At 42.9% G+C, this 144,179-nt stretch overlaps 1 protein-coding gene across 6 annotated transcripts; it reads right to left on the reverse strand.

The window, feature by feature from the left end:
• Nucleotides 1-2,193: 2,193 nt before the first annotated feature.
• Nucleotides 2,194-67,204, reverse strand: Rmdn2 (regulator of microtubule dynamics 2). 6 transcript variants are annotated; one of them, XM_037198029.1, is made up of 12 exons: nt 67,055-67,204; nt 56,945-57,415; nt 37,147-37,321; nt 35,928-36,030; nt 31,539-31,599; nt 24,581-24,656; nt 23,627-23,704; nt 21,127-21,225; nt 17,537-17,590; nt 17,368-17,448; nt 15,863-15,912; nt 2,194-2,315 (listed from the first exon to the last, which is right to left on the reverse strand). In XM_037198029.1, the coding sequence occupies exons 2-12, from the start codon at nt 57,397-57,399 to the stop codon at nt 2,234-2,236; spliced, it is 1,314 nt and encodes a 437-aa protein (XP_037053924.1). In that variant the 5' UTR covers nt 57,400-57,415; nt 67,055-67,204; the 3' UTR covers nt 2,194-2,233. The 6 variants fall into 6 exon arrangements, with proteins under 6 accessions (XP_037053924.1, XP_037053925.1, XP_028713727.1 ...); XM_037198030.1 differs by lacking the exon at nt 67,055-67,204 and adding an exon at nt 63,936-64,157; XM_028857894.2 differs by lacking the exon at nt 67,055-67,204 and adding an exon at nt 63,533-63,620.
• Between the last annotated feature and the right edge of the window lie 76,975 nt (nt 67,205-144,179).

Consider the following 144,179-nt stretch of genomic DNA (forward strand, 5'->3'; position numbering starts at 1 on the left):
CTGGCATCAATTGATCCACTAGGGCAGTGGTGTGGGAGTGAGGGCTCCTCTCCTGAGGCCTGCACGGAGCCGTGTGGTGTTACCAAGCCCTTCTGAGATACTGGGCACTGAGCCCATCGCTGAGTGTTTCCAAAGATATCTATTAAACAAGCAGGACCTTGGGGGACAGTCAATATGTTTTGCCAAGTTCTTGTAGGTGCAGAGTCACTTTAGCAGGGAATCAGGGGTGTGGAGGCAGAAAGCAAGTGGGGGAAGTATGTGGAGGGTATAGGGAGCCAGAAGAACATCTGTCTGTCAGGCAGGCAGTCTGAGAAGATGTTACCCGTTTGAAGGTGCCAAATATTTTATGCACACTTATTTACCCTTTTAACAAAATCCTTCATGGTAGAGATTGTATCCCCACTTTTAGAGAGCTGAAGAGTCACTTACAAGTTCATCCAGGTATCATATGCTATAGGCAGGATAAACAGACAAGAGGAATTCTGGGAACAGGAAGGCTGCGTCAGGAGACACCAGCCCGCCGTCCAGGGAGCAGCATGTAATGGCGCATAGGTAAAGTCATGAAAAATGTGGCCACATACAGATTAACAGAAATGGGCTGAGTTTAAGTGTAAGAGCTAGTCAGTAGTTAGTCTGAGCTAATGGCTGAGCGGTTGTAATTAATGTAAGCCTCTGTGTGTTTACTTGGGTCTGAGCGGATTTTACTTGGGCTGCAGATTGGGTGGGACACAGGAAAACTTTCAGTTACAATATGCAAGGTTCCAGTCTACTGTGGCCCTTTCTTCTTTATACCAACCAGGCTGCCATTCCCTAGAAGCCCATATTTCTAGGAGATGAATGGACCCTAGTGACAAAGCAGACATGTTCCTATGTTCTATGCTCTTAATTCTACATATCTCCCCCCACCCCCGCAACACCCAAATAGGACAAGCAGCATTCGCTAGGCAGCCTTGATTATCCTTGTACCAGTCAGTACAGTAACATCTTGGCCAGGCTGCTGGCTCATCAGACTTCAGCAGACAGCCCTGTGTTTGCCAGCTCAGTACCGCCCACCCCTGGCCCTGTTTCCGCATAGCAGGAACCTAAGAGTTCGTCTCCTGTGCTGTTCCCAGACCTGCTGAGCTTTGATGTCAATGCTACATCGTGGACACTGCTGCCTGGACTGGCTTTAGCTCAATGCCTATCATCACCGCCTGCCAATATGAATGCAAGTGGAGCAGGAGGTTTGTGCACTCGGACAGGGCATCAAGAAGATGGCAATCAATCAGTCTTCGGCTCTCAGCCTTAACTTTCTTTGACAAAAAAATATGGGAACTCTTAACTGGGTCTGTCTAGTCCTCGCCACTCAGGGCTCCCACGGAAGGAAAAGGTGTGGAGAGTGAACTGAGCGCCGGTCACAAACAAAGGTCAACTCTAAGCGAACAGTTATTGTTTGGGCACCTGCTGGGGTTTGTCACTTAATGTTACGTGCACCCCGAGAGCTGGCGGCAAGAGGCCCAAGGCTTGCTTGCGATCATGCCGAACCATGCCTATGCGCCCCTGGGTGGTGCTACTGCTGGGGATGTCCTGCTCCTCTCCGATGAAAATCAGGCATCTCTGTGATGAGTCTCTCGTTGTTCTCTGGCATAGACATTCCTGTATCTTCAAGTGGAGCCATACCTAGAAGGTTCCTGTGAGTGTGTCAAGCTAGGCTATCCTCTGCATCCCCTCCCCCGCATCCTCGTTTCTCTTAAGTCTGGCTATCCTTCCTCGTTAGCATTTTTCTGCTGCTGTGTTCAGAGCTGTAACATGTACCCTTCACCTCTGTTGATCAGCTACTGCACTGTATATGCTTGCAACACGTTATTGTTGCTGTGTTGTGATACAGATAGGAATGCTTGAGATGTAAGGAGTAAGACACAGCTAAGACACTGCTCCCCAGTGGACCTATGAACATCATGGTGGCAGGGGACGTGTGAGCTACTCCTGGCTCTTTCTGAATAAACAAGATCTAAACCAGTTGCTTAACGATCTTGTAGCTTGCTCTAGCTCTCTCTTCCACCTCACTCCCATCCGCCAAGACCTTATTCTTTGGACAGTTCTTTCACATACCACTTTTACCATATGCTAAATTAGCGTGTGCATTTGAGCATACACATACAAACAAAGGCTTTCTATCCTATCTCGTCAACACATCCGTCCGTTCACAGTGTGTCTTTGAGGGCTACAGTTTTGCACGCTTTATTTTCACTATCTAGTCTTTCGTGGTGGCCACATTCTTTGACTTGACATTGTCCGTGTGCTCACGACTCTTCCTGTGTGCTTTCCGCCTGAAACTTGAACAAAAACAGTCTTGGTTAGTTCTTGTTTTGAAATCGCAGGGCACGCGTAGTCTACAGAATGCCGTCTTTCTTGTCAAAATATAGCGTGTCTTTCTGTTCGTTAAAACCTTTGGAGTACTTGCATTTTTACCAACCTATTGTCTATTCCTAGATATTTGATTTTGTTTAGGTTATGCTAAACAAGGCATTATACACTGGGCTGTCTTCTAACTGGCCGCCGTCTGTTTGCGATGGCTACTATTTCTACACGTTACTAATGAATCCTTTTATAGTTGAAAACAGTTTTGGCAGTCAGTCCCTCAGGTTTCCCACACACACAAGTTCACCAGTATCAGAATGGTGTTTATTGCACTCTGTATAGTGGTATCCTCTACGTCATGAGTTGTTTTGCTCATTAGAGCAAATAGCTCTAGGACATTATTAAGTGACAGTAGTGACAGGGTCGCCACATTCAGTACCTGACTTCAGTGCTTCTCAAGGTTTTGTTCTTAAGCATGGCGAATTAAGGAGATATCTGTTTATTTTCTCATGAAGCATTTTAAAAGATCAGATTCTTTTATTCTATGAGATGTTTTCTCTCTCTCTCTCTCTCTCTCTCTCTCTCTCTCTCTCTCCTCCTCCTCCTCCTCCTCCTCCTCCTCCTCCTCCTCCTCTGTGTGTGTGTGTGTGTGTATGTGCGTGTGCATGTGGATGCCAGAGGTTAATGGTGGGGATCTTCCTCATACTCTCCACGTATTTTTAAGCAAGGTCTCTACTGAACCTGAGGCTTACTGATTCTTCTAGGCTAGCTGGGCAGAGAGCCCCAGGGATCCAGTTTTTCTCTGTCTCTCCAGTGCAAGAATTACAGGCGTGCACTGCCATGCCTGAGCTTTTACATGGGGGGCTGGCGATCTGAACTCAGATCCCCACACTTGTATAGCAAGAACTTTACCAACTGAATTATCTTCCTACCCCCTCATCGGTTTCATGTTTGTGCATATTTTCTCGTGAACATTTTAGTACGGTATTAACATAAATACACAAATCTAAATGCATCGGGGAATGTTAATGTTTTAAATTAAAACATCAATAGATTTGGAATTCGGAAGGCCAGCAAGATGGCTTAGCCAACCAAAGCACTTGCTGTCACCACTGGAAAGGCGGTGGGACCTGGGAGAAGGGAGCCCATACATGAGGCCCATGCAGCAGCCAGCTTAACTCAGAGTCTCGGACAATTTATACTCCGAGGGTTAAGAAAGGTCACTTGGGTAAAGTTCTCATGCGTTCAAGCTGTAGACAACCACAAGGACAGGTACACATGGCAAAAACATGTTTTTCCATAAAGGCATAGAAACGATAGCTTGAACCTTTAATTGAGGGGCAGCAGCAAGCAATGAGGAATAATCTGAAGCAAACTCACTCTAGTCTGTGACCCCTGGGAGGGGCATGAAAACACATTGCAAGACCAATTCCACGTTTTGAAGAAACTGAGGTCACAAGACTCTTGTCTTGTTTCCTTGGAGTGTTCTCACAAGCACTCAGAATTCTCCTTACATGACTCCATTCCTGGATTGTGTTCTGACACTGTATAAGCCCCAAGACTTAAGTTTGACCCTGGAATCTATGTGTGAAAGTGGAAAGGGAGAACCAACTCCGTAAAGTTGCCTTCTCTCTCTCTCTCTCTCTCTCTCTCTCTCTCTCTCTCTCTCTCTCTCATACACACACACACACACATACACACACACACACACATGTAAGCACTATAGCATACATACATCTGCACTTAAACATAGTAATAATAATTAATAATAATAGTAAGTAAAATGTAAATTAAAAATATTTAGACGTTGAGTACAGTAGCACACATCTATAAAACGAGTACTCAGGAACCTAGACAAGAGAAGTATGAGTTTAAGGCCAGCTTGGACTACATTGTGTGACTTTGTCTCAGAAAAAACAAAACAAAACAAAAAGCCAAACAAAAACAAATAAATTTTGGAGGATGTGGGTTTAGAACATTTTAATAGAATTATTACAGAGCACCATACTAAAATATTTTAATTATCATCTACAATTTAATCTTTCTTTGACAATACAGAATATCTTTTGGGATCTTGACTGCTTCCGGATAATTTACCACTATTGGTTATTGTACTGGTTGATATAAGGTCTATCGAGAATCAGTCACTGGAAAGCCTAAGTTCTCCTCTGAAAAAGCCTGAGTTTTATGCCCCAGCTTCCTTCCTCTCTCTCCGACAGTTCCAAGCACGCAGCTAGAACCGGTTTCTCAGAACTCACTAGCCTTGCTATTTAGTCGCCGAACTGTGGCATTGTTACAATGTAGGGTTGGACAGTCCAGCCTGGGCCCAGCCTTTGCAAATCATGTGTAGCACAAGTAGTGTCCTGGCTGAAATAAGTTCTTTTTGGCAGTGACTGGGTAGAAGCTGATGCATCTCCAGGCAGATCAGGCCAAGGATGGGAGGCATCCAGACCTCATGAAGACCCACTGCCTAGCTTCAGCACAGTGGTCACTTCCTGTCAGCTCCCCTGACAGAGCAGCCCCAAGGAGGTTCTAAAAAGTAAAGAAACATCAGGATTCTTCACCATCATTAAAAAGGAAAAAGAGAGCTGGAGGCATAAACATCTCAATTCAGAATTCCTTTTATCTGGGTTTCTATAAATTTTTACTGAACCGAGACATGTGTTCTTTTAAAATTAATAGATGCAGTGGAAAACTCAAAACAATACTCTGACTAGTCCATGGAGATAAGACGCAGGCCAGATGAGGTTTGTTTTACATCGTCAACAAGGGCAGGAGGTTGGGGGAGGAATCTCATAGAGTCCTAGGGATGAAATTTTTGGGTTCCCATGAAATAACTGCTCGGAAGTGTAGAACAGATTTTACCCTAGACTGACTCTCTCAAAAGGAAAAGGTCAAGATCAACTTTAAAAGTACTTTTCAGTCAGCATAAGAGCACAAAATCAAGGTAAACCGTGTTCTTTTTAACATCTAGGGAATGAATACATGTCCCTATGGATGAGGTAACAATTCAGCGAGACTTGTGACAGAATCATAAAACAAGAAGCCTGGAGAGTGTTGTTGGGAGAAGTCACAGAACGAACTGGCTGATGGGATTGCATCAAGGGGGTTCCTGTGCATTTGGCTGAAAGGGAACATTTGGTGTCACAGGCTCCATTTCCTTACAACCAAGACCTTGTTTGGTAATCTCAACCTATGCTGGGAGGGAAAGAGGAGCTGCTGGTTAATGTCCTGACGAGAGTGTAACGTCGAGGACAACACAACACTTTTCTCGTAACCAGCAAGGATGCTCCAGCTCTGGACAGCTCTAGCAGCTGCAGAATTCGTCAGAGTTGGTGACCTTGAACTCGCCTGCATAACTGAGTCAAGGAGGAAGATGCCTAGAGCCCAGGGAAAGGTGTTCGGCATCAGCAACCAGGAGCGTGTGCAGGAAAGGACAGGGAGGCGCAGGCGCAGCCACTACAATGTGTAAGATTAAAGACGAAGATGGACAACGCCAAGAGGTGAGGAGCGTGTGGAATAACCGGAAGGCACGCCTTTCTGATGAGAGTGCGAAACTGTGCAAGTATTTGAAAAGTAGTTTGGCGGCTTTCCGTGAAGTTAGTAATGCACACTTATTATGAGGGACAACAGCAACATTTCGAACTTTTCACTCTCTTCTGCTTATTCACTTAAAAAAAAAAAATAAAAATAAAAAGTCTGCCGAAAACCCCACCAACCAACCAACCAACCAACCAACCAACCAACCAACCAACCAAACAACAACAACAACAAAAACCTAAATTTGCCAAAAGGCCAGTGCATGAAAATTTCAAGTTAGCTTTTCATAACTCCAAACCTCAAGTCACCCCACACAGGTGAAACAAATTTGGTGGCCTCAGGCTAGAAATGACCCCCAAAAGGAGTAAAAATTACACATCTCTCTGTCATATGTAAATCTCAAAAAAACGTGCTCAGCAAAAGAGCCATGTTTAGGAGTTCACACATGATTGCATTCTTATAGAAAACAAGGAACCTAGAAGGACAAATCAGTGGTTAGGTGGGTCTGGGATGGAGGTGGGAGTGGGAGAGAGGAAAAGGAACTGCATATTTTACACCTTAATTGTGGCGGGGATTACATTGCAGGCGAATTTGTCAGAATTCATCAAACAATACAATTAAAACAATACACTCAGCATTTTTCTGCATATAATCTATAGCTCAATACACTTAATATAAAAAATTTTGGATTTTGAGAAAATCGGAGACAGCACTCACTTGAGAGAACTCCTTGAGGTACTGATGCACAGTGTGCCACTGGGCCCCAAAATTATTAATAAAAATATGGAGCGAGTCATAGGCAGAGCCATTGTGCTGCACAAACTACTTTGTAGAATGATTCCTTTAGGAACTGACCCAACTTATCAGCTCTCCCTTGGACAAGACCTTATACTGAGATCTAGCTATCTGTAGTCATACATTCCTCATTGGCTCTGTGCATCCTGAAGAGGCTCTACTCTGAAAGTATGTCCAGCCTGGTAACCCAGAGGAAGGTCAGGGGATGATGTGGAGATACCATACCCAGCAAAGTTGTTCTTTGTAAAGAAATGGGGTGCAGCAACTACCCTTAGCTGAATGGGTTTGGGAGAACCCCAGGTAAACTTCTCCCTTGCTCCTAAGTTTCTCTGGCCAATTCAGGGCATGTTTGGGTGGAGATTTGCAAGTATTAGACAGAATGTAATCTCAAGCATGCTGTGAAGTGTAAATTACAGTTCTGTAGCAGTGAAAATTTACATGTTTATGCGAAATGAAAAGGGACAGAGAGTGTAGCTGAGAAACATCTCATGGAGAAACAATCGAGTTGTTCCCTAAGCAGTAGATACCTTCTGGGCCATCCCCTGACGTTATCTCCTATGGCCACCAAGTTCTCTTTTCAAAGTTCCCCTTACATGTCTGTTTTCCTTTCCAATGAACCACCTCCCCATTTCCTCCCACTCCCAGGGGAGACACTTGTTATACTCTTGGCTAAGTTCACAATTACATAAATTTCGAGAATCCTTTTTTCTTGTCTATTGTTTTTAGTGGCTTTAGTTTTGAGAAAAGTAGAAACAAAGTAAGGGGAAATAGATGTAGTCTCCAAGGATATTAATCCGAGGTGGGTTGAAATGGAATATACAGCTTGGATGCGATTTATGTCAGTGCTAGCCAAACCAGGCTTGGAAACCAGGCCCCTGGCTCTGGTTTCCTACTTGCATGAACTAGGTGTACGACATCATGAAATCTAAGTTTTGTTCCAGCCAGTTTCCCGCCACCTTCCTATAATCATTTTCTTAGCCTATCCTATAACAGCTTGGCTGTCTTATTAGATGTCACAGGTTGAAAGCTCGCCTTGAACCCACCCCAGTTTTGCTGTCTCTCGCTTGGCCTCTTTCTAGTCCTCTGTGTTCCTGCCCTGACTGTTCTCTGTGCTGTTCTCTGCCCCTTCTATCCTTCACACCACAGCCCGGGACAGCAGTGGCTCTCCATGCTCCCTTTTAGCACCCTGGCTTTGTTTTATTTGGTTTCACTGATGTTAATTGAACACACAGTGTCAGGAGCGATGGAAGGAAGTGACACACGACCTTGGTTGTCACCCTGCTGAAGTTGGTTGGGCTAAGACACAGAAAAGTGTTCTGACATTGGGGTGGATGAGATCACAGCTGATGACATGGGTCATGGGTTTTCTGGAGGACCTTTCATCACTGAGCTAGGCTTTGATTCTCATGGGCAGTCTAGGGGGAGGGGGACATTTACTCCCATAGGGAATAAAACCAAGCAGTCCGGCAGGAGTATCAAAAAGCTCTTGAGTAAAGACCAATCCAGTCTGTCTGACATGCAGACAGCGTACACACAATGATGCAAAGCTGGAGGTCTGTTGGAAGGACAGGTGGGGCGGGAGCATGGGGTATGGTTGGCTTGGCCTTTAAGCGGTAGATAACAGGGAAAAGACCACAAGATACTGGTATCAGTCTGTCATTCTTTGTTTCATTATCCCCCCCCCAAGGAGAAAGCTTCAGGAGGAAGGCTGGGAGAGGCAAGGAGGACGGTGTGTGTATGGGGTTTCCTACACATCCTATAGGATTTGCTACTTAAGATGGTCAGTATGAAACTTCCGCATCAGCAGTAACAGACTATTCCTGGAGGTTTACATTGAGCTTCAGATCCTGATTTTGACTTCTTAAGACAAGATCTTGCTTCCCTGCTGAGGCTGCACCATGACTCAGCCTTCAAGGATTCCTGGGACCCCCCCCCCCACACACACACCCATGGCTGCAGGTGAGATGGGGGTGGGTTCTGGAAGTACAGAGCTGGTCCCATTGTTCTGCAGCCTAAGGTATTCAAGGGGCTGGAGCTCCCAGAGGGATCTCTTTAGGAAGAAGGGACACTGAGAAGTTTTACCACGTGTCATTGCAAACGTGAAGTGGGGCTGAGAGGAGCCTTTCTATATTATCTGCAACAAAATATAATTGTTACTTCATAGTGCTAGGGGAAAGACCAAGGACACTGAAAAATTTAGTGCCATACGATATAACATGAACAAAGAGTACATGGTGAAATGTTGAAATATGGCAAAGCTGTGCCATTCAGTTAATAACAATAATAAAGTGTTATTTTTTCTGGATTTTTATGATCGTTATTTTATTTTCAGCTTTTGAAATTTTATAATTTCTTGGACTATCTTTTGCATTGTAAATACACAGTCACTTTCAAAGCTAATTTTGTATTTACCTTTCTCGTACTTTTCTATTAACAATTCTAAAAATCGTATAAGCTTCAGGTCCCCCTAAAATTTGGACCAGTTTTTGGATGGTCAACAAATCTTTAATTATAATCGCAAGGAATCCTGAGTGCCCAGAACAAAAGGAAACAAGGGGAATAAAATACATTTCAAACAAAGAATGAAAGCAATTCATGGCTCGGCTATAAAATTGCTATCTTTATGACTGAGACCTTTAAAAAAATATGGCAGTCAACACTGCAAGCCAGACACATTCTGTATCCAACAGGGCAGGGCCATTCTCCCTGGCTGGAAGGGACTGTCCAGTTAGGGCTCTGCTAGAGTCCCAGTTATGTGGCGTTAGTAGCTTCTAATGCAGTAGTTTCCAGCAGATTATTTTCCTCGTGTTAAATTAGATAGTCAAACTTTAAAGTGGTTCAGAGGAACCAATATGAAAGGCTCAAGGCGGGAGGGTGGTGGAGTAGGACTTAACTCCTCATAGGCAATAAATGTTATCGCCAAGAGCAAGGACACTGTTTAAAAACAAGAGTTATCTCAGCTCTAAGCAAAGTCCAACTTCACAGGTGATTTGGCTGTTTTATTTCATAAAGTGGACACATTTGAAACATTACAGAAGCTTGTAGAACAAGGCCATGTGACACTCTTGAGTTCGCTATGTAGACCAAGCAATTGTTTGTGGGACTAGAAAGTTTGATGAGTGTTTGTATGCCATGGGGCATCTTCCCAAAGCTCCCCCGTGAGGCTCTCCACATGGACAGAGCATGGGCAGGATTAGTTTTAAGACACTGGACAGAAGAGAAGGAGAGAGGCGATTCCTGAGAGTTGGGCAGCAAGATGAGCCCTACAGTTGCCCCAGCTCACTACCTTGAGAGTTTCCAGGCTTGGGGGGGGGGGGGCGACCCAATTCTGCCGCTTGACAAAGCAGTGAAGACCAAAGAAATTAAAAGATTTGGCGACACTATTATCCAACTTGACATAATTGATCGATAAAGAAGATACTGTCAGTCAACAATGGTGGTATATTTACAGGCCAGGCTACTCAAGAGGCTGAGGCAGGTGGATCACTTAGCTAGAGTTTGAGACTAGTCTGAACAGTACAGAAATTTTCTTTCCCAAAAAAGGAATACATATTCTTTTTAAGCATACACTGACCATTAACCAAAACAGAGACTGTTTGTACCATAGAGTCTCAACAACAGACAAAATATATTTTCTGATCACAGTGGAATTGAAACCAACAGCAGAGAACTTTGCAAAATCCTCAAATTAAAAAAAAAGAACAGATTTCTAAATAATTTATGTGTCAAAGAAGAAATGAAAATGGAAATTAAAAATTATCTTCCATTGATAAAGGTTAAAACACAACCTATCAAAACTTGTGTGATAGAAGAGATGCTCGGAGGGGAAGTAAAAGCCCTAAAAATCTCTGTTATGATTTTTTAAAAGGGAGTTTAAAAGGACCCCATGTGGGTGGGCATTGCTGTTCCCAGAACTATGAGTTATTAAAGCAAAGTCGAAGTGCCAGGCATGGGACATCTCCTGTAGTGACTGCTCAGGCCCCAGAGGTCTCCAGAAAGGCCGGGCTATTGTCATTGATTGCTCCCCACAACTAAGAGCCTACTGCTGAAGTCCCTATAAGGTTCACTTGCAGGATGGGGAAATCAGTACTGAACTGACTGGGGAAACTTACTTCCCGCTGGCTAGCTTTCATCGTATTAGAAGGTGTCGCTGTAGATTGAGTTCTGTAGACTCTCATGTGAACATACACTATGGTTCTCTTTCTGTCTGACTTCTTTAGGCATAATTAATCTGGGATTCACCCGCTATGTAACATGTAGCTGCTCATTCTTTTTCCACTTCTGATTTGTGTTTTCTCCCAGGACTCATTCTGCAGCAACAACCAGCAGATCGGTGGTTGTGTGTGGCTGCAGCAGGGAGCAGACACAGGCAGGAGGGAAAGACTGCAGAGGAAGGACATGGACCAGAGTGTAAGGTTATAGAAACGCTCTTGATTGTGCCGGAACTTCATGGGTATACACACGTATACACACGTGTCAAAATGCGTCAGATGATACATGGCAAATAGATGCAATTAGTTGTAGGTCAATAACATCTCAATAAGGCTGTTGTGAAACCTCATCCTTAATGATTTGGCTTCAGGACCTAAAGCAAAATACATGCTGAGGAGACCCAAGATCACAGAACATCAAGATAACAACTTTACTTGTTTCTAAAACCTACTTTGTCTCGTGAAAGAAATAGTCTTGTTCATCACAGTTAATAAGCTATTACGTCTACACTGAGGTTCTTCCTGTACCACAGATAAATAGGGCATGGCATTCAATTAAGCTTCACTAGCCTCTCCTCTTATCTAGGGGAGGGAGCTAAGGTCAACATATGAGAAAGATTTAATGTATTAGAAGAGTATATGATTGGTTGTCAGAAATCTATGATATAAAACTAGAGAACACGTGCTAATATAAAAAAAGGCTTTTCTTTACACCTTCTCTTCCACATCTCTTTTCCCTTCCTTCCTTTTCAGTGGCTTCTTGCTACTTTCTGTCTTTTGTTTCCTCCACTTCTGTCCCTGTCCCTGTTTCCCTCCTCCCCTCCCATTTACCAACAGGAGTACACAGTGGCGCAGACCACAGCATGGACCCTGGTTCATTCCCTGCTTCCAGTCTCCTGACTACTGTTCAGGGCATGGCAGTTTGTATCTTGTGTTCTGGTGTCCATGATATAGACAGGGGTAAAAATCAAATGCTCTCTCTTCATAGGGTTGGTGTATAATAGCTGTTCTCAACCTATGGGTCATTTGGGGGTTTATATATCAGATGTTTACATTACGATTCATAACAGTAACAACATTACAGTTCTGAAGTAGCAACAACATAGTGTTATGGTTGGGGGTCACCACATCATGAGGAACTGTATTAAAGGGTCACAGCATCAGGAAGGTTGAGAACCACTGCTGTATAAAATGGATTGATTACAGGACGTACAACTTGGGAGTAGTTATTAATCCCCATGAAAGTTCCTGTTCTCATAGGGCTCGGCCAGACACTGGTCTCCAACCATGACGTGTAAACAGCCCTAGGCTCAAGGCGGATCTGAGAATACACGAGATTCCAAGATCTGGATCCCAGTTCTGACTTGGCCAGTACAATTCTCTGGCCCCAACTGTGTTCCTCCTACATCAGAGCATATGCTATTCATTGTTAAAATGGGGGAGTTTGGTGTAGAAGATGAATTTATGATCCCTTTCAGCTCTAACTAATGCATTTGCTAATTTCGAAAGTATAAGAACATTACAAAATGAAAAGACTTTGCTATGACGTTTGGGCACAACTGGAGTGACTTCAGTTTTCCTATTACAGCGAAGGCCATTTGTCTTGCAGGAAAAAGACATAACACAGCCAAAGGGACATTATTAACATGTCAGGGGACCATTATGTTTGCTTCCTTAGGGTTTAGTGAGAAATTGTAACGTACAGTTTTGATTTGTGTCTTTGGGAGATATTCAAAGTTCTGAGTTTGGACTCCCTCTTCCTCGCACTGGACGTGAATTCTCCTGAGAGGTCAGAGGGTGTCTACCTCCTCTTTACGGGGGAGGGATCCCGTTACCCTGGCCTCAATGATCCACCAGAAGTGACCCTCATCTCATGCATGCTGAACGTGTCATGGCTCTGCCAAGGTCGGGCATTCTGAGTGGTGAGTGAAGTCACTACAGGAAATTAGTAGTCCACACAGATGAACTTGTGTGACATTCTCTGGAAGGGGATTGGAATAGTCTCTATGTAATGAATGTGGTTGGTTGTGCAAGAAAAATAGCTTTTACGAGGCAAAGAAATTTAATGCAGAGACTTGAGTTGGTCCCATCACATGGTCTTACATCACATGGTTTGGTGAGGAGAGGACAGCAGTCAGACTAGATGTGAGTGCTCAGGAGTGTGTGTGTGTGTGTGTGTGTGTGTGTGTGTGTGTGTGTGCATGAGGGGGCAGACAGCCTGGGTTTAGTGCTAATATTTGGAGGTGTGACCATGGTGGGGAGGGGTCTTCTGCTAACACTCTGGGAGAAACTGCCACATGGGTGGGAAATCGCCAATACTCTGACGACTAACGTAGGAGCGTCACGCTGCCGTTGGATCGAGGACTTATTCACAAACGACTACACTAATTACCTGACCAGTGGCTACCAACTTGCCCATTAAGGACATATTGACAGCAGGGACCAAACAGAAATTTTGTTAAAATAAATGAACACTAGGTCTTATGAGCAGAGTCTCAGGTCTCTTTTACCTGCCAGGACATTGTTTCTCTTCCTCATATTCCTTAGAGAAAAGCCCCTAAACTGTTTTCTATTAGAAGGAGCTGTAGAGCTGTTTCTACAAAGCTTATGATGTGACTAACCCGATGCCATTTATTGTGGTGATATATCATGTAAAGATGCGTAAAGATCAGAGGACAGAACAAGCCACTAGATTAATCAAAGATGCCAGGCAGAGGTGGCACACATCTTTAATCCTAGCACTCGGGAGGCAGAGATCTGTCTGGATCTCTGTGGGTTCAAAGTCACCCTGGATCACGTGAGATTGATTCAGTTTAGGAGAGAAACAGAGCCAGGCAGTGGTGGCACACACCTCTAATCCTAGTTCTTGGGAATCACACACCTTTTTTGTTGTTGTTGCTGTTTTCAGAGACAGGGTTTCTCCGTGCAGTTTTAGTGCCTGTCCTGGATCTCCCTCTGTAGACCAGGCTGGCCTTGAACTCACAGAGATCTGCCTGATTCTGCCTCCCAGAGTGCTGGGATTAAAGGCGTGTGCCACCACCACCCAGTGGGAATCACACGCCTTTAATCCCAGAAACAGGAAGAAAGTTATATGGCTGGGCAGAGAAAGGTATGTAAGGGGTGAGGAGACAGGAACTAAAGCCCTTTTCGGCTGAAGAGCCTTTTTGGGCTGGAAGCCTTTCAGCTGAGGACTCAGAGGCATTAAGTCAGAGGATTCATGGAGTTGGCGAGGTGAAATGTGGCCGTGGCTTGTTCCTTTGTCTCTCTGATCTTTCAGCATTTACTCCGATATCTGGCTCCGGGTTTTTTATTAAAAGACCACTGAGCAATTCGTGTTACAATTTATTGCTAGCTGGACCAGCCTGCCTCAACTTGCACATTATTAGTAGTATTATTTATTATTTTTAGCTCTTTAGAGCCCGACAGTCACTATTAAGAACACCGTAGCCTTTGCAAAGTCATGAAGTGGCCTGCATGTTTCCTTACCCCAGCAAGCAGGTGGGTCATCTGTAGAGGAAAGTGAATGATTTGGTACCTCAACTGGCCACGACCTTAGAAGAAACAGCTCGTTTGATGAGCTGGCATCTTTAAGTGAGGGTGTGTGTGTGTGTGTGTGTGTGTGTGTGTGTGTGTGTGTGTGTGTTGAGGAGAGCGAACACGAAATTTAAGTTTTCCTCTAATTTCTTGGGTGGTTAAAGGATACCAGAGGATCTTTATCAATCACTGATGACTAAGTTTAATTTTTAAAAATTGTATTTAGTTTATTACTAAAAACTGGGAAATAAAGCAAGTAAAACACAGACTCACAGAAATAAAACTGGCATTATCTTAGTTTATTTTCTACTAGTACTTTCCTGGCATATTTTCACACAGCTGACATCACATCTATGTACCATTTTGTCTTATTCACAAGATATTCTATGCATTTCCCTATAACACACACACACACACACACACACACACACACACACACACACATACACACGAGGAACAGAGTCTTGCTTTATGTCCATGTAGGACTCATGATCTTCCTGCTTTTCCCTATATCATATCACATCTTATATTTGGGTGTGTATTTTTGTTTTTGAGACAGGGTCTTGCTTTTTAAGCAGGCCAGTCTAGGACCCATGACCATACCTCCTTTTCCTGAGCAATGGGATTAATGAGTGTGCCACCATGTCTAGTATATAATTATTTTTAATCTCAGAATATTTCTACCGTAGTGAAGCTATAGTATGATTACATGTTCTCTTGTTATGTTGTTGGGAATACACATAACTCACCTGTACTTTCTCTTTAGGGATATTTCTATGATGTGACATTACAGGATTAGACTTAATATATTTTTTAGGCCTTAGATATAGTTAACCCAAGGGTTGTAGCAAAAATACCCCCCCCCCACACACACACACACATAACTGTGTGTAAACACATTTCATCTTATGGCAATACTGATCATTTTGACCATTTCCTGAAAAAAGAAAAAAAAACTTCAAAGTTTGATAGTAAAACAGTATTTTATTGTAATTCTATTTACATTTCTCTGATTATTAACTATACTTCTTTTTTCTCCCTTTTCTACCAACTGTGTCCAGCCCTTACATTTTCATCCTTAAGAATAAGATTATTTTATTTTATAAAGTCTATTGAAGCGATGATAACATTCACTAAGGTGCATTTTATTAGACTGACTTACGTGTTTGTTACACAAGTATTCTAAAGGCTGTAGTTTATTGACATAAAAAAAGGAAGCATACATGTTTAAGGATCATTACATACCAACATTAAATACTGTTTCCAAATACCATGGTTTGTTTTGTAGTGCAATTGCTGCAGAAGGCATGATTGATTATACCTTCAAATCAAAGGAGAACACATAATCTTTACATTAAGGAGAACAGGATTATAAAAATACAATTCTGGTAAACTCTAGAAGACCGTATTGGGATTACTGAAGAATAAATTCTTTTATTTACCTCTTCAAAGAACAGATTATTTTTTTCACCTCTTTGTGTGCGTCCTTGTCCTATAAAGAAAATACAAATGTACAATGAAATGTCACACACTAATCTTGATACTACTTTGATATTTTGAAAGTACTTTGATATCGACGATTTGTGACGTAGGTGTATTTCTTGAAAGGCTGTTATAAATAGCCTGTTGGGGCCTTCTCAGTACACTCCAGGCTGCTGAACTTGAATGTTGTTGCTAGGCCAACAGTGTGAGGCTATTGATGAAGCCAATAGTTCATTCAGCAATCATCATATACTGCCTTAGACATAGGGATTCGAATAGACTATTGATTCCTTAGGACTGAGTAGAATGCAGGTCTAGGAGAACGTAGTTAATGTAAGGAGGTGTTTCTCTGTGAAATCTGGAGTGGGATGCAGAAGGAAGAGTCTTCACGTAGACTGACACTCTGGTTCTTCCAGTATGTTAATGTAGTGCTGTCTGCCTTTTCTAAGTGATGTAAAATCATAACCCTAGCAGCAGGATTTGAGGTTACCTGAGATTACCCCAGAAGAGCCATGTACGCATAGATGACATATACAAACATGTCACCATATGATGTTTCATAAATATTAGACATTGTATTATTGACTTTATCAGGTAGCTTATACTAGTGGTAACTCTCCCGTGAGTGATTAACGTCATCTGAAAATATTATAACAATTTAAAGTACAGTTTATCCTTCATATTAATACCTCTGTCACTGTGAATAAAAGCATTGCATTTTCTTTCCCATCTGAGACTTCTCAGCACACTCCAGGCTGCTGAACTTGAATGCTGCTGCTAGGTAAACAGTGTGAGGCTATTGATGAAACAATATTTCATTCAGCAATCATTTATATACTGCCTTAGACATAGGAATTCCTTTTTATTTTCTGTTTTAGAGAATGTCTTTTAGGATCTGTGATTGGCCCCTTAAAGTGAAGAGATGCTCACATAAGTAATAGTAATGCTGTCGTTTGGGATTCTCAGGCTGTAAAGCTGTTTATACACATTAATTTGGGCTCTCGAGACCAAATGGCTAACAGTCTGAGTAGCAACCAGATGTGTGACAGGTTTAGAACATCCTGAGTGAGAGACAAAGACACATTCACGGATAACGTCATTCAGAGAAGACGTTATAGGCGCCACAAGAAAGATGAAAGATGCTAAGAAAGTTCCCAGGCGGGGAGCAAGCTAACAGTGAGGCATCCTTACTGTAACTCATGGTGCTTTGAGTTGGGCAATGAATAAGCTAGTTAGCAAAATCACTAACTGGGTCTGTTTCAGAATGAAAGAAAACTTTTAGAGACAGGTGGTTATACATATAAATCACTTTATCCTATGTGGTCAACAGAAAGGGAACTGAATCCCTGATGGTACATCCACAACTTAGAAAAAAATTTATAGCACAAAGGAAGGTTAGAAAAGATGATAATTGAACCTCAGTGCCAGTGAGGTCCTCACACTCACTCTCACTGTCTAGGCTCACCTCTTTGGTAACAATAGGCAGTAATAATGCCAAGTTGCAGAATTTCCAAGCATCCTGAGATTCCTCAAGATCAACGTAACACTAGAGAAGAAAAAGAAATCCATATTAAAGGCCAGCCACATTTAATGTAATGCACTCAGAATGATCTTCAAGCAGTCCTCTTCCTTACCTTGGCCACGAACATGTAGTTGGACACAGAATAACCAGGTTGCAATTCTTCAGCCTGGATTAAGAGAAAGCAGACAAGAGAATAATAGGCAACGTTATAACAAGAATGCTAGTCATCATGAGAAAGGATGAAATCCAGAAATCAGACACCAGTGGACAAACTATCACAAGATGTTCGGTTCCATGTGTGAATATTTTTATTGATTTAAGTATCTTTGTGTAGAAGCACAGCTCTTAAAGATAGCTATGAAAATGGATTGATGCTTTTATTATTATTATTATTATTATTATTATTATTATTATTATTATTATTTTGGTTTTTCAAGACAGGGTTTCTCTGTGTAGCTTTGTGCCTTTCCTGGGACTCACTTGGTAGCCCAGGCTGGCCTCAAACTCACAGAGATCCGCTTGGCTCTGCCTTCCGAGTGCTGGGATTAAAGGCGTGCGCCACTACCGCCCAGCTGATGCTTCTATTATGGTCATTAAGCTTTCACAGCAACGAGATTAGTTCCCATACAATCATCACCTTTGGTTTTACTGTGCTATTCTTTCTCATCTTTTCTTTTGAGAACGAAAACATTTGGCAACACACTCTCCCCGGGACAGGTCCTATACATTCCACAGTCTGTTTAGGAAATAAGAGTAGAGCATGACTGTTAACCCATGGCAAGCATCTTTTAATAGACCTAGGCTCGATTGCTTAGGAACACATGTCACATGATTTAATAACATGTGCGGGGCTTTTAACAGAAATACAGGATCCTTGAAATAGCTAGTCCCAGCAGTAGACAGTGCAGGTACTATTAACGTGCCCAACTCTGCTCTTTCACCCACAGTTCCTAATCTCCAGGGCATAACAATTCCTTTAGAGACAGAGTACTAGAGATCTCTTCTAAGGACCCAAGTCAGTCTTTTCCTTGGATCCACCTTTTGCCAAGGTGGCTAGGCATGTGAGCTCCCAACATGGCTCCAGTCCCCAGCCTGGAGGGACACAGTACCTAAGGGAAAGATATACCTACAGAACTTTAGAGATCCAGTTATTAACAAATTTTAAAAAGCCAAGTGTCTCCTTTCTAATTTTATTTTCAACTTGATGCTCCAGGAGTACCATACCAACTGTTCAACAGTCATCCTACCAGACTATTCATTGGATATAGAAATAGAAGTAACTAGTTTATGAAAAATAACACCTACAATGGGGCGATTTTTCTATACGTGTTTCCCTTCCTGGAGCCACAGACACATTTTCATGTTAGCATACACAGACCTGCTTCATTGTTCCTAAAAGCTGTATTTCAAACTACAGGTATACAATCATTAAATTAAGTACTTCCCGTTAGACATTTAAATTCGTTCTCAGTTTTCACTATCAAGGGACACCCCTGCTCCTGTATAGGTGTATATGTCTGTAGGTGAGACTGAGATGGACAGATAAACAATGTACGGCCATGGCACAGAAGGGAGACAGCACAGATGTTAATAGATGAGAAGTTATCCTTTCCATCCTGGCTCGAGTTCTGCACGCGTTCTTGAGCCATTCACACTACTGATGGACTCTGGTTGGCCAGGTGCTTCTCTTCTCTTCTTTTATTTCCATTGCTATTGTGCCCACCTGTATGTCTGTATGAGGATGCCAGATCCAGCCGGGTGGTGGTGGCACACGCCTTTAATCCCAGCACTCGGGAGGCAGAGGCAGGCGGATCTCTGAGTTTGAGACCAGCCTGGGCTACAGAGTGAGCTCCAGGAAAGGCACAAAGCTACACAGAGAGGCCCTGTCTCGAAAAACAAAACAAAACAAAAACAAAAACAAACAAACAAACAAAGGATGCCAGATCCTGGAGTTACAGACAGTTGTGAGCTGCCATGTGGATGCTGGGAATTGAACCCGGCTCCTCTGGAAGAGCAATGTTTCTCTTTTCTAGTCACTTCCATCTCAATATTCCCCATCTGGTAAGAGTATTCCTTGAACCATTCCAAGAAGGCCTCAGGCTGATGGTCCAACTGCACCTCCTATGTTCAGGACTGGTCTTAGCTCTATGAAAACCCTATGTAGATAACATCTACTCATGGGCTCTCTGCTGCACCCCCTCCCGGAAGCAACAAAATAACCGGAATATGTGCATAGACCTCACGAGGTGGGCATTTCTAATCTGGAAACTGGAAACCCCATATGCTCCGAGTTTGAGACTTTAAGAGCTGACAGGAAGGTGCTCCAAGATTGGAGGCATTTCCAGTTGCAGGTTTCTGGATGTGGATCAGTTTGTAACTACAGGATTGTATAACTGGTTCCAGAGTAAGTTAGTTTCATGGGTGGATATAGTACATGCTTAGATGTGTACAAAACTACCTTTACTTGTTCAAAGTTGTATCAGCAAAGTACACTCTATACACTCTAAAGTAAGAATAAAAATACGGTTTGATCTAATGCCTGAAGACCCTCTATAGAAGTGTGTCTGCAACTTAGAAAGTGGTTGGCAAGGTAATTCTTCACATCTCTCGGGTAGCTATTTGCTCCAACTGAAACATCCTTTCCTGGAGGGAGAAGGGAGGCTTGCAAGACTCAAGAAGCTAAGGAAACTTAGGAGGCACATGAAACTCAGGGACCTTAACAAGATTTCAGGGAACCCAGAGAGTTAGGAGACTCACATGGCCCCGCCTCAAGGCAGGAAACAGTTGCAGGGGGCGGGCGGGGGGGGGGGAACGGACTGTAGAATGAAGCAGCCTGGACGCCGGATGAACTCTAGGGAGGCTGCTTCTCCAGTCATCACCCACACTGGGGCGTTCTGGGATGCAGCTGTCTGGAGTCCCGTATGCTCCTGTAAGGAACCCTATAACTCTGGCTCGTCCAGCTCTGCTTGGGTAGAATCAGTTTGTGGCCAGCATCCTGTCAGGTCCCAATGAACATTTGTCCCCATCTCCCAGAAGAGTCACACCGAACCTTTTAACACTATGCTGGTTCTGTGTCAGGCTCGTGAGGAATGCTGGGAGCAAGTTCAATAATTGGCTCTCAGATTTGGTAGGAAGGGTTGCTCTGCCTATACCTTAATTTAGGTTACCAAATTTCTTCTCAAAAGCAGCGTGCCAGCAGGATGTGGTGGCATAGGCTTTTACTCTCAGCACTCTGGAGGCAGAGGATCTTTGAGTTTGAGGCCAGCCTGGTCTACAGAGTGAGTTCCAGGACAGCCAGGGCCACACAGAGAAACCCAGTCTCAACAAATACATAAATAAATAAATACATACATACATAAATACATAATAAATACATACATACATACATATATACATACATACATAAACACATAATAAATAAATGAATAAATAAATAAATACCAACCAAACAAACAAAAACAAAACAAAAAATTAATATGCCATTCCTAGGACCAAGAGCATAACTTCAGACCCAGAAAGCTTATATCTGAAGCATGACTTGAATCTTGAGAGACTTAAGAGCAACACCATCAAGGCTACAATTCAAATCGGGGCCTCGGTAAGAGCTCTGCCCACGGAGAGAAGAACCATTTCCTCGGCAGCAGGCCAGCTGAGGCTGCTGCGGATGAAGCAGAACGACACTCCAATGACAGACAAACGCACCTTAAGAAAGTTATGCAAAGCTTCCTGAACCGTTGACGATGGTATTTGCCCGAACAGAGTGGCAGCCATTTTTTTCTCAATCCAGCTGAGTTTTGAGACCTATACATACAAAGGAACAGCACTCTTAGGAAGCTATTCATCTTCTGAATATGATCTCTCTCCAGCCACATGTGTAAGCATATATGGATCTATGTGCATATACATAACGCATGTTAATAAACACACTCATAACTAATATATCACAGTATATAGTAGCGACAGGACCTGCCCCTGCTCTACTCCTGCCTCCTTGATGCTACCGACTAGCCTCCTGAGTCACTTTCTTAAAGATGGATATGAAATCACAATTCCTAGTCTAGGGAGTTTAGAGGGCTGAGCATACTTATTTACTACTCAGGGACCTGAGAGGCGGCCAGTAGATGCTCCAGGAGATGTTCCAGTAGACAGCCCTACACCCATGCACATGCTTAGGGGTTAAAAGAGAAAGACAGCGTTTGAAGTTGGGAGGGAAGAGTGGAAGGGAGGGCAGGAGAGGAGCTGGAGAGAAAGGGACGGGGTGGATTTGAACAAAACAAGCTATTTGCATGTATGGAATGCTTAGACAATAAGAAAAAATAGTAATCATTCAACTTCATATTGTCATTTATTTGTTCACTGTTCCAAAATATGAATATCAGGCATGTATTTCAGAAATGCTACTTAAAGACACTGATGACGCCCTTGTCCTCCCAGCGACATCAAAGATCTTCTCAACCCATCTTTAAATTTCTAGGTAGTCATCTTCTGGTAAAAAGAATACTTACCTGTGGAGCTAGGAATGTAGTTCTGTAGTTACTGAGCATGTGCAAGGCTGTGGGTTCAATCCCTGGTGTTGACAAAACTATGTGCATTTCCACCCAATTTTATTTATTGATTTGCTTAGTTTTGTTATTCTAAACTTTGTAAAAAGTATATCGCATTATGTATTTCCTTTTGTGATTTTTTTTCATCTAACATTGCTTTTATCAGATTGATGAGTATCACTGAAGTCCAGTCATTTCAATACATTATTAAATATAGAATTTAATATGCTTATTATGTGCTTTACCTGTGAATACTTTTTGTATTCTTGATTTATTAATTTTAAGTAAAGGCAAGTTGGGGGTCAGGAAGACGGCTTGCTTGCACACATAAGAACCTGTGCCCAGTGGCCAGCACCCAAGTAAAAGGTGTGGGGCGATTGTAAGCCCAGCATTGGGGTTGGGGGATGGGATAGACATAGACAGGCCCCTGACCGTTGTTGGCCAGCCAGTCTAGTAGAATTGGTAAGCTTGATTCAGAGAGAGACCTTGTCTCGAACCATAAGGTTGCGGGCGAGTTACTGGGAAAACATCTGATGCCAACCATTGGCTCCATATGTGCACATGGGTTTGTGCACGCGCACACATACACACATACACGTATGGACACACATACCACTCTACCCCCAACATCCCATCAAGTAGCATGTAAAGTCTACCAGCATTTTGTCAATTTGCAAATATAAGTATATTTGCATAATTTGGTCAATTTTTATTTTATAATTTTGAGGCTAATATTAAGGGCATAATAATTTACAAATTCTTTCACAGTTATTGCAACCTTTTATTTTTACAGAGTTCTACTGTGTAGCTCTAGAAATAACTGTACCTTAAAATAGATTAAGTGCAATATGAAATAGAAAGCATAAGATTCACATGTGGCACACAGCAGGTCTTCAATAAGAGAGAGCCTGCTCCTCCTCCCCAGTCCTTTTTTGGCCTTAATGAAAAGGTTCTTGCTTATGTACACTCTAATGTCCTTATTTACTAATTGTATATTCCAGCCCTGCACCTTTTTCATGCACCTTTTTGGATAACTTTTACATTTTGTAACTCTTTTGTAAGCTATTAGTGTTATTTAGGACACCACGTCTTAGGTTGACCAGTTGCCCTTACTTGAGATATTTCAATATCTCACACCACATCATGTTAAGTTCCTTGAAGGAACCTTGGCCTGTGTCATGTTTGAAGATAACTTTTGGTACTGTAGATTAGTGATGAATGTGTAAGGTGGTCCTAGGTTTGATCCCTAGCACTACAAAAAAAAAAAATAGTATTTATCTTCTTTCCACAGAACTATGGTAGTACACTTGCAAACAACATGTGTGTGGTAGCTGATCTCAACCTAAGAGGCCCAACATATGACTTCTGCCGATTCCATGGAAAGATAAGAAAAAAATGTATATACACAGACACACATACAGACACACACACACACCCCTAGGTATATGTAAAATGTAAGTTTATAAATGATAAAGTATATACACTGTAATTTAAAATTAATATTCAATTTCAAAACATACATGTCATACATTAAAAATTAATTTTGCAATGTTCTCTAATGTGCAATAGGTAAAAACAGAAAAGAATGAGTAAGCCATTGGAAATGTATTCAATACCCACATCGCAGTCAAGAGTTCTAAGCAAAGGCATTAACTTACAGTATAACAGTATCTTCCCTTGAGGTAATACAAAAAGGGTTCTTCAGGTAAGAGCTGGATGGCTATATCTAGATGCTCCTGGAAAAAAAAAAATCACAGAAAAGTTATCTCCTACTTTCAGATACTGCTGAATGGAGCTGTGCCAAAGCCCAGGGAACTCAAAGCGGTCTGACAGTGTCTCAGCAACTTTCCATTCCTCACCACTACCACAACTAAATCTTGGCTATAATTCAAAATTGAAATTCCTGCACCTGGAGCTAAAGCTACGCTTGCACCTTAGGCAGACCATGCTTAATCTAAAGTCCAGCGCCACAGTGAAACTAGAATACGACCAAGTCAAACGTCTTTCAGTCCTAGACTTTCCCAGTGAAGACACATCGACCCAGAAGCGAGTTTATCTGTACAAGATGGCGTGAAGCAGGATTTAATTTAAGAAAAACAGCAGTGCTGGAGTGGCATGGATTGATTCCCTAGGCACTGTCTGTCAGAGTGAGTACCCGGAGCTGGGAAACAAAGAAGAGCCATTTCCTTCCACCACAATTACCGAGTCAGAGATTAGTTATCGGGTCACAAAAATCAATAGTAAACAGTACATGGTATGTAGGCAAGTTGCTTATTTTGTTCACACACCGTGGTAACTAACTTTAAGCTTTAGATTAGACCCTATATCCCCACCTCTGCCCCTGAAGTCAGTAGAGACTGTTGGCTGCCTAGTCCCAGTCAAATGTTATGTCAGTGAGTTCATGACCAATAAAATCGAACACTCACCTACTATGTGGGTTCCTGTATCTTCTTGGATAATATTTAGACACCCAAATGGTTTGGTTCTTTTTGTTACAGTATTAACTGTTTCATTTTCTGTTGTTTAAACATCAAAATAAATCCCCAGAGTTTAACATGCTGTATAGTCTCATGCCACTAGTGAAATGGAACATTCTGAACTCCAAGAAATACCTTGAATAGATGTCCACAGTTAATTTTGTTTTGCAAGCCTTCAAACTCAGATACATAACCACATAAAACTGCATACCTAGAAAGGAAAAAAAAAACAGTGTCTGCCATGTACAACTGTAAACAAACGCCACTATCATATAACACTTATATTTCTAGAGCACTCATCAACATTTTACAGAAGTGATAATATAGATGCAAGGGCCCTATAACTAGATATTTGACATTAATATGAAGCCAGCTTCTTCAGGCATAACTGGGCACATTATTGTTGTCTATGCCATACATATGTGGTGAGGGTAAATGAACCACCCAGTGTAATGTGATTTCAACAATGCCTGGAAAACAGGAGGTTTTAGCCAGCGCCAGATGCCATCATCAATGTCATCATCAGAGAGTCTCTCAGAGAAAGTTTAATCATGTACTAAACTGGATAAAAATGTGTTAACAGATTTATAACTTTTAAAACATATTAAAACCAATATGCCTCTTTAAAACTTTCCCAACCTCCTTAAATGTCATTGAAAACAAAACAACTCTCATGATTAAAGCCAAATAAAACTAAAGATAATCTTACAGCATGCTTTGAAAAGATTTTCCCTTTCCCTCAATTCTTGCTGGAAATAGTGTATTAGTACAAGAGTGTTCCTAGGGATTCCTTTTCCCCACTGGGCATACAAAATGTATAGAAATGGTTATTTGACTACAGGCTGGGTGCAGTGCAGTGTTCAGCAACTTGCTTATTTACTTTAAAAATTGAAGGGACATTTTTTTTTTTTCACACCCGTTTCTGTCTGTGGAAGGCTTCAGAGGATTTCAGAATGCTGCTGCCTGAGGCAAAATACACACATTAACTTATGTTGAGATTGTAAGATTGTTACTGAATTGTACTGTTATAATAATTGAGATCAGAAATGTGGTTTTGGATGCTAGCTCAATCATTTCTCTGAATAAGCAAAAATTCTAAGTACAGAAATGAAGTGAGCAATTTCTTAATTTGGAACAGTAAGACCATTCCGGGGAAACAAAGGATGACAGGAAGTCAACCAGTCACGCACAACCAAGAAAATGGCCTCTTTCGGCTGTGACATTGTTCTCTTTACGGCCACTGGAATCCATCACAGTAGAGGCAGGAGGAATAGTTGATCCAGCCTAGTAGAAATGACTGAGAACCTAGAGAATGACAGATGACTACTCACACACTTCAAATGAGACTTAATGTTTTTCTTCTGCACCCAGAGGCTGGATATTAAAAGAGTGCTGTTCCAGAGCATTCTTAACCTCCTTTGTGAAATCTGGACCCTTTGGCTGCAGGTCCCGAGGTCCCTGCTGCTCCTGGGTTACTGTGCCAAGCCTTCAAGCCAAGGGCTACTGCGCTTCAGCTTTGTTTCCTCCTCCAGCACTGACTTGAGTCTTTTGTTTCTTCATATAAAATATGTTCGTGATATCCCAAAGTAAGTCGATGGATGTTTGGCTGGTGATGTGTGGAATCTCAGGACCAGAGTGGGAAAACTGACATCTTGACAATACTAGGGCTGTGTACCCACAGCATGAACTAGCTCTCCACATCCCTTAGCACAGCTTTGCACTTTTTCTCAGATAGATCGTGTGTACATTTTGTGCGTTTTTAAAAAACTAAGTATTCAAATTTTCGGGGCATGCTAATGCAAATGGCAAGGCATTTTAATTTTAAATTTCAATTGCGGCTGGGTTTTGTACATCAATTTTGCATCCTACCACCTTGCTTTCGATGACTAAATTCTAAGAGAGTTAAGACAGTCACGTCTTCAGCAAACCAAGTCAATTTTTTCCTTCTGAGTCTGTAGCTTTCACATCCTTCCGGGCAGGAGCTGGAACTCTTAGAGGAGCACCAAACAGCAGCGTTGGGAGGGACAGACATCCCTCCCTCTCGTCTTCCTGCTTACACGGCAGGGAAGCAGCTTTCTGACCTTAGCAATGATGTTCACCGCAGCCGGCCTGGCCTTTGTTCTCTGCCAAGCTGAGGAGGTGCCCGCTCTAGTTTTCGGAGAGGTTTGGTCTGTTTGACTTTCCACGAATAAAAGTTGTCTGTCCAGTGTGGTTTTCTGCATCTACTGATGCCGGCACACGGTCTTTCTTCCTCTTCTTCGGTTTGTTAATGTACTAACCAATTTTTACACATTGAACCAACTTTTCAAAAGTCCCGGAGAGAATCCACATGGTTACTGTGTGTTCTTTCCATACATCATGAGGATTCAGTTTTAAACAATTTCTATACCTATGCTCATGAAATCCTGGCCTGCAGTTTTCTTGTAATATTTCGTCTTGTTTTAGAAGTATTATAGTGCTGAGATAAAGAGAGGGAATTATGGAAGAACTTGTAAAAAGTTGGTGTGATTTTTTTCCCCTTAAATATGTGATAGAATTTACTGGTGGATTCTAGTATTTCCTGATTATTATTATTATTATTAGGTTTTTTGAGAAGGGTTTCTCTGTATAACAGCCCTGGCTATCCTGGAACTCACTTATTTAGACCAGGTTGGCCTTGAACTCACAGAGATCCACTGCCTCTGCCTTTTGAGTGCTGGGATTAAAGGCATACACCACCACACCTGGCTCCTATCAATTATTTACTCTAGGCCTTTAATAAATAAGGCCTAGGTTGATTGTCTATTCATATGTTCTTTTGAAATGCTCTCTAAAATTCTGCTGTATCATTTCTTCCAAAGAATTCTAGGAGTAATTTCAATCCTAGAATTCCACGTAAGTACCTCTATTTTGGTTACGAGTATTACAATTTTTCAACCTATTTGGACGCAAAACCTCAGGCCACTTTCTATTTAAGTATACTTTCCTTTTGGCTTTAAATTTATACACACACAAAAATGCATATAGTACAGGCAGTTAGCATACCCTATACTTAGTTTTCCCCATTTTTAGCATATTCTACTACTATAGTACATTTGTTTTAACTATATCGATACTGATAAACAGCTGTTACGATGAACCCATATTAATAAACAATTATTAATTAGGCTTCATACTTCACTCAAATGTCTGTTTTTTCCCTAATGTTTTTCAGCATTTTGGACACTTTAATTCACGTATTATTAGGGATCTTTTTTAACATGGTAAAATCTTTTGAATTATTATTGTCATCTTTCATAAGTCCAGCACCTCCTAATTTTGTTTTCTATAATTTTATAAAAATTCCTTTCTATGTTTTCTGAATAATCAGAATTACTTATGTAATCTCTGGGTTTTTAATCTGCTCTTATTACACATTCTTTCCAATTACTGTGAGTGAAGAGAAAAGACAAAGAAATTCCATGAGTTATAAACATTATAGGAAGTACTCTTCCCTTTCAAATAATATGTCCCTAGAGACTTAGGACATTTATAATCCGTCCTGAAATCTTTCTTTTGATTCTGAAAATATTATTTGTCTTTTTCTGTGTCATAAACTCCACTGGATCACTTTCTCCCAAAAGGCCATCACTTCCTTTCTTCTAATCAGCTTTAGCTATGTGTATGTTATTTTTATAGTGTTCATTTTAAAATGTAACTTAATATTTTATTGCTTAAACTCTTAGTCGATGGAAATGCCGAGGAAAGTTATTTTACACTATGGTGGATTACCGCCATCTAGAGGTTATTTGACGTATTGTTGCTTTCACAAGACTTCTGATTTTGTGTGTGTGGTGGGGTGGGGTGGTGTGTGTGTGTGACCCTCAATGGGTGACAGCCATATTATTTCAACAATTCCTAAAATAACTGCACTCATTTCTTGCAATATTTGTGATTCAACACTAACACTACGTACATGGGAGGGATCAGGGAGAGCCTCCTGGAATATAGGGATGGTTGAAAACATCAGAATATAATATCTTAAGTTCTAGTTCTGCTTTTCTACATATAGTGTGGCCTTGCTTACTAGTAAGTGTGTGTGTGTGCGCGCGCGCGCGCGCACACACACACACACACACACACACACCACGTATGGGGCTCTGCTTCTGTATTTAGAAAATGGAAACAGACTTTCCTGTGACACATACACTATAAGGTGTGCAGCTGTAACTCACAAACAGTAGAGCACAACTCACATGGAAGATACATCTATACCTACAGCCTAACCCATTTGGCCAACATAATGCAAATATATTTTATTATCTCCATTCCAGAGTATTTTAGATTGATATAATAAAGACGATGGAATCTTTTAGAACGTTTATATAGCCTTAAAGTTACATCAGAGAAACTCTTTCCAACCTGACCTAGTCCTCCAGCTGTCCAATAAATATTTGTTTTGCTGGATTTAGGCTTCAGACCACAGTTTGCCATTCTTGTTGACTGAATGAGTCAAGTCATTTTCCTCAGCACTGTGAGGACGAGCTAGCTATGGAATCAGTTGATCTAAATTCCACCCATTATTTCACGAGTCAAAGTTTAAGATTTCATCACCACCTTAAATTTTACTATTTCACTGAATCAAGGCTTTTCTACCGAGCAGGTAAAACACATTCTAAAAGTTAAGGTTAAACTGGCATTCAAACTTACTACATTTTTATCAATTGGGTTGATTTTAACATTTTTAAAGTTAAAAATTGATACCAAATTTAAAAACATCATGTGAAACATAATTGGATCATTATTTTGTGGTGATAAGCCTTAATCTAGTATTTAAGTCCCACTGTCACAAACAATTTAATTGACAACAGAAAAAGTGAGAGAGAGAAGGGGATTAAAGGAGACAGAGCAACCTACTGAGCGTGATTTCAGCACAGTCCGCCTTAGCTAGCCAGAGCACAGGTACTTATGGGGGGAGGGGCTTGGAATAAACTTTTTGTACATCGTGAAGATGTGTCACTCTGATTGGTTTGGTTTAATAAAAAGCTGAATGGGCAATAGCTAGGCAGGATGTTTTTGGCAGAGAGGATGGTGGGAAGAAGGTGGAGATGTGAGGAGATGCAGAGCAAGTAGGTTGGGTAATATGGAGATGCAGTAATAAAGCCACAAGGCGGAAAGTAAATTAATAGGGTTAATTTAAGTTATAGGAGCGAGTTAGAAACGAGTCTAAGCTATCGGCCGAATGTTCACAATTAATAAGTCTCCGTGTCACTATTGGGGAGCTGATGGTTACAATGTTGGATAGAGGGAAGAGCAGAGGAAAATGAAGAAGAAGGAGAAGAGGAGGAGGAAGGGAGAGAGGAAGTGAAACAAAGGGTATGGAGGAGGAGTAGGGAGAAGGAGGGAAACTCAGAGTTAAAGGTGAAACAGGAGTGCTTTTTTTCTGGCCCAGATCTGGCTAACCAGGTCCCAGACTCCCAGTTTCAAAAGAGACGAGGAGAGAAAATAGCTTGCTCGGTACAAACTCATTACAGTACTCCTCAAAGTGAAGGAACGGAGCCCTTTAAACACACACGCTAATTTAGAAGTATACGTTTATACAGATTAGATGACCTAGACAAACTAACCAGAGACATAAAACCCAGGATTCTTACACATTACAGTGACCTTTTAAGTCTGTGGAGGAAAGTTAACTTCACGGTCACCCCTTAGCTTCAGGTTTGAGTTGCTTTTCCCACCCACTTTCTATTCAAGGGGCCACTATCCATATAAGGTGTGCTGGCAGTCGAGTCACATGTTCTAGCTCCTGAAGTTCATTTCCCATTTTGGAGTGTGTTTCTTAGAATTTGGGGTACACAAAAACCGCTGGGTTTTTGTTAAGGAGATTTAAGTGAGTGCTTGTGAATGGAGCGCCCCCTGCTGACGACCGAATAAACAGCCGGCTCTGCTTCCGGCTCGTCTAGTGAACAAACAAAATCCTTAAGGATAACGCGAACAGCGAAGATGCAGCTGCTTTGAAATAGATTTTTGCCTAATGATGTCCCTAAAGAAACAAAATAACCCCAGAGGGGGCATATTTCTGGAAACCCGCACTGAAGAAAGGGCCGTAAGTTAATTTTTCACCGTATAGTCTTAATGTCTGGGGTAACAGTAACAGCATGAACCGCCCACCAGAAGAGCAAAGCCGACCGCGGTAGCCGACAAGCAAGGATCTAAAAATGTAAAGCTGCCGCGACAAGTGACAGGAAGGATGATTTAAAATAACATGCTTCTTCTAGTTTTCTATTTTTCAGAATACAAGGGGGCCACGCCCTCAAAAACAAAACAGCGAACCCCACACAAACAGAACCATGAAGTGTTTTTCCTCCTTTGTTCCAACGGTGCTCATCTTATGCCTCCCCACATTGCTCTGGGCTATCTTACGCACAGACTGGATTCTCTTCGACCTGGGGAATTTATTTCCCGTGATCCACCAGGTGAGAGAAAATGACCTCTGCGCTTTGATTCTTTGGCTCTTTTGTTACACATTTTGTTCAGACACATGACGTAATTTTAATATATGTTTCCAAAATACTGGTATATTTTATTTATTTTTATCTATCCATCTATCTATCTATCTATCTATCTATCTATCTATCTATCTATCTATCTATCTATCTATCTATCTATCTATATCTGTCTGTTTTCGAGACAGGGTTTCTCTGTGTAGCTTTGGTGCCTGTCCTGGATCTCACACTGTAGCCCAGGCTGGCCTTGAACTCACAGAGATCCGCCTGGCTCTGCCTCCCAAGTGCTGGGATTAAAGGCGTGTACCACCACCACCACCACCACCACCACCACCACCACCACCACCGCCCCGCTAAAAAACCAGTATATTTTATTAGACTTAATTATAGTTTATCCTCCAAGGCACAGAGACTTGTTACAGAGTCTCGTGCGATTCTCACGTTTAAAATGCGTCTAAAGAGAAATATGTGAGAATAAGCATGGTAACAGATGCTGTACTATCCACTATCTTTTTCTGAGTGGCGAGTGTGGCTGACCAGTTCAATGCAGCAACAATAGTCTTCAGAACTCAGGGCCGTGGAGAGAGGCATACGGTGAGGTTAAGGCTACAGGGCTCCCGTGTGCTTACCACAGATGGCAGTGTCCATTCATGGGTGCTCGAGTGATTGCTCTTTCTCCTAATGTTTTTCCTGAAAGACAAAGAGACTGAAGTTACTGTCGTTACAGGACGTGGTAGGAGACGGGGTCTTCAACTGAGTCAGCAGCTCCTGAATAGGATCCTAAGGTGGAAAGCATTTGTCCCGATTGTCATTTGTTAGAAGAGGACATTCACCACCAGGGCCAACTGTTTACTCTGGGGTCAGGCCTGATCATCTGTTTTACTTGCTTTTAAGGATTTTGTTGTGAGCTCACATTTGAGACCCACTGGGTTAACTGACTTAGGCCAGGGCAAGGGAAGTTTCTTACTCATTACGTGAAAGAAAAACACATTGTTTTCTTGTAATCCATTCATACGATGACGTTTGCTGAGTGATCATTAGCTGTCATGTTGTGTGAACCTCTAGGACCAAAACATCACATTAGAGACGGTCCCTGACTTCCAGGGCTTGCAGCCTTCAGTGTACAGCGAGTACACACACAAGGAACTTGACTGAAAAGTAAGTACACCATCCAAGGACAGCAGAGAGTGTGTGAAGGGGTGCGGAAGGCCCAAGGAGCTTGGCCTGCTCATTCACAACAAGAATGGGTCCAAGGAACACATGATGCTCTTAAATTATTACACTCAGTTTAGAATAGCTTTAATCACGTGAGGACTATTTCTCACAGAGGTTCTCCAATGGCTTGACTGTGTTCTGAGACTCTCAAAAAGAGAATACTTTTTTCCCCACGTGCCTCTTTCCTCCCTGACCCCACCCCCTTTTTGTGCCTTGAAGACACTACCCAGTGACTACAAAAGTGGCCGAGAGAATCTTAAATAGGGACCTTGTAAAAACCAGTCTCTAATCTATGACTTGCTCAAGGTGCATGCTACAGTGTATCCATTAAGGGACATATCTTGTGTAGAAATCAACCTGAAATGGAAAAAATTTAAAGTAAGGCATTCTAGTAATAACTGGTATTACCTTTGGACAAGCATCAAAGGATCAGTTATTTTTTAATGAAACACTAGAAACATATTTCCTTTCCCCCAGGTAGAAACATACCATTTTTTTTTTTTAAATTTTGAGACAGAGTAGTACACTGTTGCTTAAACTGGTATGGAACTCACTATGAATCCCAGGCTGACTTTGAACTCATGACAATCCTCCTGCCTCAGCCTCTCCAGTACTGGGATCACAGGTATGAGCTACCGCATCCAGCTAAAAATGTGTTCTTTTGTGAGAAACAAACTAAGCTGAGTCTGGTGGCTGGTGCATACCTGCACTTCTGGCACTTGGAAGTCTGAGGCAGGAGGATTGTGAGTTCAAGGCCAGCTTGCCCTGTACAGCAAGGCTGTCTCAAAACAGCTTAGATCTGAATCAATACTTCGGCTGCCTTGTCAAATGGAAACTTTTAGTGTACCACCACAGACTTAGGCAGGGTCGAAGCCACCACCGTGGGGATAACAGAGGAAGTTGGGCAGCGCACGGGCTGGCTGTATCGTCGCCTCTTCACCCCCAAGGACAGCTCCTTCCCCTACAGAACAGGCATCCATACCAAGCATTTAAGTATTATCGCAATGCCCCCTTAAGAATGAGAATAATAGTTTACTTGGAATACAAGAGTAAACAGTCAATCACACTTGGAAAATGTGTTGCATAATGGCGCACTAACTGAGTTTTATAAAAGAATTCCGAGTGACCTCGCACACGAGCTGAGGAGGAAATCCGCTTCAACACCTCTCCTCATACTGAAGCCAACATTCCTCACGAGCTGACTGAACCCTGGCTCTCAGCCCCGGTGTTCCTGATGGTGATCTCACCAAGCGTCTGGTCCTCATACACTGAATTACGACGGCCGTTTATCGGTCCTTTCTACACAGCCAGTTCTCACGGGTGGCACTGTCACACTTGCATGTGTCCCTTGCCTCCCTCTTCACCTCTTCTCGCTACACTTTAACACCGCTTCCAGACAATAACATCTTCAATGAATTTCTTAAAAGTACAAAAAAAGTGATTTTTGCTTTGCCTCACTATTTGGATAACCTCCTTCTGTATGAATGAAAACAGAGTTCTCTTTTTGCCATGAAACTGTAGATTTTCATCTTAAGGATAAACCTCATGTCGACCCTATGCGCTCAGGACTTAACCCCTGCATTCCCTTCATATTGTTTTCCCACTTTCCCATGATCTCATACATGAACTCCTGTTCTAGCTCCATTCTGTTACTGTGACAAATACTTTGACCATAAACAACTTAGGGGAGGAAACACTCTATTTCAGCCCACAGATCATAGACCACCACTGAGGGACGTCAGGGCAGGAACTCAGGCAGAAACTTAGATCCAGGCCTGCTTGCTAGTCCACACAGCATTGCTTTTAACCAAGGAACTCGCTCATAGCCAGGAAAGCACAGCGGAAACTAAGGAGATACGCTGCTTGATATCTAGCTTGCAGGCCCATGCTTTGGTCCAGGACTCCATGTCTAGGGAATGGTACTGCCCACAGTGGGCTGGGCCCTCCTACAGCAATTATCAACCAAGACAACCCCCGCACAGACGTGCCCACAAACCAATCTGATCTAGGAAGTTCCTCAACCGAGACTCTCTTCGGGCAGCTCTAAGCTGTGTCAAGTTGGCAGTTAAAGCTAACTAGGACACCTCACTTGGGCTCCCATTCAGTTTCAAAACAGACTGAAACATTATACCTATGGGAATGGGTTACTTCCTTAAGTTGTACCTATGGGAACTGGTTACCTCCTTCATTTCCCCCCATGAACCTCTAGCTCCTGCTACTGATGCCCCCTTTTTGCTATAAACTCTGAGCACCCCACCCTCTTTTAAAATAATAGCCCATCTCTGTTGGTTTCTTTATATGTGACTATTTGAACAGTACCGCCTTCCCAACAAAGTCAGAGGCCCCCTCAGTCATTTTGAGATCCCATCTATTCTGTGTTCCTAGCCTTATCTGCTAACAGAACATCCAAGAGAAGAAAGTGCTAGAGAAAAAAAAAATACATAACTGCTGATGAATGTCCAACAGTTTTCACATCAATATGCTTTATTCGCTCCCCCCTCACAGATATGAATATAAATCCTTTTAGACTCTGGTTCAAAATTGCTTCTTTAAAAACTCCACTGTGTATGTATATCACCTGCCAACTGGATTGCTACAGGAGACTAACCCCGGGAAGGTGAAGGATAAATATGAACAGGACAAGAGGGGAAGTCTCTCATCTTCCTTCAGTAAGGGAGGAATTAAAGTGCAGAGGTCACTCAGCAAGGAAATCTTCAACGGGAAGAAAGACCACCACAGATTTCTGGTGGTACGTCCTTCATGGAAATGAAAATGCCGGAACTAGAGTTGGAGGAGTCCTCCGGTATGTCCTTCATGGAAATGAAAATGCCGGAACTAGAGTTGGAGAGTCCTCCCTTTCTTTCTTATGCTGCCATAGAAAAGCCAGGGAAAGAGAACGCTTTGGAACAAAAAGAGGAAAAACCAACTACGACACCAATTATTCTGAAGCTCAGAGAGACGGCAGCTCAGGGGCTTCTGAGCAGAAAAGCCTTCTGACCCCCAGCGAAACATAAACAGAGCCACAACAGCAATAATTCGACCTTCTCCTTGGCTTTCATTGTGCCATTACTGTTATTGAGGAAAATTTAAAATACACGCAGAATGTAGACATGGCAGTATAATGGATTGCCATGATGCACTCATCTTAAATAACCTAAATAACCATCAAATCAGGGTTGACTTTATTCTTCCAGATACATTCTGAATTCCTGACATCTGAGAGGTTATTTCTGTGTTCCTAGGCCTGCGTGCCACAGGAAGTGAGCTGTGAGTTTACCTGTGAGCGGTTACAGCTGGAGACCATGATCCTCCTTGGCTTATTAGTGTGCTTCAAATACGAGCACAGGTGTTTTGGCTTCCTGCGATGCTAAAAGGGAAGTCTTGAAGACCTCAAAAAGAGCCGGGCAGTGGTGGCGCACGCCTTTAATCTCAGCACTCGGAGGCAGAGACAGGCAGATCTCTGTGAGTTCGAGGCCAGCCTGGTCTACAGAGTGAGATCCAGGACAGGCACCAAAACTACAGAGAAGTTTTGTCTTGAAGAAAGAAAAAAAAAAAAGAACTTAAAAAGTGAAGTCTGGGGTTTTTTCTAGTTCTTTGCTCTAATATTATTAGCTCAATTGTTTTAAAGGAACTTTAGTCCTGGAAGGCCTTTTCTGAGATTGTGTATAGTTTTTGGTTACCAGGATATATTGGAGATAGATGGAGTCTTTAACTGAGATGATTTTGCATGAATTAAAATCGACTAATGGCTTATTGTGGAAGATAATGCCACCTGAGAACAACCCGTTTGGCAAATTACTTACCAATATTAGCATAATGTTTCTTTTCCTGTGTATTTGTAGATTGGTCATACATGTCTCCATAGGCACGGGCAAGCCGCCACAGAAACTCTATCTCTTCACTAAACTGGAAAGATAGAATCACACACTAGATTAATGCATTAGTTTGTCCAGACTGACATCATTGCTTTCATTGTACCTTAAAGGCAGGTAAAATGGTATTTATAGATGACTGAATTTATACATATGGATATTTAACATTTTAAACTCAAATATTTATGGCTAAGAAATATGGCCCAATATAGTGTTACGTTCATATTGTGAATCAATTAATATTCATTGGAAACTAGATCCAATTGTGTAGCAGACGGAACTGACGTGGGCCAGAACCTAAACAGTCTCCCTGGACTAGGGCACCCTCTCTCTTATCCTTCGTAAGTGGTCTACTGCCAGTATAATAAATAGTTTACTGAGCATTGTAGGGAGTATTTGTAAATTAAAGTGCATACACTCAGAAAGGACATTACAATTTTTACCTAAATGACCCAATTATAATTGTAAATATTTTTGAATTTTTTTAAAACTCTTATTGACAGTAAATTCTTGCACATCTTCATAGAACATCGTCTGATCTTTTGGTAGTTTTGTATGCTGTGTGTTAATCAGTTAGGATCTACAGGTTTTACAGTGTGTTAGAGTTGCTAAGCCCTCAGACCAAGGTTAGCCTTATATTGCTCATGGGCAAAAAAAGATTTGATTTCCCCTTAGATCTTAGAGCCCTGAGGTCCCGTTTGTCGTTGGTGATGGTGAGACAAGACTAGTTCTTCAAGTCCCACATGAAACACTGCAGAATGACTATCGATAGAAACAGCTTGAGCATACTGATCGATATGATATTGATAGCAATATAGAAAACTCCAACTACAATTTTTATTCTCTCCAGGGAAAACATACTGTATGCATGGGCATAATGACTTATTTTTCATGTTATAAAACATGCATTATGTATCAAAGTTAATAAAATCAAAGTAACTCTATATAAGGCTGTTTCCTACTTTTGTGACCTTAGGTAAACCTAATTAACTCAAATTTAATTTTTAAAAAAATTACTCGTTTTACAAGAAATACATCAATCATTCTGTTTCTATGCTGTGACACAGTATTATAGTTCCAATATGAGCAGGGTAGTACTTAAATAAAAATGGAAAACGGCACACACATGTTACGCACATGCAGCTCTTACCTTTTCTTTGTGGTCACAAAGCAGCTCAAAACTCTGCACTTTGTCAGACTCATTTATCCGTAAAAGGTCTACCTTCTGAAGGAGGACATCCAACTTCAGTTCCTCTATGTGCGTGTTAAAAGCCTTAGGGCCTGGGAAACTCTGTTCTTCTGTGTCAGTGTTAGCTGTCATATACCTAAGACGGCAGAAACAACCACCAACTCCCTTTAGACTCAAGCGCAGTGACCCGAGAAATCCTTTGAAAATGCGAGTCGAATTATTCCACTTAGTGCTAGACAGTGTCGCGGCACCCACTGTTAACACAGAGGAAAGGTCCGAGAGCTGACTATTTACAAGGACGCCAGCAACTTGTGTACCAGCCCTAATAGTTCTGGGACTTAATGTCTAACCAGTCAACTCTCCATGGGCCCCTTCTGCCTGTCACGGCTGCTCCTACCTCCTACCTTTACCCGCTGTTCTCTCTGACGGAATGTTCTTTCCCCTAGACAGCAACATAATCTCTACTCCTAACTCAAGTCTCTGCTCTCATGTACTGTCTTAGTGTGGTCCACGCAGACTATTCTATTTAATGCCGCAGCCCTGACTCTTTCTTCCTCTTCTTGATGTTTGATTTTCCCCCCTCCATAGCACATGTTCTCTTTTACATGCTATAAATAATAATCCTACAGCATGTGTTCTTTTTTTTTTTCAGTATCAGCTTCATTAGAATGCCTGCTTCTTAGTGGTAAAGTTCACTAACTAAAGAGCTAAGTACCCAAAATAGTGTCATGCAGTGTACATTCCCTGGATGTTGTTGAGATTATATCAAGCTGAAGGAATTTAGCAGGTGCTCAAAAATGTGTGTGTGTATATGTGTGTGTGTGTGTGTGTGTGTGTGTGTGCATATTTGCATGTGTATGTATTCATCTACAGTTGAACATGATGTGCTAATTTCGTGTGTGTGGTGTATGTGTGTGTGTGCATGTGCACGTACATGCACAGTGGGGTGCACATGCATGCTGTGTGGAAGCCAGAAGTTGACATTCGCTGTCTCTCTTAGTCACTCTCCACCTTGTGTTTTGAGACAGCGTTGATCATTTCACCTGGAGCTTACCTGGTAGCCACACTGGCTGGCCAGAGACCTGCCTGTCTCCTTTCCCTCAGTGCTGGGGTTCGGATGGGCGTGGCTGTGCCCAGCACACATGGGGGCTGGGGATCTGAACTAACTCAGGTCCTCAGGCTTGTGTGGCAAGCACTTTTCTGACTGAGCCATTTTTTTTTGTTGTTGTTTTGTTTTGTTTTAGCTCCCACTGCTCTAACTTTAGTTTAGTTTTCAACAATGACTACTATTTTCTATGCTGGTTAGTTTTGTGTTCACTTGATGAGCCAGAGTCATTTGAGAGGAGGGAACATCAGTCGAGAAACAGTCCCACCAGAATAGCCTGGGGGGCATTGTCTTGATTGATGATTGGCACGGGAAGGCCCAGCTCACTGTGGGCAGTGGTGCCACCCTTGAGCGGGTGGTCCTGGGCTGTATAAGAAAGCAAACTGAGAAAACCATGGGGAGCAAGCCAGTAAGCAGCACTCCTCCATGGCCTCTGCATCAGTTCCTACATCCGGGTTCCTGCCCTGCCTGAGTTTCTGTCCTGACTTCTTTTATGGTGGACTGTGATAAGGGAGTGTAAGCAAAATAAACTCTTTTCTACCCCAAGTTGCTTATGGCATGGTGTTTAACACAGCAATAAAATCCTTAACAAGACAGAAATTGGTACCAAAGAGGGAACTATTTCTGTGACAGACCTGAACGTGTGTTTTTGGGGGAGACGATGGAAGGACTTTGGATTGAAAGATGATGAAGGCAGTAATAAGCATCGTGGCACAGAGAACTAACAAGGAGACTTTGGACTCATGGGTACCTAGGAATGAGAGGCAATGGGCAGAGGAATACAACAGAACATTTAAGTCTCCAAGAAAATTCTGAGAAAAATGAAGGTATGTTAAAATAGTTGTGTATATGGCAGGAAGTGGAAAAACTCTAAGTATGTATGCACATAGATCTGTAAGAAATGCATGCTCCAAAAAGACTTGAAAAGACCCTGAACTTTGACACTTCTCTCGATCAAGGAGAAACATGGAGCCAGTCCACGGATCTGGATGTTCTTTGAACTTCTCAATTTTCAACAAAACCCACAAGCATCCAAGGAAAGGTAGTTCATTCAAAGAAAGAGAATGCATCTCCAGACATGGATGCGAAAAGAGAGGCACGTTTTAGAGTTTCTAGTCAACGACTTTAAAATAATAGCCTTAAACTTTGCTTAGAAAGCTAAGGAAAAGAAGGAAAGAACCAAAAAGATTTAAAAAAGAGGAAAATAACGAAGTGGGAATGTCAGCAAAGAGGCACGAATTATGAAAAAGAACCAAACAAATCATGGGGCTAAGATTATGCTAAATGAACTGAAATTCACTGGAGAGAGCAACAGAAAAATTTAACATGGAAAGCAAAGAATAGGCCAAGTTGAAGATGCATCTTTTGAAAATGTTGTGAGGAATAAAAAGAATAAAGAATTAATAAAAATAGACACAATCTAAAGGGCTTGGGAGATACCATTATGTTGACCCAATACACATTATGAGGATTCATGGAGAAGGGACAGTGAATTTACATGAAAAAAACAATTGCCAAAACTTCAAATCCAAGGAAAGGCAAGTACAGAAGAAGCTGAGTCTATGTCAAGTAGAATAAACCCAAGGAGGTCCACCCAAGGGCCTGACACTTGAGCTGCTGAAAGACAAAACCAGAGCATCTTGAAAGGGGCCAAAGAAACTCAGCGTACGTCAAGGACTGTCACCTTTAGCGGACTTCTCGGCCACAAGAAGCCTTGTGGACCACATGGCACTGGGAAGATATATTGTAATGCCATAAGAAAGAAAGGAATAACAAAATAATTCTAGAACCAGCCAAAACTGCCCTCGAAAAGTACAGGAAAAATCAAATACTTACAGGAAAAATTTTAAAAAGCCAAGTTTATTATCTGCCCTACAAGAAATGCTAAAAGGAGTCCTCCCAACTGGCCTTCTACAACAATCTGAAGCCAAATAAAAATGCTGGGGATGAGGCTTAGTTGGTAAAGTGCTTGCCTACCTCTCAGGGAGCCCTGGGGTCAATCCCCTGTCCCATGTAAACTGAGTGTGGCAACACACTCCTGTAACGCTGAGGAGGTGGAGACAGGAGGACCCTCGCTGACATAGTTCAAGGTCATACCTGGAAAGACCCTGTCTCAAAACAGCAACAAATACATTAAAAAAGTTAAGTCCTCCAGTAAAGACAAAAACATGGATAAATACTAAGCTAAGTATTATCATAATTCTGTTTTGAAACTCTACTTTTTCTTCATGATTTCAAAAGAAAAGTATAAAATTATGAATATATATTAATGCTTATATAGGACGGACGTAAGTTGTGACAACATCATAAAACAGGGAAGCTGAAAAGGAATAGAATTTTGGTATGTAATTGAAATTTAGACCAGCTTAAAGTCAATTGTTACAACATTTTTAAAAAAAATTGGAAATCACAAAAGAACTTATTTAAAAGGAAATAGGAACAGATAATAAAACATACAATTTTAACACGAAGGAAAGAATTAATTGAAGAAATGAGGGGCAAAAACACTATAACACAGAGAAAATAATAAAATAGCACCAATAAATTCTGTTCTACTAGTAGTTATTGAATCAAATGTAAATTGACTAATTTCTCAATAAAAAAGTATATATTGGCAAAACAGATTAAAAAATCAGGATCAAATTATGGGAGGCTTACAAAACACCTTTACTCTAAAGAAAAACACAGGTTGAGGGTCAAAGGTGGAAAAAGATGCTCCGTGTGTATGGTGACTAGAATAGGTTAAAAGTACTATAGCAATAACACACAATATAGACTTAAAGTCAAAATCCGTGACATAAGGTGAAGAACACTGGGACCAGGTTCCTCCACTCTGCATTTTGATTGGCTGTGGTTTTATGGGATGGTCTCCATCTATTACAAGACGTTTCCTTGATGAGGGGTAAGGCCTACCTGTATCTGGTACAAAGTGATGGTGGTAGGTTCATCTCCAAGACCCATGACTTCACCATCCCTGGGTAGCTGGAATTGTTTTCTAGTATAAGGCGTGGTTGCCCTTTTGTTGAATAGCACTTAAGTCTAACTAGAGATCTGCTGGCTACCATCAAAGTACGAGTGCTACGACTGCCCAATGGACACATCTACAAAACAACCCTTGCTCTTGAGGCTCAGGGAACATCGCGGAAGAGGGGGTGAGAAGATTGTAAGGGCCGGAGGACCAGGGAGTTTGCTGCACCCATAGAGTCTCACCAGCATGACTGTCTAAACCCGAGCTCACCAAGGACACCAACAAGGGGCATGCCACAAGTAGATGGGGAAAGAGCACGAGGCCTCAACTCTACATGAAGAATTCCAGGCAAGTCAGGAACGCTGAGTGACAAACGGCCTTACCCAGGGATTATCTAACACCAAATGTCAGTCCTAAAAACATCCATGCAGGTAACATTATATAGACTGCACAGGTTATACTTAGGAATATAGACACATACATGTATATGACAATAATTAATGAAAAAAGAGGCCATAAATTTGAAGGAGAGTCGGGAGGAATATAAAGGAGGGTACGGAGGGAAGAAAGGGAAAGTGATGTAATCACATCATAATCTCAAAAACAATAATTTAAAAAGATAAAGCACAATACATAACAAAATGGCCAATTGATTAAGAATAAATAATAGTACTTATGCACCAGACATTAGAGCTTCTGAACATATGAAATACCTGAAGCACAATTTGACAGAATAGGAGGGAAAAGTAGCAGAAGAGTAGTAAAAAGAGTCCAGTGTTCTACATTTTCTTCTTGTAGCATTAGGAATTGAACTGAGGGCCTCATACATGTTACACAAATGCTCTACCATCAAGCTACACTCCAGCCTTCCTGTCCTACTTCCAGCAATGAATGGAACAAGAATACCAGGCAGAAAACTGATCAGAAAATGATGTAAATATTACCGTAGATGATGGGCCCAATAATGCCTCTAGACAAAAGCAGAATACACATTTTTCTCAAGAGAAAGAACATTCCTCAGGCACCGGGCGGTGGTGGCACACGCCTTTAATCCCAGCACTCGGGAGGCAGAGCCAGGCGGATCTCTGTGAGTTTGAGGCCAGCCTGGGCTACCAAGTGAGTTCCAGGAAAGGCGCAAAGCTACGCAGAGAAACCCTGTCTCGAAAAACCAAAAAAAAAAAATCTTCAGGACAGATCATATGTTAAACCACAAAATAAGTCTTAATGAATTTTAAAAAAATATTTTAAATGCGTAAGCTGTCTTTTCTGCCTCTGGGGATTCATACAAGTGCATCATTGCACCTGGAATAGACGCTCTTCTCCAATCACAATAGAATGAAATTAGAATCCAACAGAAAGAAGACTGGAAAATCCAAGCATATGTAGAAATTAAACAACATGCTCTTTGTGTATGCATATGTGTTGGGTGGGGCAGTGTGTTCATGTGTATGCAGGCACATATGTGCATGCATCTGCATGTGAGCCCAAAAGACAAACTTGGGTGTCATTCCTCAGAACCGTCCACCTTGGGATTTCTTTAGTTTAATTGATTGTAATTGTTATGTGTGTATATGATGTGTACTGCACCTACCCCACAGCATTATGTGGAAATTGGAGGAAAACTCGGTTCTTTCCTCTCACACTTATATCGCTTCTGGAGAGCAATCTCAGGGTTGTTAAGCCTGTATGGCAAGCGCTTGTACTCACTGAGTCATCTGGCTGGCGCCACCTTGTTTGTTAAGAGAGGGTCTCTCCCTGGGAATTAGGGGTTCACTGATTAGGCAAGGCTAATGGCTCACAAGCTCCCAGGAGTCTGGACAAGTGTGGGCTACCACAACCAGCCTTTCGCACATGGGTCCTTGTGGTGGTATTGTGTTCCCCAAAATATTGTGCACCCTAATTAACTTATCTGGGGTCAGAGAACAGAACAGTCACTAGATACAGAGGCTAGAAAATGGTGGCACTCACGCCTTTAATCCTAGCCTTCTGGAGACAAGGATCTCTGTGAGTTCAAGGCCACACTGGAAATAGCCAGGCATGGTGACTCATGCCTTTAATCCCAAGAAGTGAGCCTTTAATCCCAGGGAGTGATGGCTGAAAGCATAAAGGTATATAAGGCGTGAGGATGAGGAACTAGAGCCTGGTTAAGCTTTCAGGCTTTTGAGAAGCAGTTCAGCTGAGATCCATTTGGATGAGGACTCAGAGGCTTCCAGTCTGAGGAAACAGGATCAGCTGAGGAATTGGCAAGGTGAGGCGGCTGTGGCTTGTTCTGTCTCTCTGATCTTCCATCATTCACCCCAGTAACTGGCCCTGGGTTTGTTTCATTAATAAGACCTTCTAACAATTCGTGCTTCTGGTCCTCGTGTTTGTGTGGCAAGCACCTAACTTACTGAGCTGTCTTCTCAGTCCCTAACTAAAATTCTTAAACAACCAACAGGCCAAAAATGAAACCATAAGGACAAGTACAAAATATCTTGAGTCGAATGCAAATGAAACCACACCAAATTATATGAACGCAGCAGTGATAGAAGGAAAATTTATAGCTACAAATTCTTACATTGATAAAGAAGGTCCCAAAACAACAATCTTAATTTACACATTGGGAAATCAACTCACAGAACAAGACAAAACAAAAAAAAAATAGCGATGAAAATGGAAATAAACAATTGAACTAGAAAAATGATAGAAGAAAACCATCAACAAAATAAAGAGTTGCTCTTTAGAAAGAGCAACAAAATTGATAAGTATTTAACTAGGGTGACTGAAAACAAAATGGAGACTCAATCAAAATAAAAGATGAGATATTACTTCTGGTTTTATAGAAATAGGATTATAGGAAGAATTGATGTGAACACATTCAGTAAACTAGAAGAAATGGGCAAATTTCTCAAAACACACAAGTGCCAGACTGAATAAGGAAGACATAGAAAATCTTAACATTTAAAATGAGCAAAGAGAGGCCGGGCGGTGGTGGCACACGCCTTTAATCCCAGCACTCGGGAGGCAGAGCCAGGCGGATCTCTGTGAGTTTGAGGCCAGCCTGGGCTACCAAGTGAGTTCCAGGAAAAGGCGCAAAGCTACACAGAGAAACCCTGTCTCGAAAAACAAAAAACAAAAAACAAACAAAAAAAAAATGAGCAAAGAGAGCTGGGTGGTGGTGGCGCACGCCTTTAATCCCAGCACTCGGGAGGCAGAGGCAGGCGGATCTTTGTGAATTCGAGGCCAGCCTGGGCTACAGAGTGAGTTCCAAGGCGCCAAAGCCACACAAAGAAACTGAATGAGCAAAGAGACTGTGACTTAGTAATCAAAAGCTCCCAACAAGTGTAAATAAAGTCTAGGACCGGATGGCTTCCTTGTTTTGTTTTGTTTTGTTTTGTTTCAGACAGGGTCTACTGTGCATCTCTGGTTGGCCTGAAACTCCCCACACAGACCAGGCCGGCTTCAAACTCACAGAGATTCACCTTTTGAGTTGTGGGATTAAAAGCGTGTGTCACCAGGCCCAGCTCTAGCACACGTTTAAAGCAGGATTGACAGCGACATTCCTGAGTCCCCCCACTGCCCCAACAATTGAAGAGGAGAAAACAATTCAAATGTATTCTATGAGGTCAACATTGTCCAGATAGGACCACCAGACAAAGACACTACCAGAAGAGAAAATGACAGGCCAATGTCTCTGATGAATATTTAGGTAAAAATTCTCAAGTGCAAGCAAACAGGATTCACAGGTTTTAACCACACAGTAGGAAAGACTATATCCTACAACAGAGTAGGACTTATCCTTGGATGCAGGGGTAACCTAATAAAATATATGAATATAAGCCAGCATAATATACTATAGCAATGAAATGCAAAGAATAATTCATGATCATCTCTACTAATGTGGAAAAAAAAAAGCCCTTGGCAAAATTGAGCACTGTTTTATGAAAAAAAAAATGGAAGAAAATTGCTTCATTGCTTCAATGTACTAAAGATTACATATGAAAAACACAAGGGTAACATGCCCAGGAATGGACGATGGAGAGCTTTTCCTTTAGACCTGGAATGGGACAAAACTGCCTGCTTCTGCTAGTTTGGGTCAACATACCAGTCAACTAAGGTTCAACTAAGAACAACCAGGCAAAATAAAGAAATAAAAGGTATCCATATGGAAAAGGAAAAAGAAAAGTTATCTTCTCACAGTTAATATGATTTCTATGTAGAGAAAGAACAAAATCCAAATGTTACACACACACACACACACACACACACACACACACACACGTAACACATGTACACACACACATACATATGAATACATATACTCACCCACACATATACACAAACACATGCATGCACGCATGCACAAACGCATGCACATACACATGCATACGTGTGCACACATGGGCACACACACATGCACACAAAAACACAGGCACACACACACTCTAATCTCTAAGAATTAAACCCATGCAGTGAAGCTGAAGATACAAGAAGCAAAACTCAGCTGTCCTACTCATTGGTGATGAGACATGTAAAAGGCAAACAGTAAAAACAGGTTCCATATCTAACAGTGGATCAAAGAATGACGTAAAGATTAATTTAAGGAGTTTAATGACTTGTATCCTGAGAGCGCTGACCTGCTCTGCTTCTGACCCGTGTTGTTACTTCACTCCTCCTTAGGCAACCTGGTGGTCCCCCACTCCCAGGAAGCCACCACATTGGTGGTGAACTTAGCGTGGACACCTGATTGCTGTGAAGCACTGTGATCCCAAACTCCCAGACTCAAGTGATTCTCCTGCCTCAGCCTCCCAAGTAGCTGGAACTATAGGCATGAACCACTGTGCCTGGTGATTTGTATCCTTATGCATTGTTCAAAGAGTATAAAGAAGACAGAAAAGAAATCCATCATATGCTTATAGATTTGAATGGATTTTTCTCCAAAGAAAATCATACCAAAAGATGATCAAAGCTCAAATGAAATATCACTTCACACCCACTAAAGTAAGACAGATAGATGTTGACAAATTAAGGAAATAAATCTTTTGCCTTCCTTTATGGATGTAAAATTAGTGCAGATAGAGCAGAAAACTTAAGGCTGGTTCTTTAAAAAATTAAAGATCAGATTACAAGACGACCTACAAATTTTGGTGTAGACTCAAAAAACCATTTGAAGTAAGCTCTTATACATGCCCTGGTCACATGACAGAGAAATCATTCTGGAACTGAGCTGGAAGCTTCCTCTGCCCTGGATAGTCTTCAGATTGCTGGAAAGTGCTATGCAGATGCTGGGTGAGAATTGCCATTAACCGTTTTTCTCAGCTGTGAACCCTTCCGTGCAATAATAACTACTGGCCAGGCAAAATATACTCACTAATGCAATACTGGCAAATCTGTTAGGAGAGTGACCAACCTGCTTTCTGACTGGAGTTGAAGCCTGCTCCACAAGAGGCAATTCACATCCGGTACTATATATCCAGCCAAAAGTCTATGGCTGAGAAGGTCATAGTCCCGAGTGAGGAAGCTACTACTGTCGTTTTGCTAACTGGACACGACATGGCTGTCAAACTGCCCTCTAAATAACTATGTTTATGACAATAGATTAATGGGATTGCCAGCTTTGGTCGGCAAAGTTACTTTTTGCAGTGGCCAGCAGCAACTTCAGAGACCCACAACTGTCCAGGTGTTGAGAATAAGCACCCGCTGAATGCTCAGCAATAAATGGGGCATCTGTATTATAACCCCTCAATGGCTCTGGAACAATCACAAAAAGGCTGGGAAGAATGTAAGAGCTGGAAGAACGGGATTACGGTGTGGAATGCTGACTACCAGGTATTGCATGGCTGTTGGACCCTTGAATTTACAGGTGCTCTGCAAGACCTGCATCAGAGTAGGCCTGTCAACATCCTGTCATGGAGTGGGGGGAAGTTCCTGAGGCCCTCTCCCTCTCTGAGAATTTATACATTGGTGATGTTTGATGGGGGAAATATTTCCTTCAATTGTACAGTCACTGGTAAGGTGTCCATGTAAACAAACCCTCCTTATTTTTCTAGAGTAACCATAATGAAACTGATTGAGTCATTAAAAAAAAAAAGACATGAAATAGAAGAGGGGAGCTAATTGAGAAAAAGGGATCAGAGGGAGTAAACGGGAAACTAGAGGGTAAGAGTAAACAGGATTGAAATACATTGAACATATGAATGAAACCCATTGTGGTGTATCACTGATATATGCTAATAAGACATTAAGAAGTAGCAGTTAAAAGAGCATTTGCACCCACGTGCATAGTGGAATTACAACAGCTCAAACACAGAAGAGACCCAAATTATCCACTGACACATGAATGCATAGGTGAAATGTGATTCATACACAAAATGAGGTATAATCTGGCCTTACAAAATAAGAAAGGATATTTTGATATATGCTTACATGAACCTTTGACGACATAATGCTAAGTGAAAGAAGCGGTCGGAAAAGACAGCTACTAAAAATTCTGCTTATATGAACCACTGAATTAGCCAAAGTCACAGAAAGTAGAAGGCTAGGAGACAGGAAAAGGACCGGGGAGTTAATTATTTAGTGGGTATAGAACTTCAGGTTTACAAGAGGAAGAGGGCTGTGGGAATGATGGTGGCGTTAGTCCTTTAACACCGTGGATGTATTTAATACCTCTGAACTACACCCCTCAAAACTGTTTCAATGATACACTTCATGTTCATTGCAAGTAATAAATTTAAAACTAAAATTTTAATATATTAAGACAAATAGAAACCCCTGCACATAAAAAGGACATTTCAGTCTAATGATGGCAGTTGGGGTTTCGTTTTACTATGATAAATAACTGAAAATAACACAAGTACCCTTTTATGAACAAAGTCTAATTATATTTTATAATATAAGTATTATAAAAATATATTTTATAATATAATATTATAATTTATATTTATAATATAAATATTATAAAATATATAAATATAAAATAAATAAAATATATAAAAAATAAATAATATAAAAAATATACAAAGTAAATATAAAATCTATAAATGTTTTAGTTGCTTACATTATCTCTCTACTCATTACTGTTTTTGAGAGTACTTATGTAACTTTTGCTTACTGAAAAAGAATAAAAAAATACTTTAAAAATACAGTTTTGAGAGGCCAATATATACTTTTTATCTCAGACTCCATGGCTCTTTGAGTTCCCAGATTTGTGCATGTACAAATATATAATTAAATTATTAATCAAAATTTCTGGGCTGGTGAGACGGCTCAACAGCGGAAGGCACTTGCCACCAAACGTGATGACCTGAGCTTGGCATCTGGACCTAGAGGGGAGAGAGAATCATCTCCTAAAGGCTTCGTCTGGCCTCCACACATACACCATAGCATGCATATGCACCCCCCCAAATAAAGAAATGTAACTAAAAATCTGGGTTCTAAACAAGCTACATTTTCCATTATAGCACTGTTCACTTCATTTAGTTCTTGTGTTAATGAAAACTTTGTCGGTGTGATGTCTGCGTGGGAAATTTGACAAGTAAAAGCTGATATGAAACTGTATGAATCAATAATCACCATAACTACAGATTATATACGAATACCATCTCTAGTGATTAGCATGAGAGGAAGGTCTGTACTGTAAGGATGCACTACAGTCAGGTAACTTACACACGAAAACTTAGTGTCATTTTCGGACCACAGTATATATAAGTCACAGTATATATAAGTCACTGAGAAAGTCAGGACTAGCCAATCTCTAAACTGTCATCTGAAACATGATATCATCTTTGGCTTCCACATTCTAATAATGTCTATAAACTTTCAAAACCCCACACTAGTCCATTTAGACTACAATACGGAAATCTCTTTCCCCCCACTTCAGCAGAACTGTGAGAACAGACTTCCAAGAGCAGTGAGCATTGCTTTCTAGGGACTTTGGAGACTGACTGATGGATGACTCGGGAAATTTCTGATTTGAGCTGCCCTGGTTAGAGAAAGGAAAATCTAGGTGACCTCATTCCAGTCATTTCAATGGGTGGAGGTCGATCTTCTTTTGGAGGCAAAGCAGCAAAGCCTTCTTCCTCAAAGGGGCGTGAGGTGACTTCAAGATTTAAGCTATTGACATTTTTATACACTGGAGAAAAGCCGTCCTTGGGGAGGTTGGTGGAAGTTATACTCTGCAGCAGATGCTGCTTCAGGTCACTTGGAGAGAAGTTTGTACTGTGACTATGAGGCCTGAGGTGAAGGGCATCTTCCGAATCCTTCGCTAGCTGGCCATGTTCTCGGCCATCAGTAACTGATACGTTTACTTGACTGGAAGAAGACATAACCGTTGGAAGAGAAAAGGGAGATGATGTTAGGCTCGGTGGGTAAGACGGTCTGTCAACAGTCCAATAGCGCGTAGAAACGGCTTTTGTTTCCAAGTTGGGAAAGCACTTACTGCCATGTTCCGGTTCAGAGAAGCTTATGCGTTTTTGAGTATCGGGAAAGCCTTGCATTTCCTTTGCATGGGGCAGGTTCAGGCTACATTGCGGAGTCTCATAGAGAGTGCTACTCCTGTAAAAGGAAACTACACTTAGCTTGCAGGATGAAAAATGTCTCCGAGATCGGATGGTACCAACTCGCTCTGAAGATCTTGTGGGGCTGGAAGGTATGTCTTCCTGAGAGTCAAAGTTAACTCGGCTCTGCTGCCTCCATTTCCTCCGCAGTCTTGCCAGTAAATTATGCCTTCCGCACGCGAAGAATGAGCGGCTGGACGAACCTGACGAAGAAGAAAATTTTCGACTTATCTTACTTGTGGAGGAAGGATGACATGTTATGAAGTTCAGAGCTCTTTTCGGTTGTAAAATACAAGAGGATCCATGAGGCTGGTGTTGTGGAGGAACTAGATGTTCAGGACAATTTCGTGGTAAGCTCTGGTCCTCTTTCCAGCAGCTAGAGTAAAAATAAAGGGCCAAATGAGGGAGAAAAAGCAAACAGGGAGCCGAATGGGGACCTCTCAAGCTTCCTGAAGAGTCATTTCTACCATACCAGTGGCAAACAACAGCTAATTAGAAAAATGGGGTGGCTAAGGTTAGTGGCCACGCAGATGTACCCCAAAGAATGCATAAATAGGTAGACTATCTCCCTACAGGAGTCTGCCCACTCTGGTAAAGATTAGGGTTCGGGAGAGTGAAAGACTCGGGGGCATAGGCAGAAAGAAAAATAAAAGGAAACACAAAATAAGTCCCCAGAATTAGAACTTACACACACACACACACACACACACACACACACACACACACACACACACACTATCCTTTTGAGACTATTCAACTATCATATTTAAGGGAATTAACTAAAACCAACCTATACCCCCTTGACTAATTACATTTTAACATATCTGCCATGGATGAAGCAAAAATCTCCCTGGGGTACGAGGATGCTTCAACTCAACACAGAGTTCTTAAGTTACTGTGGGGGACCTAAAGGCAGTGCTAGCCTGGGTTTCTGAATCCTTTCAACATTCTTTAGCGCACAACACATGAAACACTTGAAGTGTTTTTTTGTTTTATTTTGCTTTGTCTTTAAGGCATACCTTAAACATTTTCCCATACTGAATTTAATCCAAAGTAAGTCCTTCCCTTCTAGGCCATCATTCATAAGACGTAAAATGCCCTGTGTAGGTGGAACAGGTCAGAAAACTGGATACTTGAGCTGCATGTGGGACTACCATGGCAACCGCACAGAATATGATCATGGGAGAGTCTAGAACCTAATGACACTGGTTTAGAATAAAACTGTTCTGTGGCTCACCTTTCTGAAGAGCTGAGGTTTCCGTGGCTATGGAATGCGCATTCTGAGTTCAGTATGTTCAAGGAGGCAGCGGAGAAATTGAGGGATTAAAAACGCAGTTGAACGAAGGCAATAATAACGTACATGATCTCTGCACAGTTCTTTCCTTGGGACGGCCTCTCCCCGGCAATCATACATCCTTGGTCTCTTAATCCTTCCTTCTTTCACTTGAATATCTTTTGCCCAGTGTCTTTACATCCAGTGAAGTGGTGAGGGGTGAGGGGACAAGCATTTGTACTGATGAAATGGGGAAGAAACGTTTAAGGAGTAGCAAAGGTCATGCCCCTCAGTCCGTCCACAACGGCAGGGAAGCACACGACTCTGACGGCTGGCCCACAGGCACAGGTTAAGGAGATCTGCTATGTTTGTGATCCTTTATGCTTTATTATCCTTTGGACAACTTATACCCACCAACTGTAGGTTTAGCAGGGTTATAAGAAAAGAGCCTTTTCCCCGTCTCAGGGTAGAGTACTGTCTCTAAAGTCTGTGTATATCCACTTAGGACACGGAACTCCCCCGCCAACGCTTTCATTTGGTGCTCAATATCCTGCTCTCCTCCAGCACCCCCTTTAGTCAATGTCTCCTTCTGGAGACCGCTCCAGGAAGCCCTTGAACAGATTCCTTACAAGAGGCCTACGGGTCTCGGTTTCCAACACACCACTGTCAGATCTGTGATGTGACTCTAGTCTCCATGCAAATCAAAATGGGCAACCTCTTACAGAAGACGTGGGATTCCCAGGTCGGCAACAAGAGACATAATTTAACTCATCACAGCAAGCAGTGTGATCACCAGACTCTTTGGGATGGCCCTTCTCGGCCCACTGCCCCTGGGCAATGCAGGGGGCCCCAGGACACCTGTATTTGCTGTAGATCGTGTTACAGGAAGGAAACATAGCTTTAAGGAACCCGCCATCTTTAATCTACTCGCCACCTGTTTTTGTAAAGTTTTTTCAGTCCCAGCCACTCCCACGCTGTCTGCAGTTACTTTCCTGCTCCAGTGGTAGAGCTTGGTAGATGAGACAGATCCTATATGTCTTCACTTCCTAAAATCTCTGCAGAAAAAAAAAATGCCCTGCCCCCCGTTTTAGTGCATTTGATACATTTAATCCTCTCCTTCATGGTGCTAGGGATCCAACCCAGGCCCTTGCAGTTGCTGGGCAGGTGCTCCCAAACACTAAGCTGCATCCTCAGGCCCGTTTCCCTTCTAACTGATAAAATAATACTTTACAGAATTCACGACGGATTAGACAGGGTGCAAAGTACCTGCCTATATCATCTCAACTGCGGCTAGAGACAGCAAGACACATACATTATTAACCACATTTTAATGAAAGTTATTTCACTGTATGTTTGTCTGGGGTGGGGGGTGGGGTGCAAGCCATGGCATTTATGCCATTCATGTGGAGGTCACAGGACCATGTTTGGGAGTCAGTTCTCTCCTTCCACCTCGTGTTCCAGGGATGGAACACGGGTTGTCGGGCTTGTGTGGCAAAGGCTCTTACCCTCTGAGCCACTTCATCGGCCTCAAGTACATTTTAAGAAAAGAATTTGGGTTTGGGGAACTGACGTCATCTACGCAGTCAAAGCTGAGAATGGATGCATACTTGGGACGGAACGATGAAAGAAAGCATGGGTCTCATTGCTGCTCTGGAAACCTCATTCTCCCCCGGCTTCTCTGACCTCTGCCGGTTTGTTCTGAGGTGGGGTGGTTCCGTTTTATTCTCCCACCTCAAGACACACTTGTTTGACCAGTTTTCAGCGTCCTTTGCAGGCTTACTTGCCGCCGCCCACTCCGGTCCTACTGGTTCCAGAAGGCTATGCGTACCACCCTCTTCTCTCTTCCCACACCACACGTCTACTTGAGCAACAACACCCATTCCTACAGAAGCTGGGCTTCGCAAGCATGCTAGTGGGATGGTCAACAGTGGAGTAACTTCTCAGCTCTGTAGCAGTCTCTTTCGCAGCTGCAATGAGTTAAATGCTCACATGGGCAATGGCTTCGGTCTCCCAGCATGCCCTTGTCCTTGCCAGGAGGGCCTAGCCCCCGATTGCACCGGACGATGAGCACTTGAAAGGTCTTGTGTGGTTCTTCACCTCTGGGGCTGTGGTTATAATGACGGGGAGCATTCCTCTTCAACATCCTGCTTCATCGTAAGGAAAAACGGTTGGGTCTACAAGACTGTCTCATTCTCAGCTGCGCCCCCAGAGTGCCAACAGTGCCTGATTCGGAGTAGACACACAGTCAGGGACTAAGAGGGACTTCAGCTGTATTGCCATTTTTTTTCTCTCTTGCCCCCTCCCTTCTTCCTCTCTTGTTCTCCCTGCCCCCTTCATGGAAGTGAAGATCTATTTGCAAACATCTTATGAGAATATGCTCAACGTTGCTAATGGTCAGGGAAATACAAATTTGGAAATTATTAGTGAACATTTCATCTTCATCAATTTGCCTAAAATTTAAGAGTCCGACACTACAAGTATTAACATGGGACAATAAGCATTCTCATACAGTCAGGTTTGTGAACCGGAAGTACTTTAAAGACTTATTAATATGCATATAAGCAATACATGCAGTCTCTAAGTCATCACTTCAAGTGCATGCTTTATAGAACTTCTTCCACATTTCCCTTTGGAATGGGGAGGGCATTCACTGAAGCGTTGTTTATAGGAGCAAACAAATGGTGACCTCACCACTAATAAGGAATACCTATATCCTGTTGTGGGATCTTTTGATTGCACTCTGACACTCCGTAGACTGCCAATAAAGTTGACCTTGAATCAGAAGGCGGAGCTAACTACTAGCTGATCAGAATTAGTCATAGAGGTTTTGGAGGACCCAGGACATATAGAGAGACACAGGAAGTAGTAGGGAGGGCTTAGGCCCTTTTGGATCAAGAAATGAGAGAGAGAGAGAGAGAGAGAGAGAGAGAGAGAGAGAGAGAGAGAGAGAGAGAGAGAGAGAGAGGAAGTCACTGGTGGCTTCTCCACAGCTTCTCTGCTCAATCAGATTTCTATCCTGGTATCTGATTCTTGAGTTTTATTTATTAAATAGAATAATATGAATAATTGCTTAAATATCCCATCAATGGAATGCAGTACCACATTTAAAAAGCATGTTTACAAGCACCAACATGGAAAAGCCTCAAAACAGAAAAAAAAGTATTAAAGCAAAAAGAGCTACCAAAACAATACACCACATAATGTCATTTCTATACATTATAGGAACAAAACACCATTTATTCCTTGTATATAGGAACACATACATGTAGAAGAAGCATTGAAACCATCAAAGATTGCATGCTGACTAAGGCAATGGCTGTCTCCTAAAGAAAAGATTTCAATCACAATACTGCATTTTTAATAGATCTGAAAAAAATCATTTTCTAACTGTAACAACTTTGAGGGTTACAAGAAGGCCGTTATAGTCTGCATCTGAGTCTTTGCCTGGAAGCCTAGACGTGAATGTCAACAGGAGGAAATAACTGGAAGAATACAAGTACCAAAAACAACAACAAAGCACAACAAACAACCCCCACAGGCCCAAACAGCAAGATCTGTATTTCAGCTCACCAAGTTAAAGGGTTCCCCAGCAGACTCCGCAAGCTGGGGCCAGTCAGTGGCCCCACGCTCACTACCATTTTGTTATTCCCGAGTTGGCGCAATCTAGCTGGCATAGGCCTTTCCTAGACTGGTTTTCTCCTGGGGTCTCTGGAATGCTTGTGGTGGCCAGAGAGGGCCTGGCAGCAGGCAAGCTGGTTGAGATCAGCCAAGTTCCAAAGGGAGGGAGAAGGCCTAGGGAGGTGGCTAGCGTATAGGTATTTATCGACAAAGACATGATACATCTGCTTGTAGCTCTTTAAAAAATAGCTTAATTAAATGGTTTTTGTTGTTGTTGTTGTTGTTATTGTTGTTGTTCTGCTTTAAAAAAAAAACTTCTCTAAAGTAGTGTTAAATAGAAAAGGTTTCCTCCTGTTTGTTTGGTTTAGTGGCACTTCCTACAGTCTGGTCCGTCAGTAGGACAGCGGTATTGCATCTACCCTTGCATGTTATTGCTAACAAAAAACACCCATGACCAAGCAAGAAGAGGTACTATGGCACTGTCTCTGTCTTAAAGTTCGGCTACATCCATACCAGGCACGTCATTCATAGTTTTCACAAATCTTCCTTGAACCCATATTCATTGTGCCAATATCTGGAGTTTCATTAAATCTTGGGATTGTCTTTTTATCTGTCCTAAACGGAGCAAGGGCTACTTCTCTTTCTAGAACTTTAGACTTTCCTGAGCAACCAGACTTAAATTCATCGGCAGAGGATTTTAAGAATACAGGCCACTCACCGCTTCAGTCTGTACGCCTCCATCAGGCTTCAGGGGCTCCTCCCACCCTCTAGTTCTAACGTGTCCTCTCTGGGAAGGGACTGCTCAACCCTCACCCAGCATCCCTGATGAAAGATGTCCATGCAGGCAGGATAACCACGGGTTGGTCTTCTGTACCGCTCAGCGATGCCCCATATTGTGGCAGATTTCTGATCACTATTAGAGTACTTAGTTGTTCTTACCCATTCTCATGGAAATTCCCAGGTCTCTCTCCTGATTCACACTTCCCAATGAACCTAGGATGCTTTCTAAACATCCCACCTGCCCATTTTAAAACTAGTCTGGGACATCTTGTTACTGTTCAGGAACACCAAGTTCTTAGAACACCTGGTCATTCACCTCGGCATCTGTGGCTTTTCTCTACCAAAAGAACTTCATAGTCATTCTTCCGACATACAAGAGACGCTTGACAATTCTGGACCTAGCACCGATATCTAAGATGTCTTAAGACGCCACCTCCCAATTCCACAGGAAGTGTGCAGCTCACTCACTCAGCTAAGACATTCTTCCTGGCACCCACTCTGCGAAAGCACAGAGGTAAGGTATCATGAAGACAACAAGGTCCCCACCCTCAAGGATGCTTGATCACATTCAGTACGGATCCTTAAACAACAACAGACAAGAACCCGGCTGTTTTGTTCTTCAAAAAAGACTACCCAGGGCCGATGTTTTAAACCCACAGATTATTGGTTTCCCAACTAAGGGAATACTTGTTTTTCGTGCTAGGATTCAGGATATTAACCCATGTAGGGATGCAACAGGATCACTTCTAAATCCTGTAAGCTTTCTAGACCTGCAATAAAGTTCAGCAGCTATTAGTTCCATGTGGTACATTTAATGACATAAAATAAGATTAGAACTACAATGAGTTAAAATGACCAGTTCCTTTCCTCAGCTGTACCAGTCCACATTAGAGGTGCTTAAGAGTCACACAGGGCCAGTGGCTCCTATGCTGAACAGCACAGATACAGTCACCTTCTAACATCACAGCAAGTTCTACTGAGCCACACTGTCTAGGGAGTTTCTATATAAAAACCGCACATTGATCACATTATAAAATAGGTTAAAAAAATAAAATAGGTTATCCATCTTGGCAAATGATGATTGTCTTCCCCAACTCTTACATGATGCCACTTACTACTGGTTATTTTTAATAATCACGTTAGAAAATAAGTTAGCTAATCTGGAAAATAATGACTGTCTTCCTCAACTCTTAACAGGACATCATTTTATATCTATCTATCATCTATATCTATCTATCTATCTATCTATCTATCTATCTATCTATCTATCTATCTATCTATCTATATCTATCCCTTTTGTCAATGTGATCTAAGCTATCTAAAATATCAATAATATTTAATACTTTAATTATAATCTAAGGTAAAGCAATCATTGCTTTCGTTTCCTTTCAGAGCAGAGCATATGCGTGAGCAGCTATCTACGCAACAGCAATAACGTGAGGGATAACCAGTCCGATACGGGAAGCATCAAGGACACTTACCCTCCTTCACTTTCTGCCTCCTCTGAACTATTACTTGTTGCTGCACGTTGAACCGTCGTCGTCAACCTTTTTTTCCTGGCTCGGTGCTGCGGACTGATCTTGTGACCTGCTGCCTTCCCTCCAAGTTCATCTTGTAGATACTCCTCCAGCTTTGGAATCGTTTCTTTAAGGAATCTGATTTCCTCCTTAAGTTCTTCCATGTTGGTCAGTAATTCGTTTAACTTTTCCAGTATCTGAAGCTGCCTTCTCTGAAAGACGATGGATGTTCCTTGTTCACTGGGCGTTTCATCTCGCCAAGTTAGTGAATCGAATTTCTTACCCAGAGAAAGAAATCTAGGCAAATGCATTGTTGTCCTTGGCTTACGGACCTTGTGGTACCATAAGGCCAGCAAGCTGATTCCGGCAGTTCCCACCATGATACCAAGGATCAGTTCTTTGCTTGTAGAATGACGCATTTCTTGGCTTTATATTCTAAAATTTAAAAAAGAAAAGTAAAACTGTAAATAAACAATGTTTCTCTGTCCAGGATAAAAATATTGATGCTTTTTCAATTAATAAAAGATAAGCCTTTGCCATCCAAAAGTCTGACAAATCATAAGCTAACCCACACTATGAGCAAGTGCCTCTTTAATTCATACCTCAAGAGAAATATTTGCTCAAGGCTATTACTGAAGTCTGGTGTGAAATACTGACTTTAATTCTGAATTTATACTCTCTACAATCAATCTGAAGTTCACCCTTTAATTACACCTTAAAGGGCTAGATAAATAGAAGCAAAAGTATCATCAGCTTGAGAGAAGTATTGAAGAGTTTAAGGTGTCCTTATTTGAGATTCTGTGTGCAATTAATGTGCTGGATTTCTTATCTTGGCTCATCATTAAAGGATCTTGATCACACTGGGACTTAATATTAAGTCATCAGTGATTAATGATGGTTTTTAAATCTCAGGGCTCAGAGACAGAAACATAAACAGCACTTTGATAAGTTTGTAACTCACCTCCTCTCTGTTTCATTCAGCATAGAAAGCCAGTAAGACCCATGTAGGTTTCATCTTTCTTCTGACCCAGAATTCCTTTGCTTCTGACATTTCCACTTATATCTGAGACCTTTTTATTTTAAATTATCACTTTTTAAAAGTAACTTTTAAGACATTTCTTTGACTCTGTTTTTTCTCCATCTTTGATTTTTTTTCATGGAAGGCACAAAATATAGCCTACCTCATTGTATATCAACTCAGCTACTCTGATGAGAAGTACCAAAATTTCTCTCTAGCAAATCCCATCTTTACTGATACCATTGCTGATCTAAAGTCAGAAAAGGATTAAATGAAAACCCTGGTATATTCCCCTCTCTTTCTGAGATAGTGAAATAAGAAGGTTAATACTGAAAGCTTTTGTAACTACATATACTGAAGCCTTAAAAAATACACTTAGAAGCTCCCAAACTTGATTTTACTTCAATTTTCTCTCTCAGACATAGATTTGTGTTCAAGTTTGCTAACACCTTGGGAGAAATAGTTGTAAGCTATCCACGTTAGGAACAAATAATTAAATCACTACTAACTATAACCCTGACCAAAACAGAAAGAAATAAATCCTCTAGGGACTCCTGGATCCCAGCTGGAAGTAACTTCTGGACTATGGGAAAATTAAAAAAAAAAAAGGAGATAGTCAAACAACTAGGCAGTCTCACTGAACTGAATGGATAACTTTAGGGTCAACAGAGACTAAAGTGTCTAGAATGTATGTGCCAGAGCCTAGAGGATAAGTTAACAGACAGTTAAACTCCATGGGGCTGGCAAAGAATAACTTCAAGGGAAGTCATAACTACCAGGAAGCTATAGGTTAAATTGGTCCCAAAGATTACATAGAGCTGGTTAGCGATCAGCTTAGGGACTATGTGAGGTTCTCCGCCGAGACCTCGGAGGGGCAATGTGTTGGTAGGAAGGCTAAAGGAACCCTAGAGTTAAGGCTGTTTGGGCTTCCTCCAAAATGGATTTAAAAAATAAGACTCCAAAGTAATAAATTGATTCACAAATGATTTAACTGGCAGGAAGATAAAAGTGTCTAATCCTGTAAATGAACAGAAAAAAAAAATGCAGGGTTCAACCAGATTGTCCAACACCTAGCAACAAATTTTCAGACGTGCACAGAAGCCAGAGGATACCAGAGATGATGTAATTAGCAAACAGAGGCCTTAAAACAATTATTTAAAATATATTCATGGTAGAGATACATATGATGAGGAGAGAAAAAGGAAAGCTTTAAGCCAGACTGGAATTTCTAGGAATGAAAAAATAAAATCTCTGAAGAAAAGTTTCATGGAATGAAATCGACAGTGAAAAAAACTCCATGCAACCACTGAAAGCAGTGCACTGGAAGACTTAGCCATAAAAAAAATCGTCCCTAAATGAAGCGCAGTGAGGAAAAACAGAGACGCAGGCCAGTGGGCGCCATGAACAGTCTAAGACCGACAGGACGGTAGGAGGGGAAAAGGCAGACAAACAAACAATCCCCGAACTAAACAAAGTCAACTGAGTCAAGCAGAGTGAGAAAAACAACCATAAAAGTCAGCGAGGGAGAGAGTCAGAAGGGAGGAGCAGAGACAGGGGAAGAGAAGGGTTGCCACTCTCTGTGTCCTCAGGAGCCATTTAAATAAGACAACGACAAAATGACATCTTCGCCATGCTTGGGCGCGGGGGGACCCTGCCCTCTGAAATGTCTACATCCAGGGAAATATCTTCCAACACAAGGGTGAAAAGAGGCGGGGCTCTTGTTGTTGTTGTGGTTCAACAGAAGCTGAGACTATTATTATTACCCAGTGACAGGCGCTAAAAGAAATGCCACGGAAGGTCTTCAAGCAGAAACAAACACACGTTCAGTTAGCCGCGCACAAAGGACGCCGCATACCAGCGGTGGCAAGAGGGGCGAGCGTGAAAGTCAGTGTTCTCATTTTAATATTTACTTATAAAGTAGCTGCCGTTAAAGCCCAAGTGACAGCAACACACTATAGGTACATAACAGACCCAGAAAGCAAGAGGCGGGGCCACAGTCCAAAGTACGGGCAAGTCCGAAGTCCATAAAGGTATAGGTAAACCAGTGTGTGTGTGTGTGTGTGTGTGTGTGTGTGTGTGTGTGTAACGGAATACAAAAGACATTCACTGAGTCCAAAGGAAGGAATGAACCCTGGACTAAGGGATGGGTAAATACAAATAACAAACAAGGGAAAGGATGGCAGTTGCATAGAGAAACAGTGCCAAAAGATCAAGACAAACTTGATTTTCCAATACGAAAGATCCCACGAAAAAGCGAAGTTGGTGAAGTAGAAGAAACAGTAGAGAATTGTACAACCACAAAGGAGACGGTCTCTAGTGCATGCGCACAAGGTTGACCTTTAACGGGAACACAGACCACTGCTTCAGAGTAACGAAAGAAAAAGGCAGATTACATGAGCAGAAAGTCAGGTTAAGTGGGTAGATGTAGGAGTCTGTGAACGTTCTCTTTGATTGCTTCTTGTCCAAAACAGCCGGGAGTGAATGCCAGGGCAGAATACTAGACAGACATCAATCCTGAATTAGGCTGTATACCCGAAATCTTGCATCCTATGGCTAGAACCCTATTATTCTACATAGTCTAGCAAGCTACTATTGTTTCCTGTACACTAACTACATGGCCGACTAGACATAATGCTTTAAATGACCCATGGAAGGGGGTTGGGGAGAGCAGAAATCTATTTCCAAGTAGCTGCTTAAAAGAAAGCTTCTTTTCAGATTCCTGTTATAGTTGAGATGGATCAGCGGGTAAGGGTGCTTGCCTTGATGTCCAATGACCTGAGTTCAATCCCCAGGACCCCCTTGGCAAAGAGAAAGAAACAACTCCTGCAAGTGTCTGCACACACACACACACACACACACACACACACACACACACACTAAAGTAAAAAAAAAAAGAGTCCTATTATATTATAGTATATGCATGGACAACAGTTACTATCCAGCTTGGAAGCTCTATCTCATCAAACACACAAAAAAAGGTCTTTCAGAAATCACCTCAGATTACGACCTCTGAGAGACTAGTTTAAAATGCCTCTCTTAACCAATTCCAGAAACGACCTTTGGTGCTTAATCCGGCCTGTCTGATGGCAGAGTATTTACCATTTTTACCTTCCTTTTCTTTCTCTCTTTTCAACCCAAATATCCTCTGAACTAATTGATATGAGGAACTGTAAATGGAACTAAATGCTCACTCCTACTCATCCAGGAGACAGAGCAATAGCAGAATCTAAGGGACTCGTAACAGGTGAGGTTGTTGATAATTACTATTGTTTAGCTCCATCAAACGTTATATCATAAAACTAAATTACCTCAAAAGATTACCATAAAAAAGCAATAGAAATAAAAAAGCTACTACATATCTATGACATACACTTATATTACAGGTAAATCATGCATCAAACTTAATCACCTTGAGGCTAAAATTTGTTTCTGTTTTTTACTGATGAATAAATACACTGGGGTAGGAAACAGTTCAATAGTGCAGCTGTTGTTTAGCATTCATGAGGTCTAGCATCAGATCTGCAACAACACTCATTCTCTGCCCTCCCCCAATTCACATCCACATCCACACACTAACAAAGAACGTCCACATGTCCATCTTAAAGCCTAATAGGAATTTTCCTATGATGACTTAGTTCTTTGGCGCAGTCCTGCCAGGCCAGCCTTGAACTTTACATTATGAAACACACACACACACACACACACACACACACACACACACACACACACACACAATCTGAAAGCTTTTTTCTTCATTTAACAAGTTAATAAACAGACGTGAAAGAGAAAGACTTGATCTCCCAGACAGACTCAGGTTTCAACACATGAGAAACAGCCAAACTTTTACCCTTTTTTTTTTTTTTTAAGGTACCTCACGTGTTTCAAATGATCTCTTTGAAGGAGTTCAAAACAGTAACGCCACTATTATTTTTCAGACAAACGAACTGCTGTCATTTACCCAGAGGGTTATCTGACTAAAGAAGTGAGCAAGGATACCCCTGGGTTCCTGTTTCCTAAATCCTAGAGACATCTAGCTGCATGCGGAATCAGAAAGCATCAAGCAAGGACGCAAAGGAGAATGCTGACTGAAGCAGAGATGTTCAGAGGTGAAATATGACATCAGAACTATGAAAGCCAACAGAGAACTAGAAGGAACAGAGGCGGCATTTGGTTAATAATCTCACCGTTAGAAACCTATCCGTCAGAGTGCTTGAATTTATGCTACAAAGGTGCTTCTATGTCGGTAATTGGAAAAGTAACACTGGACAAAAATACTGAGGTACAAGCAAGAATAAATCCCGGTGTGTGTGTTTTTGTGCCAATAATCTGAAAAATGATACTGCTGTGAGAGGGAAGTACCAAAGTTGTAAATAAGAATCTGTGCTTGCCCACAGTGTAATTTAAAAGGTAGTATAAAATTATATCTTTTTTTGGACTTTTGCTTATAGTAGTATATTCTTGTGCCGATTGTGGAGAAAACAATTAAAATTTATTGAGCAGATCTTACAACTCATTTTAAGATGCGTAATTTGCATTTCAGATGCAAAAAAATTACTTTTACAAACTCCCATTTGTAAATCACTCATGATGGGAAATGATGGACATTATGTTTGTATAAATTACCTAAAATTAATACAACACGTGATCAATGGTTATTAGCGGAGAATCTCTTAGTGACACAATGCTAGAGAAACGATAAAATGTTGACCTCCAAGTAAACTAGGACATGAAATGATTTTAAAAGAAAAACTTCATGTTTATGTCCTGGTTTTCATCTCTGGATATTAAAATTGTGTCTCCATATAGTTAGAATGTTTATAGAGCGAGATCCTAAGTTGCGTTCATAACCAACTCATCAGCTGATCCTTAGAATTGGGGGAAGACATAAAATGCTGTCACCAACAAACCAGAGAAAGGAAAAACTACTAAGAAGGTCAAGAAACATGATAGGTTACAAATCCGCTTCAAGTTTCCAAAGGAAACGTTCTGACCCCTTGGGGGGTAAAAAAAAAAATTAAGCAGATCATGTACAGCGATGCAGAAAACCCAGCAGCACTTTCCAATTGAATTCTAACACTCATAATTCATTAGAGTTCCAAACCTCTCCTTATTTATAATTTAAATTTGGGACCCCTTAGAATTCAGCTTATTTGCACATGTTAGTAGTGCGATTGGGCTGGTTTCCATGTCTGCAGAAAATAGGCAGAGAATTATTATTATTATTATTATCATTATTAAGTTAGTGCGGGAAGCACGCCGAGAGAAAACAGGGTTGGCGCGAGGCTGAGGCCGATGCACAGGCGTAGTGTCCGCTCCGGGGGTCGCCTGGTCCAGGGGTGGGGTGGGTGGATCACGGCACCACCGCTCGAGGCCACCGGCTCCGCCAAGACGGTGGCACCAAGCCGGGTCCGCGGGCGCCGGGCCACGACCCGGAAGTGAAGCCGCCGCCGGAAGTGCCCCCGCCTTCTTCCGCACGCCCCCGGGCCGGCGGAGCCAGCCAGGCTGGTGGCCCCCTTCCCCGGCTGGGTACGCACCTGGGATCGCGGCGAGGGCTTCTCTGTGACCGGAGCCGGAGGGACCGGGTCCGGCGGGCGGACGAGCAGGGAAGGGCGAGCCGACTGGAGCACCGGAGTCAGCGGTCCCCGAGGTCCGGCGCCGCGGCCTGCGCGTCTGACCCAGATAGCGGAGGCGCCGGGGGAGGAGCCGCTAGCGGCCCCGGGCTCCCGCCTCCTCCCGCCGGCGCTGCTCAGCCCCGGGCGGGGAAAGCTGAGCCCTGCGGAGGAGCGTCCTGCCGCCGGCCGGCCCAGAGGCCGCGGTCGCCCTCCACCCTGCGTGTCCCCTGGCCCGTCACTGCCACCGATCGCTTCCAAGTCCCCCCGTCGCCCTTAACTGACCCTCCCTTGGGGCACAGCTTTGAACCTTCTGTGCAGACCTCACCTCTTGCACTAATTCCTAGGTGTCCCTTACTTCAACTCCCATTGCCTTTTAATGATCGCCACTGTTTTGAGTCGCCTTTAGTTCGGAAACCGGTCTTCTTAGATGGCTGGCCTTGAAGGTTTTGCCCAGCTTCACATTCTGCGGTTTGTGTAATGATAACCCCGTCAGACTTTTAAAAACTGCTCACAAGTCCCTCTCACTTGGAACATGATTGGCTTAAACTTTGGCTTGTTGAAGACAGTTTTAATTACTAAAGTCCCCACCAGGTACTGAAGAGAATTAAAATAGATGCACCTCTGCTGTAAAAAAAAATTAAGGTTTATTGTATTCACACACACACACACACACTTTAAAAAGTAGAGAACAGATTAATACTTCGTATCCAAAATAGTTAAGAACTACTTTTACCCCATTGTGATTTGTAAATATATTACAATCCAATGCCAATTGCTTCATTTAGCCATGATATGATATGCTGTAAACCTGTCTTACAGGGTGTTATTTCTTCTTTAAGATGTGGGTACAGGAGAAACATTACTCTCAATAACGCAAAACAAAACAAAACAAAACAAAACAACTCTCCCAGGAGCCCATCAGTTCATGGCTGCATCCTGGCACACAGCTCAAAAGAGACTGTATAAAATCGAGGGTTATGGTTGAGAGAGGCCTACCAAGTCAGCTGGAAGAGAAAGATGGCAGGGGTGTGGGCGGGGTGGGGTGGGGTAGGGTACTGACTTGATCCTTGCGTTCAGAAGTGGGATAACGCAGCTAGACTAGTCCGATGTTCCTAACGCCTGTTCCCACTAGCCTGCAATGCCTTCGATTTATTCCTTAAAGCAGTAAAAAATTATCTAAGATGTAGAAACTCATAGGTAGGTAATAGCTATTAATCTGACAGTTAAATTTAAGTATCAAATTGAGAGAGAATGTGTTTGCTAGACAATGTTAGGGATAGCATTAAAAAGGTAGGTAACTTTCTCCACATCTCCTAGAGCTGTTCGATTGTTTTAAAAAGCATCTGGTGAAAACCCAGAAAACACTCTGAATCTTATAGTTGCTGCCATTCACAGTCAGTACGCCTTTAATCCCAGCACTGGGGAGGCAGAGCCAGGTGGATCTCTATGAGTTCGAGGCCAGCCTGGGCTACCAAGTGAGTTCCAGGAAAGGTGCAAAGCTACACAGAGAAACCCTGTCTTGGAAAAACAAAACAAAACAAAAAAAAACAGTACAGCAATTGCGATCATTTGGGACCTTCTCTTCCTAATGTGCCTCCACCTACTCTTCGAGTTTTCCCACACTGCTTTCACCAGTTATTATCCTCTGGAGACGAACCACCCCATCATCTCTCCATAAGCTGTGTTCTTTTCACACCGGAACGCCCTGTTCCTTGCCACTTGGGTAAAGCAAATCCATGCTAATCTCCCTCCCTTGAGAAGCTAGCCAACACATTCTCCTTGTCCCTAAGGATTCATTCATGCATTAAAACTTTTGTGAAAGGATAGAGAGTTTAAGGGAATATAAAACGCCTTCTGCTGTCTTTCAGTAAACCTCCCGTGCCCAGTCCGTAATTACTGCTTGCTCGAGGCCATTGTGTCTCGATGCTGTGCTCGTCCTCCAGACAAGGAAGGTAGCTTTTACCTTTGTTTCTCGGGGCCAGGCCCAGCATGCACTTTATATTTTTCTTTTTGAAAACATGTTGGAAACACTTCTTTGAAAGTAGTATATACACTTGGGGGGGAGGGGAAGAGAAGCATTTACAAAATGTGTCAGTGGTTTGTATTTTTTGTTTCTTAGGTTTTATCTTAGTAGTTTTATTTTTTGAAAATACTGAAACGACAAAGTTTTAATCCTGTAACCGAAATCAGTATATCATATGGATAACTGTTCTATGGTTCCTTGCACAATTAGTCCCAATTTGGTAATCACCTGTGACATCATCCAGTGAACAGACCATTGAGGGAAATGAACTATTTGGTTAGAAGATAATTAAGTACGCTGCCTCTATTTCCTTGACCTGATAGTCTTTTCGTTTTGTTAGAAATTTGATAGGAATTTTATTGTAAAACTCAAGGATTGATAGCATCTATATAACTCACATCCATGATTTTCCCCTTTCACATGTAAAATTTCACAGTCTGAACTTCACTGTAAACAGTGCTGAACTATAACTGTAAGAAGCACAGTTATGAAGTCCCCAACTCCTATTTTAAAACAGCAACCCGCCTTCACCCCTAGGCTGGGGTGAAGGGAACATTTCATTGCTGAGGAAGACATCTGTTGAACCTTACGCCCAGTTTTCCGGATTCATTCTTTGAAAGATTTCTTGATTTTTATTTTATCTTTATGGATGTTTTGCCCAAAAGTATTCTGTGTATAGTGTGTGTGCCCTGCCCATAGAGGCTAGAAGAGGGGTTGGGTCCCTTGGGGCTGGAGTTACCCACTTCAGCTATTTAGGATTCTGTGTTCACTGCCTTTGTTAGAAGAAAAGAACTTAACTCTTAGCTCTGAGCATGTATTAACTGATGAAGGGTAACCCTCCAGGCTTAGCACTGTAGTCCACAAATGTAAATCAGTCCTACTCACCATGTTTGGATTAGATTAGGAATGAAGCTTGGGGGAAAAAAAGGAAAAATATTAATGTGCCCAATTAATTAATTGTTTTTATAATTTTTTAGGGTATCTCTAAGACACCAGGAAATTACAAAAGAAAAATTCCTGAAACTATAACTGTGGTTACATTAGAACTCCAAAGCAAGAGCTCTTAAAATATGTGCACAGTTATAGTTCTTAAATATTATCCGAAGGCTAATTGGTTAATGAAAGAAATTATTATTTACTTAAATACAGCAAAATGGTTGCCTGCTATTCCTGTACTGAAAGAATACCAAATAACATTTTAAATAAGTATCAGTGACAAGTTTCCAACACCCAGACATACATGCATGCATTACTTAGCAATTGAAAACTGAGTCAATTTATTGAAAATGTAACTGCCTTATTAAGATACTGAATTCTTATTAGATACTTTCTATTTGCACATAGAAAAACACTTTCATTCAATTTAAAAAACAAAGTGTTCTCAGAAGCCATGAACAGTACCTGGCTGGATTGATACTTACCTTACCCAGTGGCTGACATACGTTTTTCTAGGGTACTCCAGGGGGTTTCTTTACAAATCGAAGAGTTTTTGAGTTATCTCCTCACATGGATTCAGAGCACTCTAAAGGGGAATTAAACAGACATAAGAAGAGTGGCTCAACCCCCCTCCACTCTTCCAGCCTGAGAGATAATGTTGAAGGACGTCCTTGGTAAGCCAAGGTCAGTTTCATCATTTGGCTAGAATCAAAGTTGAAAATTCGTCAGAAAAAAAAATAGTGTTAAGACTGCATGTGAATGAAAATGTTTACTTGCAATAGGTAGAACAAAAGATTCCTTTTTATTAATCCTTGAGTAGTGAAGAGGTCATTCAATATTCTGCTGCAAAACTGCATTGTGGTTCCCTTTTCCTCAGCTTACGAAAAGAAAAATGATTTCCCTTTGAGGAGCAGACATCCTTCAAGAAATTGTTTAGGAGTTAGGGGAAAAAAACCCAAACACTTTGCTATATAAATCTGTTGGTAGAACAGATCAGTAAGGTTACGTTAGAGACTCATTAATTAGCCAACCATTGTTAAAGCATCTTGTTTAACAATGTACAGTATAACATGCAGAAAAGAGATCAAGAAAGTCTTAATACTAGGGCATGTGGAAGACTGGATGCAGGTGATGGACAGGAGTTATGAGGAAGGATATAAAGGTAATTGTTTTTCCAGTTCTAACTTTGTCATGGAGTTTTTGGTGGTGGTGGTGATAAGTGCCTAAAAACGTGTTTGTTGGTGAGATGGGAAAAGCAATGTGGAGCTCCAGAGCTTCAGAGAGACTGTCTAACTGTATAGAAGTTCACTGAGGTGCATAGACTTGGGGTCCGGTTCATTCCAGTTGTGAAATGTTTTTTATTTGCAAGTGTCTCTTTTTAAATAATAAACTTTAAAAGACTTTTGAAGCTCATAAAATGACATTTCTGTCATTATAATTAATATGCATATTTGGATTTACATCTCTGGATGTGAATCCAGAAAATGATGAAAACTAAACCTACTAGTGGAGCAATTTCAGAAGGAAGTCTGTCTCATAAAATCAATCAACAACCCATATGTATTTTGTTACATACATATCCACTGTAGTTTGTTTAGAACAGGAGATGTAAATTATGAAACTTGTGCCACAAATGATGGTCAGTTTCCTACACAAGCTCATAAAATCCTTTATGATCTGTGTGATAGCATCCAGCATGGGGTTTGCCGCATTCCAACAGAGAACTGATGTCAGGGAATCACTTATCTGTGTGCAGTGGCCTTGGCTGATCCCATTTACAAAACTAAGGTAGTGGCAGTAGCAGCTGGAAACTGCCTGTGGCCAAGGAGAGGAGAACTGCATTCTGATTCTGTGGCATCTGCTTCCCAGCTGGTGCAGACAGAAGTCATCCTTGTGCCCGCCACAGGCTCTGCTGGGTTTCCAGCAAAGGAACTCATTCAGCACAGGGTGCTTTGACTGTCTCTCATGCAACAAAACAGCCCTCAACCCTCCTTAAAAATAAAAAGGAAGGCAGTCCCGATAGTAATGACTTGACGTTTACTCCCTCACTGGCTGTGAGCCTCTCATTTCCCCAGCTGAAGTAGCCAGGGCGAACCTTTCTGCTGTACACAGTGGATAGCCATCCAGTCGCTCCTAGAGAAGGAAGTGTAACTCAACAAGTGTCTTATTCAGTAGTGGACTGTGGTCAATAAACTAGCGTGGATAATTTGGATATTTACATCTAGAAATACAGCAAGGCTTTACTAATCAAGTCATAGTACAGTCACTTAAAAGATTTCTGTTACACATTTAATTTTGAGAACTTGCTTTAGATGCTAAGAAACTTCATTATTTTCCTTTGCTAAATGTTTACAAAATAGAACCATTTTTCTTCCCCTTTAACATGCCGAAATGATAAAATCATACCATGCTACAGTGACTTAGGTTGTCGTATGTAAGGCAATCATACTTCTAAATGGAAACTGGAATTTTCATTTGATTCAAGTTCATTGAAATACTTTGCTACCACAAGTTGTCAAAATTTCCACTTGCCTTGCCTTCCCTCTTGAGCAATAACTTTGTTTGCCATTCTTAACTATTAAACTTAAAACCTTGGCTGTCTCAGCCTTTCCTCACTGATACCCTCCACCCCCAGGCAGAAACCACTGAAACTGCTCTCCACCCTGCAGGACAAAGGCCTCCTCACTTCCCGAGCAGGCAGCTTTGATCTTTCAGAACAGAGTTTCTCAATACCAGTACTATTGCCTTTCCAGGCCAGAGAATTACCATAGGAGAGTTCTATGTTTTAGAATGTTTCTCAGCACTCCTGACCTCTGTATACCATTGATCTATTGGTTAACGTGTAACTTCATAGAATCCGATCCGTTAATTAACACAGATAGCACCAACATGGACACATTCTCCTAGAGAATTCAGTGATGCTCAGATAGGGTTAAATGATGCCCTGTCTTTGAGGTAATATACTAGTTCTTAATATTTTAAGTTTTGGGTAATTTTTCTTATGAATATATTGTACCACATATCAAACTCATTTCTCCATCTCAATCCTTGACACTTACTAGTAATTTACCTTAGATTAATAAACCAATAGATGGATAAGTGGATATGTCTATATATCTAAACTCTTCTTTTCTACTAAAAGACTTGGCAAGATTCTTGTATCTGACCAACACACACACACACACACACACACACACACACACACACACACACAAAATTGTCTAGTGGGAGGTAAGATAGCTTTCAGTGGAGAAAGACCTGCTGATTATGAAACATGGGCTTATAGAAAAGCTGAAAAAGTAGAAATCAAATTCTAAAACTAAAAAGAGGCTTTGTATTTTACATTGGAAGCCAAAATTGTGTCTAAAGCTAGTCCTGTTCATCAAACTAAGTTTCCTCATCAGAATTTGCTATCTAGTGTTTGAAAATCTCTCTAAATTTTTTGTCTATTGTATTGTAAAAGTGTTTTAGTGTACTACATCTGCTTTGCAGGCCTACTAAATCTTGTAGATAGTATTTGTAATTAAGATGGCAAACTGAAAAATGGGGTATTTTAAGAGCATATAAAGCAGCTGGATTGGTTGTTGATTACCTAGACCCATAACACTGTGCCTTTGGGTTCTTTGTTCTGATGCAAAGCTCAGGAATTTTCAGTTTAAAGTTGATGTTGTGTGGACCACCCTCTAGGAAGCTTTGCATATTTCTAAGTGATGGTCACTGATGCATTTCCAAAGTTAAACAGTCCAGACATCATCATCTATAAGAATCACTGTGAGCCTGTTCATTCATTTCTAGTCTTTTATGACAAGTTGAGTTAAAAGGCAATATTAAAATTGGAATATTGACAAGGAAATAAAATATTATTTTAGAATTTTGCCTATGAGACTACTCCACGGTTTGAAGGTTCTCCCCAGTACCCATAGTGAAATTTAATCCTCATGTTCAGGTGTTAACATGAGGACCAGGTGAGAAATTTAAGATGGGATATGAATTAATCCATCCATGGTGTTGATTTAATTTCTGACTTTCAGGGTAGCAAGCTCAGTCAGCAAGAGAACAGAGAGAGAAAATAATACTAATTAATTTTTGATGAACAAAATAAGTGGTTCATTTTCAGTTTCTCCCTTGTGCATTATTTATCTAACTTAGAAGATGGAAACTTAAAAATATTAAAGAATAGAAATGCTACTTTCATTAATAAATGATTGCCTTAGAGGAGCCACAGTAGTTTGGAAATGTCCTTTAACTGTTGACCTTAACTACTGCTAAAGTACGTTGATTATCTTCCAGTGTTGACTTAAGTTGCTTCCAAATTAGGTTCAGTCCAGTTCTTTTCTGGGAGACTCACTTTGCTTACATCTTTGCTGTAGGGTTCCTTAGTGTGTTTATAAGTTCATGCACTTTGAAAGGATCTGGAAAGGTCAATTATTTTAAACATTTTAAAATGATATTTGGTGTTTTTATAAGGTCCTGCAAACAAAGTGAAAGGCTTTGTAGAGGGCACATGGGCTGGTGAACTCTTTTAATGAAACTTGGGGGAAAACATGTCCCGCTTGTTTCTAGCAAGAGAGAGCATTTGCAGTTTCAAGTGAAAGCTTGTAGGAACTGGCAGGGAACTTGTAAGTTTGCAGGTTCAAAACACTTTCGCAAGTAGGAATTTACTTAAGGTAGTGTCTCAGTTTCTAACAATTAGCCTTTCTGAAAGTAAGAGCTTCTTGGAGCATATCTTGAGACTAGAAGAACGATAAAATTTGGCAATGTCTGAATCTATTTCATAATGAGTTAAAATAAGAAAGGTCCACATTCATTGCTGGGAATACATTCTGCCCTTTGCTTTTTGTTTATCCAGAATACCAGAAAATGAGTGCTCTTCTGAGGTCATCAGGTAGAGGATTGAATAAAGCACATTGAGAGGAATTATTGAGGATTACAGTAGAAAGAGTCAACATGTAGAGAGGAATTGCAGAAGTACTCCAGATGCTACTTACCCAGTCCACGTGTACATTTACATTTTCTAAGAATGTCGAATACTAAAGAAGTCTTTTATTTGATTTGTCGTGGTACTAGGCAAAAGCATGATGAATACACAGGATCAGAACTAGTGGCAATACACTGTAGTCAGAAGTTTTCCTGTGTCCCACCCAGTCCTGCAGCCACTCAGACTCAAACACACAGAGGCTTATATTAATTACGAAGTGTATGACCATGGCTTATGGCTCAAGCTTCTTACTAGCAGTTCTTATAACTAAACTCAGACCATTTCTATTAATCTATATATCGCCATGTGTTCTGTGACTTTACCTGTGTGCCATTACATGCTGCTTCCTGGATGGTGGGATGGAGTCTTTCTCTGCCTCTCCTTTCTCCTTTCACTATCTCCCTTGGATTTTCCAGTCTGGCTTCATCCTGCCCTGCCATAGGCCAAATGGCTTTATTTATCAACCAATCAGAGCAACACATATTCACGGCGTACAGAAAGACATCCCACAGCAGTACACAGAGAGGATGGCACTGAGCACACAAAGGGAAAGGATGAGACTCATGAACCCTAGAAAGAATAAAGATGCCAAATGACATTATTCTTGTTTCTCCTGGGCTTGGTGATTCACACCTCAGCTGAACACAAGAAACACTGAGCAACTCCTACTCTAAATTGAGGAAACACGTCTTCATTGTGCGTGCGAAGAGCAATGTTCCACTTTCCACCTTGGTTCTGGGTTTTCTTCAAGAATAAGTGATTTGTGGAAGAGTGCAAGGCTGGTAAAGAGGCTAGGTGCCTCATGCACTTCTTATACCCAAGGGCCTTAAGAAGGGGTGGGACCTCACCACAAGAACCATCTGGAATGCATGACAGCCTGGGATATGACCTCTTCATCGCCAGCTGGAGGTCAACTTGATCATTATTAGCCTCCAAATGCCGTTAAGTCTAGGAAGTGTCCTGGCTCCCCAACAAGAGCAAAACCAAGTAGAGAGAGTAATATTCCCACGAAATATTAAAGATGATGTCTAGCTCAACAGTTGATGTGATGGGAGGCTGGAGGCATTCTGAGCACCATGGCAGGGAAGCAGAGGAGGCACGCACATCCCCCAAATGGTAGTATTTTGTCTTTAGCAGAATATAATGGAGCTTGAAACTACCCAAGGAAGCCGTTTTGGACTGTTCCCATATAGGCAGGGTCACTTGTACACTTCACCTGCCCATACCCAGGCTACAATGATTCTACAAGTGGGACTAAGAGAAAGGGGACCCTTCATGACAACTGTCACCACAAGCTGTTCCAGTGGGGGGAACATCACAACCCATCAGAAAGAGGGCACACAGCCTCACAAGGAAGCCTCGTTTTGACCCTCTTACGTGTTACGGTGGCAGAGAGCAGGAAGGAGACGTGGTTACGAGAATGTGATGATTGGAGAAAGGGGGCAAGTCCTGTCTGCTGTAGGTTGAGGGAGAGCTACTAAATGCAGGCACACAAGGTGTTAGGGGACCAGGGACCCACTCTGCAGTACAGAAGGGAATTCAGTGGAGCGTAGTTGATAGACATTTAGGGAAATAAGTCGATTTCGTATGTATATGCAGATAAATAGGAAGGAGAAGAGCCTACTTCTGCTAGCCACTGTCTAAGACAGGCACCCTTAGGACCGAACTCCGATGCTGATACATCTTCAAGTGTTCTTTATCTTTAACTAAACTTTAATTTTTCAAGCTGAGCATGCTTACATTCTTGTCCCTCACTGCAATATTTTCAACATGTGCCTCATGATGTTGAGATAAGTAAGTCACAAGATGTAGCCATCCACTTTTTTCTTACAGTTTTTCTTCAAAACTGAGCATGCTTAGGAATGTACTTCTTAACTAGACATGCTTGGGAATGGCCAGCCCTTGTCTGAGTCTGAATAGGATCCCCGAATAAAACCCCCATGCTACCTCTGCTCAAAGAGGGCATCGTTTTGGAAACAAATCCTGGAATCTCTCTCTGTGGTGCAGGCGATAAAGCAGTCTCTGCACTTCACGTGGCGGCTGCTGAACCACTTGCTCCCGTGAACCCGCTGTGTTCAGTTGCGCTGCTGAGCTGTTTAGAACTCACTGCATGAGCTGACTCTTCTTGTCTTGATTTGGGCCTGATAAAACTCCAATGTCTTGGTTCTCATCCTGTGGGGCTATTGCTAGTCCTTCACGTAGGAGGAACAAAGGGTTCTCATTCAAGCTTAATATAGCCCGGTATCAATCAGTCACGTTAATGATCCTTAGACACTCCGATGCTAATACTGTAACTAAAGGAAAGATGAGAGACAGTGTTCCGCAGTAGACATTCTCTGATAAGTATTGTCTGAATCAAATATTCCCTAGAGGAATTGACAATTAAATTACGTTATCATTTACAGTATAATAGCCTTAGGGAGCAAGCTCCAGGGTTGCTTGCATTTCTAATGAGGTCAAGCATTTCTGAAAACTGAAGACAACCTTATTTGAATTCTAATTAAAGTCATTTCATTAACAATTCAACATTGAGATATTTGGAAGCACAGAAGTATTGCAAATGCCTTGTCCTTTCTAGACCATCACACTCTCCAGAAGTAAAATATGATTTATAATGCACATTATTTTTGTATTTCCCATGAATATACAGGCACATTTGTGTGTTAAATGTAACATTCAAAACATGCATAATAATTAATGCATCATAGATGTAATTTCATTTCTGCCTTTTTCTTTCTGATAACTCATAAGTATTTTTTGGGAGATACCTAACTAGTCTCTGAACTAATAGATATCTATGTTATCTTCATTATTTTCTATTAAATATGATTCAGTACAAGTGTATTATGAGATAGTGTGATGATTAATATTGTCAGCTCCAAGGATCTGAAATCATCTAGGAGACGAATCTCTGGGCACACCTGTGAGGGATTATCTCTATCACATGAACCTCTGGGCAGACTTTTGAGGGATAATCTTGATTAGGTTCAGTTAGTGGGAAGATCCATCCTAAGAAGAGGCGCTATGTCCTGAACCTGAGTCCTGTCCTGGACTGTATAAAAGGAGATGCTAGCTGATCGTGAGATTTCACTGTTCTCTGCTTCCTGGCTGCAGGGGTAATTTGACCAGTTGTCTCCCCAAGTTCCTCCCATGACTTCCCTGCCATAATGGACTATACCCCTGAACTGAGACTGTGGGGGGGGGGTGCAAAACAGCTTGACCACACAGCTGCCACAACAGGCTTAGAGGCCCAGACAAAGCTTCTGTGACAGGATTACTGGCAGGCAACACCCAGACCCAAGAAAAGCCATAAGCTGACCCCACCCAGGGAGGGTCTACCTCTAAGGGGAAGTACCTGACATCTCAAACATTCCAACCGTTAGATAAGGTTAGATAAGATGGCCAGATATCCCTGAGTCTAGCACACAGCTATTTTCTGTTTTCCAGATATCCCTAGACAAATGTCAGCCAATCAGGATCCCGAACCCTGGAAATCCCCTCACCCCAACCTCTGCTATGATAAAATCTCTACCCTGCCTGGGCTCAAGGCTCTCTTCTCTCACCCCTGCATCAGACAGACAGACAGAGACCAAGCCCAGAGCTTGAAAATAAAGGCTCTTTGCTTTTACATACGGGATTCAGTCTCCGTTGTGGTCTTTTGGGGGATCCCTGTGATCTGGGCATAACAAGACGTACAACAAGTCCTTTTCCCCCAAGCTGCTTTTGCCAGGGCCTTTAAAAATCATAGCAGGCCGGGCATGGTGGCACACGCCTTTAATCCCAGCACTTGGGAGGCAGAGGCAGGCGGATCTCTGTGAGTTCGAGGCCAGCCTGGTCTACAGAGTGAATCCCAGGATAACCAGGACTGTCACACAAAGAAATCTGTCTGGAAAAACAAAACAAAACAAAGAAATCATAGCAACAAGAAAAAAATGAAACCAGCCTCTGTCCAGGGACAGATCTGAAGCAGTAGGCATCGATATTTTGTCAACATGTTCACATCGATATTTTTGTCAACATGTTCACAGCTAAGCCATACTGTTTTCCATAAATGCCTTAAAGAACAGCCAGTTCAAACAAGAGTACTGTGCAGCCCCAAATGACGAAGATCTGCTTCCCCTGCTAAGTGACTGAGCGCCAGTTATTTACCAGGCACAGCGTTGTCCTAGCTGTAGCCTGCCCTACCTGCAGATAGGATTTATTGAGATAAACGGTGTAGAATTTCTGCCTCTTTCTGACAGAGTGCAGCACAGAGGATAACCCGAAAACTGTCCCACTGCAAATCAGATCCTGCGTTGTCTTCATTCTGGTGTCTTTCCCAGATAATTAATGCATTTCAAACCGGATTTTCCAGGTCCCAGGGATAAACATATGAAAACCGTCTTCCAAATGTTGTACGATTGAAAACCGCTCGCTAACAGTTTCTCTGTTGGTTGTTAGCCGTTGGTTCTGGTTGCCAAGTCCTTCCCATGTTGTTATGATCACACTGATCATAAGGACCCAGCCTCGTCATCTTTCTTGCCTTTTGCTTGCTTGCTTGTTTTTTTTCAAGGCAATCTACTCTGTAGCTCAGAATGATCTTGAATCCACCTTACCCTCCCAAGTTGAAGGTGTGGTCTTGTGCCAAGCCTAGCCTGAATCAAGTACTCTTAAAAAAAAAAAGTGATTTCCGTAAATAATCCCTTTAAGTCCTCACAAGAAATCTGGTTAGTTTTCCCAACCATCTTGTAATGTAAATCCTGTCACTTGTATTTTAATTCATTAGAGGAATTAGATCCAGGGTCTGCCAATGCTGGATGAGCACTCTACCAACTGAGATATATCCCCTAGCTCATCATTTCCATTTTAGAGATTAAAACCTGAGGTGATTAGAGAGATGCAATTTATGCAGCCACATGGCCAGAAAGTATTGGAGGTGTTATCCAAGCAGTCTGGCTCCAGAGTCCTTGCTTATAAACATTTCACCATGGTGTCTCATTACAATTAGTTGGCAAGGTTCAAGGTCTTAAAAAAAAAAAAGAAAGAAAGAAAAAGAAAAGGATAAAAACCCTATTCACAGGCACAAAAGAAGGCCAGACCAAATGAAAAGTCATACTGTGTTCTTGCACACAAAGATTCACTGTTTTAAAGATGCCGTGCACAAAATTTCTACCCAAACCAGGCTACTTTCAGACTTGATTTTAATATTCAAATAGAAGAATAAACATGCAAACACGATCAGGAATAGTCTGAATAGTAATAATAAAATGAATTAGCTCTCTTGAGTATTACATTTTACTATAAAATAGTATAACAGCACACAACTAGTGTGGGGAATCACAAAATTAATGAAAGAGACAACAGCCCAGTAGAGACCTAGGTACACACAGCATTTAGTAACCAAGGAGAAATAGAGGATCAGTAAGGAGGTAGTGATGGCACAGTTAATTTTATTAGAAAAACTATTAACAGATGCCTGCTTACAGTCTCTCAGAATTCCAAATGAATTAAAAATTAACCATGAAAAGCTGTATCATCCATTTAGGAAAAAAAAAAAAACAAAACAAACAAACAAACCACAACTTACTATTTGGTCACTAAACTGGTTAGTTTTATGTCAGCTTGACATAAACTAGAGTCATCAGAAAGATGACCCAATCGAGAAAATGCCTCTGTAAGATCTGGCTGTAAGGTATTTTCTTGGTGATCAATATTTCTTGGTGATCACCTTGTGGGTGGTACCATCTCTGGGCTGGCAGTCCTGGGTTCTATAAGAAAACAGGCTGAGCAAGCCATGAGGAGCAGGGCAGCAAACAGCACCCCTTTGTGACCTCTGCATCAGCTCCTGCCTCCAGGTTCCTGCCCTGTGTGAGTTCCTGCCTCACTGCTTTTGATGAACTGTTATACGGAACTATGACTGAAATCAACCCTTTCCTCCCCAAGTTGCTTTTGGTCATGGTGTTTCATCATAGCAATAGTGACCCTGACTAAGACAGTCACAGTGACTCAGTAGTAACTCACACAATGATATGTATGCAAATTACCCTTGTGAGATCATTCATACTGTAATGTTGAAATGTTACGCAGTACCCCACTAAACATACAATGTGTTGATTAAAACATGATAGAATTCTCAACAAGCATTCTTTTCTACGCACTTTTTTTTCAGGTTAAACATTCTTGACTTCTCCATCAAAAACTCCACGTCTTAATATTTTTCCTGCCCAAGACAGGGTACGATTCAGACCAGAAAAGAAAAAAAAAATGTGGAGAGAAGTGACGCAAGGGTCTATATAATCCATTGGATACTCTTCTGGACGTTAAGGGGTAAAATATCCTTCCCTGATTCTTTAGGACATTCTCTTTTATTTACTTTACACATTATAGTTATCTCCGCTGTCTGAGGATTAATTTATCTTGTGCTAGGTGTCAGAAGATTAATTATATATTGTTTTAAGTTTAGTGAACTTAAAAAAATATAGTGGATGGGGAAATTTAAGTGGAGCTAAAATAAAATCGCTCAATGCTTTATGTTCAGCTAGTGTGACCATATAGTCATGTCCTCAACCTCATTCTTTGCTACCTCTAGCGATGACAAGGAAATCCCTGCCTCTAGAACATTCTGGACAAATCACACACTGCACTGTAATGAACCCTGATCCCAATCCCTGTGTCTGCTCTTTCCTGCCTGAGAGCTAGAACTCACCTCTGCACAAATCATTCTTGTTCCAAAAACTAGACTGAAACTTTTCTTTAGCTGCATGTAGCTCTTCCGAAGAAGGGATCATCCTTTGAAATCACAAAATAGAACATTAATTTTCTTTTTATAAACAAAATTAAGTTTTTAACTTTATGAAGATGACTAAATAAATGTACCAGTTGTATAGGAAGGAAAGATGAATACACTTGATACATTGGGATTATTAGAAATCTACCGTAGGAAAATACTACCAAACTTCCCCCCAGCTTGCCAAGTGAGGTTAAGTGAGGTGAAGCTGGGAGCCCCCTGAATCTCTTTTCTGTATCTTTTGCCCATGCTAGTGTTTGGACTCCCCAAAGGCTAGCCTCTATGACAGATTTGGCCAGCCTTATCTCACCTCCCTCTTCTCTCCCCATCCCTGGACATCCTCCACTGCCTGTGTCTTTTTCATTTGGCTCCCCATAGAAGGTAAGCTCTTGAGAACATGCTCTTTGTATCCTCAATGTTTTGTTCTCTACACTTATTGCTGAATATTGTGCATGGTACTTATGGAATAATTAATTGTTGGATAAATCAACGAAGAAACACCAAATCCCTTGAGGTAGAATTTGCATTTTAACATCTCTTGATTATGATTGAAACTTCAATAAACCTTAGGTGTGGTTCTTAACCCAGTGACAGTTTTGTCCCTTGCCCCCAGGGTCATTTCACAGTTTCTGGAGGTCTGTTTAGTTGCCGCAACAGGAGAGGACTATTAATATCAGCAAGTAGAGGTCAGGCATGCTGCTGAACAACTTCCAGTGTCCAGGGAAGCCACCGTACAGCCACGGATTCTCTGGCCCAAAAAATGTTGATAGTGCCAATATTGAGATAATGTACCATAGCAGTTTAAAAGGAGAAGAGTTAGTTTAAGTGCTGAAATTTGTTTTCATTTCTTTTTTCTTTTTCTTTTTTTTTTTTTTTTTTTTTTTTTTCGAGACAGGTTTCTTGTGTAGCTTTGCGCTTTCTGAACTCACTTGTAGCCCAGCTGGCTCGAACTCACAGAGATCCGCTGGCTCTGCTCCCGAGTGCTGGGATTAAAGGCGTGCGCCACCACCGCCCGGCTTTGTTTTCATTTCTTAAATCGTCCCCACATTTAAAGTCACATTGTTATGGTTTGACTGTCCCACAAAGGCTCATAGGTTGCATGCTTGGTGCTCAGCTGGTGCACCTTTTTTGGAGGTACTGGAAATGTTAGCAGATGGGGTCTCACGGGAGGAAGTGGTTCTGGGGGAGCATGTTATCTTGGGATCCCCCCTCCCTGTTTTATTTCCAGTGCACTATCAAATGAAGAAGCTTCTAGCACACACCCCTGCAATCCCGATGTTCTACATTACCATATACCCAGAATCAACAAAGCCAAGGGCTGAACAAACCCATGAAATCATGAGCCAGACCAATCTCTCCTTCCTTAAACTGGTCTTGCCAGTATTTTCTTACACCAATGAGAAAGATACATATATATAAAAAGTATACGTTCTCCTGAATACCATTCATGACAATACTTGTCTGATTTCTTTATGGAGATTTTTATAGAAATATATTCCATAATATGGTTTCTGGGACCTTCAGTGAGTATAGGGATAAAGAGTGATTCCTAGGATTTAAACAAGTTTGTGACAAGTCTAATGACCTGTGGCCATTTATCTAGGTTGCATTCAGGTATTCAACCAGTACCTACCACGTGCCTACCATAGTACCTCAGAACTCCAAGGGAGGCTATGATGTCTGCTGGGAGACCTTGGTTAGTGTAAATGGTCAGACTCCATACTGAGGAGGCCCAGCAAGAGAGTGTTTGTTAAAAGGTAGACGTGATGTGTTTATAAAAACATATGCATCTCTTGACAATTGTCGAAAATGCTTGAAATATCCTAATTTTTAGGTAATCTGTATGATGTATTAGCATCCAGTGAGAACAGATACTAACAATTTAGGGGATCTTGATGAAATTTGGGTTACATGTAGATTATTATGTTGAGTCAATTGCTGCCTGGACTTGTATGTTTGCACTTGTCTTAAAACTCAGGTACTTTTCTGTCTTCCCAGCCTATGGGGTTTACAGTTTTCTGAGTTCAGTGGTTAGAGTCTTTTTTCTTCTACTGCAAAATCCCATGTAACAGGAAATTTCCCTGGTGACAGTGGCATGTTCATCATTAGTAGCTGTGAGTCTTTAGAGGAAGGGTGGTGGCATCATCATCACCATGATCTTGGTCCACCTACTCTTCATCTCTCTGACCCTTGTCATCTCCGTTGAAGATGAGACACAAAGAATACTATACAGATGATGATTTGTTGCAAAGCGAAGGAGACCTTATTGTGTAGACGTGAAAATGTCCCACCATGCCTCCAACAGGTTCTTGTGTTTAAACACTGGGTCCCCTGTTTGTCACACTGTTTTGGGAAGTTGTGGAAATTTTAGGAGGTGGGGCTTCGCTGGAAGAAGTAGAGTCAGGCCTTGATATTTATGCCGCTCCCCTTTGCTCTTTCCTCTTTGTGCTTCTGGGTCCACTGGGATGTAAGGAAGCAGCTGCCGCATTCTCTCACTGCTACGCTGTGGAGACATCTGCCGCCATGCCTTTCCGATATTATGGACTATATTTTATAATCTCTAGAACAAGGTGGCTTAGTGATACCTACCATAAGACGGTATGTGTTTGTTTGTTTGTTTGTTTTTTTCCAGAAATCCTCCTGCTATACAACAATCTTAGGAGGTTTAGGGTTTTCATGGAGCCCAGTGTAGATAGTTATTCAGTAATGCCTTCTGGGAAGCACAAAATATAGCACGTTTTCCTGAGCCAGCAACACGACTCAGTCCCTGTGACCCTGTTCTTCCTGTCATTTGCTTTACAGTCTTCTGATCAGGAAGCAGGGAGCTCAACTTCAAGTCCTCCACATCCGGTAATATCTAACTAGCTGCCTAGCACTCTCCCCTCCCCCGGCTTAAGAGTTGAGACCCCAACTAAAGTTAGGAAAGGGGGACTTCAGATTATGTAGAGAAGCCCTCTTACACCTGTGTGGGTATCAGGGAAGACCTCTATTTGAATCTCTGACCACGAGGCACTTATATCGACTCTGTTTGCCATTCCTCACCAGGACATGGCCCATGTCACTGGACTGGAGCCAGCAAAGGAGGAGAGTTTTGGATTCCTAGTAACAGCACAGAGAGCACAGGTTTTAAAATCCGATCATTGGTTTTATGAAGTTCTTTGCTACAGAACATCTGTACAAATTTGATACGATTGGTCCTAGCTTAGACGGCAGAACTCATGTGATTACTGGTTTTCTATAGACTGGGGAAGGTGAAAGGGGTTTTCTAATCAGCCACCCATCTTGGTCTTGTTTACACTCTTAGGATAAGGCCCTGGTAGTTTCTGGTCTGTAAGTTGGAGAAGGAATATGAGATGGGAACTTAAACGTAACATAACCGAACCATATCTAGCTTTCCATTTGGCTGTCATGTCTGCTCTCTGAGTTCCTTGTGCGTCCCTATTTGCTGGTACCTACAATGGACTACTGCTGTTCTAGCTGGCTAGACTAGAACCGGAGGCCTACCTTCGATGGAACAGTTGACATTAAGGCAACGTCTCTCTTGAGGGAGACCAGCTCCCTCTTATTCCACCAGGGTATCATATCCTTGGGAGGGCCTGGGTCAAAACTCACCAGCCCCTTCTGTCTCTACTAAAGGGCTCTTTAAAGGAATGCCAAGGGGTGAGGCAAAAGACCTTCCCTAGCACAGCCAAGTGCAGGCCATTCCAGACACCTGGTGACCACGCACATAGTCCAGCCATTCCCTAGTGCAGCCCTGTTGGGTAAAGAAAGCTCAGATCTGACTGGGAAACCTTTGTGGGCTACCATACTCTCTCACCAGATTGTAGCAGTGTGTGCAATACCAGAATGGCATACTCAGAGTTGGTGTGTATTGTGTCGCATTTCCCCTGGCTAAGTTTCAAAGCCTGAGTTAAGACTGTTAACCCAGCCAGCAGTTCTGAGGTTCTGGGAGGCAGGGATTAGGCCTTTAGTGTGATTTCAAGGGAAGCAGTACCATAACTAGCTCATTGTTCACCATTTCCCCCCTAGGAATGGCCACCAGTGAGCAAAATACATTTGAGTTATCAAAGACACCTTATCTTGCAAGTCTTCTTCTTCTTCTTCTTCTTCTTCTTCTTCTTCTTCTTCTTCTTCTTCTTCTTCTTCTTCTTCTTATTCTTATTCTTATTCTTCCTCCTCCTCCTCCTCCTCCTCCTCCTCCTCCTCCTTCTCTTCTTTTTGTTTTTTTTCAAGACAGGGTTTCTCTGTGTAGCTTTGTGCCTTTCCTGGAACTCACTTGGTAGTCCAGGCTGGCCTTGAATTCACAGAGATCCGCCTGCCTCTGCCTCCCTAGCGCTGGGATTAAGGCGTGCGCCACCACTGCTCGGCGCAAGTCTTCTTTATTATAATGAAATAAATTAATAACCTCGAGGCAATTGTGAATGGACTTCCCCAGAGTGTCTCCTGAGCTAGGTATACTGTTCTTTAGGGGTAGGAAAGCAAGTACCAGTGTTGAGGATAGATTGTCTACATAAAGGTAGTTCAGTGTTGTCAAGTAACAAGGCTTGGCCAAGTAAGAGACGAATGTCTCTAAGTCAATGGGATCCTTTGGGTTCTAACAGGGGTTATTTGGGTGAAGAACAACCAAGCCAAGGAGAACCCAGAGTCAACTCTTGAGGTTCTTCCAAAGGAAACCTGTAACTGCCATTGTCTTAATGCAACCCAGCCACTCTTGGTCTACCAGGTCAGGCTGTTTGGATAATTATCAAAACAGTTAACAATGGGCTTCACCCAAAACCTGGGTGAGGACTTCCAGGGCTGCACCCTGACCTTTGGTAACGAACAATTTAGAAGGCCTGTCAGGTAAGGTAGCTCTGAAGTTGGAGTCTGGAGTCAAGAGGCTTTTATTTATCAAAGACCTTCTGTTGTTTTTGCTTCTAGAAAAGAGAAATTTGGTCATTACAAACAAACAGGCTTAGCCATCTGGGAATGTAAAGTCAACATTAGCCTGTTAGTTCTGAAAAGGCTGTTTTACAGTGCTAGGTGTGGGAAGGGTCTGCAGAACTTGAACTTTATCAACCAAAGAGCTGTACAACCCGGAGTTAGCATGAAGCCCAGATAAAATGCTTTTGGGTTAACAACTGGGCCCTGGGCTTAGAAATTGTTTACTCACTATTAGATGGGGGATTTAAAATCTGTTATGGGTGGTTTGGGGCTTTCTTTAACATAGGAGATTATCTACACATTGTAAAATTACAGTATTTTCTGAAGTTAAGTTATTTAGATCCCTTGACTAAGGCCTAACTGAAAATATGAGTCTGTCCCTAACCCTGGGGGAAGAGGAGCTCAGTCTTCATGCATCAGCCCATTCAAAGGCAAAGAAATTGAGATTCAGAGGCTACCGGGTTAAAAAAAAGTGTCATCTCCACATCTCAAGATCCGGAAATGTGAATCATTGAGTGTTAGATGGAATTCATCTGATACCGTATAAGGATCAGAGGTCACTGGATATATGAGACCAGCAGCTTTATTTACAAAAAGGAAGTCTTGTATCAAGTGATGGTCTCTGTTGGAGTTTTTGATAGGCACTAAAGGGGCATTACAGGGCTACAACAGAAGAATTTATTGATTAGGGGTTGAAGTCCTGACCAAGGCTCAGGATAATGAAGATATTATTTAAAATTAGGAAAAGCAAGGGGCTATTTAAATTTGACAGTAGCTGGGGAGACCGTGACCCTGTTAACATGTCAGTACATGTACCTGGGGATTAATAGGGAGGTCCATCAGGACCGGGTCACTGTCTGCCCTTCAGGAGAGGTGCCCGTTACCATTATGGTGGGATTATTTAGTAGACTGTAAGTAATCTAGGCCCCAATTTTGTTAATAGGTCTCTGCCTAATAAAGGGAGTAGACATTCAAGTCTGACTAGGAAAGTATGGATGAAAAGTGAACTATGTCATAAAGAATGAAATATTTGGTCATAGGAATCTCACTGATGCTATAAATACACAGTGAGAACATAGTTGGAGGCCCCACTATCGAGGAAAAAACGTATCAAATCCTACCTGCGATTTCAGATTTACCTGAGGCTCTGTCCCATTGATGGTGATAGTTGAGCGGGAGCCCAACTGGAGCCAAGAATTCTTCTTCATCCCAGAGACAATATCTTGGACTGCAGTCTAGGGGTCCTTTGACTGTTGGAGTAGAGTCCTCCTCTGGCCCATTTGACTACACTCAGAGAAAGGACTCTTAGGAAAATGTCTGATGTTTGGGCTACCTCTCCTCCGTGACTTGTCTACCATTTATCTGCCAGTTTATTTTCTCCAGAATTAGCAATCTCCAGTGGGAATCTTGGGCCATCTCATAGGCTATTAAGGATGTTTCCTCTCTTTATTTTATTTTCTCTCTTTCTGGTAAGTTTAGTCTCTGTTTTCTCTCTTTGTTCCTTCTCTAGAGCCTGATTGCAGAAGACATAGGTAGTTTTGTTTTGTTTTGTTTGTTTTTTCAAGACAAGGCTTCTCTGTGTAGTTTTGGTGCCTGTCTTGGATCTCGCTCTGTAGCCCAGGCTGGCCTCGAACTCACAGAGACCCACCTGGCACTTCCTCCTGAGTGCTGGGATTAAAGGGGTGGGCCACCACCACCCAGCTGACATTGGTAGTTTTGTCCATCTAGTAGGTCATCAGTAGGAAGAGTCTTGGATCCCAGTGACAATTTCTGTAATTTCTTTGTGGTATTAGGCCAGGTTGAGTGAGAAATGTGTTACAGAGAAGGATTTTTTTCCCTCAAGGGAAGTGGTAATTGTTAGATATACTTTGGAATAGGCTTCTTGAGGCACCGTAGAATGGCAGTCTGGTTTTTCTTAGGCTCTGATCAATAGTTGTCATCAGTTTAGCATAATTTGCTGCCTTTACTTGAGTGCTTTGAAAGCTCTTCAAGCATAGGTCACATCTGGTGTTGGGCGTTATACTTCCCTGTCAGGGGATATATTAGTACTGTTTCAGGTCCCATTGGGAATATTTAGAATTTACAGTGTGTAGCTCATTTACATGTTGTCTAGGCCAGCGTCACCTGCTCAGAATTAGTGTCTGCCCTATAATATCAGTGACATCCTTCCAAAATAGCTAATAATTCTGTGAGAGATGTAAGAAAAACCTGTCTCCATGTTTCTCAGGACCATCAGAGAAGCTGCTTGTTTACATACACTCTTGTACAATGGCTGCTGGACTCAATGGCTTCAAGGTGCCCATTGAGTCCTTGGAGGAGGCACATCCAAATGTTGTGAAAGGATACGGAGATGCTGGATCTAATCTATCCATAGGTGGCAATGCTGATAGTATTACTTCTTCTGACTTCTCAGGATGGGGCTTGGAGAAGGCATCATCTCTTAAGTGAAGAGTTTTATCGAATTTATGAGGACTGTTGTTCCTTGATCTAATTTCTGGGCCCTCTCTTAAAGCAAAGAAAGTTGGGACATAGGGTGTTACTATTTGTCCGGTCATTCACAAATAAATCGAGTTGTAAAGTAGTATTGTAACTGACACTTCCTCTTCCAGGCCAACTCTCCTGTCCTGCTACTTGCACTGAGGTCACACGATTTTACAGAAAAATCAAACCAATCTCTTTATTTCTAAAGGTAGGGAGTACAGTTTTTCCCCATTATAAAGATTACACCATGAGGAAGATCGGTACGAATTGGAGGGGGAGTTACATATCCACACAGAAGAGAAAGAATACAAGGAGCCTGTGGTGAAACCATCTCTTCTACGCAAGCCTTACAGAATTGAATGAATCCCACCATTGAATGAATCCCACCATTGAATGAATCCCCCATTCATTCTACAGTCTAGATATCAAGAGTGGCATGCTTGACCTTTGCTGGTGGGAGTCAAGGTCTACATGTATTCTTTCAATGTCTCCCTCTGATTCACGTACAGGAATGATGGCCTCTTTTTGATATTACTCATGACTCTTTGCTACGAGGAGGTGGAGAGGTTGAACTGATGCTCAGGAGGGTACCCAGAAGGAAGAGCTGCATTCACATCCTACTCAAATGTACTGAAGGTTAACTGTCATGAGGGGATCCTCAAGCTCTCCTTCAGGATCCTTTGGGTACATGGAGCAAAACAACCGACTCAAAACCAAAGGAACTCACCTATTAGGGTCTGGCATCCCCTCCTCAATCCTAGGTAGAAAATGAGCTCATCTCACTATATCATGGTAATGAATCAAATTATGAACCGGAGATAAAAGGGAAATAAAAATTATGTAGCTGAAGGAAGAAAGCCTGGGCAAAATGGTTAACGTAAATAACAGCATGTAGCCTTCCAAATAGGTTTTATACCGGTAATCAAAATAGTGAAGAAGTCACCACAATAATGTATATTTGAAAAAGACTACATAAGTACAGTTATAGTTACCTCTTCTTGAAAACTGTATTCCAGTTAGCACAGAGACAGCAGGTGGCAGAGGGTAAGTTGAGCAAGAACAGGTGACCCCAAAACATAGTCTCAAAAAAAAATAGGAAAGTGGGGGTTATCCCACAGGCTGTTAGGGTGTACATTTCAAGGGAACTTGTAACCATAGAGGAGCAGAGAATACTATGCTCTTGACACAAAAAGGAGAGTCTGTGTCCTCTCATTGATAAAGGTGAAGGAAATCCCGTACAACCAGACAGAAACACCAAAGATGTCACCAGGACCCCAGTCCAGACTCCCTTCATTTTCCTTCTCCTTGTGACCTCTGGTGAAAGAATTTGTGTGACACAAAAAAAATGTACAGAGCAGAAGACGGAAGATGTGTGGTCTGTTGCAGAGCAAAGGGAATACATTCTCAAGAGGTGAAAAGAGACCATGACCAGAGAGACCATTGCCTTAGTCTGTATCCTCCATACACTATATACTGTGTTCTGTTATCTCCAGAGACAACTTCACCTTAGAGTTTTTTTTCCTTTTGGGGTGATTTTAACAGGTGTGTTAAAAATGACTCTTCTAGGACTATCTCAGTTGATGCAGATCATAAAAAGGTTTCTCATTGTTCCTCATCAGAAATCCTTCTGTTCTACAATAATCTTATGAGGGTTAGGGCTCCATGGAGTCCAGTTTAGATAGTTATCCATTAACAGCCTTCCAGGCGGTCTGGGACGTCGCATCTCCTTCCAGAGGCAGAAATAATGACTCAGGCAACATTCTTCTGAGTGATTAAAATCTTGTCGTTCCAGTCCTTTGTTCCACAGGCTGCTGACTATGACAGAGGGAATCTAGTTCCAAGGTCCCCTAAGCCCATTAATATGGAACTAGTTATTTAACCATGTTGGGAGAAATGGGCTTCTTAAGAAGTATATGGCGAAGGTCTATAGTGAAGAAGGTACTTGGTGCTTATGTGGGATTGTTTGGCTATCTGTTCTCAAAATGAATGAGCTCTGAACACTTTTTCCTGGAGGAGAAAAAATGAAAAAATAGTGATATATCAACAAGGAACATTTTCAATGAACTTTTTTTTTTTGGTTTTTCCAGACAGGGTTTCTCTATGCAGCTTTGCGCCTTTCCTGGAACTCACTCTGGAGACCATGCTGGCCTCAAACTTACAGAGATCCACCTGCCTCTGCCTCCTGAGTGCTGGGATTAAAGGCGTGCGCCACCACCACCTGGCCTTTTTAAAAAAATTTATTTATTTTATGTATACGGTGCTCTATCTGCATGTGTGCCTGCACACCAGAAGAGGGCATCAGATTCCATTACAGATGGTTGTGAGCCACCATGTGGTTGCTGGGAACTGAACTCAGGACCTCTGGAAGAGCAGCCAGTGCTCTTAACCACTGAGCCATCTCTCCAACCCTCAATGAACTTTTAAACAATAGTTAAAAAAGGGGCAAGGTGGTTTGGGGAGGTGGCTCCGTAGGTAGAGTTCTTGCTATGCAAACATGAGTGCCTGAGTTTGATCCCCTTAGGTTTAAACCTGGGTTTAAAACTAAGCTAAAATTTAAAGAGCCGAGCATGGCGACGTGTGCCCATAGTCCCAGCACTGAGAAGGCAGGTGCATCCTAGGACTTGCTGGTCAGCCAGTCTAGCCAAGTAAGCAAGCTCCAGGTTCAGTGAGACACTCTAAGTAGAGGGGAGAGCAACTGAAGAACACTCAGTGTCAACCTTTGGCTTCCACATGCACACACATACATCTACACCTACACACATATACATGAACACACACACACACACACACACACACACACACACACACACACAGAGTAAGAGACATAAGGCTATTGGCATTGTCCATGAACTGTTAAAGGGCAGATTTTTTTTCCCTTCTCTATCATTCTCTTTGTTGGCCTTTTGTTCTATTATTTGTTAAACTCAAACAACAGGTGGGGGGGGGGACATGGGTCCAGTTGTCAGGAGGATGAAGATGCCTTGGAAAATACCATAAAACATATGCTTCTAACACTTTGGTCAGAAGTGAAGCCTCTAGCCATTCACAGCACAGGGGAAGCAGGGGAACCAGGCATCTGGCTTTCTGACCTCAAGGGTAGTAAAATTATTAAGGCCACTCCACGTAGTTAAAAGGGAGGTTTATTTAGTGTCATAACTTACAAATGAAGGGATAGGTAGGTTGCAGGGTCTGGGAAAGATGTAGTGCAGTCCAGCGGTGTTCTCTGGAGAACTCTGCTTGGTCTACCTCCAGCGTCCAACATCTAGGAACCAAGAGAGATGGGGCATCTGGATCTCGGGTCTTCAGGGCCCTCTCTTGGCCCCGCCTTGTAGGCGTGATAGTTACCGAAGCCTCATTGGGGGTTGGAACTTCCAGATCAAGGTTGGAATGGCTACCCACTACAGAAGAGAGGTGGTTGGAGATGGTTTGGGTTAATTAGCCAACAACGTCTGCCACACTGACCAAATGGGAGTTGGCATGTGCAGCCAAGATCCAGATGTGGATCTCTAAAATAAACAACAGTGAGTCTAAAGTACATAAAGAGTGTGTTATTGTACAATACTGTCCTTGAACTTTCCTGCCATATTCTAACACGTCAGTAGCAACCGCATCAGGAGATCTATTGCACTGAAGAATTTTAAAGCAGTGTTACAGTCCAGTGGTACCACCCTAGTTTTGAGTTTCAATCTAATGCTTACTTTTTGTGCACCGACCATCTTGATTCATGCATGATGTTTTCATTTTATGCCCTTTGAAATAGAAATTTTCATACTTTTTGTGGTCTGTGTTAAAACTTGAGACTTGAAAAGCCTTTTAGCAGGGTTAGAGAGGCAGGTTAGTGGAGAAAGAGTAACCAGGTGAGAGAGCATTTTCAAGAGCATAGAATCCTCAGGGCTACTATGTATTAAGGATGTTCTCCTCTCCAAAGTATTCTTGACTGTGCTGCAGGAAAAGAAATTGGAACCTAGCACGCTTCTTTTGAATAAGGAAATTTAATTTTAAAATCTACAAAGTTGAAGCATTGAGAGTTGACTATGTTGTTTATGCCTCATACATATGTTGAAGTTCTTTAAATTTTAAAAACTTAATTGTGTGTGTGTGTGTGTGTGTGTGTGTGTGTGTGTGTGTACACGTGAATGCCATAATGTGTATGTGGAGGTGAGAGAACAACTTGTGGGGGTCAGTTCTCCCCTTCCAACTCATGATTGAGTCCTGGGGCTTGAATCTGATTGTCAGTCTTGGTGCTAAGTGCCTTTAACCCACCCCTCACCCCCTAGTCATCTCATCAGCCCCCATATGTTCAAGTTCTAATCCACAGTGTGATGACATTGGGAAGTAGGATCTTTGACAGGCGTGGTGACTAATTTGTCAAGTTAACAGGGATTTAGAGTGGCCATAGAAATACCCCCCTGGGCGTATTTGTGAGGGATTATCTAGTAGAGGCTATCTGAATTAGGAAGACCCACACTTAATATGGGAGGTGCCATTCTGTGGGCTGACATCCGAAACTGAACGAAAAGGAGAAAATAGCACACATTGCTGCTTCCTGGCTGAAGATGTCATGTGATCAGCTGCCCCAAGCTCGGGCCACTATGATTTCCCACTAGGATGGCCTGTAGCCTTGAACTATGAGCCAAAAGGAACTTCCCCTTTCCTATATTGCTTTTTTTTTAAATCAAGTATTTTATACAACAAGGAGACAAGTCATTTATACAGCAGGTAATTAGACCAGGAAGGGGAGTTCCCAAATGGTCATCACAGTCCCTGGTGTCCCTTCGCTCACGTGACCACCTGCCAATCCTTCCCACCCGGTACCGTTGCTTCGATTTGCATAGTTTCCTGGCTACCTTTACAGATGTGTTGGCCTTTATTTAAGTTCTTCCAGTAAGAGGCCAAGAACCTGGGTACACCCTTGACCTATAACAAAATGACTTTGCTCTCTAGAGGCAGGCAACAATGGGCAAGAGATAAAAGGCAAGCCAGGAAAGGTCGCTCCTGTGGGTAACTCTGGTACCCGCCCAGAAGGAGGGGCTAAAGCTATCTTCAGTGGTTAACTTGGCCAGCGTTTGTCCTGGCAGGAGGACAGCGGGACGGAAGTGGAACATCTTTCTAGTTGTACATCAGTGTCCTGCCCTTAGCCAGAGGGAGAACAGACAGTTCTCCTGTCTTCTTACTTACTGTCAGCTCCAACAATCCTTACGCAAAGGAGGCGTGTGTGGAGAGACCTATTCAGGCCTCTACAACACTAAGGACTATGCCTTGATTTTATCAAAGCTACATTACTATATGTTTACTTTATACTTAGAGGCACACCAAGACATCCTTCAACAAGACAAAATACTGCCTGTAGTGCAAGGTGAGCATTTATAGTCACAGTGTCCAATTATTAATATATACAGATGTCGTGTTCCCTCTTTATTAATTTTTAAGTGGTGTAACACAGAGTCTTCACAGCCAAACAACGGAGCACACTAATGGCCGTTAGAAATAGCTCAGTGGTTTGCTGGTTTGTAGCCCTCTCTCCATTGGGTCCACAGTCAAACCTAGCTCTCTCTTTTCCTTTCTGTCCTGCCCCTGAGTGAGTTTCAGAGCTCTTGAGGAGGCTTAAGCACCATGTTGCCTGCTCATCTGTTTTCTATGACTCAGTTGTTGTTTTCTGCCCCCATCCCTTATTCCTGTTCCCTTCTTTAGGCGTACATTCTGGCTTCAGCTGCTCATGTCTGTGGTCATCTCCGTGGCCTTCACTTTCAAGGTCTGGACATTTATTCCTTTTTTGTCCCAACCACATGCACTTTCTGGTCTCTAGTCCTTTCAGTCTTTCTGTAACCCATGCTTCTCTAACTCCATCCACAGGGGTTTGGGGGAGCCTTTGGTTGCTCCCCTACCTGGGTGGGGTATTCAGAACTTTCTGCAACAAACTGGCCCAGTTCATGAAAATCATGGTGATGTAATTAAGTGTAAATAACAAGAAATTTCCTGGCCAGAGCTCTTGTAAAAATTCGAACTGCTTTTTTACAAAGTTGCATGGAAGTTATGATGACCATATTGCATCTAACAGTACAAAAGCTGTTTAATCTCTCCTTAGATAAGGAAACACAGTCAATGATAAGATGTTGCCTTGAGAAAAGATGTTTTTGCTCTCAGTGTTTTTCTCTCGGGCTAGTTCCACTAGCCTTGAGAATTTAATACTCAGGGCCGAGCCTCGGTTAATTTGGGGGTAGCCACTGAACTTTGCATGGAAAACTCTGGTTCTTAACTAAAACTGTGATATATACCTTTACCTCCCCAGTCCCCACAGAATCTATTAGTCATGTCTTGACAAAAAGGTTCTTGTTTTGTTTTGTTTTTTAAGATGTGGGAGGATTTGATAGTTTCTCAATTTCTAAGTGTTCCTTCATGCAGGATAAAGGTGAGTGTTGAGTGATGATGGTCCATGTGTTTAAGTATATCTGCCCCCTTGAAATGTAATGTCCCAGTTAACAGGAAGCTTTCGACAAAGAAAACCCTACTGTTAAAAGCTTCAGACAAAGCAGACGTCATATAGAGTGTATTTGAACGTCAAAGGAGTTGTGAGCTGGGCAATGATTGAGAGAGTCCCTGAACAGAGAGACAAAGTAAGGACATTACTGGACTGTCTGCACTTTGGCTGATGATTTATTTGGGTATGATCAGGCAGGAAGTCCCTAGCAGGAGTTAGTCGGCAGTTCCTGATTGGTTAAGCTTGAGGTCTGTTATTTTGTTTGCACGAAGTGGGGTTTTCTTTGCTCACGTAAGAACACAGGGCACGGGAGCCATCCGAGGCTAAAGGCCTCTCTCATTGTTTCAACACTAAACTACGTTAATGGAGAGGGGAAACATTGGCAGGGATTGTTTCTCTTGTCTTGTCTCTTTTGAAGAAACCTGGTACGGAGACCTAAATTGCTGTTTAGGCCTCTGAGAATGATTCGTTTTGTGTCCTCAAGCAAGCCATTTATGGAATCTGTGTATTGGCTGAGTAAAGGACCGATCCTGAAGTTTTACTGATGGATAAGGAAGACAATGTCTGAATGACTTAGAGAGCTTCTCAAAGGGACAGTGGTACCAAAAGACTAAGTCTGACCCTCTTCATGCTGGCGAACAGAGTATTAACCCATCAGGGCCTGAGGAGTCTCTTAGGTCACCAGCCCGGCTCTCCCAGTTGGCAGATGGGAAACCTCAGGGACGTAATTTTTGCCAAGGTCACAGGGTAAGGGAAAATGGAACTGAGCCCATAACCCAGGCTGTGTGGTTATCATTGTCTAAGAACGAATAAAGAGTTTTTAATCTGTGGTTAAATATGAGGCACAATAATACTCAGAACCGCTCTCCAGCTCCGCGTCCTAGGGAGCAGGGAGAAGATTTAAGGAAACATTACCAGTGAGTCCAGCAAAAGTTGTTCAGCCTATGATTTTGACTCGGCGATGTCACACTGAGGAAGGGGCCGTCTCAGCAGCTCTGGAGCTGTTGACTCCAGACAGACCCCAAAGAGAGACAAGAGCCCCTCCCCACAGAGAGTTAAGAGTGAGAGAGGCGGGGAATCGCTGAGTCAGCGAAGCCGAGCTGAGGGCGTGGCCGAGGAGGCCCATGGGAGCTGGCTGGCCTTGTACATAGCGTAGAGGACGTCACGGCTGAGCATCACAGCACCTATGTGTTTGTTTGTTTGTCTTTCTGAACCCAGGCTGCTGTTGTAGGAAAGAGGGAACTCTTCCTCCACCTGTCTGGGACTCTACAGGGTAACAAAAAGTGGAATGACAAGAGACACACAAGAAGTTTGTTGGCATGTGTATATCACACACACATGGGGTACCCAGAGATGTGTGGCTCAAAGGGCTGTCTAGAACTTGAGTTCAGGCGGCATTTTAACAACAGAAAGGCAGGTTTTCAGTGATGGGACAAAATGAATGATGAAGTCTTTGGGCTTTCAGGGCAGCAGGTTTGGGGAAGTTTTATATACATATACATATACATATACATATACATACATACATACACACATACATACATATGTAATGGCACCTAAGGGTGAGGTGGTAAGATTTTCTCTCTAGAGTCCTTTACTAGGGACCCTGGAGGTGAGGGTCTGAGGGTCTTGGGGTGTCTCTTCCTTGGGGAAAGTGAAGGCTTTTTTATTTTTTATTTTTTTTAATCCATTCTTAACTGTCTTCAGCTCAAAACCATCCTGATGTCACAGTGATACATTTGAGGGTAGCACACTCTACAGTCTGTCACTGTGCAGAGTTTCTCTGAGGGATTAAATCGCTGTGTCTGAAGCAGATGACCCCATGACTCCTGATTAGAGAAACAGGGCTGGAATAGAGTTCAGGGATAGAGCGCTTGCCTCATGTGAGGCCCCAGGTTCAAGGCCCAGCACAGATAGATAATGAAGGACTGAGCAACCAGGAATGGATGTGGATGGTGGTTATGGTCCTGGCAGGAGAGAGGGAGTGGAATGGGGTTGAGGGAAGGAGGAAGTCCAGCAGAGAAAAGGTGGGCGTCTCTGACTGGTTCATGGACAGCTGAAGATCAATGAGAACTCAGGAGGAGCAGTGAGCTTCCTGGACTCCAGGCCAGTTTCTAGTCTCAAAGCCAGACTCATGCCAAGACTGAAGGAGAGTGTATTCAGTGCTGTCAAATTGGAGAAGAGTGTCAAACTCGAGTACTTTCTAGAGAGTTCTCAGGGAGCTGAGTACTCAGAAAGGAGCTTTGTTTTTTTTGTTTTGTTTTTCAAGACAAGGTTTCTCTGTGTCGTTTTGGTGCCTGTCCTGGATCTTACCCTGTAGCCCAGGCTGGCCTCGAACTCACAGAGATCCGCCTGGCTCTGCCTCCTGGGTGCTGGGATTAAAGGCGTGCACCACTGCCACCCGGCTAGAAAGGAGCTTTGGGAACAAGTATAATCTACTTCTGCAAAGAACTCTATCCATGAGACATAGTGATTTGAGGCCTATAGGATCTAGACTTCATAATAAGTGATAGCAATATTTGCTCAATTGTTCTTATGTATATGAAATATAATAAGCATGTTTTTCATCTCAACCTCAACACATTCTTTGAATAAAATAGTGTTCCCATTTCACAGACAAGGAGACTGAGATTTACAGACAGTTCAGTCAGGAGCCTAAAACAATCTAGTCCATCATCAGCAACACATAGATTCCAATTCAATTCTCATTCCAAAATTGAAATTATACTACAAAGAGGGCTGTGGCCTCTTGGGGAGGAACAATAGGGGTTAGTTCACTCAGGAGACGTCAATACCCATGCACAACAGCAGAGTTTAAGTTCAGAATTCCAGTGGCTGCTGGGCTTTGGACAGAGGCTGGTGAAAGAGTGGGGACCTTACATGTGAGGACTCTGCGCATGAGATCTGGTTTGAGTTTTTCCTTGAAGTGACACCAATTCTGAGTTTTTTTCTGTGAATCTGCCTCTCTGTCCTGGGCTCCTCATCAGGATTGGAAACTGATGGGGAGAGGGGGGCAGAAGAAAGAGCAAAAATGAGATTATAAAATAGGATGGGCATGGGAGGAAGGGGTGAATATCAGGGAGTAAGCGCGCCCCACATGGTCCCATCTCAGAGCAGTCTCTATCTTAGGGCTTTATTTCTCAAATCCTCCTTCGGGGGTGCAGAAGGACGGGGTAGGATCAGATAGGAGCGCCTGGGCTCAGGTGGCCAGTCAAGGCTGTAGATATTTGCTCAGGTAGAAAATAAGAGCAGTCAGTGAAGAGACAGCAGACTCTAAGCTATGGGATCTGTCCGGGCAGGGCGAGCCAAACAGTGGGAGGCGGCTTGGAGCAGATGGGAGTCTGCGGATCTGTCACATTATCCTCATCAGAAGAAAGCAAACGTGCTTCCAGAAAACAAGCCAGGTTAAAGAGCTTGGAGCCTTGGCAAAAATGACAATTTAGTGGGTTCTGGGCGACACATCTTGGCCTCTAGGAAGCTAAGCAAGTCCTCAGAGAGAGCCCCAAACCAGCCAGACCACCAACCAGACCATCATTCCATGTGTGCTTCATCTCCCCCCTTCTCCGTGTGGGTAGCAGGACTAGCCACAAGAGGGCAGTGCAGGCCATGAATTTTATCAGGCTGATCCCCCGCAGACGGCTGAGTTCTCTAGAGGGGTGTCTTAGAGCCAGGTAGAAAATGGCCTGAGCAGAATGACTTGGGTTTTTCAGTCCTGCCCTGAATGTTCTAATTCTCCAGGCCGTGTGGCGTCTGGAGTCTGGGCCTTTAACACATATGATACGGGAACAGTGTTCCCCAGAGAATGCAAACTCTTCTTATACTGAGGTGACTAATACCTCTTAACGTGTTTTATTGGGAAAATAGATCGGGTATTAATGGTTATTGGAAGCATATGGTGGTTTCAAAGAATAATAATAATAAAAAAGCTGAGCAAATACCTCTTAGTTCAAATGACAGGATGTCAGCAGCACCAAGAGCTCCACCCCATTTCCTGTCTCCTCCACGGGTAACTTCAATCCTGGGTTTTGTGAGAATTGCCGCCTCTTTCCCTTCTAAGGTGAACACCTCCACTGTTATGTACATTACTCAACTCAGAGCATTTGATGAAGGAATTTTTTTTTTATATTTTTTATTTTTAGTTTACAGTATCTTTGTGAGACTCAACCACACAGAGACACGTGTTTCTGGTCCATTGCCTTCTTCCAATGAGCCTATACGCTTTATCTCTTCTGTTGATAGACATTTGGGAAGTTTCCAACTTTTGCCTCCACCCCTGTCCTGCTTCCTCGTAGGAACAATGCTGCCATAAACAATCTTATACCTAAGAATTGGTTTTGATTAAAAGAAGAAAGAAAGAAAGAAAGAAAGAAAGAAAAGACGAGTTTGCTATTCAGCAATCTTTTTAAAAGACAATGATAAATTTGACATGAATATGAAAATGATAAACTCCCCCCCCCAATCAATACTTGGAGACTGAACCCAGGGCCTCATCCATGGTAGGCAAGCTCTCTACCACCGACTGCATCTGATGACATCCCTAGACCTTAGGACTTCCTTTTTAAATATTCTGGGAAGGCAACCCCCACGCTGGAATATTTGTAACATGTTTAATTGATGAGGGACCAACATACAGAACATACAAGAAAAAGATAGACATCACAGTCGGGAAAAAACGAGTGACCACATTCACCCCACAAACAAGGAAAGCTAGATAGTTGCCACAATTATTAACAGATGCCAACCTCATTACTCACCAGGGAGATGCCAGCTCAGAGCTTACAGGCAGGCGGCATGGAAGAATCAGCCAATACCAAGTGTTGTTGAGGTTAGGGAATAACAGAAACTTACTCATTGCAAACTTGATACAATCCATACCATCTAACTATGCACGTCTCAGAAGCCCTGTGTGAAGAGCTGAAGTGCGGCTAGGGAGGGCAGCGTGTGTGTGTGTGTGTGTGTGTGTGTGTGTGTGTGTGTGTGTGTGTGTGTAAAACCCACGCGAAGCTTAGCCTTTCTGGTCCACATGGCTGCTGTGGGTCATCAGGACTAAGTGGGAGAAAAGCTAGATGCAGCGCAGAGAGTGAGGCCAGCCCTGGAGGGACCTCATCTTACCACGGAGGAGCTTCGGAGAACAGCAGCCCTGCCTCCACCCTCCTAAATCCTGTTCCTGTTCCTCTTTTGGCCCCTTCTAGCCAGAAACATACAAGAAAGGGGATGCGGAGAATGTGGTTTCTGCTGTATTAGTTTCCTGTGACTGCTGTAACAAATCACACAAACTTAATGGCTTAAAATGCAACTTTATTACTTTTACAGTTCATCGGGTCAGAAGATTGAAGCGGGATGGTGCTGGGCTGAAATCCAGGTGCTGGCAGAAGCATCCTCCATCTCCAAGCGCCGCGGCAGAACCTACTTCCTTGCTTGATCAGTTTCCAGGTGCCGTCTGAATTCTTGGCTCCGGCTCCTCCACTGTCTTAAAAGTGCATCACTGGCCCTCCGCTTCTGCGGGCCTCTCTTCTGTCTGAGTCTGATTTTCCGGACCCCTCTGCTCCAGGGTCTCTTACGATTGCACAAGGCTCACACGGATAATCCAGGATAACGTCCTCATTTCAGAATTCTTAATTGCATTTGCTGAATCCCTTTACCAGGTAAAGCAACGTAGTCACGGGTTCTAGAAATGAGAATGTGGGCACGTTTGGGGGCTTTGTTTTTCGGTCTACTATAATCTGCACGTCTAATCGGACAGCCGCACAGGGCAGTGATCTTTCCCCCAGCAGATTGGAGTCTTTCTCGCTGTTTTTCAATGCGCTCACCTGGGTCCTCATAAAGCTCACGATCCTCTCCTCTCAGGCATGAGCTCTCTCTGTTCGTACCTGACGGATTCTGTGACTTGTCAGGTGTCTCTGGCCCTTCTTTTCTCTCTCAGGCTCTTCTGTTGCTGCTGCTCGGTCTCATTTACCTCCATTCTGAGGGTCTGGAAAATCCTTCTGACATAGTTTAGTCGAAGGCTTTCTTTCTTCCTTCATGACCCTGCTTGTTAAACTCACTCTCTTTTTTGATGGCTTGGGAAGATGAAGCAAACTATACTACACATGTATGTCATTGCCAAAGAATAAAGGATAAAAAAAAAAAAACTGTTAGCTCTATATACTTGAAATCGGAATGCTCTATATTCTTGTCTTTTTGTAAATAATAAATTGAATTTTTTAAAATATATTGAAGTTAGAAAACACATACTCTGATAAAGACGACTGAAGATTTTTTTAAAAAGACCTTATCTAAGAACAGATTTCCTTGAAATCATTCCTTAAAATATGACTCGGCACAGAACTTCAAAGCCTAGAAATAAAATTGGATATAAGAATGATATGGCTAGGATATTCCTCAATTATGGTGAGTAATGAAGTTGCGTGTTTAGCGCTGAGACATTTTCTTAGTGGGAATATTAGTTACAAATATCTGATTTAGAGATTCCCCAAGTAGTCTGATCTCAGCTTGCCCTTTGGGTGTCCCGTATTTGGCTCAACTTCATTCCAAATAAAGAATTCAGACTGTCAACCACATTAAAGGAATCCCCTGGACCACCCACCTCTGAGCTTCTGCTTACACCCCCCCACACCAACCACCATTTGAAGTGTTTGCCTAGCATGTGGCCATCTTTGTGGTCATAACTTTCAACCCTCTATTTCTGTATTCTTTTTGTGGAGAGAAAAATCTGAATTTCAAGTAGAAAATACCCTTTAAACAAAACTTACCCGCTGCATTTGGGCAACAGACCACAGACCACCTGGAGAGCCTTCAAAGACCAAAATTTCAAAAACTTGTCATTTGGAGCAGAAAAAGAATTATGGTGTCTTAGCTTGAGAAGGAGGAGAAGATGCCTGATACAACCTCCTCCCGGGAACTGCCTTAGCGTGATTAATCGCGGGACCGAGATGTGAGTGAGGCTTGCTTGCCTGCCAGGGACAATGGTGTCACACTCCTCCTTGCATTTACTGATGCTCTCTGTCCCTCCGTGACCTGGATAAAGTCAAGCACCTTGTGGGCACTTCTGTGACTTTAAAAATCATCTCTTGAAGTTCATGACATTACAGAGTCTCGAGAGACCTCGTGGTATCACACCCAACATTCTACTACCTCCTATGTCCTTACTTCCTAGCCTGCTACTTAACTGCTCCACTGGCACGTAACCCCAACCCTGACCCCTGGTCCTTGAACTCTATACACTTGGTGTCAGGCCCCCCTGCCCACACAGAGACACTGGTGACCCTCTGAGTATTTTCCCCAACAAGAATGAGACCTTTACTAGAAGGAATCTACCTGTGAGTGTTGACAGACTAGAAAGGGTTTATAAACAAGACTAGAGAACAGAGTCCACACTCGAAACCCCAGTCAGTCCATGCCAAACGGTTTCCCGTCAACACATCATCCTTTAAGGAGTTCAACAAGCCTTCCTGCGTCCTATCCTCTCTGTGTGCTGCAGGCAGAGTAAGCTGCTTGCTCTCTTTTGTTTTCTTTTCTGGTCTTAGGAATTGCCTCTTCTCTATTAACTGAAAGTTCCGGTCTCACTGTTCTTTCTTGTTATAGGTACATATTCAAAAAGAAAATTTCCTACTGCTGGGGTTTGAATCCGTTTTCATCTGTTATCAGAAAAGGCAAGCTTGCAAAGAACTATGTTTGTCTGTTTTTCACTCTGAGAAACCAATAGGTTCCTATGATTAAAAAAAAATGGGTTCTCATCATTTTTTTGAATAGTTGCAAGTATACGCGTGCTTTATGAACCAATCAGCAAGCTCCTGGAGTCTTTCTTGTATTTCCTTTTAATTTCCACCTTCCGTCTAGCAGGCAGCCATCCTCGACATCTTCTTGCTTTAGAATGAATGTATAGGGATCATTAATCTTTGCAAGACCGCTTCCAGTTAAATCAAACAAAACAGAGCACCATCTTAGGACACATGATATGGTTGGTCACGTGGACTTAAAGTGTGAGGGTCTGTCTTCGGAAGGACTGTGGGCATGTTCCTGAATTTGCTTAGTTTTCCTAGTTTCTTTGTAAAGTGAATACATTGATCATTGCTTGGTATGGGCCTGCTGTGAGAATTAAATCTGATTTGGCATGGTAAATGTGGTAATTAGAATGTAATTGGCCCCCATAATCCCATAGAAGGTGGCACTATTAGGAGGTATGGCTTTGTTGGAGTGGGTATGGCTTTATTGGAGGAAGTGTGTCACTGTGGGGGTGGGCTTTGACGTTTCCTATGCTCGGGATACCACCCAGTGTCTCTGTCAACTTCCCATTGCCTGCAAGATGTAGGACTCTCAGCTGCTCCCCCAGCACCACGTCTGCCTGTCTACCACCATGTCTGCCTGTCCACCACCATGTCTGCCTGTCCACCCCTGTCCACCACCATGCCCCCTGTCATGATGATAATGGACTGAACCTCTGAAGCTGTAAGCGAGCCTCCTCAATTAAATGTTTCTCTTATAAGAGTTGCTGTGGTCATGGTGTCTCTTCCTAGCAATAGCGACCCTAAGACAGGAACGCTCCATGGAGACTGCGGAACATCTAATAATATTAAGATGTCAAGTCAGCATAAAGCCAAGAATATAAGTGCTAAATGGGGTGTGGAAGGAAGAACAGATCTTGAGATAACTTCTGTGGCATCGGGTTTCAAATCCTGCCAGCTCAATATTTCATTTTGCTTCTCTCCAACAGTGTTCTTGGTCTATGATATAACAATGGATATAGCCTGGGTCAGTTGGATAAGTTAGAACAAGAAGCTTGAACTTAGTCCTCTTGAAAGACGGTCTCACCATCCGTGAGTTATTTAGGAGTGATCTGTTTGGCTTTCCCAATGTGAGCTCCAAGCTCATCCTTGTGGGTTGTGTCTTTTCCCCCCTTCCCCAGCCTTGCTTGGGCAGGGCTCTGGTGGTGCCTAGACACACAATCTGAACGGCCGTGCTGGGTAAGTCAGATCTCAGCAAATATTTGTCTCTGTGACCCAACTCCAGTCTCCTGAGGTTCCCTGTATATTCCTGTTGCCTATCCTAAGACAGAAGACTGCCAGATTTAGTTAGGAGCTCAGCAAGGATAGGCATGCCAGTGTCCTAGTTGGGGGGTAGGGCTGGGTTGGATCTAAAATCCCCTACTCTCTTGTTAGTTGCTAGATTATGGGGTAATCTGTTGTGGAATATGACTTTAACTAGGCAAAGATGTGTTGCATTTGTTTATGTTGCATTTGTTTAACTATGTAAAGATGTGTTACATTTGTTTATGCTACATTTGTTTAATAATGTAAAGATGTGTTGCTTTGCCTGCCTAAGGCACCTGATTGGTCTAATAAAATGCTAAACAGCCAATAGGTAGGCAGTAGAGGGATAAGAAGGGCTGGTGGGCAGAAAGAATAAGTAGAAGGAGGATTCTAAGCTTGAGAGAAGAGAGAGAATGAGGGAGAAAAAGAGGGAGACCCCTGGGGCCAGTCAGCCATAGCCATCAGCCAGCCAGACACAGAAGAAGCAGGAAAGTAGGACATACAGAATCAAAGAAAGGTAAAAAGTCAGAGGCAAAACACAGACGAAGAGAAACAGGTTAAAATAAGTTATATGAGCCAGTAGGACAAGCATAAGCTAAGGCTGAGCATTCATAACTAATATTAAGTCTGAATGTCTTGATTTGGGAGCTGGTTGGTGGTCCAAGAGAGAGCCTGCTACAGTAACCCAAGTGTGGTGGTATTGTGTTCCCCAAAATATTGTGCACCCTAATAAACTTATCTGGGGTCAGAGACAGAACAGCCACTAGATACAAAGGCTAGAAAATGGTGGCACTCACACCTTTAATCCTAGCATTCCAGAGGTAGAAACCTGTGTGTTCAAGGATACAGCCAAGCACGGTGCCTCACGCCTTTAATCCCAGAAAGTAAGCCTTTAATCCCAGGGAGTAGTGGTAGAAAGCAGAAAGGTATATAAGGCGTGAGGACCAGAAACTAGAAGCATTTGGCCTGGTTAAGCATTTGGCCTGGTTAAGCATTCAGGTTTTGAGCAGCACAGTTCAGCTGAGAGCCATTGAGATGAGGACGCAGAGGCTTCCAGCCTGAGGAAACAAGACCAGCTGAGAAGTTGGTCAGGTGAGGTAGCTGTGGCTTGTTCTGGTTCTCTGATCTTCCAGTTCACCCCAATACTTGCCTCAGGTTTGTTTTTATTAATAAGAACTTTTAAGATTCCTGTTACATCCCAAGTAGAAAGAAAAAGAAGGGGGAAGGAGATTAGAATTTTTAGGAAACTGGGGCTAGCAGCTGTGTGCTAAGTAGAGGGAAGTATTTTGGTGTCTGTCTTGGAGTGCATCTCTGAAGTCACATAGGCCTCCTGGAGCCTTTTATTTGATTTCCCAACATGTTCTCTTGTAATTCACATCAACAAAACTTTATTAGTCAGCTACTGTGAGCAAGCAGTGCTGGAGTCTATAGCAGGTCCAGAGAACCAAGGAGCTTCGGGCTTTAAGGGGGGCAGAAATGAATAAAGCTATTACCCGAGGGAATCCAGGAATTCGGAAGAACAAAGGGGAGGCATGGTGGGTCAGGGAACACCCCAGACTTCTGTGGAGATAGGCACAAAGAGCTGGATAAAACATGTTCCTATGAGGAAAAAAAGGTACCTTTGTGCATTTAGTAAATGTACAAATAATAAAAGAAAGCAGTGGACATAGCATTGGGGGGCATGCAAATGGGAATAAGGGAAGGCCGTTTCTAACTTTTCTTAAAATCGGATTTCATGGTAACGCTGCAAATGTAAGCTTTTCAGTTAAGGCAGAACCATGAAGTGGGATGCAGAACATCTTGGCAGGACAGGACTCTAGGAACACAGGTTGGGAACCATTGGTTGAAAGGCCCTGGATAACCAGCTTGTGACTAGTTTCTTCATTTCAGGGTGTCCAAATGCAAGACTTTCTATTCATAGACCCTCACGAGGCAGTTTGGTTAGTGTCTAAGTAAAACTCAGAGCAACTATTCCATTGCCAATGAGCCAAACAGACTCACCAATTTACACATTTTCTCCACTATTAACTGTATGGTAAATGAAATCACAACCAGGAACTACTTTATTAATTTACTATGAGAAATCATGTTTGGTGGTCTGAAAACATTGAAGATTTGAATTATTAACATTGTCTGTGGTGAAATATTGTGTCCCCCAGTATATTGTGTACCCTAATAAAACTTATCTGGGATCAGAGAACAGAACAGCCACTAGATTAGACATAGTAGCTGCACAGTCCTAGTATTTCAGAGGCAGAGATCCATCCAATCTCTGTGAGTTCAAGGCCACACTAGGAACAGAGCTAGGTGTGGTGGTACACACCTTTACTCCCAGCACTGGAGATCTCATTTTTTTTGCTTGGGAAGCACACATGCCTTCAATCCCAGGAAGTGATGGCAGGAAGCAGAAAGGTATATAAGGCATGGAGACCAGGAACTAGAGGCTTTTAAGCTTTTAGGCTTTTAGCAGCAGTTCAGCTGAGATTATTTCGGGTGAGAACTCAGAAGCTTTCAGTCTGAGGATTCGTGGAAACAGGATCGGATGAGGAGTTGTTGAGGTGAGGTTGGCTGTGGCTTGTTCTGCTTCTCTGATCTTTCAGAATTCACCCCAATACCTGGCTCTGGGTTTGTTTGTTTGTTTTTTTATTAATAAGACCATCCATCCATCTATATATGAAAGGACATAAGCAGGACTTCATTGGGTGAGAATTAAATTTTTAAAAATTGGGGGTGCGGAGTCGGCTCAGCAGCTAAGAGCACTTGCTTGATTTTCTGAAGCACAGGAGTCATGTGGGATGAATCACAACCACCTCTAACTCAGTTATGGATGATCTGATGCCCTCTTCTGGCCTCTGAAGGCATGCACACACATATCATGCATTTACACACACGTGAGCACACACACACACATGTAAATAAAAAGAATAAAAGTAAATCTTTTAAAAATTTCAAATCTTTAAGCACACCAGGCTAAAATATTCTGCTATTTTTATTTTCTAAGTCAGTGGACTCCAAACTTTGTTGCTTTTGTACTTTAGCCAACAGAAAATACAGGGAACCCTGGTTCCTTAATATTCATATGTTCATATATTAATCAAGTATACTTACTAATACTTCAAGTGGTAAATTTTTATAAAATTCAATTTAAAATAGAGGAGTCTGGAAATTTCTTCTCTTATTATGGTGGACTATATAAATTGTCATTTACAGACAGACACCGATTCTGTATCCCCTAAATTTCATATGTATGAACTTCTTGGGTGGAGAAACTGAAAGCATTCTGTAATGTAAAATGCACAAGGTATGTGACACCTTTTCTCTGTTGTGCTGTATCAAGATTATCGAATACCTCACAAGTAACTGTTGTCATCTCAAACTGTAGAGACCATATGAGAGCATGCTCCAAAACTTATGTTTATCCTTTAATGTTAATTCTGCTGAAGAATGTGCACTTACCTTCCTTTCATGAAAATATTATTATGATCATTGAAAGTACTAAAGGCATCAAGCAGATGAGCAAATAGCATCTGTAAGTGCTGTGGAATAATCCTTCTGTACACTGTGAATATGTATCACTCTCATTGGTTAATAAAGAAGCTGATTGGCCTATAGCAAGGCAGAATAAAGTTAGGCGGGACAATGAAACTGATGATACTGGGGTGAAGAAGAGGGAGTCAAGGAGTTGCCGGCAGAGGCAGAGAGAGCAAGATGGGCATGCTGGACTGAGAAATGGGACCAAGTCATGTAGCAAAGCATATATAAGAAATATGGGTTAATATAACTGTAAGAGTTAGCTAGTAACAAGCCTGAGCTATTGGTCGAGCATTTATAATTAACATTAAGCCTCTGGGTGATTATTTGAGAGTGGCTGTGGGACAGAAACTTTCACCTACATTAAGAGCTGGGACTAAACTGGTTTCTTATAGAACCCCTTTGAGTGCATTTTACAGTTCAAGCATGCTTGATTTGAAAGAACTTTTGCTTCAATAACAGACATGCCTCCCTCAACAATTTGTAAAATATATAGAGAAACTTGTTGTTTCTCTGTAATCATTTCCATTTTCATCATCTGATTAACATTTACTCATATTCAGTGAACTGTGTCTTTTTTTACCAAAAAAAAAAAAAAAAAAAGACACGAAGACATGGAACATATATTTCAATGTATAGCACTGGATAGTACGTTGGATTCTGGGTTATGCACACTTTCTATATTTTCCAGAGCTCCGTATTTTTTGAATTAGAAATATAAGATTGATTTCTTTTTTTTTTCCCCAGACAGAGTTTCTCTGTGTAGTTTGGTACCTGTCCTGGATCTCACTCTGTAGACCAGGCTGGCCTCAAACTCACAGAGAGCCTCCTGGTTCTGCCTCCCAAGTGCTGGGATTAAAGGTGTGCACCACCACCACTGCCCGGCTAAAATTGGTTTTTGTAAAACAAACAAACAAATAAACAACAGAAGAAAATAAGCTAAGCTTATTTCACTGCTTATCAATTAAGGTAAAAACTAGGCAATACAAATTTATCTTTTTAAATGTAGTTAATAAAAGTGGTTTTTTTTTCAACTTGTGTTTGTTTTTTTTTATTTTATTATTTGAGACAGAGTCCAGCTATGTGGCCCAGGCTGGCTTTGAACTCGTGAGCCTCCTGTCTCAGGCTCTCCCCAGTGTAGATATTATAGGCATATGCCACTACACCGAGCTTAAGAAAAAAAAATCTAATTAAAAAGTATTGAGCCAGGATTGAAGTCACTATTCTAGGCATGTAAGTAAGCTATTTGAATAAATGATCCGTTGCTTATTTTAAACACAACATGGCCATGAATATAATGATTAGAATACCCAAGTGCTGTCTTTCCTTTTACTCCAGCTTTACACACTACTCACCTCACTGACCACCTACCTGCTCTGCGGCTGGAGTCCTGTGACCCAGGAAGGGAGTGGACAACACCTGAGGAAGGGCAGAGAGACGGTTCCCCGTGGCAGTCCCAACAATGTCAGCCTCCCACAAATGCATTTCAACTGTTACTCTCAACTCCTGAACTCATCAGAGGGTGCATGACAAGGAGCGCCGTAGGTTGCCGTGGACCTCTGGTCACGCATGCTCCTGCTCCGAGGAAGACATCCTGTGGCTTGGGCTTTCAAGCTCAGTGCTTTGCTACAAAATCGTATTTGGAGTCACTAATGCTGCTATTCAAAGTGTACTTTTTTCATACTTTAGACACATAGCATTCCTGCTGTAAACAGCATTGATCCGAGAGACAGACACATCTCAGGCCACCTGGGAAGATGAGCATATATAATATATATATTATATATACACTCTAAGGTATAGAGAAAACAGTGTCCTGGGGTTTAGGGGGTGGGTCTTTCTTTACAAAGCTCTGTCAGCTGGTTTCCACAGAAGGCTTCACAGCACACTCTGCAAACTGAGCTTGGCCTGCTCTTGGTTTTGACAGCAGCCGCTACTCAGGCTGCAATCTCCCGCCCCCAGGACTCCGTCTGGGTTATCCATCATGGTCAGTGTTTCCCCCACTAATGCTCCAGCGTCAGACGTTCTGGACTTTTCTCTCTCATCCTTCCCTGTCCTTTTCCACCAGAGACTCTTATTCACCACAGGAAGTATCCAGTTCCTAAATGGTCTATGCTCTGAATGCAAGTGTATTTCAAACGCTGAACTCATTTTTCTATAGAGAGACTATTGTAAGTATGTGTGGGGTCTCCAGGTCCACCCTGAAAGGCTCATTCAAACCCTAATGCAGGTAATGCATTTTCCCTTTGCTCTTTTTTTTTTTTTTTTTTTTGGTTTTTCGAGACAGGGTTTCTCTGTGTAGCTTTGCGCCTTTCCTGGAACTCACTTGGTAGCCCAGGCTGGCCTTGAACTCACAGAGATCCGCCTGGCTCTGCCTCCCAAGTGCTGGGATTAAAGGTATGCGCCACCACCGCCCGGATTCCCTTTGCTCTTTAATATATCCTAGAGTAACAGAACATCAGAGCAGAAATTGGATTTAGAATATCACGCTATATACTGGTTTGGCAGTGTATTCTCTTACAAATGCCCACAGTCCATCTACTATAGACATTAGGTAGGGTCTCATGGTCCAGCCTGGAAATCCAGTTATGTTTTAAAACAATATAAATCAAATTGTCATAGAAATAGAAATGGCTTTGCCACAGACAACTTCATCTTGACTACTTTTCTTTACATGCTCTGAGGCACACTGCAAGGATCAGACTCTGTCTATGCTGTCCTTGTCTAAGGTACGACCAATATTTACATATGCCTTAAATTATAGGGTCATGGGAGTCACCCTCAAGGAAACAAAAAAAAAAATCTCAGATATTACAATAAAGGATGGAAGGAATGTCTCTTGGGATTTGCTGTCCTGGATCTCGCTCTGTAGACCAGGCTGGCCTTGAACTCACAGAGATCTGCTGCCTCTGCCTCCTGAGTGTGGGGATTAAAGATGTGCACCACCACCACCACTCAGCTGAGACGCTGTTTCTTTTTCCTTCTTTCTGGTCCCCTATCTCTGCTTTGCTCTTCTCTACAGCAGTTTTTATTAACTTAGATTCCTCACTCGCCCTTGGATACCCTGACCTGCCCCAACTTCCATGTTGGTGTCACGAGGGTGGAGTTTTATTCTTTTTCTTTGTTAACCATTCATACTTTGAACATTGTTTACCTGGCTCATAGGAGTGTTAGGGCTTAGAAAGAAACACCCCAAAGTCCAGTGTTTTGGCACACTGAGAATGATGAACTACTGAAGGACACTGTAAGTCTTGAATGATGAACCACTGAAGGACAGTGGTAAGCCTTGGACCAGAGGTGAAGTCTCCATGGCTCTCTCCTGTCCTGCTGGCTCCCGCTCCTGCCCTCTGAAGCAAGTCATGAAACTTAGAAAGGTTACTTCCTGTCTTCTCCTCTCTTCCTTGCAGACTCTGATTACAGAAGGGTCCTGCTGAGTACCCGGGAGGAAGAGGTGTTCGATGAGAGGCCAAGAAAGATCAGGCTGGAGCTTTCTTCCTGGTCCGCTCCCCCTCAGTCTATTAGCATCTGATTAGATTCTTTTGTCCAATCAAAGTTATACAAAATTGATTCCAAAAACTGAAGTGGGGAGGGGGACACCCCATATTTTCCCCTGAGTCCTTGGGTTTCATTTTCATTTTGTCAAATAGATATGTGGCACTTTCTTGTTAGCCTGTTTGTTATTGTTATGAAAGTGTCAGCCATGACTGTTATAAAACAGTGTGTGTGTGTGTGTGTGTGTGTGTGTGTGTGTGTGCGCGCGCGCGCGCTACGCGCGCACGGGCTTGGCTCAGACCAAATAAAATGGAGAAAGGGATCTGAGCACTGACATTCAGCTGTCTGTGCTTCCCAACTGAAGATGCAACATGACCCACTGCCTCCTACTCCTGACGCCATTTTTTTCCCCATCTTGACGTACTATTTCAGAATCTTCCCCAAGTTATTCTTTGAATAACACAATTAGGCAAACTTGGGCCAGATCTGCACTATAGTACACTCGTCAGATCTCGAAAGTCAGAGTCCATGCCAATAAGTAAAAAGCAAGTCTTCACTGGTGGGCCTGAAGTGAACACGCATAGAGGTTTATGGGAAGGGGATTCAGAACTATGTTTTGTGATGTGACACATGAGAATAACTCTGGAATCAGGTGAATAACTGGGCCTAGCCTTAGCTTTCACTTAGCTGTGCCATCCTGGGTCTTGGTACCTGCTATCTTAGAGGCTCTCCACAGAAGAAGGCTCCCAGCATAGTCTGGTGTCTACTATGTACCCAAGCAAAGCTCATATAACGGTTGTTTCTGTTGCCTGCTTCGGAAGTAAATTTTACACATTGGTTAGTCAGCAAAACCACGTCATAAGTATAGTTGTTCGTGTCTCACAAATGGGAAGACTTGGTCCTAGAAGTCGTGTAGCTATTTAGCGGTTCAGCCGAGCTTATTGTTATTTCAATTAACTTCCAAAGGTTGAGCTCTGAAACATTGCATAATGATGAATCGCATGTGACTATAGAGGTTGCTTAAGGATATAATACGAAATTAAAAACATGCCCAAGAATCTACATTCCTCAGTGAGTCCTAGACTACGGAACTGCTTTTCCCTTCCTAAACCCGGATTTGTACTGACAGGTTGTTACTTCACGATTTTAGTACTTGACAGTAGATGGCGCTGTTGATCGTCAAACGATATGAAAACTTCACTGTATCTACACCAACTTCTTTTTTAGCCATAAGAAAGCTTCAAAACAAAACACACACACACACACACACACACACACACACACACACACACACACAAAATGATATAAAATTGAATATTTTCACCCCAATGAAAGGTTGAAATTAAGCACATAATCGAGCTCTGGACATTTATGTCATCTAGGTGCAGTTTATTTGAGATGCTAGGAGAAGTCACAGTATGATTATCTTAGGAGAAATCAGTACAACCAGTGGTTCTCAACCTGAGGGTCATGACCCCTTTGGTAACTATCTCCCAAAACATTTACACTGTGATTCATAACAGTAGCAAAGTTACAGCTACGAAGTAGCAACAAAAATGTTCTTATGGTTGGGGGTGCGTATCAAAGGGTCGCAGCACTAGGAGGGTTGAGAACCACTTGTGTGCAAACGCTGATTATCGAGACTCAAACTAAAATTTAGTTATCCGTGCAAGCAGTTTATGTCTACACCACTACCTCCACACAACCACGGATTTAGTTGACAAGAACGAAGCATACAATAAAATAAACGCGCTCGTCTATGGACTCGGGAGTCCTGCAGACGGTAGAAGGATACAGTGGGTAAGATGAAAACACAAATCGTTACCTGAATTTGGGGTAAGTCACTCGGTGTTTCATGGCCAGAGTCTCTCATCTGTAGCCGGAACTATTTATTTCTTGACCAGTTCCCATGACAATCACAAGGATCACTTAGTTGTATCAATATAATTTAAAAAAGCTGCACTTTCATCCACTCTCAAACCAACTAACTCTCGACAGGTAAAATCATGGCACAAGGAAAACAGGTACAGAAGACTCGAGTGTTCACTTTCTTCGTTTGCTCCACAACGCTTTATATTTTTAAATTCATCTATTTATTTTACATCTGAACGGCAGCCTTTCCCCCACCCCCACCCCAGTCCCTTCCTTCCATCTCCCAGGAAAGGGCAGGTCTTGTATAAGTATCAATAAAACATGGCATATCCAGTTGCAGTAAGACTAAGTACCTCCCCATGTATTAAGGCTGGGCAAGGCGACCTAGGATGAGCAGTAGAGTTCCAGAAGCCAGGGAAAGAGTTGGGGACAGCCCCTGTCCTCACTGTTAGGAGTCCCATAAGAAGACCAAACTACACAACTGTCACGTATGTGCAGAATGCCTAGGTTAGTCCCATGCAGGCTCCCTGGTTGTCGTCGGTTCAGTCTCTGCGAGGCCCTATGAGCTTTGGTTAGTTGATTGGGTGAGCCTTCCGGGGTTGTCCTTGACCCCTCTGGCTCCTACACTCCTTTCTCCTCTTCCTCCGCAGGATTCCCAAACTCCGCCTAATGTTTGGCTGGCTCCACCACGCTTCAATAACCTTCATGGTATTAGACACATGTAGGAAAAAAGATGCGGAGTGTGTTCCATTTACTGTTCAGTTATCCTAAAAGTCAACTAAAAGAGCATCAAGTGAATGCAAATCCCTCAGGCTAATTTGAAATAGCTCATACTTTCTTGTCCTGCCGTGGCCACGGTTTCTTGTTAAGATTGTGTGTATCTGGGCACAGAGGCAGCAGAGCACATGTGTCCTTGGGGAACAGACGCGGTTTCTGTTACTTTTCTAGTTTTAGTGACAAAATATCTGAAGAAAGCAACTTCATCAAGGAAAGATTTATTTTAGCTCACGGTTTCAGTCCACCACGGCAGGGAAGGCACAGTGGATCCGTTCCCAGCACAGCTGGGTGGGAAGCACAGACCAGAACCAGAGGCACACATGACCTTCAAGACCTGCCTCTAGTAAACGCCCTCTGCCCGCTAGGTGCCAAGTTCCAGAACTTCCCACAGCAGCACCCACCAGCTGGGGATGGAGTCTTCTCCAGAGGATATTTCAGACTCAGGCCATAACAGACACCACAAAGCTTTGGCAAGCCGCAAAGATACTCATAACCCCAAGAAGCCTGTCTGGAAGCTCTCTGGGGGCTTTCGGGAAGGGCAGAGATAATGACTCTGCTGTCTTTTTTTTTTTTAAGTTCTTCTCTATTTCCCATTGAAGTCTTGCAGCCTTCACCCTCCACACCAGCACCCCAGGGACAGCGTCAGCTTCTCAGCTCTCACCAGGGGGGAACCTGTGTCCTGGGTCAGGATTTGGGGGACCTAAGATGTCCTTGTCATCGAATGGTGTCTTGCTGACTTTCTAAGGTGCAGTGGGCAGGCTCTTGCCCCGATCACTGCCTTTGCTTCATGGATTTTATCGGTACTCCCTTAGAAATGACTCTGCCTGGCTTTCTGGAAGGTCACCAGAGCATAGCCCTCTCTGTCCCAAGAGATGTTTCTTTAGGACCTCAGGACATTTGTGATTCGAGGTGATTGGGTGGCTTGTTTAATGTCTCTCGCTGGACTGTAAATCTAGGGAATAAAGGAGAATAAATCTGGGTTTTGTTGTTTGATTTTGTTGTTGGTTTTTACAGCTGTGTCCTCTCTTGCTCATGGTAGGCGCCAAAACGAATGGGAGAATACTTCCTTTTAGTCTTTCTGGGAGCAAAACGTTGAGCCAAGCCACCGACTAGCCTTTTTGCCATCTCTCAAGCTTTTCATACAGGGCCAGGGAGGGGAGGAGAAGGAGGAAGAGGAGGAAGAGGAGGAGAGGAGGAGGAGGAGGAGGAGGAGGGATGGATTTTGGTAGAGAGAAACTGGGTTGGGAGCATGGGGGTCACCAGTCTTTGAGCTCTGTGGCTTTTCCTGCCAAGGCAGCACCTGGGGTACTCGTTCCTCCCTCCCCCCTCCCTGCCCCCATGTGGATGGCTGGCAAAGGGCTGAGTTCCAAGTAACAGTACATTTAACAGGAAGCCGATGTTTCTCTGCCATGGAGGTGTTTCCTCCTCAGAGAAGTTACAAAGAACTCTTTCAGAGAGAAAGAAGGCGAGCAGAGTGTGTGGCTGGCCACCTTGCTCTCTGCCCGGTGTGGAGCTAAGTCTTTCTCTCCTAGAGTGGACTCTGGCATGCATGGTCCTACTGTCCCTTTGTTTATTACATACAAGAATATCCTTGAAGTTCTGGGGTCGTTGTGATATCACACTTTCTTTTTTTGGGTCCCAGTACCCAACAGCCTGCGATTTTATTTTGTGGCCCCTCGCTGGGTCTTCTTCACAATCTCTTCATTTCCTGCTCCCGCCAGCGGCTGTCCTAAGTGTCCTTTTCTATAACCACACTCACTGGCTCATGAACACAGACTTCCCCACAGCAAATTCTCTACACACTGAGAGAGCTCACGCTCAGTCCCAGCCCTGGCCTCACTTCTTATCCATTTAGAAGCTACTGAGTCCACGCCCTCTCTTAGATATCGGATCAGAGTTCATTCTTAATAATCCAAAGCCAAACCCTGATGGCCTTGCCTTCTCTACCCACCAACCTGCCGTTCTCTCGACCTTTCCCATCGCAGTCAGAGATTCATCCCAAGCTTTACAACCCTTCCTAACACCTCTTTTCCTCATATCCCACACTGAGTTCACAGCAAGGCCTGTCAACTCGCCCTTCAAATGCTGCTCTCCAGCCTACCGCCAATCATCGCCACGTCTCAAACATCCTCGGCCTAGATGGAGGCCTTGTCACTCCATTTTGCTCATGCACCTTTGTAACACCCACTCTTGTCCTGCTGTATCGATTCTCACGATGGCAGCCAGAGGGATGTTCTTCCTTCCTCCCTCCCTCCCTCCCTCCCTCCCTTCCTTCCTTCCTTTCTTCCTTTCTTTCTTTTTTATTCTTCTCTCATGCACTATATCCCAACTACGGTTTCCCCTCCCTCCACTCCTCCCAGTACCCCCTATCTCCTCTATCCCCCAGATCCACTCCTCTTCCATTTCACTTCAAAAAAGGCCAGGCCTCCCCGGGATACCAATCAAACATGGGCTATCAAGTTGCATTAAGACTAGGCACCTCCCCTCTTATCAATGCTGGTTGAAGCAACCCAAGGTAGCAGCAGAGTCAGAGACACCCTACTCCCACTGTCAGAGTCCAAGAAAACCACCAAGCTAACGACCACAACATATTTGCAGAGGACCTAGCGCAGACCCATGCATGTGTTGTGATTGCTGCTTCAGACTCTGTGAGCCCATGTAAGCCCTACTTAGTTGATTCTGTGGGCTCTGGCTCCGACAATTCTTTTTTTGTTTGTTTTTTGAGACAGGGTTTCTCTGTGTAGTTTTGGTGCCTGTCCTGGATCTCGCTCTGTAGACCAGGTTGGCCTCAAACTCAGAGATCTGCCTGGCTCTCCCTCCGAGTGCTGGGATTAAAGGCGTGCGCCGGCGCCTGACAATTCTTTCTCCCCACCTCTTCCACTGGCTTCCTCAAGCTCCTGAGGGAAGGGACCCGATGGCGATCTCCAATGTTTGCTCTCTCTGCACCTAATATTCGGCTACAGTCTCTGCATCTATCAGCTACTGGAGGAAGCCTCTTTGATTGGCGATGGGGCTGGCACCAATCTATGAACATAGCAGAATATCATTAGGGATCATTTTGTTGATTTTTTTCCTATCCTAGGTCAGAGTGATCTTCTTAACTACGGAATCATGTCACTCCCTATTAAGCCAGTTAGGGGCATCCCACACAGAGAATGGAATTCACACTTCACACAATGGTCTGGTGGGCCTGGCTCTTGTTTCTGCTTGCCCTGATTTCCTACACTAGCCTTTTTCTGGAAGGAAGTTTTAAATCTACTGTTGTCCCTCTGAAGTTTTAATGATTATAACCCATGAAATGATCAGACAGTAGATATATTGGCCAGAAATCATTACCAATTTAGTATGTGTCTTAATGAAGGACCCACCCATACATAGCTTGAGATGTAGAGGAGGGATTGTAGTTAAATGAAGGAAAGGGGCCTTGGGCTCTGATGGGGTGTATGTGACAGCAATAGACCATAGAAGGTTGAGCAAAGGAGAAGGTATTTAGTTAGCAGAGGTCACTCTTTGTGATTAGTGTCTGTCACTAAGCTGTCATCTGTGGTCATCCATGGCAGACCCTCCTGTTTCTCCATGAAAAAATCTCCCCTAGGCAGAAAGACAGAAGAGGCCTCTGTCTGCTCCTGCTGTTGACTTCCCAGAGCAGGATGCTGTAAACTTTTGCAAAGGAGTGGCCTTCCAGTGCTCACCCAGTGTCTCTGGGATCCCTGAACAGCTGTCTGCAAATGAACCCAAGAAATAGATTTCCTGATGGCATTGGTGGGTCCCCCTGATGACATCCTCAGACACTCAACCTGTTCCTCCTCACTGTGCACATGGGTGCAAGTCTTCGTTTCAAGAGCTGCAAGGCTAGCATATGGGTCCTGGCATCCCTAAGAAGCTAGGCGGGGCCGCCAGTCTCCAACTGGCCAATCACAGACAAGTGATAGTGAGACATGGAGAAAGTGGGTTTATTCAATACAGCCACACTAGAAGCAGGGGAAGGGGTGTTCAGTGATCACCTCCTCCCCTAGCCCATCTCCAGAGTCCCAACATGAGGCTTGGCTTAAATAGAGAACAAGAAGTTTGTATAGCTAAGCAGTCCTTATCAGGACTGTTCTTCAGTGACCCAGCTTTTTCTCTGTGGTAGTCTGTCCTGAAAGGTGCTCTGGAGAGTTGTCAGAACTCTATGGTGTTTCTTTCCGGGAGACAAGATCCTCTTCCAACTGATACTGGGGCCCTGCCCTTTTCTTATTCCAGTATGAGACTCCTGAGGAAACTCCTATTTCTTGGGGCCATAGTTTTAGTAGTATTATAGCCAAAAGAAGGGGCAAAGGTGTCTCTTTAGAATGTTTACTCCGGCCAGGACAGTTGTGTTCATGTGGCTGTACTCTCTTGCTGTCTGAAAAGTTACATCTGTAAGGGAGGCTGAGTGCGTCCAACTCCTCTGGCTGGGCTTGGGAAATTGCACTTGTCGCTGTCTGGATTCGGTCCCTAGGTGAAAGCGAGAGACTCTGGCTAGCTCAGCAGAAGGGCTTTGGTTGTAGGTGTGTTGCAGGTGTGATCGACTCAAAGAAAGTAGGGCAAGGTTCAGCAGGGTGGGGTCAAGAAGGCAGCGTGATCGCACCAATTCCAGGCAAGAGGTGAGACGAGAGAAAAGACAAGAAGGGAAGGAGAGGTGTCCAACCGCACATCACTAGTTCATTGTTAGGCTCTCGTCTACTTGTCCACTGCCTAGCTCTTCCCTAGGATAGAAGCTGCATGAGGTCAGGGGCTTTGGCTTTCTCTCCCTGTCTCCCCGGAGTCCAGAACAGCAGCTGCACAGAGGCATGATAAACATTTGCTGAGTGACTGTCGGACGCTGCTGTAAGTACCGACAATTGCAAAGATTAAGCATCCCAGATGTGAGCTCTTTTTTTTTTTTTTCCCCAGATGGAAATAGATATGCTTGGCTCCTCTTCAGGCTGTTTTCTCCCTCTCCTGACCTTTTAAGGTCTGGATGATGTGACTCGCCAGCGGCAGCAAGTAGGAAAAGCAGGGCCAGGAGCTGGGTTGCCAGGGAGGGTATGTCAATAGCAACAAATGAGAACGGAGATTTCAGGAAGGGGGAGACATGGTTCTCACAGGTAATGGTCCATATCATGAGCAAAAAAGATCGCCAAGATCGGTGGCACACGGTGCTATCATCATCCATCACCAGTTTCCCTGAGGAGAAAGGGAGAGCCCTGGGAATGGAGGCTTTTTTGAACCACTCTACACTTTCTGACTCAGGGCTACCAAAGGAGAGCTGGGTCATGGGTCAGGGGTTAGGTAGGGGTCAGGGGTCAGGGTGGAGTGCTTAGCAATTAGAGAGCTGGGTATAGAAATCAGAAAAGTCTCCACTCTGTCTCCTTAGGGTTCCTGAGCCTTCTCTCCGTTTCCAAATCCAGCGACTGCCTTTGAGATGGAAGTTCCAGGAATTGAAGGTCCTGAGAGAGGATGGAGGAGTTGAGGTAGACCAGAGAAGGTGTGAAAACATGCCAGGGTGGGTGGAGGGAGAAGATGGCATTTCTGCACGTCCGAGGGAGTCGCCCAACTGTCTTGTTACTCCTCCCCAGGCTCTCCTCCACACATTCAGTAGTTCATCCTCTTGGCTGTTTCTAACAGTGAATTCTTTGTGGGGGTGGGGGTGCTGGTGGAGATGTGACCCTGCAGCCTTGGATGAGCCATGTGTAGAAAAGCAGATGCTAAGAGTTTGGGAACAACTCCGTCCTGGCCTTAATTGTCCTGGGGCATGCATTGGGGTCACAAGGTTAATGCTATGATAGGACACAGGCCTGCTGGCCAGCTGGGGCTACCACTTATTTTCCATGTCCCTGTCAAGCCACTTCCTCCCACCATCACAGCAGAGCATCATGGAACACAAACTCTAGCGTCCCTTTCCCACCCACCTCCCATCTTGGCTTTTAATCCTTAGTCCTCAGCCACCAGGGTCCCTGAGCCCAGCTGACCTCTAAGGGTTGGGGAGCGGAGGCAGCTGGGATTCTAGTACTGAGTCTTAGGAAAGAGCACCTCCACATTGTGCAGGCACGGATATGGGGGATGCAAGCTTTCATCTTCTAATGAGAAAAAACATTGAACGTGAAGGGCAGCCTCTGGGCCAGTGGTCTGCAGAGGAGGAAGGGACAGAAAGGGAGTGGAGGTTAAGGACCAAAAATAAGACACTTGGGGGAAGGAATTAGGCTGGATTCCATGTCTATGAAATGTGGCACGTAGTCTATTTATAGATTCCAGAGCATTTCGACGAAGAGGTGGAGTGGGATGCTTTGGCTGTGTTAAAAGACAAATAATTACAGTCACTTGTGGGATCTGCGGCTCAGCACAGCCGGCTGGTGATCCTGAGGGCTGGGTGGTCCCTGATGTGATTATCCCCTTTTGCTGTCAATTTGATGCGATTGCAACAACTGCTCGAGAAGATCCTCTCCATCCTTATGTGGCATTGTTAACACACACACACACACACACACACATACACACACACACATACACACACACACACACACATACACACACACACACACATCACACACACACACACACACTGTGTTTTGGTCCATGACAGTTTCAAAAGTGCAAAAGAGTGCAGCTTTTAAGGTGCAAAGTCATCTGTTACTTCACCCATGGTTCTCTGGATTGTTTTCCCCACTAAAAATATATCCCTATCCCTAATGCTGCTGGGGTCATTCAAGAAACCTGCGTCATACCAAGCACTGATTAGAGCAAAAGGTTATAGTACGTTAAAGTTAAATCATCTTGACTCTATAGCTCGAAAATGTATGTGTTTCCTGCAGCGGACCCATGCTTTGAAAAGTAGCCTTCCTGATGTGATCCATGGGTACATGTTGACATGTCCTCTTTGAACAATTTGGAAAAAAACTGGGTCAGCCTGACCTTGCTCTTTCCCCCAGTACACACTGCCACCGTCTCTGTGCAAGGGTGACAACCTGAGGTAATGGATCAAGGCTTCTCTAGCAACAGCAAGAACTTAGACAGAACTGCATATATATATATGCGTGTGAATTAAATAGCTTAGTTCCTATACAATTTTATTAATGTCCAGCCAGTCAACATTTCATGTTTTCATGGAGATCACTCCCCACAGAACTGTTGTTCAGATGAATACATTACAGAATGCCAAAGACTCAGCAAGTCCTCTGACAGGACAGCAGACTGGAGATTAAAACAAACAAACAAACAAACAAACAAACAAACCAAAACGAAAACCAAAACCAAAAACAGACACTGGGTCAGAATGTTACTTACTGATCAAAAAAAGTAAGAAACCAAGAATCAAAAATAAAATACAATGTGAGGCATGGGGACAGTGTATCCCCGAGGAAGAAGTCAGATGCTGCTTTCCCAGCCTCCCTTGCAGCTGAGATTTGCATGTGTCATCCAGATCCCCTGAGGTGAGGCTGGGGTTTGGAAACTATGGAAATAAAGACACATACATGCTTGGTCTGCAGCCACTCTGAGTACCATGACATCCAACATTCCAAGGACAGGTAGGGAGTATCCTGACCTCAGAGTTGGAGAGCTGAGGTGGGGTTCTGTGGGAAGTAGAACAGTGACCTCACAAAGATGTCCATGTTCAACTTCCCAGCATCTGAATATGTGCTCCCCAGGGACAAAGAGCTGGGCAGATGAGAGCAAGTGATGGATTTGGGGGTTGAGAGGTTCTATTGGATTATCTGGGTGGGACTGGTGTAATGGGGGGGACAGGAGGCTGGTGGTCAGAGAAGATGATATTAAATTTATATTATATACTACGTTATATTATATAATAATGGAGGAAGAAGGAAAGAAGGAGATATGAGATGAGGACGGGGAGGGGGAACATACATGGTAGGGTTGAACGTGCTACATCACTGGCTTTGAAGGTGAATAAAGCAAGGATGCCAGCAGCCGCTAGAAGCTAAAAGAGGCAAAGACAATCACACTCACCCAGAACTTTTTCAAAAGGAATGTAACCCTGACAAAGAGCTTTTAAATTTTATTTATTTATGTTTGACAGTATTGGAGATTGGCCCTAGGGCCTCATGCCTATGAGTCGAGAGTTCTATCCACTGAGCTACAGGCCAGCCTTGGTATTGGAATACTCATGTAGACTTCTAGAAGAATGACCCTGCGTTGGCTTAAACTGAAAACTTTGTAGTACCTGGCTATCGCAGCAATAGGAAGCCAATACCCAGATACCTAAGTGCCTACTACGCCTAGTGGTAAGCAGCTTCAGCTGATGCAATACCTGTCTGGTTTAGTCTGGAACACTTCTAAACTTGATTTCCTGGCTCTTCTAAAGACTTTGTAAATTATCCTATCATTTAACAAATTTCTTTGATCCTGAGATTGTCTTAGATACATAGGTTCCATGGTTTACAAGAATGAACCCAGGTCATCTCACTCTGCAAAACCCACCCATACACAAACATACTTATAACTGGATCCCATCCTTTGCTGCTTATTTTGGAGTGATCTCTAAAGCCACAATTGTGCTCGGTTGCTCTGTTGTACTTCAGCGTGCTATTCTGTGAGCAGGCTTTCTCCGCATCCTATGGCTGACTTTACTGTCTCTGCCCTCTTCTTGACCCATCTCTCCTTCTACTTCCTGTTGTTAGCTTCTTGAAACTCAGCCGGTGCTCTTCGCTGCTCTATTAGAAGGATGTCAGTGGTGTCCATCATCAAGACCAAGTCCGAAGACTTCCATGGCGTGGAAGCCTAATGATCATGCCTGATAGGTTTAGACAGCCATTAAGACCAAATCTCTGATGTCAGTGATACCTGGTACACCCCCAGACCTGGGATAAGTTCTTGAGTCATACAGAGTTTCAACCAGTGACAACACTTCCCTCATTTGTAAGATGATGATTAAAAAAAATCTACTTTATAGTGCTATCATGAAAGTGAATGAAGTAATGAAGAACATACTTAGCATTGTTTTTGATGCATAGTAGGTCTTTAATTATATGTGTGGATGCATGTGTTCCTGCATGTGTTTCACTAACTACCCTCTCTACCTAATACTACTAAATACTCCCCACATCATTCACCCCTGCATTTCATGCCAATATATCTTTAACCTTAAAGCCTGTCTATTGTTGTGATAAAACACCATGACCAAAATCTACTTGGAAAGGAAGGAGCATCTTTTATCTTACACTTTGTATTATAGTCCATCCTGAAAGGAAGTCAGGGCAGGAACTCAAGGCAGGAACCTGGAGGCAGGAGCTGAAGCAGAAGTCATGGAGGAGTGCTGCTTACTGGCTTACTCCTCCTGGCTTGTTCAGCCTGCTTCCTTATAACCCCAGGACCACCACCAGCCCAGAGGTGGTACCACCCACAATGGGCTGGGTCCTTCTATTTCAATCATTAGTTGAGAAAATGCCTGGCAGTCTTGCCTGCAGAACTCTCTTATGGAGGCATTTTCTCAATTGAGAGTCTCTCTTCCCAAATGACTCTAGCTTATGTCACCTTGACCAAAAAAAAAAAAAAAACAAAAAAAAAACAAAAAAAAAACTATCCAGCACAAAACCCCTCCCTCCTCTCTGGCCTGGTAAGCTCTTGCAAGTGTAAGCTTAAACAGCATCCACTTGTGGAGTAGACTTGGGAGATCATTCCCTCCTTGGTGGCAAGTCCTTGGCTCTGCTTCAAAGATTTGTGTACAAAGTCATGTCCCCCATCCAGAATCTTTTTTCATCGGGGGGAATCAACCCAATCCAGTGTGGCATCTAGCATACAAGAGCTCTCAATAAATGTCAGAGGGAAGGAGTGAAGGACGGGCTTGGATGAAAGGGCCAAAGTTCATACTTGAAACAGCACATGACTGAAGAGCCAATCTATGGAGCTGCTCAAAGGAGACGTCAAGGAAAAGTACCTAAAGAAGGTCGAAGATTGCACAATGTAGAATAATAACTTTATCATGGATTTTTAAGTACACAAAATGAATGTTTTTTTTTTTAAACAAGAAGAAGGTTGAGCAGTTGCTAAGAGAAATTATTTACTCAAGCAAGCATTTCAAGTGCTAGGCAAGACAAAGCCTCTATGAGAAAAGTCAATACCAAATGAAGTTCCACCCACAAAGAAGACAAAGCACCTTAGAAAGAACACAAATAGATGGAAGGGGACTATCTCAGCAAGCCACTGTGACATCTCATTGTACAGCTTGAGTGACAGCTGATGGTTATTCTCACCAACACCAGCAAGAAGTTTCAAGCTATCTAATGAGCCAAACTGATAACTAAGATGGGTGAGAAAAAGGTTATTTAGTTTTTTCTTAGCAAGAGTTACCTGGTCTCTGAAAGCAAATATATAAACCTAGATGTAACCTTTCCCTGGCTCCTTCAGGACCTTATGAACTGACTATACAAGTGTAGGTCACAGTGCATGGTTTCTCACTGATAAGAGCCTGGCCTACCTCTCTAGATTTTCCATAGGTGGAAGTTGCAGTTAGAACGGATGGCCAGTTCTGTTGACATTAGTGGCCAAACCACGTGTAGAATTCCAGAGGCCCCATGACCCTTGAATGGGGTCACCAAGGCCATGGAACCATTTTAAGAACAAAACCCAGGAGGGTCTGACCTTGGTTGCCTCTAAAGAAAAGCCATTCCTGCTCTCGGTTAGAAACTGGTTTGGATGGAAACCAGCTGATACGTGGACAATCTGATGACTTCAATGGGCTTTTCAGCCCTTGTGATTATCTCCTTCCTAAAGTAAATGTTAGCATAACCGTTGACATTTGATAAGTCACTCTGTGCTACCCAGGACAGGGGACAGATAAACTTTGATTGCTATTGAGTTGTTAATTTGCATTTCATAGCACATTCTTCATTGTTTTGATGTGTAGAAGTACATGCATGTAGTTAATTTGACACAATGGCACATGTGTGCTCCTTTTCATGTTCTTAATGTGGTGTGGGTCTTCTTTGTCTGTGCATGGTGTAGTGTGCTCGTGGCACCCCTAGAAGATAAATATTGACTTTCTCTTGCAACTCTGCGGCTCAGGAGGTGGCAATAAATAAAGAGAGGGATTTTGAAAGGACCACAGACTCTCGAGGCTGCAGTTTTGCTGAGACTGATTATATCTTGCTTCTTTCAGCATCATTCCGAGTATCACGTCTCAAATTAGTGAGTGCAGAAAGATTGCCAAAAGATTAAAACACACACACACACACATACACACACACACACACACACACACACACACACCACTTTCTCTATAAGGAAACAGCCTGTCAGAATTACACACAAATAAAACTATAACTAGAGGGCCATAATCATTTATAGCCATTAATTTCTCCCATCCTCTTTGAAATAGCCCAGGGGAAGAGGCCAGTGAAAAGAAGTTCACACAGAGAGACATGGGTAAACTGGGGACGCCTGCCAGCTCTACAGAATCCAAGGCCATTGGCAACTAAGTAAGGGACGGATTCCAGGGCCTGAAGCAACCGGGCACATCAGAGGAAGGGCCTCCTCTTGGGGCCCCAGCTAATCCTGTGGTCTTCTCTGGCAGACACTACCGCCCTGAGGTCAGCCAACTAACGCTTGACAAAAGCCAGCTGGGGGAGCAGCTGAGCCAAGCTGGTACCCACACAGGGCTACTGAAAGGACCCCAGCACATCTCCCTTACTCTCTCAGCAAGAGAACATGTTCATGTCCTCCTTCCTCCTTTCAGAACAGGCCACACCCACTTTCCCGGTTTTGTTCTGTTGTTGTGAGACCAGTTGGTAAGTTTCCCCACCCTGAACGTTTTCAATTCACGTTGGAAGTTGACCGAGACATTTTTGCTTCATGTTCAACACATATTTCCCGAACACTCATGATGCTTAGGGTTCGGGAAGGAAAACTTAAAAAGTGAAAAGTGTTTCCATAAATTACGTTTCCTAACAAGGGTCAGGTGTCACACTCCATCTTCATTTGATCCTCAGAACGATCCAGGAAGGCATGTGCTGCCATTCCTATTATGTGAGAAACGAAGCTGGGGTTCGGAGAAAGTGTGGGAGCTGGTAAAGTTGAGAACATCAGGGTTGTGACGTGAATTGATTCTGTGGTGGATGGGCTTTGAGGGCTGCTGTGCTGTGAGGAACATAGACCTGATCAGATCTAAAGAAGTATATGAAACAGCAATTAAGACAAAAAACAAAATGCTTAGCAATGAAAACATTGGCCAGGAGGCCAGCTGCCATTCAGTGAAAACTGTGGTGAGTGCCGTCATACAGATCTAAGCGACACAGACATATGTATGCACGTATGTTGTAAGAATGAAACCAATTATAATAAAAACTATTCAAAATGCAGTTTTTTTTCTGTAGTTACTTCTGGGAAAGGTAGGCCAACAAAAGGATGCAATTAATTTGGAGTAGAATGTCTAGGGCTTTAAACAGTATTTGAGTGCTTTATTCTTGAAGGATTTTGTAGGGTTTGAAATCTATATATCAATTTCACAAACTCTCTTGGTTCATGGTATTCTTAGATTCTTAACAACTTATTCAGCATCCCAAGGCAAAAACCAAATGCTTCTCCTTTCATCTACTCAGTAGCTATATCTCAATAACTTCAAAGTAGGAGATTGTATACTTCCTCTCAGGGGGGGAAAATCTATGTTATGCTCCAGTGAATTCACTTTGGTGTCTGGGTGCTTTAACGTGCAGACTGGGAACCACAACAGCAGAGTATCAGCTGTAGTCATGTGTATGAAATATTCCATAATAGGTGCATGTATGTATATACTATGTTATATCAACTATAATAAGGGCTTGCTCCAATGCCCATGGGGACAGAGAGGAGGTGCAAGATCTTCATGTTTGGATGGGGGGGGGGTCAAACATCTCATTAGAATTTTACCTTTTTAATGCTCTTTTTAAAAGTTGACTTGACATCATAGAGACTTCATCCAGTAACAGATGGAAGCAGATGCAGAGATCTACAGCCAAGCACCAGGCTGAGCTCCAGGAGTCCAGCTGAAGAGAGAGAAGACGGATTCTATGAGCAAGGGGCATCAAGATCATGATGGGGAAACCTACAGAGACAACCAAACCAAACTAGTGGGAACTCATGAACTTTAGTCCTTCAGCTTTGGAGCCTCCATGGGACTGGACTAGGCCCTCTGCATAAGCGAGACAGTTGTGTAGCTTGATCTGCTTAAGGGGCCCCCTGGCAGTAGGATCAGGATCCATCCCTGGTACATGAGCTGGCTTTTTGGAGCCCACTACCTATGGTAGGATACTTTGCACAGCCTTGATGCAGGGGGAGGGGCTTGGACCTGTCTCTACTGAATGGGAGTCAATGCTGACTCCCCATGGGAGGCCTTACCTTGTTGGAGGAGGGAATGGGAGGTGAGTTGGGTGGGGGGAGAAGGTTAGAGGGCAGGAGGAGGGAAGAGAGGGGGATCTGTGGTTGCTATGTAAAATGAATAAAAACTTCTTTAATTAAAAAAAAAGTTGACTTGAAGAGGGTTGTTTTTTTTTTTTTTTTTTTGCTTTGTTTTATAAACAAGGACACCCTCCTGCTCATTTACAGATGGAGAGAATGAAGGAAGAGAAAGGAAAGCTTTGAAACAGAAAAATCAGACACAAAGTCACAGGAGGAGCGAGAGCACAGACCGAGACAGATGGATGCTCCCACCTCTCCGAAGAGGAAGCAAGAATAAGGGGAGCCATGAAAGCGCTCCTGTCTGTACCCCCGCTGACTCAGGAAAGCCAGAGGTAAACCTAGGGGCCTTGACCTAGGAGAACAAGGTGGGGGATGGCAGCAGTCCATTAAAGGGCTTGGTCAATGAATCTCCCAGCAGCTGGGAATGTGATAGTCTTCAGATATTCCTTTTGTCCCAATATATCTGAGTGGTTCCTCTCTTTGCCTAGTGGAGTTTCACTAGTACATTAGTGTCCCTCAGGGTCTGCTCTGATCTCATTCTTTTGCTTTAAAGCAATTGAGGGAGCCACCTAACTTTTACAGTCCTGTTAGAATAGTAAGGGAGAGTTCGAGTGCAGAAAGACTCTCCCATGAACAAGGCGAGGGGAGGGCACAGCCTCACAGTTAACTGGATTGGCCAGCACAAGCCTCCCTGCCACCCTTCCGAAGTCACGTGGACACAGAGCGAAATAGCTGGGGGTGTGTCATCAAATGTGTGGCTCTCTGACCTCAATGTAAGCCGTCTCCCATGAATCTCGGTACTTAAGATCGCCTTCCATTCCCTTGAGTCAATTGACTTCACCTTCAGGAAGTTTCTGTTGAGCTAGGAAAAGCAATACTAACCATTACATTTAGAGAGTAGGAGTTTGGAAATGCTTGAGGGGTGGGGAACGGAAATACAACCCAGAGTTCGAGTTTGAGTAGACAGAGAGGAAGGCGGAGTTCAGATATGGAGAACAATGAGGGAAGACAGGCTTACTTGGAACAGACAATGGGCGTCTGGGCCTGACAATGGAGAAAGAGAAGGTCAGGCAGGTAGACTGGATCGGAGCGATCTAGACTGGTAGACTACACACATGGACTTCACCCAGAAGCCAATGAGAAACAGAGTTCTGAGCAAAACTCGAGAGCACGTTGCTAACAACAGTTAAAGTCCTGAGCTGGTAGTTGTGTGAATAATGGATCAGAGGCAGGGGGAGTCGCAGACAGGGGGAATAGTGAGGAGGTGGTGCAGTAATCCAGGCATGATGTGATGAGGACATGGGCTAGAGCCGTGGCAGAGGACCAAGGAAATTAGGAAGGATTCCGTAGGAGTAAACTGATTGGTTAGAAGAGCTATGAGAGATGGATGAGCTTTAAGCAAGGTTGCTCGGTTGGAAATACCTCCAAAATGTGTAATTTATTACTTATCTCCAGATATTTATGAGCTCGCCTGTGTCATTACCTAACTAATTTATAATCCAGGAGTTCATAGCCACTTTATCCATCACGCTCCTTCTTCATGTATCGTCACAAATAGATTAACTTGACCCTTCAACAAAGTCTTTATAGCATCAGAGCGTGCAATTAATTTTCAAAAACCAAAGCTCACAGGGCTCTAGCAGTCCTAAATACAGGCCTGACCAAGAATTACTAGAGATGTTCAGAATGGGTTACTAAACATTAAACATTAAACATAGTTTTCCTTTAAGCCACTACACTTATCCTGCATCATAGATGCCAGGTCCCTGTTCTGTGCCCCATGGCAGGCTCTCTACATCTGCAGATCTGGTTCTCAACTGGCATCACTTCCTCTTTCCATGCCCTTCTTCTGAGGGTTCACGACATCAGCTTCATATTCATTCTTCTGTCAGTTTGCCTGACTAGGAGATAGGCAGTAATGTCTATGTGGAACGGCTTACGCCATGTGCACGACTGTTCAAAGTCACAGTGCCTCAACTAGGAAGAATTCAACTGTCCCTCCCTCATGGAAGATGGTCATAGCTATCGGAAAAGAAGTCATCCCGTTACAACAAAACAGTTACTCTAAATATTCTAGTACATAGAGTCTTTTCTAGAACTTTTCTTTGAGGTTCAATAGGTAAATCAAAGTGTTGAATTTTCAAGTGTAAATAAAATAGACCATAACATGTATAAATATACAGAGGTGGATTGGGAAGTGGACAATATAAACGGAATAGGAGAGAGCTATAGTTTGATCCAATCTCCAGAGGAGCAGAAATTCGATTGCCTGTGCTTGAAAATTTTTCTTCTCTAAGCAGCCCAGGATAATGATGCTATAATAACGTGTTGCTGTTATTTTTGACCAGGCTATGATTTCCCCACTAGATATGATCATCATATCCACAAAGGCAGAATTTTTATATAAAGACCATATGAGGCAGGTGAAAGCCTATGAGGAGCAGGTAACAGTCACCCTGCTAGGTTTCCTTTAAGCCGCTACACTTATCCTGCATCATAGATGCCAGGTCCCTGTTCTGTGCCCCATGGCAGGCTCTCTACATCTGCAGATCTGGTTCTCAACTGGCATCGCTTCCTCTTTCCATGCCCTTCTTCTGAGGGTTCATGACATCAGTTTCATATTCATTCTTCTGTCTTTTCTACAACTCAAGGCAAAATGTGCCATTCCAGTATTGACTTGGGACTCCTTGGTGACAGCTGATGCTCGGCTTTGAAATGCTTTCTACTTTCAAGAGAATTTTTAGCCATTCCATAATAAACGAGTGATAATAACAAACTACTGTTGATTATTTAAAAACTCATTTTATTTTGATTATTTTTATTATACACACACACACACACACACACACACACGAATGTTTTGCTGAATGTGTGTAAGTGCAACACATGTATGTCTGGTGCCCGTGCAGACCAAAAGAAGGCCTTGAATCTTCTGGAACTAGAGTTATAGATGGTTGTAAGCCACCATGTGGATGTCGAGATTCGAATCCATGTCCACTGAAAGGGCAGCAAATGCCCATTGACCACTGAGCCATCTCTCCATTCCTAATATCTATGGCTGAAAACGCACTCTGCTAAGATCTTGGTTAGGATAATTTGTTCACTTAACTATCACTTAGTGAGAACCCACTAAGTACTGAGTACTGTGCTTAGTGCTGAGCTCCTACTTGGAAGCTCTTGTGTCTTCAAGCTGTTAGGCTGGAGGAGGCAGAAAATCCAGAATGTGAACCAGTCATTAGAATCTGTGTAGAGTCTCATAGGGATTTTCTACCTTTGGAATCTGGTGTCCATTTTGAGTGATAGAATGGAGTCCTGGGTGAACGTGTATTATTGGCATGAGCACAGTCATGTCCAGGACCCCAATACCTCAGTATACAGCCTTCCTCTGGTCCAGATGTTGATAGTGCACATAAAACAGCTTCCTTCTCCTGGATGTTTACAGCCTGAACCTTCTCCCCTACAGAGCCCTCCCATGCAGACTAGCTAACCTCTCCTCCTGGGTTGTATTTAATAAACACTCTGAGGTTCTAGCTGTGACGTAGTAGGTGCCCTCCATCGGAGTGAGCACAGCCCACAGAACTGCAGCTTTTCAGCACATGCGCTCATGTGTCTGTCCTTTCTTAATTTCTCCGCCAGCCCAGTGAGGTTTCCAGGGCCAAGCCATGCTGGATGCAACATCCCATCTCAATTAAAAGTAGGTAAAAGTCACATCAGCTATGTTTGGCTATCAGTGATGGTCCATCTTCTTATTAAATTTCATTTAATGACACAACAATATTTATGCAACAAATACAAGCATAAACTTTGAGCCTATGCCTATCTGCCATGTCTGCTGGAGATGTCTTATAGATGAGGTTAGACCAAGATGCTGTCTCAGAACCTCCATACAGAAGCTGTGGGTACTTCCCTGTCTGAACTCAATTGCAAGAGACCTCAGAAAGAGCTTACATGAGAAAATTAAGAGTCAGAACTCTCCCCTGCCGTTCTCCTGCCTCTTCATGCCTCTCTTTGGTGTCCTCTCAGACTGAGTACACTTGCTGCTTATCTGACTTAGACAGTAGAGTGTTAGACATCCAGGCATACAGAAAAGAAGTGACTTCATGGCCATCTCCAAAGTGACACTAAGGAGGGTGAGAAAGGTGGGAAGAGCTGCTGGAGGACATGAAGAGCAGACAATGTCTGTGTTATAAGAGCCTGTCCGTCGATGTCTATGCAAAGATAAGGAGATGGATGATCGGGAACTATTTCTTTCCATAGCAACACTAGTCAGAGTAGGTACCACACTGTACAATCCTCAGAGGGAACACCATCAAATCTTAATGCTGCTAGTCTCAGCTTCCCAGGGATTGCTCCCTTAGGAAGGTTGGCTAATGCTATTAGTATATACTAGGTCTTCCAATATGCCCCCACTTCAGGGAATGGGGTGCTCTGGACTAGAGTGTCCAATCTCACTCTAGTGAGCATTGGCAAGCAGCCAGAGAGCTAACTGGAGGTGCCCATTGTGTAGCCAGGGCTAGAGGCTGTCTCTCAGGGAGTTCACGGCAGGACATCGGAGGCTTGCTGTCAGGATTTGCTCTGTGGTCACTTCCAAATTAGGAAGCCCAGCTAGCCTGGGAACCAAGGAATGCAGTAGGAGAAAAAGGAATGTCCCGAAGAGGGACTGAGTTGCTTTCAATCCATAGCCTAGCAAGGAAGGGGCATAGCTCAGTTCCTTTCTCTCTCTGTCCAAGATTCTGGTGGCCCCTTCTTTGAAGACTCATGACCAAATGGGCATCTATTTTCTAAATCTTATTCTGACAAAGAATATACTTATTGCTAGTAAAATCACTAAGAAAGGATATTTATAGCTCCACAGCTTTTTTTTTCTTCTGTTCATAGTCTGTGATAGAGAATGCTGTTCTAGGCTTATTACTAATGCCCATAAGTAAATCACAATGTGTTTAGATTTCACTGAGCATCAGGGAGCCAGGCTTAGGCAATAATGGCCATTGATTAATAAATTAGTATCATTAATGCTCATGAGTAAATCATATTATGTTTAGATTTTATTGAGTATTAGGGAGTCAGGCTTAGCCAACAATACTGTCCCCTGGTTGATATTTACGGTTGAATTTAGAAATATTCTAGGAAGTTCCATTTTAAATGACAAGTCATAGACTCTAGAGGAGAGTCTATCTACTGCTTTTATTCTGCTAAGTAGACATACAATTAAACTGACTCCCAACAACTTACTGTTATATCCATAGATGAGTGAAGGTTGTAATCTCAGTCTTCCTAGCTGCCACCCTGGAATACACTTCCTCACGTTGTGGTGACCCCCAGTCACAAAACTATTTTTGTTGTTACTGCAAACTGTAATTTTGCTACTGTTATGAATCATAATGCAAACATCTGTTTTCTGATAGTTTTAGGCAACTCCAGTGAAAGAGTCATTTGACCCCCCCCAAGGGGTCATGACCCCACTGGTTGAGAACCATTGAATAAGTACATGTCTCAATCCTCATCAGAGAATTTTTTTCTTTTTTCTTTTTTTTTTTTTTTGTTTCAACAGACAATGATTAACATGAAACCCACAAGTAGTCAAGGCGCACAAGAATAAGGACTATAGAATGGACAGTTCTCAATGGGGCATCTATATGATAAACACACACCCTCCCAAGGTTCAAGGATCACGGAAAAAGAGGGGACCAAAAGACTGAAAGAGTCAGAGGCAGTGAATGGTTAGAGGAAACAGTATTTTCTGGGCACAATAGGGCAGTTCCACAGATGAACTCAGTGGTTGTGACAACATGCATAAGATCTTGCAAATCCAAGAGAGACAAAACCCCACGCACAGAGGTAGGAGGAGGGCCTGAAGTCCCTTAGCTGGGGAGCTCTTGACAAGTGGTAGCTGCTGGGAGACACACAGGCAGTTTTCTTTAAGGGTGTGACCCCTCGTAAGTTCAGTGGATGGCCACACACTCAAGGTAGCCCAAATTGGACTGAGTGTGGTGCGTGTGTGTGTGTGCGTGCGTGCGTGTGTTTTCAAATGACACAAATTTGAGTGGATATGGAATGGGAATAGATCTGAGAAGGGTTGGGTGAGAAGGTCAAATACCATCAAAGCACATTACATGAACGTCTCACAGAATTCATAAATTTTTTTTAAATAAAATGGAACTTTCATTCATGAATCAGTAATTTGCTGTTTGACCTTAAACTATGTATCCACATATTTCACATTTACATGGAAGCTCAAAGGTAAAGAGGTTCTGGTCTTTGGTTTAAGGTCTGTGGTACCTAATACGTTGGCAGAGGAGAGAAGCAGGAACGCTGTCCATGATGCAATCTGCCCTCGCGAGGAAAGACGTATTTTGTTAGGGCATACACATCCACATAAAATGTCTCAGAACTCTCAGTGAACCCTCCTTCTGGTTCACTTTGTGCCTTGGGTGACCCTCCTGTCTTGACCTCCAAGTAATGCGAAGGAGTTGGTACAGGACAGAGCCTCTGTGTCTTTGAATCATTAAGAATGGCGAATCATTCTGCTGAAGCGAGGAACAGCACCTATCTGAAGAACCTGGGGAAATATCCTGGACCCTTGACCTAGCAAGACTGCTTTCCTGCCTAGGTTTTCTTTCTTCATTGCCTTGCTGCACAACTGCCTACTAGGTGGAAATAGCTCCTCAGACCAGGCCGCGTGATGACAGGTAGAGCTTGTCTGGAACAATGTCCAAAATAATTTAAGAGCTTTTATTAACTAATTTTGTTAATTAACTTCTTTCAACTAAAAAAAAAAATAGTTATCGGCCATTTGATAAGGACCAGGCTCAGTGGTAGAAAAATTGGCATACTGCTTACTGTTGAGTGAGCTGGGTATAGGGGTGTTTGCTGGGAACGCCAGATTGCCATCCCCTGGGACAAAAGCTCTGATATCAGGGTTCCAAGAACTCTGAGATGGGTAGCTGTCTTTAAGGGGCATGGAATGGGGAAGATGGACATACAGACTGAGTAGGAGTTGTTCAGGTGAACGTCACACCATGTGGAAGACAAAGGGGTTACCGAGGGGGTGTCCACAACAAAGAGAACAGCAAACTCAAGACAATGTCTTATAGGCAGGAGGGAGTCTACTGGATTCCAATATAGGAACAGGCTGGGTAGCCTGGTGGTCCATTGAGTGAGGAAGCAGACATGGAGATAGACACCTACAAGAGACCGACCAGGGTCGAGGTTCAAGGTCAGGCCGTTGCTTCCACAGTCAGAGTTCTGGTCAAATGGTCTCGGACTCCCTCACAGGCCCAGACATGGCTGAGATTTGAGAACAGGGATGGAGAAGAGGGAAAAGAAGGGCAGAGTGGCCCAGAGAAGCAGAGCTGCTGTCTCAAGGGCTGCTTTCTTCTTCCACGCTCTTGAGGTTCCTAGTTGGCAGATACATCATGGGTCAAGGCCGATGGAGGCTGTTCCTCTGGTTCTTCATTTCTAGAATGCCTTACTAAATGTCGCTTTATCTCAGGAAATGTGTCTGGAATTTTGCAGACACACCACGTCCAGGGCAGCTCTGGCTGTGTGAGAGGCTACTCACTGACCCCGAGGTCCAGGTCATTGCCGGGTCTCCCGCTAAACCCAGACACTCCCTGGCAATGGCACAGTGACGAAGTCACGGAACTTGGAGGCGTTTGGTCCAGCAGGACCTGTTTTCTATGATTTGGACTCCGAAGGAGGAAACCTTGTTGCTTCTCCCGGCTCTGTCACCGTCTTCCCTGGATCCAAGCCTACAGCTTCCCCCTCTGGGTCTCTGCCCTCAGATAGGCTGCCTCCCACCCCACCCTGACATCTGGCTGTGCAGCGGGGAATGGTGTGCCTTGGACAGAGCAGCTCAGAGCTGAAAGGCCTTGGCAGAGAGGTGGGAGGCAGCTTTTCTGGCCCGAGTTCTACCTACCAGCTTTGAGCCAACTTTTCTTTTCCTTCCCTTTACAAACAGCCCGCTCCCCCGACAAGACTTGGCCAGAGGAGAACTCATTCACACAATCAAGATTCAGGTAACAGAGATGAGAAGCAAGGCTTGGGACCCAAGTGATGTGTTGAGTCCAGGGGCCCCTACTAACTTGTGTGAGGTTTTGATAGGAGACTCGGGAGCATCTTCACTGGTTCCTGACCATGAACAGCCAACTTGGGGACTCCAACAATAAGCATTTCTCCTGCCAAGAAAAGCTGGCTGACATCCTGGAAGGCGACACCCAACTGCTCCCATCTTTGGCAAGAGCCACAGGGCAGGCAGGAGCTCTGAAATACAGAGACCCAAAAGGTTGTGTTCATTAAATTCCTGGGGGGTTAACTGACTCTGGGTTCACATCTTGCATGTTGAATTAAGTAGGGAAAGACTCTCTGTAACATAGTCCTGAACAATATGCGCAGTTATAATGGACAGAAAGGAGACTGAGAAAGGGAATATGAATGACATAGGCTTGAATGCCATAGGTTGCATAAAATAATTGTATTTGTGCATGGAAAGATGGATCTGTAACACAATAGAGCCAGCTTGCTCCTTTTGAGTCGCTGGTCGATAGGCACCAGTACCAATATTCACATCTTGTTCATGGCCTGACCACTTGGTCAAGGGGTAGACATTTACAAGGCACCACTTCTTCACGCCCTGCTATGGACAGATGATTGTGGAACACAAGGATGAAGGTCACAGTGTCATCCCTTAAGGAGCCTGTAGGCATCATGGATGCTTATGGAGCTTTGCGTCTGTGCACAGCCCCTCCCCCCCCATGACCAATCTCACAACCCAGGCTGAATTTACTACATTGTTGAGTTGACCCATGCACAAGAAATAAGGGTTTTTGTAAGGATTAAATGACCCAGTTTTTTTTTTAAGTATATAATGAATCACCAGAAAGATTCTTCTGAAATATTTTCTGTAGAAGGCTAAGGAAGTCACATATACCCCAGTTATCACTCTCAACTACCATGTTTCCTGACACAGGCTATCTAGGTTTGATGTCTGGCTCATCTTGCTCCCGATTCAGGGATGTCATTTCTGTTGTATGCCATAATTTCACTAATGGTACATAGAGCATAAGACTGACTTAACCTCAGAAGAGTGAAAATTAAATTTGACAATAAAGGTAAGGTATTAAGTATCATATTAATAGTATGATATCACGCTAATAGTATGATAATATGAGGAATTTGGAGTAAGCATAATACAAAGTTACAGGATACTTAGTTTACGCATATAGTGTCCTCTCAAATAATAAACACCTGAGAGTATATTAGTTTCTAATTTTTTTTCATTCCAGAACTTGCTTTAAAAAAAACCATACTAAACTACCTTAGACTTTAGGACACTTGACAGATGATGGATTTTCACTTAGGTGTGCTAGAGCTGGGATTCCCACTGCAGAAGCAAGGAAGGTTTGGCATCCAGGGTGTTTGGGGTTGAAGTGTGGGGAGGAAAGCAGAGGAAACCAGACGGGGAAGTCAAGCTGATGGCTCCATTAGTGGACAGCAGTCAAGGAGGAGACTCACGGTTTTGGAGCTAGAACGGCTCACATCTTTGCACACATCTATTGTTCACTTTAAAAAATTGCTTTAAATAGTATTTTGATAAATTTGTAGATGTTTATAAGACATTTTGATCATATTTATCCTTCTTATTCTTCCTTTATCCCACTTTCCCTCAATTCCCTCTGGAAATGTCTTACTTTCAAAAAAGTCTCTTTCCTACTTTCATATCTTAAGAAAGGAAATAACCCAATGAGTTTGATAATAGTTGTTTGCATGTGTGGAGTTATTTCCTGGATCTTAGGATCTTGTCAGTGGCTGTTCCTTTGAAGAAAAATGAGTCCCCCTCCTCCAGTAGCCACCAACTGCCAATAACCCCTTAGCTAGGGATGGGGATTCTTGGTCCCCTACCTATACGTGTTGGAGTGTTGGTTGGTTTGATCTTGTGCGGATATTCTGTTGATAACCATAGCTCTGAGCTTCCACGAGTGACATGTTCAGAAGACTGAATTTCACAGCTCTTTCCATCATCCTCTTACAACCTCTCTGGTCCCCCAGATTTTGTGATATTCCCCAAGTCTTCAAGGAGGCTGATGTAGAGATCCAGTGTAGGGCTGAGGACTCAACCGTTATTTATCCTTAGCATTTTGATCAGTTAGGAGTCTCTTCATTGACTGCTGTGGACTACAAAACAATGCTTCTCTGACCAAGGTTAAAGATCAGCACTGATCTACATGTATTTAGATCATACATATTTAGGAGGCATTTTGAAACGTCCATTTAACAACACAACATTAATAGGCTCCTTCTTAGGGCCTATGATCTCCTCAGCTGTGGGTTTTTGACCAGGTTTACAGTACCAGGTGTGTATTAATTCCTATGAAGAAGACCTCAAATCCAATAAAAGAAAAAAAAAAAAAAGCAGTTGATTACCCCCATAACATGACTGCCATTATTGCATCAGTGGACACATCTTCCTTGGCAGGTTAGTATTGGAGTATGCAAAGCCCATCACTGGAGAAGTCCACTGACAATTTTTCCTCCCCAGCAGCCTGCCTAGCAATTTCAAACACTATGAAAACTAGTCAGCAGGGAGGAAGTTTTCAAGTCAGTTCCGGCTTTATTCCTCAATGTTCTGTCCCCACCGTGTGTGGTATCTTTAGTAATGGGGTCTCACCATCTAGTTCTGGTGGACAGCCAAGAGAATGACAATAGCCTGTCTTGTTTTAGGCACCTCCGGGACTTCTCTGACCAATAAATCATGAGGAGATACTCCACTCCTGGCACTGGAAACTTGGCTTAATAACCCTTGTCTTTTGGGAGAGACATTATCCACCCATATAGAGTGCCTATATTCAAATTTCTTTTAAAAATTACACATTTTGAATTATCTGACAAAGTAGTGAGTTTCCATAAGGCTTTTCATACATCTTTAGTTTTGATTAACCCTCCCCGACACACTCTGCTTCCCCATATTCCCATCCCTTCTTAAACCTTTCCACCCCCTGAATCCCCCATGTATTTTCTTTCTTTCTTTTTCTTTCTTTTTTTTTTTTGGTTTTTCGAGACAGGGTTTCTCTGTGTAGCTTTGTGCCTCTCCTGGAACTCACTTGGTAGTCCAGGCTGGCCTCGAACTCACAGAGATCCACCTGGCTCTGCCTCCCAAGTGCTGGGATTAAAGGCGTGCGCTGCTGCCGCCGCCGCCGCCACCACCCGGCCCCCCATGTATTTTCATATCAGATCCGTTCAACGACCCCTTCCTTAGCTTAGGGGTTCTTTCCCTCCACCTCCTGTAGGCTCTTCCTAGCTTCTGACCTCGATAAAAAATGTTTTATCCCAGTTTTGCTTTTGTTTTTACTCCTGAGAAACCCAGGACAACTTCTCCAATACTAAAAGAAACAGAGCTAAGGCTTAAATCAGACTTCTCACGTCTGGTCCCACAGGACTTAGTGAGTGGGAGGTGTTAGAGGGATGAAGGAATAAAGAAGGACTTGTATGCCACAAGACGCCCGTCATCTACCACAAAGTGCCTTGAGTTCTCATCTTATCCACCCCTTTGGTTGGCAAACACGTCATAGGCTGACTTTTCTACACACAGTGATGGCTAAGACACAAATCAGCCTCCATCTTTGTCCGCCGTGAGTGCACATTTTCCAGACTCCCTTTTCTCCACGGTTTATTTGGAAAATCTACAAGATCAGTGAATGATTCTCCTCTTTGAACATGCCTGTGACTCTGTCAGATCTTAACTTATGGGCTCTGAGTCAGGTGATCTGGGGTGGCTTCAAGTTCTGACCGAGAGAACAGATAGTATTGATGCTGGACCATTTTGAACAGCGGAAGTGTACTCTAAAAAATAATTTTTAATTTATTTTCTCTAAGTCACTGTCACTGTACACTTTTCATCTGGGGTGGCTGGAAGTTGTCAGGAGAAAGGCTATCATTCATGGATGACTGACTGCTGTCAGCACTTCTAAGACCCAACCTAAGGCCAGCTTGGACCTCTTGGAATCCCAGTCAAGAAGCTTTTGGGAGCTTTTCTATAATTTCTACAAGGCTACTCTATGCAGCAACCTCCAGTTTGTCAGGAAAGGTAGTTTTTTTAATTTTAATTTTAATTTTTTTTGTCTGTTAAAGGTAGTTCTGGCAAACCATACTAGTTCATATGAACCCTGACTAATAACAGGCACTAGACAACTAGCTGACCACTGAATCTGCTCAAGATCATCCCCATGGAATTTCTTTAGTCACCTTGGCCAAAGTCAACAGGGAAACAAGGAAAATTTCTGAACTTAGTATCTAACTATTTCCAATGCCATTTATGTGACTACCAACCACTATGTTTAAATGCAATTTCTTTTTGTTTCTCAGTTCAACAGTTTCTATTGATGCTACTAAATTACAGTTTTTGTACATGCTTGTTTCCCCCACAAGTGTAGGTGTCGAACATGTTACTAGCCTAACATTTGGCGTATCTTCAGGGACATTGAGGTTCATTTCTGGGAGGATCCACAGCTCAGGGGATGCTTGATGTTAATTCATGGGTTGCTTTTGCTTTTGTCTCCGTAAATATAGGTTGCTATAGTAACACAGTTTGGGGATTATATCTCATGGGGCAAGCAGAAAATTCCTGATGTTGATAGCAAAAATTCTTAAAGTTCCATGTATTAAAATATCCTGTCTGTGGCTTATATTGATGACTTCTGAAAACATTAAGATACATTTCACTTTCTCCCTGCCAAAGTAAGCAAGCAAGCAACAGGGTGGCCCAAACTAAAAAGATAGCTTATTTCAGATTCGAGAGTCTCAGACTCTTAAGGAATAAGATTTAATAAATATAAGTAGCACAAATTTAATTATGTTAGATGCATAAGAGAAAAAAAAAAACAGACAGGGGTCTGACCTCAGCGAGTGAAGTAGGGCCTGGACACAGATAAGAACAACCCTGCCAAATAAGTTCACATCCTGATTAGGACGGTAAACTAAATGACAGGAAATGTACTAAAGAAAAAAAATAGACACCCACCACCTTCTTGGCAGTGGCTAACGTAGACCTAACCAAGAGAATGACATTAAAACTGAGACCTGAAGGCTGCGAAGGTACCAGAAGGGCATGGTCTCTTTCTTGCGAGAAAGATTACGGACGTGAGAGGAGCGGAATAAAGAATTGGCTACGTTCCTGGACAAGTTAATTTTCCATCCTCTTCTCACTGCTGACAACTGACATTTAAATGCTCCTTCCTTAGCCTTCTTAACCCCAAATGCCGAGCGTTTTGGGCCCCTCCATCTCCCAAGTGGAAAACAATTGTGATGTGAAGAGACTTGGCTAGGGTGGTACCGACAAGCTAACTGACTTAGGGAAGAAGTGACGTGAAGGGAGAGATATAACTCTTGGCTTTGCTCCCCGGTTATCTGATAGCCACTTTTTGTTTGCTTCGACCAGTGTTTAGTTTAGGGAAAATACGAGACACGAATCCAAATGTATCTCCAAGGATCCAATATATTGAGCGTGATTCCGTGGTTGGCCGCATGTCTCTGTCTTCTTTACTCCTAGGCTCCGAGGCTGATGTTGGTACCTTGGCCCAGGGGTTAGGGAGGCGTTATCTGTGTGTTCCCTCCTTGTCAACAGTGTGCATTGTCTGGTCTCAGTCTCCTGACCCATGAAGGACATGATTCATGGTTCCAGAGAAAGGCTTTCTGTTGGGTTCAGGGAGTGATGGAGTGGTGGTTTTTTATTTGGTTGGTTTGGTTTGGTTTTGGGGGGCGGTGTCTGGTGATGGTGGAGTTGAGATCTCACTGAAGTATCTTCTCCATTGTCGCAGACATGTCAAGTCCCTTTACCTTGCTGGGTAACTCGGGAAGGGCCGTATCTTAAAGAGTCCAGGGCCCAGCAATGTTATACTCTGTCATTTTGACTGAGCGAAGCTGGAAAAGTCCCTGTGTTTGTTCTCATCGATTAGAAGAAGTTAAGTTGTATTCCCCTTGGCTACCCAGTCTCCCACCCTTTTTAAACAGTTTTCTCACGTCACAGAAAGACAAATACACCAGTCCTTAAGACAAGAGGGTGAGGGAGCTGGTGTGGGCAAGAAAAGGGGCTCTTCATTGTCTAGGAAGGGACAAAGAAACGCCTCCCATGCGGATTCTGAATACTTTCCTCCAGGCTACTTAATAAAGGTGAAAGGGTCCATGGCTCACTTCCTCACAGACACCTTGTGGCAAGGCGTAGCACGTTCATTCTTAGTTGTGAGCTATCTGTCCAGGCTCACACTGGATTTCAGAGCTTTCAATCTGTACCCTGTATTCTCATATTTCAGAAAGAATACAACCTAGCATACGTGCTCTCCTCACATCCCTACCACGTTCAGGCTTGTAGCAAGAGAACAGAGAGCAGAACGGCGGGACGAAGCCAAGAGCGGAAACATCAGGACTGAAAACTGCCGAGCAGACTGTGTCTGAATCCCAGATTCAAACTCACATCGAGCAAAAAGTAGAGGCTTATGCTGAGAGCACGATGATTGTGAGGAGGGAAAAGTGTAGAGGCCAGGCAGGGGGTCACCAAGAAAAATGGGGTTCTTCTCTTTCCAGTCAAGGACCCGTTGGACAGTCTCCTCACCCTCACCGTTAGGTGTTTCTCCACCTAGAACACCCCGTTCCCCATTGTCTGCATCTGACTGATCCACTCAGGTCCTTTACAATGTCTTCTGAACACTGTCCACACCCTGTCTGCCTCTGGCCATCGTTAAGTTCTGTTATCTGAGCTGAACATCACAAGCCAGGGTGTGGCGTGAGGGGGACCCACACAGCCCTACTTTCAGGCTTTCCCTCTGTACACTGGTAGGGAATTCAGAGACTCAACAGCACCCCACTTGAATCAGATTGAATATTTTACGGATTCCTTGTGGATGTTCACTGATAGTAGTGTGGTTGATATATTGTGTACCCTAATAAACGTATCTGGGGTGCAGAGAACAAAACAGCTATTAGATTAGTCAGACAGTGGTGGCACACGCCTTTAATTCTATCACGTGGGAGGCAGATATCCGTCTGGATCTCTGTGAGTTTAAGGCCACACTGGAAATAGAACCAGACAGTGGCGGCACACACCTTTAACCCCAGCACTTGAGATCTCATGTCTTTGCTTGGGAAGCACACATGCCTTTAATCCCAGGAAGTAAGATGGCAGGTCAGAGAAAAGTATGTAAGGCATGAGAACCAGGAACTAGAGGCTTTTACGCAGTTCAGCTGAGATCCTTTTGGGTGAGGACTCAGAGGCTTTCAGTCTGAGGAAACAAGATCAGCTGAGGAGTTGGTGGGGTGAGGGTGGCTGTGGCTTGCTCTGCTTCTCTGATCTTTCAGCATTCACTCCAATATCTGGCTCCGTTTTGCTTTTTTTTATTTTTATTAATAAGACTGTTTAACAATTTGTGTTCCATAGTAGCTCAGTCAGTTGCCAAGGTGAAAGATTGTTTTATGTGACACACTTTATTCTCTGATGAGGCAGGGAAATTAAGATTCTACATCTGTGTTAGATTGCAAGCCGGTTTCTTTAAGATGCTAGCTAGTCGAAGAGGCCAGATCCACAGTCTGAAGGAGTCAGACCACATACCTCTGGCAATCACTCTCTCAGAGAGTTAAGAAGTGACTCTGTGTTATGGTTCTTACAGCCTGTAATTTATGGTCTTACCCACTACCTGGCTCTTCCATGTTCTTTGGCACACAGACTGTGTTGAACTAGGTCATGTGGTATGAAACTTCCCATAATCTCTTGAAGGGGTATAAAAGTTAGATATTTTTCTTTGTGTAGGTGATTTCACTGAAGGCTCTTCCTTGTCCCTCCCCCTCATCCTGTCCACAATGGCTACCTATCTAATTCTTACTGCAAGCTATCCCTTTTAAGGAGGCATCCCCCTAGGTCTTAAAGGGAAACGAGAAATGTCTCTTTCCCTTTAAGACTCCATACATGCTGTCTCTGATGTAATGTACTGTTCCTTTCCAGTGTCTTCCACCTTAAAACCTGGTCATGGTCTTGGGGCTCTTTCTCCTAAGGAAGCTGATTCCTGAAGGAGAAGTTTGTGTCAGCGCCTTTTCCAAACCAACTCGCTGTCGATCCTCTTCAAAATCCAACAAGGTGCAGCAAGGTCTGTTTATAAATGATTTTAAAGATTAAGAGTTGGACAAACTGAGTTAATCTCTCTAGGAAGAAGGAGGAAGAGAAAGAAGAGGAAAAGAAGTGGGAGGAAGAAGAGAAAAGGAAGAGACAAGCAGGCCGGGCAGTGGTGGCACACGCCTTTAATCCCAGCACTCAGGAGGCAGAGCCAGGTGAATCTCTATGAGTTCGAGGCCATCCTGGGCTACAGAGCAAGATCCAGGACAGGCACCAAAACTACACAGAGAAACCCTGTCTCGAAAAAACAAAATAACAACAACAACAAAAGAAGAGACATTATACTCAGGTTTTTTTTTTTTTTTTTTTTTTTTTTTTTTTTTTTTTTTTTTTTTTTTTTTTTTTTTTTTTTTTTTTTGGCTTTTCGAGACAGGGTTTCTCTGTGTAGCTTTGAGCCTCTCCTGGAACTCACTCGGTAGCCCAGGCTGGCCTCGAACTCACAGAGATCCGCCTGCCTCTACCTCCCGAGTGCTGGGATTAAAGGCATGCGCCACCACCACCCGGCTTGGTATGTTCATTTTTATATTTCATTTATTTAATGTTTATATAGAACACATATTCTCATACAATTGTGTGTGTGTGTGAATACATGTATGGGGTGTGTGTGTGTGTGTGTGTGTGTGTGTGAATACATGTATGGTGTGGTGGTGGTGGTGGTGGTGGTGGTGGTGGTGTGTGTGTGTGTGTGTGTGTTGTGTGTGTGTGTGTGTGTGTGTGTGTGTTTGGTTCATACAATGAGTGTCCAAGTGCATGCACCTATGAGCATGCAGAGGCCAGAGCAGTACAGGTGTCTTCCTTTGTCCGTCTCCATTTTATTGCTTTGAGACAGGGTATTTCTCTGTCTGAAACTCATTATTTTGGCTAGACTGGGCTGACTGGCTCGCATGCTTTGGGGATCCACCTGTTTCAGGGACACACACCATGCCCCACTTTTTTTCCCCCTTAGATTTTATTTTTATTTGGATGTATGGATGTTTTGTCTGTGTGTATATCTGTGTACCATGCAGGTGCAGTACCCACAGAGGCCAGAAGAGGGCGGTGAATACTTATGGAACTGGAGTTACAGATGGATGTTAGCAACCACATGGCTACTGGGAACCAAATGCAGTCCCTTTAGAGGAGCAGCCAGTGCTCTTAACCACGGAGACATCTCTCCAGCCTCCATAACCGATTTTCATGTGGGCTCTGGCAATGCAAACTCCGGTCCTTGTGTTTTCAGATTAAGTATGCTTCAACAATGATCCCCGTCTCCAGCCCTTCTCATAAAGTTATACGTATTTGGGAAGAACAAATGCCCTAACACTAGACTTTATCTTCAGATCCAAACAAAGAAATCAGCATTAGCTCCACACGGTTTTGCCTGGCCCTTCAGAAGAATGGAGCTGCTGTTAGCTAAGAGGGAGAAGACGGAGGATAGAGCATGGCTGACTGGTAAGAAAGATTAGAAAGTCGGCATTGGACAGGATGTGTGTGACATGTCTATGAAATCAATCTGCTATAAGATGTTAGTTGATCAATTTAGCATATGAATCTGAGGCTCAAAAGTGAGAGCTAGACACTAGAGAGAACCATTTCTAAGCTGCCAACTTACAAATGACATTCAAAATCTTGAGACTGAATGGAGTGCTCTGTAGAGTCGGTGTGACTAGGATAGAGAAGACATCCAAAGACTGAACTTAGGTATTCTATAATTTTATATGAGACTGAGAAATAGCCAGTAAGGGAAAAAGAAAGCAAAGAAACTAGACTCCTGAGTACTAAAGTTCAAAGGTCTTCCACCAGGGGATCATCTATTATATCACATTATGTACAAGAAAGATGTTTACCGAAAGCGAAGTTAGCAGTATGGAAGTAGCTTTGGAAAGAGTATTTCTGTTAGGATAATGAGCACAGTGCCTTCACTGAAGTAGATGTGATAAAATGGGAGAGGAATTGGACACAGAAAGGGAGGAGTTTTGTGCTGGGGGATGGTCTGTATGTCAAATTGCTCTGATTGGTCAATAAATAAAACACTGATTGGCCAGTGGCCAGGCAGGAAGTATAGGTGGGACTAACAGAGAAGAGAATTGAGAGAACAGGAAGGCGGAGGGAGACACTGCCAGCCGCTGCCATGACCAGCAGCATGTGAAGATGCCGGTAAGCCACGAGCCACATGGCAAGGTATAGATTTATGGAAATGGATTAATTTAAGCTATAAGAACAGTTAGCAAGAAGCCTGCCACGCCCATACAGTTTGTAAGCAATATAAGTCTCTGTGTTTACTTGGTTGGGTCTGAGCGGCTATGGGACTGGTGGGTGACAGAGATTTGTCCTGACTGTGGGCCAGGCAGGAAAACTCTAGCTACAGTTTTGTGTAAAGAGATAGGAGACAGGAGACCTGTAAGGAGATAGGATCCAGAAGAATCCTCCTTTAAATGAAATATGTCAAGCTTATTCATATCAACTAGAGTCATCCAGAAATAAGGGGAAATCAGGGCAGGAGAGAAAAGAGTGGATGGATGCCTTTGAACAGGTGAGAGGGTACTGACCTTACAGGCACAGGTGTTTCTTCCTAGCAACAGGAGAATGGGTGGAGGGTAGCTGATGGATGGAAGAGAAACAGACAACAGGAAAGGTTTCAGGAGCTCTCTTATGATGTCTTCCATTTTCAAGGGAGAATTTGAAACACTAAGTGCCCAAACTAAGGAAAAATGAGTCTTAAGAAAATAAGCTCTAATGTCGATGTGTGGGGGAGGAACTGGGGATTGGTCATGGATTTTCCTGGCTTGAAGTCTGACAATGATTCAGGGACTAAGACGAGCTCATGGGCCTGCACAAGGGGCCAGTGTGTCTGCATGAGCCCTTAGAGGGTGCCAGTGAAAGAGTGGATGAGAAAATGCCCTGTGAGGGGGTGGTAGGTAGGTTTACCCAAGCTGAGGATATGTAAGAAGGACCTATGGAAAGCCACTACTTTGTAAGTTAATTTTACAAACAGAAGCTTTTGAAGACTTTTTGAATGGACTACCTTGTATGGGCGGAAAATTATTCTCCTAGAAGACAGACAGGGTTATTAAACAAAGATTCTAGTGCCAGATACCACCCTGAATGTTAGAGTGCCAAACAGCAAGGCAAGTCATGGGTATTCCACTGGTGGAATCATGGCATAAATATGATGGGGGTAACCACCTGCTTTTTTAAAAATTGGATTTGAGGTCTGCTACATACAAGGGAATCCATGCCTAATATTAAAACCTTGGTCAAAAGCCCATGATTGGGAAGAAATAGGTCCTATAGGAGAACCTGCTACTATCATTTTACTAAATGGACGCTCTGTCAAAAGGTAATCTAAATACTTACCTTTGTATTGATAGATAATTATTTTCACTACTGTCAACCTTGGTCAGAGAGACTTCTTCGTTGCAGCAGATAACAGTCAACAAGGAGACATGGAACTGGGGGAAGTGCTGAGAATAAACGACCGTCGAGGGCTCAGCTCTAAAGAAGACATTCGCATTGACATCCACCACAAGACTCAGGACACATCGCGGAAGATGGGGTAGAAAGATGTGTAAGAGCAAGGGGATGGGAGGAGCGCTGTGAGACGGCATGTTCTGGACACGCCATGGCTGTTGGACTCATGGACTCACAACAACAGCTGTGGTTACTTACACAAGACTTGCACAAGAGCAAGCCATTCAATGACATTCCAGCAGGGATGGAGGAGGTCACCTGGCTTCACCCTGTAGTTGAAGAGTTTTTGGCAAT

Source organism: Peromyscus leucopus, chromosome 22 (genome assembly GCF_004664715.2).
Source record: "Peromyscus leucopus breed LL Stock chromosome 22, UCI_PerLeu_2.1, whole genome shotgun sequence".
Taxonomy (NCBI): Eukaryota; Metazoa; Chordata; class Mammalia; order Rodentia; family Cricetidae; genus Peromyscus; species Peromyscus leucopus.

Bases quoted from the DNA above. Each gene is read 5' to 3' on its own strand.
- Rmdn2 (XM_037198026.1), bottom strand. From the start codon at position 50,876: ATGAATGATGGCCTAGAAGGGAAGGACTTACTTTGGATTAAATTCAGT. The intron at 36,031-37,146 runs GTAAGAGCTGCA...CTATCTTTCCAG, and splicing joins TTTGTGACCACAAAGAAAAG to TTTAGTGAAGAGATAGAGTT. The intron at 23,705-24,580 runs GTATTTCTTGGA...TTTTTTTTCCAG, and splicing joins ACTGTGGACATCTATTCAAG to GAGCATCTAGATATAGCCAT.